At 38.0% G+C, this 143,668-nt stretch overlaps 10 protein-coding genes across 21 annotated transcripts in view; 3 read left to right on the forward strand and 7 right to left on the reverse strand.

The window, feature by feature from the left end:
• Window positions 1-475: 475 nt before the first annotated feature.
• Window positions 476-4,759, reverse strand: LOC127978996 (sialidase-1). The gene is made up of 6 exons (XM_052584063.1): window positions 4,570-4,759; window positions 3,607-3,796; window positions 3,252-3,514; window positions 1,521-1,703; window positions 1,184-1,403; window positions 476-883 (listed from the first exon to the last, which is right to left on the reverse strand). Exons 1-6 carry the CDS (start codon window positions 4,651-4,653, stop codon window positions 663-665), a joined length of 1,161 nt encoding a protein of 386 aa, XP_052440023.1. The 5' UTR covers window positions 4,654-4,759; the 3' UTR covers window positions 476-662.
• An 878-nt stretch (window positions 4,760-5,637) lies between these two features.
• Window positions 5,638-10,837, reverse strand: LOC127978997 (sialidase-1-like). Of its 2 annotated transcripts, none has more exons than XM_052584065.1 (6): window positions 10,710-10,837; window positions 8,043-8,245; window positions 7,699-7,961; window positions 7,293-7,475; window positions 6,908-7,127; window positions 5,638-6,831 (listed from the first exon to the last, which is right to left on the reverse strand). In XM_052584065.1, the coding sequence occupies exons 1-6, from the start codon at window positions 10,835-10,837 to the stop codon at window positions 6,611-6,613; spliced, it is 1,218 nt and encodes a 405-aa protein (XP_052440025.1). In that variant the 3' UTR covers window positions 5,638-6,610. The 2 variants fall into 2 exon arrangements, with proteins under 2 accessions (XP_052440025.1, XP_052440024.1); XM_052584064.1 differs by lacking the exon at window positions 10,710-10,837 and adding an exon at window positions 8,778-9,020 and having other exon boundaries at window positions 8,043-8,232.
• LOC127978998 (transmembrane protein 268) lies at window positions 10,745-18,780 on the forward strand. Of its 4 annotated transcripts, none has more exons than XM_052584066.1 (11): window positions 10,745-10,893; window positions 10,984-11,034; window positions 11,314-11,366; window positions 13,247-13,372; window positions 13,715-13,809; window positions 13,900-14,007; window positions 15,178-15,336; window positions 15,450-15,560; window positions 16,472-16,561; window positions 17,012-17,221; window positions 18,447-18,780. In XM_052584066.1, the coding sequence occupies exons 4-11, from the start codon at window positions 13,261-13,263 to the stop codon at window positions 18,609-18,611; spliced, it is 1,050 nt and encodes a 349-aa protein (XP_052440026.1). In that variant the 5' UTR covers window positions 10,745-10,893; window positions 10,984-11,034; window positions 11,314-11,366; window positions 13,247-13,260; the 3' UTR covers window positions 18,612-18,780. The 4 variants fall into 4 exon arrangements, with proteins under 4 accessions (XP_052440026.1, XP_052440027.1, XP_052440028.1 ...); XM_052584067.1 differs by having other exon boundaries at window positions 13,250-13,372; XM_052584068.1 differs by lacking the exon at window positions 11,314-11,366.
• A 3,924-nt stretch (window positions 18,781-22,704) lies between these two features.
• Window positions 22,705-32,258, reverse strand: LOC127978654 (proline-rich transmembrane protein 1). The gene is made up of 4 exons (XM_052583455.1): window positions 31,932-32,258; window positions 28,703-29,061; window positions 27,523-27,714; window positions 22,705-26,249 (listed from the first exon to the last, which is right to left on the reverse strand). The coding sequence occupies exons 1-4, from the start codon at window positions 31,948-31,950 to the stop codon at window positions 26,073-26,075; spliced, it is 747 nt and encodes a 248-aa protein (XP_052439415.1). The 5' UTR covers window positions 31,951-32,258; the 3' UTR covers window positions 22,705-26,072.
• A 907-nt stretch (window positions 32,259-33,165) lies between these two features.
• LOC127979527 (helicase SKI2W-like) lies at window positions 33,166-50,278 on the reverse strand. 2 transcript variants are annotated; one of them, XM_052585047.1, is made up of 29 exons: window positions 50,184-50,278; window positions 49,801-49,922; window positions 49,577-49,698; window positions 49,337-49,454; window positions 48,486-48,600; window positions 48,338-48,412; window positions 48,206-48,259; window positions 47,902-48,059; window positions 47,657-47,821; window positions 47,416-47,561; window positions 46,308-46,454; window positions 46,127-46,211; window positions 45,944-46,050; window positions 45,700-45,846; window positions 44,500-44,599; window positions 44,194-44,406; window positions 42,980-43,090; window positions 42,757-42,868; window positions 41,314-41,432; window positions 40,218-40,349; window positions 39,904-40,041; window positions 38,822-38,926; window positions 37,873-38,008; window positions 37,604-37,730; window positions 37,308-37,518; window positions 36,239-36,349; window positions 35,092-35,310; window positions 33,777-33,917; window positions 33,166-33,596 (listed from the first exon to the last, which is right to left on the reverse strand). In XM_052585047.1, exons 1-29 carry the CDS (start codon window positions 50,194-50,196, stop codon window positions 33,396-33,398), a joined length of 3,750 nt encoding a protein of 1,249 aa, XP_052441007.1. In that variant the 5' UTR covers window positions 50,197-50,278; the 3' UTR covers window positions 33,166-33,395. The 2 variants fall into 2 exon arrangements, with proteins under 2 accessions (XP_052441007.1, XP_052441008.1); XM_052585048.1 differs by lacking the exon at window positions 39,904-40,041.
• A 139-nt stretch (window positions 50,279-50,417) lies between these two features.
• On the forward strand, window positions 50,418-54,311 carry nelfe (negative elongation factor complex member E). The gene is made up of 11 exons (XM_052583360.1): window positions 50,418-50,514; window positions 50,704-50,788; window positions 51,131-51,200; window positions 51,292-51,437; window positions 51,524-51,598; window positions 51,929-51,966; window positions 52,061-52,326; window positions 52,474-52,618; window positions 52,875-52,929; window positions 53,837-53,939; window positions 54,033-54,311. Exons 2-11 carry the CDS (start codon window positions 50,714-50,716, stop codon window positions 54,101-54,103), a joined length of 1,044 nt encoding a protein of 347 aa, XP_052439320.1. The 5' UTR covers window positions 50,418-50,514; window positions 50,704-50,713; the 3' UTR covers window positions 54,104-54,311.
• A 694-nt stretch (window positions 54,312-55,005) lies between these two features.
• On the reverse strand, window positions 55,006-91,579 carry LOC127978867 (zinc finger and BTB domain-containing protein 12-like). 5 transcript variants are annotated; one of them, XM_052583831.1, is made up of 6 exons: window positions 91,267-91,579; window positions 90,607-90,823; window positions 87,999-88,193; window positions 66,115-66,306; window positions 65,675-65,740; window positions 55,006-55,796 (listed from the first exon to the last, which is right to left on the reverse strand). In XM_052583831.1, the coding sequence occupies exons 2-6, from the start codon at window positions 90,808-90,810 to the stop codon at window positions 55,122-55,124; spliced, it is 1,332 nt and encodes a 443-aa protein (XP_052439791.1). In that variant the 5' UTR covers window positions 90,811-90,823; window positions 91,267-91,579; the 3' UTR covers window positions 55,006-55,121. The 5 variants fall into 5 exon arrangements, with proteins under 5 accessions (XP_052439791.1, XP_052439790.1, XP_052439788.1 ...); XM_052583830.1 differs by having other exon boundaries at window positions 55,009-55,690; window positions 65,569-65,740; window positions 91,267-91,578; XM_052583828.1 differs by lacking the exon at window positions 55,006-55,796 and having other exon boundaries at window positions 62,670-65,740; window positions 87,999-88,190; window positions 91,267-91,577.
• A 1,674-nt stretch (window positions 91,580-93,253) lies between these two features.
• Window positions 93,254-107,603, reverse strand: LOC127978866 (phosphatidylinositol-3-phosphatase SAC1-A-like). The gene is made up of 20 exons (XM_052583826.1): window positions 107,510-107,603; window positions 104,755-104,852; window positions 103,028-103,102; window positions 102,788-102,915; window positions 100,366-100,515; window positions 100,148-100,207; window positions 100,033-100,066; window positions 99,720-99,821; window positions 99,555-99,640; window positions 99,361-99,447; window positions 99,161-99,229; window positions 98,995-99,074; window positions 97,823-97,921; window positions 97,586-97,724; window positions 97,249-97,318; window positions 97,062-97,134; window positions 96,892-96,985; window positions 96,723-96,815; window positions 96,489-96,546; window positions 93,254-95,499 (listed from the first exon to the last, which is right to left on the reverse strand). Exons 1-20 carry the CDS (start codon window positions 107,536-107,538, stop codon window positions 95,363-95,365), a joined length of 1,761 nt encoding a protein of 586 aa, XP_052439786.1. The 5' UTR covers window positions 107,539-107,603; the 3' UTR covers window positions 93,254-95,362.
• Window positions 107,604-123,086: 15,483 nt separating this feature from the next.
• tnfa (tumor necrosis factor a (TNF superfamily, member 2)) lies at window positions 123,087-125,264 on the forward strand. Its single transcript, XM_052583687.1, has 4 exons — window positions 123,087-123,354; window positions 123,464-123,491; window positions 123,585-123,656; window positions 124,455-125,264. The coding sequence occupies exons 1-4, from the start codon at window positions 123,208-123,210 to the stop codon at window positions 124,892-124,894; spliced, it is 687 nt and encodes a 228-aa protein (XP_052439647.1). The 5' UTR covers window positions 123,087-123,207; the 3' UTR covers window positions 124,895-125,264.
• Window positions 125,265-127,255: 1,991 nt separating this feature from the next.
• The window catches only part of gabbr1b (gamma-aminobutyric acid (GABA) B receptor, 1b), a 127,845-nt gene continuing 111,432 nt past the window's right edge, over window positions 127,256-143,668 (reverse strand). For all 3 annotated transcript variants that reach the window (XM_052584076.1, XM_052584077.1, XM_052584078.1), the window contains 4 exons: window positions 138,112-138,239; window positions 134,463-134,591; window positions 133,244-133,387; window positions 127,256-131,805 (listed from right to left, as the gene is read on the reverse strand). In XM_052584076.1, coding sequence (XP_052440036.1) covers window positions 131,521-131,805; window positions 133,244-133,387; window positions 134,463-134,591; window positions 138,112-138,239 — 686 coding nt within the window. In that variant the 3' untranslated portion in view covers window positions 127,256-131,520. The remainder of the gene's footprint in view (window positions 131,806-133,243; window positions 133,388-134,462; window positions 134,592-138,111; window positions 138,240-143,668) is intronic.

The raw sequence follows: 143,668 nt of genomic DNA on the forward strand, positions 1-143,668 counted from the left end.
ATCTTCAGCGGCTCAGATGTCAGGAGTAAATGATGACTGTTATGTTCATTAAAACATCTAACAACAGAACACCTCAATCACTTAGGAGTCATTCTTGTCTTCATCTGCTCCAGCAGTGAAACAATGGTGGACTGATGACAGCTCACTCAGTCAGGGCGGGTCTAAGGTCTAGCAACTTTTTGGACAAACCATAGCACTCTGTAAAAGTCACCGGTAGTGTCCTGCGCGGGCACGAGGTCTTGCTTCCCCGCTGCTCTGTTCACAGAGTGAGTGGAAGACAAGCAGCTCATTCCATTGACGGTACAGCAGCTGACAGTGAATGAACTGTGCTCATTGAATTATGTAAATAAAACTACTCTCTTTTGCTGCAGATTCCTGTGGTTGTTTGGGTTATCGTAGCCATCTGGAGTTTTATAGAGAGTCATTTTGAAGTAAATAAAAAACAACAAAATGCCAAAATAAATGTATAAATATGTTTTTATTTTATTTCGTATTTTTATTATTGAAGAAAGTGCTATTTATTTATTTATTTTGGAGGGGCAGACAATTAATTTGACCAAATAATAAAACCCATCTTCACCTAAATACTGATTTTCAAAAGTAAGCAACTTGATCAAGCTGTTATTTCTTTCTAAAACGAGTCAGCCCATCAGTGACTTTCTTCACTGGTCGCTGTACAGGTCAATTTTCACAAGGGAGATGGACTCAAAATAGTCTTTTTGGCCTTTCTCGTAGATGACATAGATGTATTTATGATCCACGGTTTCATTGCCTTTAAGTGACGTTATACATGAGTATCCACTTGGCCCAGCCCAGATCTTCAGAGTATCTTTCACCCATGATTTACCGCGATTCAGAGACCAGCGAAGGGTGAGGTTCACTCCTGAGGAAAACAACACCACAGTTAAAGTAGCTTATAGCCACATGTACAAGCATGAATGAGCTATTACACATGCTGCTCTCTCAATGCACAGACAAAACCAAAGATATCAGAATCAAAACAACGGAGAAACATGATTTAGAACCAAGGTTTGTGTAAATGGGTATATATATCAAGAGTTCACAGAAAACCTGAAAAAGAAAGAAGTTTTCTCTCACAATACTACAGCACTGCACATTTTGGAGGTCTCCTTAATGAGGTGTGTTAAAAGAGAGAGCTCCATAAAGTGCTCATCATGCTCACTGCTGTTAGCGTTGGCTGGGTTGGTGAAGTAAAGCACTCCTTCCTTCTCTAAAGCCCCAGCTGCGACCGCCGAATCCTCCAATGTGTGATCAAACACCAGCTCCTCCACCGGCAGAGACTCTCCTCCATCCAGACTGCGTACAACAATGCGACAGCGGCAGTGGTAGTGATTTTGGTTGCGCACATTAATCATGATGCTGCCGTCGTCCAGCTCCACTGGCTTAGAGGAAACGTAAGACAGAAGTCTGAAGATTTTATAAACTCTTCTGATCCATATTTCTGACACACTAACGCCAATGCAATCATTTCTAAAACAGAAAAGTGAAAGTTGGCCTACCTGACACTCATCTGGTTCAAAGTCGAGGTCGTGTTTGCGCTGGTTGTAGGGAATGCTCTTCAGCTCAGCTCCGTATCTCCATGTGTTTCCATGATCATCACTCAGGATGCAGAACACTCCGTCTCCAGCCAAGCTGCCGTGGCCACACACCACCAGACGCCCAACTGCAGGCGGATGACGTTTCTGTAAGCACCATTAGATAAATACACATTCTGAGATCACGAAGAAGTTAGTATTTTGCACAGTCTGTGGTATCTGTTTTGTTTTAGATAGACTCGATGCTAAGTTGCAAGAAAAAACTAAATAAACTATAATAGGATGCATTTTATGCCACTCAGACTAGGTTTGGTTAGTCTCGCGCAGCCAGAAAGTCTGGGAACCATGTGCACTTTGAACAGCCAAGACCTGCCCAAGATGGCCATATGACTGACAGGTAAAGCAACCAATCACGTTTCATGTTGGGCCACATCCCATTTAGGGGCATGGACTGGTGTGTAAAACTCTTGGACATATTTTAATGATTCTATGCTGCAAACTTGATAAGCGCTCATCATCACAGTTTCAAACACAACAGATTTATTCTTCCGTGAGGGGGTTTCGCAACACAGCATCTTTGTTTTCAGGTGGAACGCTAAAAAACGCAACACACACGTCTCTCGGAAATCCTGTATAATTCAACCAATCCGTTTTATCTATGTTTCTGTGTTGATCAAGAACTCTTATTTTGATAGTCATTTTATTTTGCACTGTGTTTTGTCCTGTTTGCTTTGTTTCTTTTTTTTTTGTCAAGGATGTGCTTATGTTTGGTTACTAATTTTTTTTCACCTTTAGTTTTTGTATGCCCTGTATGTTTAGCCCCATTTTTCAGTTCAGTATTTGTCTGGTCAAGATAAAGTGTTTGCTATTCTCAGTTCCCTTGTGATCACAAGTGTTTTGTTTCATTTAACAGCTACACTCAGGGCTACCAGATCCTCGCCTCACTGCAAACAACCTGTGACACAACTATTAAATCATGTGAGCAATGCACTCAATTTAATTTTCAACACAAAATTCGTAAGTTTTAAAAAATACAGCACACTAGGAACAGTTGCTGGTATTAACTGAACTAATGTTTTACTAAGCAAAAACACACATATTTAAATTAATTATTTTAAACAATTTGTTTATATATTACACTTACATTATTACACTTTAATTTTAATTGAATAAAAATAGTTTCAACATTATTTGTGTGCATTGAATGCATTAGCACCAAATCGTTAAAAATATTTGGTACTGTGGTACTTTTTGTACCATTATACTGCACATGCAGATGTGTCTAAAGGCATGAAAGTCACATTAGCAAAGTTATGGTATAACATCTGTGGCAAAAAATGTACAATGTCTATTGTCAATAGTGTAGAGGTGCACAAAACGCATCTCACACTTCAAATCAAGTAGCTTTCCGTTGGTCATCATCGTAGTGAATTTCAATGACCATCTTGAACCTAATGCGAAATCTGCATAGAGAAATTATTTGCACTCATGTTAAATTGCAAAGCATGCAATTTCTTATTGAAATGAATGAATTTCATCCATGAAATTTCTCCGAACAATGAAAAATTAAAGCATTTTTAAAACCACATTCTGCCGGACAACTGGCCACTTATTGTAGCCACTGAGTCTATGGGAGTTGTGAGTGAGGTGTAAACGAGGCACTCAGATATGAAATTCGGCATCTAAGTGAAATACCTGTATGCCAAAGCCAGGTCCAGGAAGAAAACTCATGAGCCCCAGTTGAGGGTTAAGGTTTCGTGGGGCGCTCCAGGTGAACCCGTCATCCAGACTCTGCACCATCATTGTGTTTGAAGGCTTGCAGTGATAACGGTGGAAACACAACGAGTAGATGACTATCACAGCGCCAGTCTCTTCATCCACAACGACCGAACCTAGATTCAGCCCATCTACTAGATCACCATCGTCCACTATGAAGGAGGTGGGAGACCAGGTGGCTCCTGAGAATGTGTCAGAGGAAAGAGATGGTTGGAGAAGAAAAGAAGAATCTCGTCTTTCACCAGGAGAGCTAAGACGACTCAATCTGACACACCTCTGTCTGTGGAGCGTCTTAAAGCGATGAACTTGGCTCCAATGTCTTTGAAAGACAGTTTCCGGGCCTCTGCAAAAGCCAGCAGACTTCCCTTTGTAGTGAAGGTGAGCAGGGGAATCCTGTAGGTGTTAACTTCTCCAATTTCACCACTGACCCAGAGCAGCTGCTCATCGATGATAGCTGGATTGAGCTGCATGTGAAAAAGTAAAAGAATAAAATGATACAGGTCACAACTATGTAATAAATAGCTAAATAAATAAACAAGCTGAGATGAACAAGGCTAGTTGCGTTTACTCTTGAAATCAAGTTCTGTGTAGGCACATACCAATGAGTCTTCACTACAGATACGTTTTGGACATTCCCTCCATTTTTGCTCAGGAAAATATTTAGATCGATGAATATTAGATTCACATACATTATGAGCAGTGTTATGAACAAAACATTAGCAACACAATATAACTGCTAGAGAAAACACACTTGTGTAAGTGGACTTTTGACCCAAACATGTATAGTTAAGTTACTCCTATATAAACTTCCTCTTGTCTTGTGACAAACAGCCACCTAACCTTGCCAAGTAAAGAGCGACTACCTTGCAAAATTAATGTGCTGTATTGTGGATTCATTCATCGTAATTTGATATTTCGAATCGTCATACACTCTTAAAAATAAAGGTGCTTTAAATTTTTCTTAAGCGATGCCGTAGATAGAAGAATCGTTTTTGGTTCCACAAAGAACCATTCAGTCAAAGGTTCTTTACAGAGACATCTATTTCTTACCATTTTATAATCTAAAGAAAATGATTTCGCCACAGAGAACCTTTTGTCAAACAGAAAGGTTCTAAATATGTTAAAGGTTCTTCAAGGAACCATTTCGACATAAACGTTCTTCTATGGCATCGTGAAGCGCCTTTATTTTTAAGAGTGTAAGGTTAGATGTGATTAAACAAAATCGTATTTAGCCTACCGTTTCATTTCGCGCAAACGCACACGACACCATAAGAAGCAAAATCCGCAAAAGAGCGTGATTCATGGCGGCAAGTTTTGTCATGTCATGTGCGAACTAAATACTGTATGTTTCCTGAAGGCTGTTTAAAGTCTACACAAGCGCTCGAGAGCCGAGAGAACTGGTTTAACAGACCGGTTTAGCTGACAGTAATGATAAGCGCTAGGCACATCATAGACATGCGAATCTATCAGCTGCACCTTCAGACTTCATTTGACGAACCTGCATTCACACCATTAGCTTAATAGTCAAATATGGTAAATATTGAGAAAAAGGCACTAAAATCACCTGTTTAAATGAGTAAATGTATCTAAAATGTGTTTCTTTATATTTGTGTGACGGATATATCATGGCTGTGATAAGTGACAATCACAAAACAAACAAATCTTTTCCTTCAGGATTAGAGTTGACAATTTTACAAATGTTTTCATAAATATCTGACAGTAGGAACCTTATAAAAGAGTTATAAAAGGTTCCTTTTTTTTTTTTTTTAAATAACCACTTCCTTCCTCTTCCCTTTAAAAAAATGTTTTAGGCAGCACAACAGGTTTCAACATTGATAATGATATTGATATTTGAATTAATATTTCTGAAGGATCATGTGACACTGAAGACTGGAGTAATTCAGCGTTGCATCACAGGAATAAATTACAATGATAAATCATATTCAGAAAGAAAACATTTGTCATACATCTTAATAATATTTTACAATATTTACAATATGTTTAATCAAATAACTACAGCCTTGGTGAGCAGAAACACCAGTTTTTTTTTATTAACTTTTGAAAAGTTATTTGCCTGTGTATTTTTTCTTAAGTGTGAGATGTTTTAGTCTCTGAGTTATTGTGTGAGGACAGGTGGACAGAGTGATGTAACGAGTTATGAAATATAGTGCATTTGTGTTAAAAACCTTCTAATGGTCTTCTCTGATTAATAAGTACAAATGCCGCCCAACTAAAATATTATGTCAATATAAACCTGTATTCTTATTTGTCTTTGAGACGGTTAGAACTAAAAGAAACAAGGAGGTGCTGTATCAAAATAGAAACATTTATTGAACAACAGAATGTATCCCTGTGTTGATGGGTTGAATCTAGCAAAAAAGTGTCAAAGGTCAAAAATGTTAATATGAAATGTAATTAAGTGAAAGCCTTTTGGTTGACTCCTAACACAAACTTGCATGTACTTATTTAAAATTCACTTACAGTAAGATGTTACCAAAATAATTGTCTGACATCTAAATGTACAACATCTATTGCCACAAAAAGGCCAGACTGCGTAAATAAATGACACAGTTTAATATACAATGGGCTTTCCTGACTTCACAGTTGTATCATTTGGAGGACAAACACTGATTTGCTTAGAGTGTCTATGTGTCTCAAACCCTTGTGTCTTTCAGGTTGTGTTAGTCATTTAGAGGCCTTCATTAATTTAAGCAACACCAGGGATTGGAGAAACACCTCAAGATAATTCAAATGAAATCACACTTCTGTCTTCAAAACATTAATTCAAGACTTACAAATCAATCGATGTTATACAGCAGGAAACAACCATCTCAAGCTTCATGAAGATTCACTTCATTTACATTATTGAAAACAACGCAAAAATAAAAGAAGAAATACATTGATCAGCAAGACAATCAGCGCCTGAGTGTTTTAAAAACCATCAAATTGTCCCAAAAACACATGCGAGACCAGCATGCAGCTCACCAGCTGCACAACGTTATTATGAGAACTTCAAGACATACAAAAAGTTTTGTGCTCTGACAGGTAAAAAAAAGTGGTTACAATCATGGTTGTTTTTGTATTATATTGCTGTATAGATCAATCTCACACTGAAGCAGGAAGTCTTGATTCTTTCTGGAGTGAAATTCATATAAAACCAGACCAGATTTAATCTGAAGAAATGTAAAAATACTTTACATCAGGATGATACCTTGGCTTTCTCACATTAATTAAAAAATTCCTAAATATCCCTTTTTCTTGGCTCCTCTAGCTGTACGTTATTTCCCTCCGTATAGATGGATTTTGACAAAAGAGATGGTCTCCCAGTAATCTTTATGGCCCTTTTCATAAATGACATAAATGTAGTTGCTGTCCTCAGGAGAATCTCCCTTGAGTGATGTCATAGAGGAATAACCGCTTGGCCCCGCCCAGATCTGGACGGCCTGCTTTTCCCATGACTTCCCATCAGAGAAGGACCAGCGAAGAGTTAGGTTGATCCCTGTGCAAGCAAATAACAATTAATCATCGATGAAGCTTTAATTGTGAGTACTGCTCTGTGAACTGCTCTTCCTCACTGTGCTGAGTGCTGGAGGGATTGGTGAAGTACATCACTCCTTGTTTCTGCAGGGCTCCAGCTGCGACGGCGGGGTCGATCAGGGCTTTGTCAAACACCAGCTCCTCCACAGGAAGAGTCTCGCCTCCGTCCAGACTCCGCACTATTATTCGACAGCGGCAGTGATAGTTGTTCTGGTTGCGCACATGGATGACTATACTTCCGTCCTCCAGTTCCACTGGCTGTTAACGATGTGAGAGAGTGTGTCAAATAAAAGAGGAAATTGTTTAATATCAAGCCTACACTGTAAAAAAAAAAAAAGCTCGAAAATAGTTTCTAGGGGTAGAATTCAAGTACAAAAATGTTGTCTACTATAGTAAGATATGTATTGAGTTGTTAAATATTACCTGACACTCGTCTGGGTTGAAGTCCAGGTCTTGTTTAGGCTGATTGTAAGGGATGCTCTTCAGAGCAGCTCCATATCTCCAGGATGCACCATGATCATCACTCAAGATGCAGAAGACCCCATCGCCAGCAATGGATCCGTGGCCACACACCACCAGACGGCCCACATTGGGAGGATACCGTTTCTGTGAACATGGGCACATGATGGACTAAAAGCACTTGAAAAAGGGTGGAAGAGTACCATGTCAGCTTTTTTGTTCTCTTTTATAATCCAACACTTAACCACAAAGACAATAAAATGTAGCTTTATACCATTCAAGAAGTCATAACAGCATCATAAACAACAGATAAACCATGCTTTAGTTTTCCCCTGAAGGAGGAACAGAATGGAGACAATGCCAAACACACCTGTATGCCAAAACCAGGCCCTGGAGCAAAGCTCTTCACCCCCAGCTCAACCGAGAGGTTTCGTGGGGCGCTCCAGGTGAACCCGTCATCCAGACTCTGCACCATCATTGTGTTTGAAGGCTTGCAGTGATAACGGTGGAAACACAACGAGTAGATGAGTATCACAGCGCCAGTCTCTTCATCCACAACGACCGAACCTAGATTCAGCCCATCTACTAGATCACCATCGTCCACTATGAAGGTGATGGGAGACCAGGTGGCTCCTGAGGGATACACGAAAGAGATCGCGATTCAGTTTCATCTAAAACAGCCATCTATGACTGAAGCGGAGGTGGATGGCCCACCTTTGTCAGTGGACTTTCTCATTGCGATGAACTTCGCACCGATGTCACCGGAGGACATTTTCCTGGCCTCAGAGAAAGCCAGCAAACTTCCACGCGTCGTGAAGGTCAGCAGAGGGATCCTGTAAGTGTTGACCTCACCGGCTCCACCGCCGACCCACAGCAGCTGCTCCTCGTATATCAGCGGGTCGATCTGTGGGGAATTACCACAGTAAGACAAAGGAACAACGATTTGAGTTATGAGAGATTTTTCTTCCATATGACAATCACATGACAAAACTATGCGACATAAGTGCAAATTATTCTAGGACACAAAAACATTCAACAGCAATATGCTGAAAATATTAATAAAGAAATTAAAATATAGATGCATGAATAATAAATTAATAAAATAAACCCTCTAAAACAGACTACTTTACTGGTTCTTTCGCAGTGCTTCTGTAAGGAGCATTGGAGAATGTACACAGTTTTTTTTACTGGGGTATAAAAACACAAAACTGCAAGGGAATTTGTGATTTTTAATGAGATCTATTAACTAGCACATGTCAGTCAGGGCACTGTGTTCTTTTGGTGAAAAAACACAAAATACTTGCATCATAAAACTAAAGTTCAGTTATGCACTTTATTTTGCATGTACATGTTATAGTCAAACACATTACCAGCATGTATTTAATATCAATAAATTGCAGTTTGATGACAGACCAGGACAATATCATGTGACAGAAGTCATGTATTTACCTGTGGCTTGTCCGCACGCGCGCCGGAGAGCACCGCGATCACAAGCACAACTCCAAACTGACGAATAAAATCCATTGAAATAACACAAGTAAGCGACAGCACCGCAGATATGACTGCAATAAGCAAATAAGAAACGTCAATTTCCTGATTAAGGTGTTTATTTCCTTTAATAAGACGAGTGAATCCGGACGTGTCTACATGGCAACAACACACGACTCACATCCTTGTCCATAAAGTCATGTGACTGCCCTCACGTGACGTCAGTCACATGCCAGAGCAATTTACAAAAGAAAAAAAAACAATAGAGCGGAAGTCGGAAATGCTATTTTATTTTATTAAATTATTTAAAAACGTTTATTGTTTGAAATATAATGGCATGATCTTTGTAGACTCTGTTGGTTTTTATTTTTGGTTACATTTTATGAATAAACTACAAACATTTTCTTTTTTTGTATATTCATACAGCCTAATATTATAGTTTTAATAGGCTATAATGCATTATACAAGATTATATGTAATAATTTTGTACGTGACAACGTTCACATTAACTTGATTTACTCAAAAAAAATGCGTTTCTGAGGCATTTGGCAGTACACATTAAGTCCAGTGCTATCAGACCGACCTCAACCAAATTATTTCTCCATTAACAGCGTATCTTAAGAATCTTATTTGCAGAACGGTCTCAGCACTAACTCTATGCTATGGACCAAGTGTTCTCGTGTACACTTGTCCTAACTTTTATTTCCCAGCAGGTGGAGTCAGTGAGGCATAAACACATGTCTATGGGCCCAGGTGTTTAGTCTAGTGTGAAGAGCTGTCTCTATCAGAGTCTATTACATGATTAAAGTTGATTAATCAGTACTGTATGTTTTCATATAGAGCTCTAAACCAATGATTTATGTACTATCTTCTAAGTGTGCTGGATTTTAGCAGCAGAGACTGATTCTGTTCACTATTTACTAGATGAATTTTGAGGGAAGATAACTTTCCATTTCACAAAATGTGCATTTATTACACACATAAACCTTTGAGAAGCTATCTGTAAGATTATGATTTGTGTTACTGAATAAATGGTCACAAGATGTTGGTTGAAAAGTAGATCCTGATAAACAGCATGATGAAACAGAGGTTATTTTACTAAATACAGATTATATGTGTAAGGCATCAGAGGATCTTGAGAAAGTTGAATGAACACATTGCTCAATTCAACCAGTCCTGATGCATTGAGTGCTGCAAGATATCTTCAAATTTGAATGCTTACTTTATTAATGCTGAAGATGAAATTGAATTGAAATGTGCTCTAAGTGAATTAAAATATATTTTTACTAATTTATCTCCAGAATGCTGTATATTATATTATTAATAATAACAATCATCATTGTTTATAATGAAATTGACATTTTAGTTGGCAGGACAGAATCCACCAAAAAATTATCCCATATGTATTTATATAGGTATAAAACCAACACACTAAGCCACTCCTAGAGGACAGTGCAGCTGGACTTTTGACTCAAAACCTGTTCTGTTTATTTTCTACTAACTCCCAGCAGCAGTTTTGGCAACAGCAAATAAAAGTAGAAAGACCATAACATTATTATCTCATGTCTCTTTCTCTTTCCTGGGCTCACACACGTTCAAGCACAGACACACACTTTTCGCCATGGCTCTGTGAAATTGTGTACATTCCAGCAGTCATGTGTTCAGACTGAGCCGAGTCACAAGCTAAGAGAAAAAGAAACGACACAAAACTAAGGAGATAGAGGAAGAGCACGAGGGGGAGGGTTTATAATCAGTTTTGCATTCACAAAAAGGAGGAAGACACACTCACAGGGAGTGAAAGAGAAAGAGAGAGAGCTTATGAGACCATGAGAGGAGCCTGATGGGAAAAAAGGAGAAAGGCAAAGCTAATATGAAGAGATATATAAATGACAGTTAAAACAGTGGGAGGAGCCTAACAAGACGAGAAACAAAAGCAAAGGTTGTGACAACAGCAGGCATGACTGAGAAGAAACTGAGGCAGACGCAATGAGAGAAATGAAGAGACTGGTTTGCTGCCACATACACACTCCATTCTTCAGCAGTTAAACATGTTTGCTGTATTCAAGAACTAGCAAAGGTGAGTGAGAATGAGATGGAGGGATCATTTGCAGGGTAAGCAATATATAGACGCATGCTGTATAATATCTGTGTCTATCATTTTCTTCAGCTTGCAGGCTTGCAGTGGAGTCAGATATCGTGTCATCTGCTGTGCTTACAGGTTTGTTGAGATTGCTTTAAAACCTCGTTCACAATGATGAAACATTAACAGCTCTCTGAAGCATTTTCTCTATTATAGTATATGCAAATGTTAAAGCATATTGATGCATATTCTGTAAAAACACTGCTTGAAGCCACTTAATAACATACATAATTCTGAAGGGAAAAAATGCTGTCTTTCTTTATTATTGAGAAACCTAACATCTTCCTCGCTTTCTTGTATGCGAAACTCTAAAAAGAGAAGTTGATTGCAAGGTTTGTGTTTCCTGTTCTTAAACAGACAGTGCACTTTGCCAAAAGCATTGACTGAGACAAGCTGGGCCCTGACCTAAGGTTTGCCATCATGCTCTTTGTTATAAATATATTTTATATATATAGCTTTTTGGCTTTTTTGAAGTGTGAGCCCTTTGTCTGAGTTTCCTTTCTGAGTGAGCCATCTCATTTGAAAGACATGTTCTTTAGAATTATGGAATTATATTATGAACATTATCTGTCATGTTACATTACGTCTTGACCTTCCTAGACCTCATTAGTTTGTGGTGGTTGTTGTGACAATATATTGTGGCCATAAATTAAAGTTGACATGAAGTGAAAATTCACCCTTAGTTACTGAATTCTATGTTAAAGTGTATATTATAACTGGATCTTCGGATGATAGCAGACTTCCTCAGGTGACGTAGGACTTCTCCAATCATTTAGTCCATTTAATCCCATATTTGCAAGGTCACCTTCATCTGCCTCCACTTCTGAGTGACACCCACTTCTCATCATCCAATGAACAACCGATGCACAGAATAAGTCCCGCCCTTCATGTTTACATTTTAAATAATCTGTTATGTTACAGTATGGAAGAAAAGATCTGTTGTCATTGTGACTTTAAGAATTTGTTCCAATGACATTTATTTACTCGTTTTAGGGAAACTGAAGCCACAATTTCACTTTAAAAGGGGTCATATGATGCTTTTTAAAGATCATTATTTTATGTATTTGGTGTAACAGAATATGTTGACATGCTTTAATGTTCAAAAAACAGATTATTTTTCAAATACTGTACATTATTGTAGGTCCTCTATGCCCCACCTCTCTCAAACACAGAGTATCCTACAAAGTTCCTTATGACAAGCGCAGTCTGCTCTGATTGGACAACTGATCCAGTGCATTGTGATTGGCCGAACACCGCAAGCACTCATCGGAAATGCGCCTTATATCACGCCTTGTTTCTTTGAGTGAACATTTGGGCGGCATTACGCAAATCTTCCCACATAGTGATGTAAAGATGTGGGGGCGTGTTTAAATGAGGTGTTTTAGGGGGCGTCTCTTTGGATTTGAGGCTTTAGTCTTTCAAACTTGACAGATCTTATCTATGCACAATCAGCTTGTAACACTCCAAAGAGAAAGGAAAACTTGAAATCGCATCATATGACCCCTTGAAATGAGGAAACCAATGCAGCCGTGGTACAACTAAAACAAAGTAACAAATTAATCAACCGTGGTGATAATCTAAATAAAATGAGGAAACTAATTAATAAGTCGTGGAAAGATAGTCTTCATTTGTGGCAACAAAATGTATTGTATTCCTTGTATATCATGTGTAATTTCCTATGCTTTAAGGCTTACATTTTTGTTTGCCTGTTTTTTGCTGTTTAGTTTCGTTTTTTTAATTGAAAAAGAATACAGGCTACTTTGCCACTGTATTTGTCCTTATGGCAAGACACTATAGGAAAAAAACATTTCCATGATTTCATAATTAGTCTTTTTAAAAATTTTGGGCTGTTTTGCCCAATGCATGTGTGTTGTTGACAGTATTTTCTGATTTATGGAGTAAATCCCAAAATAAAAAAATTAAGAAATCCAAAATCCCCTATGTAAAACCCCACTGTAAAAAAAGAAAAAGAAAAAAAAGGTATGTCAAGAAAACGAAACAAGAGTTTTGACTTGAGATTTCTATTCTTGAAATGTATTCAAATGAGTGCACTTTCAATTAGATAATACCTAATTTGCATATTTAAACAGAACATTCCATAAACTTGTAATAAAAAACAGTTGTCTTAATGATTAATATGGTGATATCTGTTTGTTTACACATCTGCCCTTTTCACCTGTGGTTTTTGCCTTGAGCTCTCATTTTGAATAGTTGGTTCATATGTGTCTTTGATAGGTAACTGCACCGCAGCTGTAGTGTCTGGTGATATCTGGGTGCTTGTGTTTTCCAGCAGCTTCTGTCACCATGGAGGAGAGGGAGCGGCAGTGTAACATAGAGGAAAGAGCTGATTTTGAATCCCCCACAGGACAGTCAGTCACGGCAGGAGAACCAGGCACAGAGACCACATGGACGAATGGTACGTATCGCCACGTTTCTGTCTCTCTTTCAGCATTAATAACAAACCAGCTAACCGAAATCATCAAACACTGAGTATTAGTGTGACTGCAGTGTGATTTTTCCCCACCCTGAAGGACAAAATGGTACTGAATGAAATGCTTGTAATGACTCTTTCATAACATGTCATACTGCATATCTTCTTTAAGGCCACAGGAATTGAAAATATGTGATGCAGCAGATCCACTTCTCCCAAATGCATTACTTTCGTTTTTAATTCTTAATAGGCTTAAACCATCTTAAATTCTCCCTGATGACTATTAAAGATGGGAGTTCAGTTTTAAACTGTTTATCTTTCTGTCAGGTGAGTGTGTGGCGTCTGTGTCCACATCCACTTGGTTCACTCCCACCTTTGACTTCTCACACTGCAGGACTCTTCTGGAAACCAAAGGCTTCCAGGCTAGTACAGTTTCATCATTTCATCACAGATTTCTAAAATGAACCAACATCTTATTTCCATGCTGTATTTTGATGTTCAATCTATTTCAGATTCCAGCAGAAGACTTTGAGGGTCCACTTGGTTTAGCGCTGGACCACCCGTCCGTCAGAAGATACCTGCTTTTCAACTCAAACATTTTTAATGTCATCATGGCACCCGTAAGAAGCAGCCTGTTGCAAACACTGCAGGTCACACACATTCCAGCACTGAGCCAAACTCATAGCACCTGTTATGAATGGGCCCAGGTTATATTTCAATCCAAAATCAAAAGGAGTTTAGACAAGTCTCCCCTTTGACCAATAAAACCAAATATAAGTTAAATAAATTGATTAAATAAATAAATTGTAAATAGTATAGATCATTAAAATGTAAATAATTTCAATTTAAATGAAGACAAACTGCAAAAATTTCTATCATTATTCATTCATTTTACGGACATTTCCATTAACTGTGAAACACAAAGCAATACAATGCAAGATTCAAAATACAGGTTAAATACTTGTAAAAATCAATACAGAAAATTTCTTTATATTAATACCATACATTCTGACCTTGTTTTGGACATTACTCATTTTTGGAGTGTATTTGAGTATTGTATAGTATTGCTTTTATGGTTGCACTTTATTTTACAGTACGTGTACTAACATGTACTTATAGTGTACTTACAGTGTATTTATCTAAGAAAGTTCTGGTAATACAAGGTAACTACATGGGGTAGGTTAGATTTAGGGGTAGGTTTAGGGTTAGTACCTAGTTATAACATAGGTATTGTAATTACTACAATAAGTATATAGTATGTACATGAGGAACAGGACTGTAAAATAAAGTGCTACCGCTTTTATGCCTTTCACTTAGGCTAATTTAAATAAGAAATGTGTTAATGGTCTTCACACCAAGAATGACAAACATGAAGATAACTATAACGCTGACTATATTAGTGATCACACCACTGGGTGATATCTTTCTGTTTGTTTTAATGGTGCACTGCTGGTTTGAATGCTTCAATAAAACAGTTCCTCTGTGCCATTATATCATTAAAGTTGTGGTGTAGACTTCACTATTCTCATTGAAGTAGAATGATTACTACAACTTTATAGTTACAGACATAGTTATAAAGTGTTATAGTTACTGCCCTTGGTGTGAATGGATTCTCACAGTAAAGGTTAAGGTTTAAAGGCTGTAACACAGTGAAAATTACTATATTGTAATAATAGGAATCAAATGAGAATCATCAATAAAAATAAGGGTAACTACTGAAAAAGTGAAAACTGAAAAATGGAGGATCAGGTGACTGCAAGGAAACCCAGTGTGTTGCGTTTCTGTTGCAGGTCTTGTATTTGGTGCTGTGGTGCGCTGTGTACTCGACCATTCACATGTACCTCGATGGCAGCACGGAGGGCTTCTGGGTGCTCTGTGTGTGTGTCAGTCTGGTGTCCGTGATCCTCACCGTCGCCATCAACCTCATCTTCCACTACAGCAACAAAGAGGTGGGCGGTCACGTGATCACATCACTCGCTCTCGAAGTCTCGTAGAAGCAAACCCGTATTCCCTTTAATGCAGACTTGATTGTAGCTGAGATGAAGAGGTGTATCTGTTTCAGATCAACATGAACACAGACGTGCGGTTGGTGGGGGTTAATGAGCACATGGCCAGACACAAGCTGCTGTTGGGAGTGGCTGACTGGGTCCAGAAATGCAGAGCAAACATGCAGGTAATTCACATAATGTGTGTTTACTATATACTGTATCTCGACTCTTGATCATCATTCACTGAATGGCCTTTTTGAATTGGGTGAGGAGTCAATTATGTTTTATGGCAGAAGGTAACAGGTATTGATCATCGCTGCTGATGAATATGCAATGTACTTTGTACATATTTTATATGATCAAGCTCGCCAGAAAATATTACTAATTAACCAGTATATATGGCGCCTTACTCACAAAACTGCATTTCCCATCATCCTTTGTGGCAGCATGAAAATTTTAAAGCGACAGTTCCCTCAAATATGAAGACTGTCGTCATCATTTCTTACTCATCCTCACGGTGTTTCCAAAACTGTTTGACCTTTTTTTCTTTTGCAGAATGTTATTTCTGTTCACACAATGCAAGTCATTGTGTACCAAAATTAAAAAACATTCTTCAAAATATAACCTTTTGTGTTCCAAAGAATAAATAAAGTCAAACGGTTTTGGGACGACATTGGGGTGTGTAAATGAAGACAGAACTATTTCTTTAAATTTGTAAAGCATAATACACACCTACCAGCATCTTTACTTTTTTGGAATCATTGCTTGAAAACTTCTTGGTTTTGTTTGGGAGTGAAATAGAGAAAAAGAAATGGGACATATTGACCTTAAAATGAATGTGTCTATTTTCTCCTGATTGATTTGCATGCATATTCCATCATAAATGAGATTTCAGAATTTTTAAGCTAGTTTAACGGTCGGTTGAGATGGGTAATGGTCTAGTGGTACTCTAGAGAGTAAAAGAGACTCTAAGCTGTAGTGTATAATCAGATAGTTGAATGGCTTCCTGATTTGCACTCTTATATCTTGATCTAATGTAACTGATAATGTGTGTAGAGCCATGAATAGACTGGTTTAACAGCTCTTCTGTCCGCAGCTCTTCTGCATGTACTGGGACATGTCCCCATGTTTGATATCTCTGACTGAAGCGCTGGACAACATGGGTTTTGTCAGGGATCAAGTACAGGTTAGCTTGCTTTTGTTCATTGATTTGTTCTTATGTTGATGCTTCAGGGCTCCACAGAAAATAATCAATGCACAAATGTTTTGTGCTACAAAAACAGTGGTACATCAAACAACTGTAGAGCGCTGTTTAACTCCAACTGTTGTACTTCAACAGTTTACTGTCGTTTAGTCTCACTCAGATAGGATAGGAAGACAAAAATGATGAAAGAACAGGGTTATTATAGTTACAAATAAAATGTTATGTTAACTGAAATAATGAAAATATAAATTTTTTACTTGATGTACTAAACTTAACTAACTACACATTTAAAACAAAAACAGAAAACCAGAACAAAATGACTTAAACTGTAGCTAAAAATCTGACTAAAATTAAAATGGTATGTTGGTGATACTAAAATAATACACTACAAGAGAAAGAAAAATGTCACGAAGTTGCCATTTCACCCTGCAGAACAGACTCAAGAAAAGAATGTCCCACCTAGTCCTAGTGACGGAGGTCACGACCCTGGCCCCCGAGGCTGGAGAACAGGACGAGGAGCTCCCAGAAGAAGAGCGGCCGCTGCTGGAGGGACGAGAGCCAAGCGCATCGACTAGTCAACGAGAAGACTCTAAACTGACCAAAAACTTCAGCCTGATGCCTGACACCACTCTCACTAATGAGGTGAAAAAGAATTATTCATAGAAATAATATACAAATAAGTGTCCCTATAGTCTTACCATAGACTGTAGATTCTTACTAATGGTGGTTTGAATGAGAATGTTACATGAAAACTGATTCAAATTAAAATTGATCAAATACAACACATGGCAACAATAGAAGATTATAGTACTTTGCCATATTTGTTTTAATATATTTGGAAATCATTGATTGTAAAGGCTGCATGATAATATTTCCCGTCACCAAACCAAAAACTGTCATTATATGAAAATGAACGTTCCATCATTTGCATAACCATTCTGATTGGTTAGTTTGTGCATCATAGGAAAATAGGCAACAAGACTCATCTCATTCATTTTAGCAATAACTCAAATAACTCGACTACTGAAGTTGATTAAAATATATTTTTATAATTTAAAGGTACAATTTGTAAGATATTTGCAGTAAAATATCCAAAAACCACTAGGCTAGTGTTATATATTTTGTCCAGCTGATTACTAACAATATCTTTAATGTTTTCAACTACTTGTAAATCATGAGAAAATTCCCATTCTAAAGTGACACGGGGCAGTGTAGTTGCCTGTCATTGATGTTGGTGACCCTTTGTTACCACCTTTACTGACGTAGAAACCACATGACAACAGTGTCATGGACAAATGCGAAAGTAGCTTCGCGACAAACTTCAACTAGAAAGAGATGCTGATCTCGCTTGTGTTTTACTCGACAGGTGAATTGTTTTGATTCGTATCTACAGAAAATGTATGCTATTATAACGATCAACAAGATTAGTATTATGGGGCATGCACGCCAAATGCGGGGCATCGTGTCCCTAGACCCGCCCGAGGAGGCGTCTGATCTATAGTCTGATCGCGTCTTTGCATTGACTTTGTATGTAATCTACTCGCGCAAATCGTTGAACTCGTGTTAAATCCATGATTTATCTTTCCGTCTGATTGATGGCCATCAGCGGTTGGGTAGAAGACAACAAATCCCATCATCCCATGCTCCTACTTATCGTTATCAAACCACGCAATTGTTATTGTTTTGATAGTGCGCCCTCTAGTGGCAGGTGCTACATCCTGTACCTTTAAATGCAACTTAATTATTCTCATAAGATGGTCAAATAAAATGGTCAAAATGAGAATTAATTTGATTCATTGGTTGTATTTGCGTCTTTGGTTGAATCGTATAGTAATTCAAGTAAAAAATGTGCATCTGTTTTCTTCAGGCGATTGCTCGGCAGCTCCTGATGACCTACAGTGCACTTTATGTCAGACTGCTGGTATCAAACAAGCTTCCTGCTCCTCCCCAGCGGTCTACACGTGCAGGGAAGAATCATTCCACTTCCTGTCTGTGTCTGTGTGAGTACGTGGAGCTGAAGGTCCTGCGGTAGACGGACTATCATGACGATCAAATCTCACATTCAAAAGTATTAGTCTTCCCTTTCTCTGGGACGAATGTTTTCGCTGTCAGTTATGATAATCAAAGACTGTTCCTGCTGCTCTTGAAACTGTTATGATTTCATCGGTGTACTGAAATATATATATTTTTGGGTTTCCTGACTTGTGGTTCTCTATTTATACCATATGCTCTTCATGTGTGAAAGAATGAAGTGACAGTTCACAGTCCTTGTATTAACCAGACAAACTGCTCCGAAATCTTGCTCTACATAGCTGTGTTTGTTTATTTATTTTTTATATTCAAGACTTGATCTTCATGAGATGCTGATTACACAGTCTCAACCAGGAACAAAGCAACAAGTGATAAAAAGTATTAACCTCAACATTTATCAACAGGACTTGAGATCATAGGTACCTTTGTACAACAATTTGTAGTTATAAAGTTATTATAGTTTTTGTTAAAATTGGTTTGGTACTATTTTCATAAGCAACTGGTACATATTCCAAACTTCTTAGTACTAATCTCACAACAAATCATCAAAAGTGCACTTTTTTCAAACATTTTCGCATAATTTCAATCGTGTTAGTACAATCATAAAAATAAAAACATTTTACTACACAAAATAAGTGTTTCATCTATATAAATGTTTCATTCACAGTAACTGTCTTTCATAAAGCTTTTATGATCAAATCTTTTATTTGCAAGACTTCTCATTCTTTGTCTATTATTTAATCTAACTCATCTTAATTTTTAATCAGTAAATAATTTGGTGCATCTACAGATACACATTTAATAGATATATATAGTTTCTACAGAGCATGATCGCAATTTAGGGAAAACCAAATGCAATGAATTATTTTTTACACTAAAAGTGATTTATCTAAGATGATGACAACTATTTTGCAAGGGTGTGTGGTTCAGGTGAACCCTATTTTATGGAGACAAAATTTCCCAACAAAGAAGGCAATATCTGGAATCATTGTCCTTTTTTTGGGTTCAATGAGTATTTGTGTATGTTTAGGAGCAGTGTTAGTGTAGGGGGGATACAGTATAAAACTCATTACTCCTATGGGATGTCACCAATGATAGGAAAACCTGTGTGTGTTTGTGTATGTGTGTGTGTGTGTGTGTGTTTGTGCCTACTTACTGTAATCATATTTTGGGAACAAACTGGTACACAGAAATAAGCAAAAAAAATTTTTTATTTTTATTTTCTAACATGAGCTTTATTGCCTGTATTACTGTAATTAATTTGAAACGTGAATCTTGCATTGTTTGCTCTTGAATGAACTGATTGTTAAAAATACTAACTTGAAAGAAGCTCGTACTGTTGTGTTTTGGTGATTAAACCAAATGTTCTCAATACATATCACGATGATCTTGTGTTCTGAAACAATGATTATGTAGAAGAAAATATGTACAACTACAAAGAAATCATGAGATCAGGGTTTTGAAAGAATGACTAGTTGTGTTATAAGTGTGATCAGTTTAAAGTTTTGTACTAAGACTTTTGAAAATGTACACCTTACTTGTGAAAACAGTACCAAACCAATGTAAAAAAAAAAAAAAAAAAACTGAAAACATAAGTTTGGGAGTAGTACGGCCATCGAATTTCTAATTATTACCAGGATATAAAAGCAGCCTCTTAATTCTACACGACGCCAGTTCTTTGGGCATTCCTCCTCCTTCTTCTTCTTGTATTTCTTCTCCATGTGTTTTGTCTGTGTGATCATCAGAGCTCAAGTGAAACATCCTCCCTGTGCCTCCATGTTTGCCAAGATTATACAGGCACACAGACTTGTGAAGGTCTCATTTGATGACATTAGTTTACTATGTAAAACAAAAACAAAATGTTACTTGATCTGTGCCTATTTCTCTCCTGATTCCAACGGAGGAAACTATTTTATGGACAAAGAACTTCAGCTGGAAGCAATGATTTGACGTTAAAAATGTCTTGATGGATTCATTTCTTATAAAATTACTGGACTGGAGTGGTCTGGATTTCTTGTGGATTATTTATCAGCTGTTTGGACTCCTATTCTGATGGCACCCATTCACTGCAAGAGGATCCTTTTATAAGTGATGTAATTAAAAATTTCTCCAAATATTAAAAAACATTCTCCTAAAGGTGAGTGAACCATTCTGTTATTGTTAGTTAATATATTAGCTAATTGACTGGATATTGAAAAGTGTCTCTATGCACAAAGTAGTTTGAGGGGTGGGGCTAAAAACAAGAGGGACTTATGATGTCAGCCAAACAGGAAAGGTGTTTAAGAGATTTAGATATTGATGGAAAATTACAAAGTATTTGTTATGGTTGTTTTGAATAATGTGCACTGACAAATCATTCACAAAATGACCAAGAGCACGTGCGGGCCATTTTTGATTTGTTATCTTAATCTGTGGTGAGCACAAGCAGTTGTTAAACATGAACTATGTGATTTTACTGCTTTTTCACTTTCTGTGCGAACAGAGAAATGACTCGTCACTGGAAACTTGTCGTGTCTAGTTAGGACACTGTGTAAACCCGGCGTGGGTCTTATGTAAGTCTGGTGAGGGGAGGACAGCGCAGAGAGAGCGGAGAGAGAGAGGAAATGACAGCAAGGGTGTCAACATGAATCTACACTGCACTGTGCACTGCTCAGAACTTGGCACAAATAGCACTTGTCTATGCAATCCTAGCCAAGAGACAGCGGCTCCAAACAGGGATGTGTACACCAGATGTAGCCGACCAACACAGGTTGTTAATCAGCCTTGAAGGAGCTGTGGAGGTGATTGGTGGGTGAGCGCATGGGCACAGTATGGGTGACACAACACACGGCGAGAGGGTCAGAGCAGAAGAGACAACGCTGTGTTGAGGAAGACGGCAGGCCTGCGGTGTTAAATGATTACTGAAACGATGGCTCTCTTTGGGAGGCTAAACGACCATCTGTGATCCTACTGACACAGTCTGGCCTGCTTCCTTCTAACTCCATTCATCTCTCTTCTCTCTCACCTCTTTACATTTGGGATGAAATTCACAAAATCGGCCGAGAACATGCCCAGGTCATATTTCACCCCCAAAATAATTTGGTATATTTTAGGCAGTATCATTTTAGTACTATTTATATACACTATTACAGAATTGATTTGTAGTAGCAGTATTAGTATTTATGCACTACAATAGTATTTTTTTTCCTCCAATATGTTAAAATTGGTGAAACACATCAAGCAACCACTGTTTAATACACAAGTCAAAGCACAAAAAAAGTGCACTAGATATTACAGTTAATTTGACAGTAAATTTCAGCATAAGGATAATGAAAAGAACTATATTATAATATTTAATAGCATCAATTTAATATGCTAAATCAGATTTAAGTAATTTTAGTACATGCAACTCTTTGTTTTGTAATATTATTAATGTAATATTTTGTAATATAATATTTTAGGTTTATTTGCAATTAATTTCAGCTTTAATTTGGTTAGCAAAAACTATTTTTGCTGTTCAACAGTAGTTTTAATTATCAACATAACACGGTTTTCAGAACCATTGTGAAATAAAAACTGCTAAAAACAACCCTCCCAAAAAAAAAAACCACTGCATTTCATGCAGACTGTAAATGAGAATCGTTTTTAAGAATAAAAACTCAAAATTTTAATTACAGAAACAAAACGTGGTAAAAAGCTTTGCTTACAATACAGAACAATCTAAAATAACATTCTCACTCATGAAATAAATGAATCCTGAATAAATGAATCGTTTTTATTTTCTGATAGCCATCTTCACTCCCTCTGTCAGATTGAATTTGATCCACAGAGCGACAGATGCCCTCACAGATTGAGAAGAGCTGCAGCCCCCGGCTATTACTGTACACCACGCAATAGATACAATATGTAAATGAGAGGATTTTAAGAGGCACTGGCGCCCTCCTATCAGTTCATCAGTTATGTGATGTGGAGATACACTATAGCTCCAGTGGCACAAGGGAAAAAGATTCAGAGATGGAGAAGAAGAAGAAAACAGGGCAACTATAAATAGCACCTCTGAGACAAAGAGAAAGGCCAAACATTAGAGAGAGGCAGAGAAAACGCAACACGATCGATTCTTGCACAACCAGGTACTCCTCTTTAATTCAAATCACTGGATTCATACACGGCAAATCAATGCTTGGGCTCATTGAGAGGGTAAATCTCACAAAAACATGTCACAGTTCACATCCAAAATCAAAGGAAAGAGTAAAATCATTAGTTCACAGACATTATTTCACAGAGCCATTTTTGACAAACTCTCAGGATGTTTTTCTCTTCTGAGAAATTCTCATTAGATTTGCAATACGATAAGAAATATTGTTTTTTTTAATGGGAAAAATGGTTGATTGCAATCAAAGTTAGGCCAAAAATAAATAATAGTCCTTAAATAAGCTTCATTTTATTCATGCAAGTATAACTTTATATCTTTTTCCACTGACTTGAACATGTTCTTGACAGGTTTGTGTGAGATCCACCTCAGAATAAACCTCTAAAAGCACACAAACACAAGGGAGCTCGCAGCTTTTTATATAAACCTACCACATTTACAAGCTCAGAGAAACTGTGTGCAGTAACTATATGCAATCAGATCTCAGTGGCCATGTTTATAATAATAAAGCATTTGCTTTATATCACAACTGTGTGAAAAAGCATGTTGCTGGGCTAATTATAAACAGGAGTTAGGTTCACATCAACTGTACAGTGTTTGCACAACTTTAAAACACCAAAATAAAATGTATCAGACTAGCTTGTCTTAATAACAGACAGGATTTCTTTTGAATCTATGCTCTCTTAGTTAGAAAACAAGGGTCATATTTTTAGCCCATATAAAGATGAACATGTGCAATCACACCTCTAACATCAGAAGTCCTTCAACAAACAGATCAGCCAAACACTTGCAATATACTGCAAGCCATTTGTTCAAAAATAGATCCGAAAGCTATTAGAAATCGATTAAAGAGAGCAGGAAAAGAACGATATGACATAGTTCAAATTACACTAGCAAAATAAATACTTAAAATTGAGTGTCATGGCAGAAGAGGACAGAAAGTAAGTGCTCAAAATGGATGCAAAAGATGATTTTCTCCCGTCTTTCACATTTGGACACTTGTTTATCAAAACTGGCTGTTCTCTTTCTAGTCTTTCACTGAAACAATGAAGCTCGTTTTACTCTCGGCATGTAGAAATGTAGAAATCCTAAAGCTTTATACATAAATTCAAAGATTGTCCACTGAATCCATCCAAAAATTTAATTCTGGCATTACTTTTATATCTTTATGTCTTTCTTTCGTGGAACACAACATATAGCAGATTCAGTCTTTTACAATAAAATCAAATCAAATAAAATTATACATTTTGGGCACTATATTACAAATCTTGCAAAGCCAAATAATATATTTGACACCATTTTTTAAACTATGTTTTTTGGTCATTTTGGGGGCTCAACAGCTTCAGATTATGGAATTATCAAGAATTTGGTCTATTTCTCATTTTATGCTCCATAGAAAAAAGAAAGTCATAAAGGTTTTTGGACAGCCATGAGTGCGAGTAAATGAAGATTTTTTGGGTAAACTCTCGTTTGAAAACAAAGAGTTTGACAGATTATACAGTCAGCTACACACAGACACACACACACACATATGTGTGTGTGTGTGTGTGTGTGTGTTTGTAGGACCACTCTAGGATTGTTTTGTCCTTTTCATTCAACCAAACCATTGTGCTAAATGCATTAACCTAACAAACTACAGCTAACTGACAGCAGCATGTGAGGAGTTTCAATGAGGTCCGAACTTGAAGCAAGTTACACTCTCATCTACAAAGACGTGAGACAAACTGGCTACTTGCTTACTGAGCATAAAAGTGCATATTATCACATGCGTCATCAAAATATGCCAGCTGAGCAATCATCTGTGATGACAGACTGTTATCTAGGAAAGATAACCAAATATTTCAGCACAACAGTTTAGACCTATGATTACACATTTCAATAAATATAGAAGTATCAATTTAATACACGACTGAATAATTTAGTGTTTAAACGATAAATAATACAGTAGTTCACAACACACAAATCTCATGTGTTCCTTCAATGAAGAGCCAATTTACAGTAGTCAATAATGAAGTAATAATTTCACCCAAGAATACATTCTTTGAACACCTGGAACTGGAATGATTTGAGACCGGTTTGCACACAAGACACTTGGGAACACTTAGGCCCAAGACATACACTACGCAAGTACATGAACACAAATGCTTTTAGCTATTTTCACATATTGCTGCATTGTAAACTTGTCAGAAATTCACAATGATACGCAAATACACATTGCACTTCTCAGTGTTGCCACAAGGGGTGCTATACATTAGTATAAATTGTCTTCTTCTGGGGTCAGTATATCGTCATGGCAGAGTAACAGTTTGCTGAGTGTCTCAGCTTTCAAAGTTAGTAATTTTAAACAACAAATACAGTTTTGTGGCTCTGTAAAGTGTCATGACAGATTGCTATAGCGGCATGTGAACAGATCGTATTTTCATACTTACTTAAATCATGAAATAAACATGAATGAACATCAGAAGGTATTTTATTTAAATCGTGGAATGACGTCAATAAACCATTTTTCAAGTTAAATCCACCAATGTTAATCTACTCTCATTTGATCCCAACAGAACTGCATGCATGCAACACATTAGCCAAGTATGAGCATCTGTGTTTGTGTACTGCGTAGAGTAGACTTCTGGCCTTGGGTTTCAGAAAAGAAACCACTGAGTAATCAACACTGATATACACTCTTCTGAACCACACGACAGAAATGAAAATGTTACTTATTCCAATAATCTATTAGTCGTTCGACTTATTCAATACATTATTTTACACTTTTCAATACTTAGCGTATAGAAAACACAATTTGGCCACACTTTCAGTAACTAAATTTGTCGGTGCATCCCGAAAAAGAAATATATTATCCTTCTAAACCGATAAATGGCACAAAAAATAGATGGAATGTTTTGAAGATCAAAAAACATAATTATACCAAAATTATGTTCTTGTAGTACTTGTGTGTTTCTTTTAAAAAGTAACATTTTGGCAAATTTCAAGAGCAAATGATAACACACCTGACCTAGCTCAAGTCTTTAGTACGCTATATTTATTATATTTAATATATTTTTATATATATTTAAACTACTTATCTAGAACAGGCTTTTGTTTAGGAGAAACAGGATGTGTACAACATGGTCGATGCGCTGTGTTCCCAACATTTAACCATACCGTCAAACTATTTTGTAACTAATACATGGGCAAATGGCTGTAAAAGCGTATTTTGGACTGTAGATCAGGATGTGGTGTCTTGAGCGTCAGAAGTGTGCTGTGTGACAGAAAAAGCAGAATACCGACTGGAATGATGGCCTGGGGTCAGGATTGGAGGTGTGTCCCGCGCTGTGTTCTCTAGGGCTCCCAGTCGTCATCGTGGTGCTGAGAGGCGATGATGACCACAACCGTGAGTATGGTGCAGAGCACGATGGAGGCGATCCCCACCGCCAGACTGATGAAGGAGAAGTTACGTGCCTCCCGCGAGGCGATCTCTGCTGTAACCATATCGCCCCGAGCCACAGCCGTACGCACCTGAACAAAGAGATTCTCTTTAGCAGATATCTAGGACAATAGAGTAAACACCTGTTCACACCAAATCTGAAATTATTACATTAAATTCAGTTAAATTGTTTGATGCTGAGAAAAAACGTAATTGGACAGAATTCGTTGTAAATTTAGATAATATAAAAGACAAAAAAATAAAAGACAAAAAATATCCTATTTACTAGATATCTAAAATAAATAGATAAAATACACGTTCACACCAAATCTGAAATATTAAATTAAATCAATTTGTTTAATGCTAACAAAACCCCTAACCGAACAGAATTCTGTGTAAATCACTGTAAATCAGATAATACAATAAAGCAGCCTCTAAAACAAATAGGAAAAAACTATCCTATTTACTAGATATCTCGAATAAATGGATAAAATACACATTCACATTCAAGTTTGAAATTAAATTGAATTAAATCGTTCAGTTAAACCGATGCTACGAAAATGTAATTGAACAAACACCAAGTCTGAAATTTTATTATTAAAATACATTAACTTTTTGAAAACCTAGTTGAACCAAATTGTGTTTACATTTTTATAAATTCAGATTTATTAACTTATTTGACGTAAAAAAATAAATAAATAACTGAACAAAATTGTGTGAATCGTTTATCACGTTGAAATGTAACCACTAAACACATATCACATAAAAATGCTGTTTGGTAGATATCTAGAAAATAAATGGATAAAAATAAAATGTCTCAAAGCAAGTGTGAAATTAAATTAGTACATTAAATTAAGTTGTTTGATCTCAAAACAACCAAACTGAATGAAATTCTGTGCAAATTATTTACAAACAACCACTAAACAAATGTGAAATTTTTTTTCTGGTAGAAATCTAAAAAAGCACAATTGAAAAGTCATGAAACTTTAAAATGCATCAGAACTTCCAAAAATGAACGTCTGATATGGGTTTCAGAAGTGGGTGTGGCAAAATGGCTCAACAGCACCACCTATACACTTTCAACGGAGTGCACCTCGAGCTACGTTTCACGTACATGTATGAAAATCGATACACACATGTAACACACCAATACCTACAAAAAAGTCTCCAGGTACGAAATCCGAATCCCAACAGAAAGTCTGTTATTTAAATGCACCTATTTACTTGGTGTTAAGAGCATGTGTTTAGTTCTTAGTAGTTCAGTTGTGTGAACAGCCAGAATGCAACAGAAAAGATATCCGTGATCACATCACATCACAGCCCTGCTGGCATCAGAGCATCAGAGCTCTGTCTGGGCTCAATTACCTGCACGGCTTTGATGATGGCGATTATTCCTGTGGGCCAGAAGCAGCAGACAGTGGTGAGGACGGCGATGGGCAGGTAGTCGTGAGGAGGACGACGAGACTCCATCAGAGCAATGCCGTTGGGCATATGCATGGCCATCTGGCCGGGGGCAACACCTGGATGAGGTGCACCGTTGGGCATGTAAGGCTGCGCCTGAGGGAAAAAAAATTGAAACTGATGGACAATTCTGATGCATAATCACTATATTTTTACTGGACAGGCATTATTCCCTTGAAAATTCCTTACATTTTTGACTGGCAATTTTTGTTTACGTTCTTTAGCAGCATAGGAACTGAAATAGGTCTGAACAGTTAATCGAAATAAAATAAAAATCATAATATGCCGGTTAAATTTATTTGTGCATAATTACCGATATTTTTGAGTAAAGACATTTTCAGCCTTCAACAAGAATGAAAACTTTCCAAACACACTGTCTACTAAACATCAGTTTTTCCGCCAAAATCAAAGCTTGAAGGTTTAGCATTTGAAAGTGAAGAAATTAACACATAACTATTAGTATTATGACTTTACTATTGTAGTGTAAAATATTATCATAACAGTTTCTTTTTTAATTACCATATTTTTTTTAGCATTTAAATATCACAGTTCGAAATGCAGTTTAAAACCGAATCGCAATATATGACAAAATTAATTTTTTGGGGGGAATAATTGGAATAAATTGCAGCCTTGATTTATTTGGAGACGAACTAGCTTTTGCTATGGATAAAAAAGTTTATTACCGAGAACCATGTATTTTTACTGGTATGTAAACCTAAAAAATTAAATATCTATTCAACATTTACTATATCAGCCAAGAAATGTCAAGGTCTTACTAATATTGGCAGATAAGAGTTCAATTCTGGATATATCAAGCATATCATCACCTCTGGCATATTTCCAACTTGGAAAGGTATTTTTCCTCCAGAGATGCAAGAGTCACATCAAATTTCACATGATCTTCTAACTATTCTGCATACTTTATTTAAAGAGCAAGCCAATGGCTACTTAAATAAAAACACATCCTGTCAACAGAACCCTTCACCTCCTTATGTTTAACTACTGTAGACTTTTGTGTCCCGCTCTCATACATCTGGATTATTCTGTGCAGTTTAAACATCTTCCCAAATGAATCCCCACTCACCCCTGTGCCTATGGGATAGACGGGCACGTAGGCCGTGCAGGGCTGCAGCTGGAGGGGGTATCCCGTATGTATATAGCCCACTGGGGGATGAGGGACGGTGCCCACTGGTCCGTGCGTCTGCACCGGGTATCCGTTCGGAGCTCCCTGGGGCCCGAGGGTGCCGCAGTGGAACTGGGTCTCCTGCAGGTACCCCTCTGATCCAGGAGGGGGAGGGGGAGGGGGGTAATTGGGCTGTTGGCCACAGCCAGGTGGAGGAGGATGTGGAGCCATGTTGGGGTCCTGGGCAGGGAGGTAAGGAGGCGGAGCCATCTGCATCATCGGCTGAGACATGGACTGCCTTCCCGCTGCCTCCTCCAATCCTGAGCCGTGACACAAACACAGTCATACACCACAAATATTCAGACCAAGGACGATAAGCATAAGAGGAGCTGCATATCTTATTTAAAAAGCCAGCTATAAGCACAAAGATAAAGTTATAATTCTACGTAAATAAGGAAGTTTACACTCAAACAGGGCTGGACTGGGACGAAAAATCAGCCCTGGACTTCATCCAGACCGGCCCACTATTCATGCGCGCGCGCGCACACACACACACACTACATGTCTATACATACATTAATCTGCATGCAAAATTATGATTAGAATGTATTACTATCAAAACCAAGAAAAAACTATTAAAATAATTAAAGAAACTGCAAATTATTTTATCAGGCTTTATTTTAAATATCTAAAGGTCTTAATTGATGTGCTTCTTATTATTCTAATAGAAATATTAATGCTTAGGGTACACAATTTCTGCTGTAACTATATTGCATGAGCTGCAACTTTTTTTTATATTAATTTACACAAATTACCTCAGACCTGTTGGCTGCTTATAGGCTATTAAGACCACTGATCTACTGTAAACGTGATTTATAAAGACCATTTATCTACAATAAAATAAAAGAGTAATTAAGACAAAGAATGTTGTGTAGTGGTTTATAATGAATTTTTCTTAACATAATCAAAGGCCTTTAAAAATCCTTGAAGTAGACTGGCTTATATATTCAAATGCAGAGCTCAATGCTAGGGTTCAAAACTGTACTTGCTCTGCCAAAAATAAAAACATAAATAAAAATAAAATTGCTATTGTTTTCTTTGTAAATAAGCTGCAATCTCATTTCACAATTCCAATTTCAATACCACAATAAACACCAACTATTAAGTTACAAACATTAATGAAGACAAGTGAAGTCAGTAATAAAATAAGAAAAAGAAGATCATAAATAGCACCGTTTTCAGGTACAGATATTGCATAATTAAATGTAAAACACTTCACTTAACACATACACACACACACACACACACACACACACACACATATATATATATATATACACACACATGCACATTTCTTTTTGTCTTTTGTTCACATTAATGACACAGACCGACAGTAGGTATAAGGCTTCTCCCTGGCACTTTAAGAGATTTTTTTCTCAATTGATTACAAATTGAAAAAATATATCTCACATAAATGCTGTAAACATACAGATACATAGAGCATCAGCTGGTATTATTAAAGGTTAAAAATAACTAGTTAAAATATAATGCAGTTTTCATTATAATAATTATTTAATGACAGGTGAAAATATAATAAATATGTACCATAGTGCACATATTTAGCGAAATACTCCTTTCTTATTGCTATTTTTCTCAACTTGCCTGCTATGGTCTTTAAATGGCTTTCTTGAGGTAAATGTAACGTTCTGTGACATAATTGTTCTCCTGCTGTTTTGACTGATGACTGATTGATCGATATTATTTATGAGGCATATATACATTTCGGTAAGTTGTACTGTCTCTTTAAACAGAAAGCGATCTGTCACGTCACATTTTCTAACGCCAAAACAGTATTGTCTGAATTTTGTAATAAAATGGACAGAACATGAGAGCTGATAATTTTAAATGTAATTTATATGGATCAGTGAGTGGTGGCGTATTACAGCATGACTATCCTAACTTTTTGAAACAAAACAATGCAGTAGCCTACGTGTATCATTACACTTCTGTCTCACCTCAGCAGTCAAGTCCCTCCCTGCTGATATCTTCACTTAAGTCTTTTGCCTTCCAGCAAATAATTTATTTATCTTGACACATTTGGTGGCATCTGCCTCAAGTCCTTTTCGTTTTCTCTCTCTCAACCTTCTGCCCCTCCTTTACGCTTAGATATTTTATTATTTAACATATTGAATTTTGTTGCAGTTGTAACGCGACCGCTTTTCAAGGCTAGAACTTGATTCTGATTGGCCAATGAGCAGTGAACAAGTGACATCACGTCTCGCAGCTCGCATCAGCGTCATGCGGCTCCATGAGAGAGACACATAAGGCCGGAATTGGACTATACATCAATATACTTACGAATATATTTTCGATTGATAATGATTTAAGAACAAAATACATAACGTACCGGCCCAACCAGACCGCGGCCCACCGGGAATCTCCCGGTAGTCCCGATGGCCAGTACATGCCTGCACTCAAATAATAATTTTTATCTCAAAAAAAGATTACTGGTAGGTTAATCCAAAAGGTTCTTGTATGTAAAACATATATGCGTGATTTCAGTGATTTGGGGCCCTCCCTCGGTCGCTCCGGACCCAAGGGACCTCGTGCCTGAAATAGGGCCTCACACAACACCCTTTAAACCACACACTGCTATATATGCCTCTTCTCTCATTTAATCAGTCTCCACACAGCCGCTTCTAATGTGGCCTATATGTTAAACACGACCCTATACCTGAGAGAATAACTGACACGACGGCTGTGTCTCAAATACTAGGCAGCTGCCTACACAGACAGCGTGTACGGTGATCATCTGATACTTCAATTTATTTCGAAAGGCACATGTACCCCCCAAAATGCGCAGCAAATTAGATTATAACAGGCAAAACTGCCTCACACGACTATCGACATAAGTCTAGGCGCTGATTATGATGCCTAGATAGGCAGCTCGCTAGGATTTGACACACAGCCTAAATATGACTATATATAGATGAAATCAGGATGAACAATGAAAAAGGGACAGATTAACAACATTCATGAATAATAGCGTTTTAATATCGCAGATTGTCTCTTATTTATTTTATAATAAATAACGTTAAATAACATTTGATTTAAATGAGTCACCCAGCTGCATAAACAATTTTAATTAGCTGTGGTATGACCAAATACAAAAATATACTTTTTTTTTTACCGTGTTTTTCCGACGACATCGCGTTTATTTATCCGTTTCGATGATGTTCAGTTTGTCCCTCCAGTAATAATAAAACCCCAAATCCAACCAGTGCGTCTGGTTTTGTGTCAGATCACAACAGACGATGCTGATGGTTTCTTTAGGCTAATTATAACGCATTTTCCGATGGTAATCCTGATGTGTGCTGTGTAGAGCCTGTGTTATCTGGGTGTAAAAGCGACTGGATGTGTGTTGCTGCTTTTCTTTTCTTTATGTCCACGGTCACACTGCAACATCCAAAGCAGCAGCAGCAGAAACTAACGCATCCAGTTACACTGAATTAACCACAGCGTCTTAAAGAGACAGTAGATCCACACACTACTGCATCCTCGCCTCACATGTTGATATGATTCATTTAATAAGACTAAAACTAATAAAGTCTATTTACAAAAAGATATTAAGAGACGGAAATTTAACGCCACTACCATCGTTATTAATAAACTACGAAAACGTGTCATTAGCTTAAATAGACATTAAAATATTACAATCGCACACTGTTTTAAGAACATACCATATTTATTTATGATGGTTTTATTATATAATATCTGTAACATTAGTATTGGGTTGTATGCAGCTTTAGGCTTAAAAAAAAAAAAAAAAAAAAAAAAAATCTCATTTAAATATTTTTTATTTTCTGAAATTAGACCTGAACCAAAAACGGTTTTATTAATATGAAAATTTGGACTATATAAGATATGTATTTGTAAAATATTCATAACATGGCTCTATTATAAACTGTTTATTTATTGAAAGCAGAGTAATACTGAAGTTGATATAAAAGTATTGAGATACTGTGAAAACTAATCAAATATTCAGGACTGGGAAGACCAAATCTAAAACGTAAAGAATCATAAATTGAAAGACATATGATCATTCCCCGTGTATTAAAATTGTTTCATCCTAAATGATGTGGTTACAGTGGCTGATCTGAGGGCTAATTTATTATATCTTTGAATTTATGAACTATATTTAATGATAAAAAGTGGGTGCAGAGCAGTAATAGAGACAGCAAAAATGCAGTGCAACCAGAATATAAAAACAGCATTGTGCATGAAAAAAGTCAAATAAAAATAATAAAAATGAGAGAACAGCAATGATATCGACACAAACATAAAAGAAACACCACTGCAGTTCTCATTAACATGCTCACAATGCAAATTTCTAGACTTTTCTGACAATACGGATGAAACCAGTGTTCCACATACAGCTCATTTTATTTCTGTACAAGTAGTTACAGTTCATGGCTGATGTCAGTCTCCATTTCATATTGAGTTCACCTCTTTGGTCAGGTATGAGGGGTGAATTACTCCTTCACTCAATGTAAACATGCTCTCAGTAATTCAAGTACAGTTTCTCAGGTCCATATTCTGTACGCTCTATTTTGTATCCCAATCAACACGCAAACACACTCTGCCTCTCTCTCTCTCAGTGTGTGTAGAGCGAGGCGGTGAACACAATGTCTCTGCGTATGGCCAGTGAGGCTCTTTCCATCTTGCTGCCCAGGACGGAGTCACCCACAATGCGTGCAGCCTGTCTCACTTCCTTCAGGACCTCGTCCAGCCTCTGGATGCAGCGTACGATTGTCCCCTCCTGCACATCTGTCAGCTGGGCAATCTCAGCAAACGGCTACCAAACACAAAAACATCATTATGATAGATGGATGGATGCATGGAATTTCATAATTAGGTCTTTCTTAAAGGATAAATGTGTCTCTATGATAGTATTAAATAAAAACTATAATATCAAGTGAACTAAATGAGCAGCCACCGTGCTGACTGGATCATGTTTTTTAAGGTCAGTGCTCACCATGCCTCTTGCCCAGCAGTACACAACCTCAGTCAGGCCAAACTTGAACTGGGCCACAAAGTCTTCAGCAGTCTGAGGTATCCCACAATCCCTCTGCAGCTCACCAATACGCTGTGCCACGCTGAGCACTTGATTGATGCCCTACAAAAGCAAGAGAATTGAAAAATTATTTAGAATTGTTTAATACACACAAACACACACACACACGTTTGTTTTAGTGAAAAGTGGGGACATCCCATAGGTGTAATGGTTTTTATACTGTGGAAACTGTATATTCTATTGCCCTACACCAACCCTACACCTAAACCTAACCCTCACAGGAAACTTTGTGCATTTTTACTTTCTCAAAAAAAAACTAATTCTGTATGATTTATAAGCGTTTTGAAAAATGGGGACATGGGTGATGTCCTCATAAGTCACCCTCTCCTTGTAATACCTGTGTCATACCCATGTCATTATACAAAGTTGTGTCCTGATATGTCACAAAAACATGCCCCCCCCCACACACACACACACAAATTACATACACACACACACACTTAGTAAATCTATAGAAACCGAGCATTTTCAAGTGGTCTCTTAAGTTTTTCCATAGCTGTTAATGCTTTGTAAAATATCTTAATTATTTACTCATCATTTAATATGTTATCCTCCATTACAGTTAGTATTATATGTGTCAAACACTGATTAATTCAATGAATTAAGTTGCATCTTGTGTTATTAACCAAACTAGATGGCCTAAACATCTAGATTTACATATCAATCATAGCAGGATCTCTCAGTCCAGCACTGCATCGGTTTCTCTTGTCCTGTGCTCCACTCTCGTCTCCATCTGCTGTCTAAGTGCTTACACAACCAGAGCAAGGCCAGCGAGGCAGTCAAACAGTCAGACTGCAGCTCCATTACCTGAACGCCCTCACCTCGCAGCGTCTGAACAGCAAGGGCTTTCTCACGGTCGCCTACGAGCCTCTGTGAACTCTATATGTGTGCTTCACAGTCTTGTGTCATGACTTATTCACGGTCCCTTTAAAGCAATTTCATGTTTCTGGGCCGTTCGACAACACACACCTACATGCTCGTGTGCGACTGCATCCTTCGCTAAAGGCATAAAGCTAAGCATCTCTTGGGTGTCGAGCTCAGAGAGCCGTGTAAATTCACATCTATCCATGACCATGATGACAAGAGTATCTGATGCTTTATATTCTAATGGCTATGGGCTCACACGAAATGCTTGATGGCCATAATGTATTAGCATGTGTAATCTCAGTTTTCAATCTCCGGCGGCTGTGAGAACATGTGGCGAGCTGTGCTTTACCTCCTGTAGCGTGCTGGTGATGTGCGGCTCTATCTGGGTGTTTTGTGTGAAGACGAGGCAGGACAGCAGGGCGGCGCTCTCCTCGGGGGCGAGAGGACTCAGTGTGTTCTCAAACAGGAGTTCGGTCAGGAGCAGCTCATGACTGCTGATCTGACACGCCACACGACCCTTCAGCTGAACCGCCCCAGTGCTGTCCACATACTGCAGCGCTTCCAGCACCTGTCAAAACAGCACTATACCGTCAGCTATGACTGTGGTTAAAACATCTGGGACAATAGCAAACATTTAATGGTGAAAAACAATTTAATGACTGATGCACAAAAACAATTAATAAAACAAACAATATCAGGTCTTCTTTTTCCATAATTAAAACCGTTGACATTTTCCTGTCTCATGTTTCAAAGGCATTACACTGTTATCTGTTTTTCTATTGTACATACAGTAATGATTTAACGGCAGATTTCACTTATAATTAAACTCCAAGGAACAGTTCACCCAAAAAATTTAAATGCGCTGAAAATGTACTCAACCAATGTAGATGAGTTTGTTTCTTCATTGGAACCGATTTGGAGAAATGTAGCATTACGTCACTTGTTCACTAATGGATGCTCTGCAGTGAATGGGTGCCGTCAGAATGAGAGTCCAGACAGCTGATAAAAACATCACAATAATCTACACCACTCCAGTCCATCAATTAATGATGTGTAAAGCTAGATGTGTGTGTTTGTAAGAAACAGATGCATCATGATGTTTTAACGGTCGCTTCTTGGCAAAATATGAGGCTATAATTTCTATAATAACGCCCATCAACTGTTGTGCTTTTTCATTGGATAGAAGATTTTATTTTAGCCGATTTTAAGTTAAAATGCTAGATTTATTTTCTTACAAATATGCATCTTTTCCCTTTACAACATGTTAATTGATGGACTGGAGTGGCGTGGGTTGCTGTGATGTTTTATCAGCTGTTTGGACTCTCATTCTGACGGCACCCATTCACTGCAGAGGATCCATCAATGAGCAAGTGACAACGCTACATTTCTCCAAATCTATCCCAATGACTGTGCATTAAAAAACATATTACTGTGCTACTGAAACATATCCATTGATAATGTGGACATGCAGCAGAATGAGTAGTAGATGGACTGACCTTGATTCTCTGATGGTACTCAGGAAGCAGTGTCAGTGACTGATCTGACACCAGGAACAGAAGCTTGTCGAGTTCTTCCTGTACACACATCCTCTCCTGCACACGTGCAAACTGAGCAAGATATTCACACAGAGAGAGAGAACATGAAAATGAGTTTATCACTCTACTCCATCAGCGCTCTGCAGAAGGTGAAGGCTGGAAGTGATTACTGAGAGCTAATGAGACACAGCCTTATTCCTCGCTGCCACTGTCACACTCAATAAATGAGAGTCTTCAGAGAGTTACTGTGCCAAATTACTAAATATAGATGAGAAAATACAGCCGAGGATACATTTAGATTAGAAATGATTATTTTCTTCTTTTGTCTGCACAGTGGATTTGGACATGACCTGAAACAGAAGGAAAAACACTACCAACCAAAGGTTTGGGGTCACTAAGATCTTTTGTTTTTGAAAGAAGTGTCTTACACTAGTTATATTGTGAAATATTATTGCAATTTAAAACAACTGTTTTTTTTATTTGACAGGGTTTCTGCAGGCTTTATGAAGACAGGTTTTTAGAACCAATTAAAAAACTTTTAAAAATACATTTTTATAGAACACAATTCATTGATGTGGTCTGTAAATGTAAATGTCTTGTATTAGCAATGCTTCAAAGTATAAAAATGCAACCACTTCCAACAGATCCAGAGAAAAACGTACATCAAAATATCAAAATACATTTACTTGAAAAGCAAAAAATACATAAAATAAGTCGTCTTGTTTAATGAGAAACTGATCAAAATGATTTGAGTTTGATGATTACAACAACAACAAATATCTTCCAAAATCTATTTAACTCAAAAGGAAATCATGTTCAAAGCATCTTCTTTTTTTTAATGTTATATATATTTTTTGATTTATTTATTTATTTTTGATTAACAGAATTTTCAAACGAGCAGCATTTATCTGAAATATAAATCTTTTGCAACGTCACTTTTTATCCATAAAAAAAAATAAAAAAAATCTCACTGACCCCAAATGTTTGAGGTGTAATGCATGAATGTGCCACATGAGAATGAGAGGCAGACCTGTTCAGTGAAGGTGGGCGAGTGGATGCAGTGGAAGTCTTTCAGACAGTCCTGTAACACTCGGAGCCTCATCACTCCCTCCACCACATCCACACCCTTCAGGTGCAGGTCATTCACAGGGTCAAGGGTCGTAATGCCGTTTGGATTGGCCTCAGCCAATCGCAGGAGCTCCTGAGTTGCTGTAGAAATAGCCTGACCCGGTGGATCCAGTCTAGAAAGGGAAGTTTAACTATTATCAGTACCACAATTCAGCAAATGCAAAACAATGGAGATGAATACATACAGCACGTACAGACCTGAAGCGTGGCTGCTGTCTCTTATTGTAGTTATCGATGATTCTCTCTGGGATGACCTTGAGGGTTTTGGTTGTGATGGCAGAGATGTCCTGCAGCTTCAGTTTCTGCACCGTGTGACTGCAGGGTCCTACACACACAGCCACACTGTAAATCACACTTTAACAACAAGAGAAGCTGTAGAAGTAGGTGAGACGTTCGTGATGTGAATTAATGTGTGGGCAGGTAAGATTCGGGGGTGGATGTGATGCTGTGTGTGTGTGTTTGCTCACCCTCTGGAATAAACAGTGAGGAGCTGTAGATGGGATGGAAGGCTTTATTAGACTGATCATCACCCGCTGCCTCCTCATTACCCTTCTCACAGATCATGAGAGCGGTGAACATGCGATTGACTGCATCGTTGGACACCTGATGGGAAAGAGAGAGAGGAAAACTAATACGGGAGAGTGAGGTAATATGTGCAACTTTCTACTTTAGTTGTCCTCAAAAGTTTGGGGTCATTTTTAAAGAAATAAAACACATTAAATTGAACAAAAGGAACAGTGCAGAGAGTTTCGGAATATTTATATTTCAAATAAATGATGTTCTTTGAATTGTATATTTATCCTTTAAAAAAGCATCATGGTTTCCACAAAAATATGAAGCAGCACTACTTTTTTCAACATTGATAATAATCAGAAATGTTTAATAAGCAGCAAATCATCATATTAGAAGGATTTCTAAAGGATCATGTGACACTGAAGACTGGAGCAATGATGCTGAAAATACAGCTTTGCATGATGGGAATAAATTCCATTTTAAAATATATTAAAACAGAAATAAGCTCTTAAGTTGTTACGATATTTCACAATAGTAGTTTTTAATCATATATATTAGTAATGCAGCCTTGTTGAACATAAAATACTTCCTACAAAAACCTTAGTGAAAAAAATATATATAATACTCAGGTCATCTGCTATACACACAAAAAAAAGCATCCTTGATATACGGCCATAAAAAATAGAAATATGAGTTTAAATAAAACAAACTATCCGGCTAACTGTGTGACAAACCATTAAGGAATAGCAAAATAACATGCATTCTAATACAACTATAAACACAAATAAGTAAAGCAACTAATTCACATTTCAAAAGTATGAATAATATTGTAATAGCATCTGCAAAAGTAATAATAACAGTCCCCCAACTGAAGATGTGTTGATTACGGAGTCTGTTACACACCTGTAGAATGACTCCCAGTGCGTTGTGATGCTGGCTGTTGTTCACCATCACCACCCTCCCCACAGACAGAGCTTTGAGTCCATTCACTGACTCCAGCACAGCTCGCTGAGACACACACACACACACACACACACACACACACACACACAGGGACAGCAGTATTACTAAATAATAATATACTTAAATAATTAAATATATATATATTATATATATATATATATATATATATGGAATATTTAAACTATCTAAATGTAATCATAATGAATAATGTTTTATTTAATTTAATGTTTATTTAATTGAAAATAAATTGTCCTTTTTGCTTTTATTTCACCTGATATGATAACAACACAAATTTGTAAATATTTTAACAATTTAAATCATATCAGTGTTATTTTAGCATCATTTCACTGAAATACTTGAATATTTTTGAATAACATGTTTAATTAGTTTTTATTTTAAATTATATTTGCATACTTTCTATATTCCATTTTTTTTTCTATTGGTTTTAGTGAATTTTTAAGATATCTTTGTAGCTGTTTGTTAGTTTTATTTCAGATTGAGTTATTTTGGTACATCAAATTAAACAAAATGAAAATAGAAATGTTTTCATACGTTTTTTTTTTTACCGTACAAATGTATTTTATTTCAGTTAATGTAAAAAAAAAAAAAAGTTATTTTTTTTATGGTCTTAGTTTTATATCAAGATCTTTCTTTTTGTATTATTCAATTAATTCAGTTCTGTCTTTTAATCTAAAATTAAATTAGCTGGTTTATAAGTGAATATAACTGCTCAAATGCTGGGAATCAAGTGTACAACTCTGTGATAGTGCTCACTGTGATCATATCAATGTGTGTGTGTGGTTACACTTTATTTCAAGGTGTCATTGTTACAGACAGTAATCACATATTTAAGTACTGAGTTATATGTATTAACTACATGTACTATATGGTAAGTCTTAGGATAACTTGCATGTAATTATGCATAATTCATTGTTATTACATTGGTAAGTACATGTAACATATGTAACGAGGACACTTTTAAAATAAAGTGTAAACGTGTGTGTGTGTGTGTGTGTGTGCACCTGCAGGGTCTCTGTGGTGATGCGCAGCTCTGTGATGGTGTGGTAATATGACAGTATATCAGATAACTGCCCCTCCGTGTCCAGCGGAGGGAGAGAGGACAGTGTGTTTCTCAGTTCACTTATTCTCTTCTCGTGAGCCTGAGCAACACAAAGACAGAAATGACTTGGCCAACCGAAAAGGGTTTCATAACATTTCATCACATATTTCAGATTTCCGCCTATAAGACTGAATTACAGAGGCAGTTACTGGGGCATGCAAACCCCACAGACACTTCGCCGTCATGCAGGGACTGCTGGGAAATGAGGCTGTTTACCTGCGTGTCCCTGTGGTTCTCCGAGAAGCTCCTCTTCATCATGTCGGTGACCCTCAGGGCCTCCACACGCAGCAGATTGAGGATCATGGTGTAGGTCAGTCTGAACTGAGACTGCAGCACAGTCGGCTTCCCCTGACACAGAGAAAAACACCACACACCATCTCAGAGTTTAAACTACAGTAGTATGGCTTTAAAACATGATAATCAAAACCAATCACATGGTTTTTTGCAGCAGCGTATCTGAGGTACAAGCTGTAAAGGCACAGCCCTATTCTGGAAAAGGGGGCGGGGAGCAGCCGCTCATTTGCATTTAAAGACACATGCACAAAAACAGCATGCTTCTGCTTCCATTAAAACAGGCATTTTCAAAATGATATAATACATTATCAGTGGGGTATTTTGAACTGGAACTTCATAGACACATTCTGGGCACACCTGAGACTTATATTTCATCTTGTAAATAGGGATATGATAGGTCTCCTGTAGATCACACATCATCGATACATTGATTGCTAATATTTAAACTAAGGCTATGGCGAACAAACAATAACAAATTGGCTTCAAACCATGAACATAATAGCATGAGGACACAACGTAACGATGTGTGCATCATGATGCTCTTTGTGCTCATCCAGGGTAAATAAACATCAGCTAACTGAAATAAGTACTAACATTTAAAAAAATAATATGTAGAAATATTTGATAACACTTCACATAATGCTTAACAAAGTTAAATGCATCATAAAAGTATTCATAGTGTATGTTGCAATGCATTATATCTTTCCATAAATAACTGCAAACAAAATTAAAACATTATAATTTTTGGAGATTTGTCTGATGTGTTTTAATGCGTTATACTTTCTAAAGTTTTCAAACAATGAATAGATGAGTATTATAATATAATATGACTGTGGTTACAATCATTCACTGCATTGTACGGTGTATTACAAGGCATAATTAATGCATTAAACTACTTTCATAATGCATTATATATAAAGGCTTTAAGTAAGGTGTTGATGTATATGTTTCTGGGTTTGAGTCATCCTGAGGAGAATGTCTGCACCCTGAGAGAGATGTAGGTGTTAAACACACTGACCAGCATCATGGCGTGGAGGTCGCCCATTTCATGAACTCCAGCCTTACAGAGGATGATAACGGTCCCTGTAGCATCCAAACCTCTTCTGCCAGCACGGCCCGCCATCTGGATGTACTCACCTACACACACACACACACACGCACACACAAACACACAGACACAGACACACACACACACACACACACACACACAGTTTTACATATATTAAACAACAACGCTGAGCCTTCTTTTTTACCATTTGAGGCCATTAAGATTTTTTTGACATTGTGACACTATTTTCTAGATAATTATTCAGGGGAAAATATCTGTGAATTTTATTTGAGATTAAAATTTAGTACAACGAATATTACCATGATAGTACCATTTAAAACAAGTTTCAAATCAGTTCGATTTAACTAAATGAAAAGTGCCAGTAAATACATTTATGATGTTTAAAAGTTTTTCTGTTTCAAATAAATGCTGTTATTTTTCAACAGTTTGAACAAACATATTACTGTTTTTAACATTGAGAACAATAAGAAAAGTTTCTTGAGAAAGTAAAAATTAAAAATTACATTTTAAAATACATTCAAATATTCAAACAGTGTTCTTACTGTATCTTTGATCAAAATTTAAAAGATTAAGAAATGCTAATTTTTTGAATGGCAGTATATACTTAGAATTACCTTTCACAGTTAATATATCTTTTTGTTTTTATTACAGTATTATTTTTTTTACATTACAGTAGATTACTGAGAGTTTAATTGTCATAAAAATCACTTCCTAACAATGTCCTATAAATGGGTGTCTTTTTTTTTTTTCACCGAAGTAAAATTTTCATTTCAGTAAAATGCATAATTGTCTCAAAAATTAAAAATAATAATTTATCACTTTTCTTTATTTTAATGGTGGGGGTGAAACGTGACCCAGACATGCTTTTGATATGTATCGTGCACATTTCCCCAAATGTTTTATGAATATCTATTTTTGCAACATGCAAAATGCTTTCAACACAATGGCTAAAACAGGGTCTTCTTCACTCAGACGTGTGCTGCATTTATAAAAGCAGCCAGCTATACTCTCTCCCTCTTTCCTTCTCCATACACACTATTATAAACAGAAAAACAGACCGAAGCAAACTCAAGCATCTCTCTCTCACACACATCAAAAGCGGTCACATGTGCACAAACATCTGTATCACTCCAGCATAATTCATCTGCTCATTCATTAGAGACGGCTAAAGCATCATCAGCAGCATCTGTCTGCCTGTAGCGCCTCCGCCAACAAGTATCTGACAACTTCTTATAATGTCTACTGTTATGATAATACATTACAAATCAATTATCATTTCAAATGAGGAAACCTGCAACAGGTGTGCTCAAGACACGTAAGGCAGGAAATGTTTGGACAAAACAGGCATTTTGTTGTTTGAAATGTAAGACCGCAGAGGAGCTGTGTCTTTACCGGGCAGCAGGTTTCTGAAACCAGTGCCGTCGTGTTTGCGGATGCTGTCGAACACGACGGTTCTGGCTGGCATGTTCACACCCATGGCAAACGTCTCTGTAGCAAACAGCACCTGGAAGAGAGAAAGATCAACTTTGTTTTATTTTTGTCTTCAAATATAGCTTTAAATAAAGCTTTTCTCTTTTCATAAATATAGCTTGTACAAAACGTCTGTAAAACAAACCTTTACTAAACCTCTGGAGAAGAGCATCTCAATAATCTCCTTCAGGATCGGCAGGATGCCGCTGTGGTGAACACCAATCCCTCTCTTCAGCAAATCACGCATCGATAGGATCTGTGGGGACAAAACAACGCTGATAAACACCATAACTCTAGGGTGAACATTGACCAGGCTGATTAATCAACAAATATACTGCAATTTTGAACCTAATGCAAACCAATCTGTTTTCAAATTCATTACATATTTTGTAAAAGGATAATGCATATCTTTGATTTTCAAATATGTTTAAATATGTTTATATATATATATATATTTAAAAAATTCAAACCGAAACCAGCTTTCTTATTTCACAATATTACAGATTTAACTGTATTTTTGGTCATATGGTCACAGCCTTAGTGAGTATCTTTACTTTACTTAATTTTACTTAAAGCCGTTAGGTATAATGCATTATAAAGGTATTTATAATGTACTCTGCAATGCATTATATCTTTTCGTAAGCAATTGTTACCAAAGTTTAAATGGATTATAATATTTGCAAATTCACTGTTGTATCTGATATTGGTTGTTTTCATGTGTTTTTACGCAAAGATGTAACAATGAATAGATAAGTGCTATAATATATAATAAGATGCATTACAAGGCACAATTAATGCATTAAACACTTTTATAACCCATTACATATAAAGGCTTTAAGTGTTAAGTCTTCGAATTAAATAATGCATTTTCTTTTACTGCATTACAGTAGTAAATAATTCTTTTTTTTTAACCGTCATGAGAAAACATTATTTATTATTATAATGCAAAAATGCATGATTTAATTTTGAAAGACAACTCGAAGTATACACTTCTATTTAGTACACACTAAATAATTTAGGACAGTTCAACAGAGCAAAACATCTTAAGGTCCTAAAAACAGTCTTCAAGTTAAAAAAATAAAATAAAATAGATTAAAATAGATTAATTAATAAATTAATTAAATATAAATATATATATATATATATATATATATATATATATATATATATATATATATATATATATATATATATATATATAGTGTTAATTTAATTTCAGCATTTCTGTTTGTTATCATTAAACTGAGTTAGCAATCTGTAATTTTGTATGATGTATAATTTATCAGCATTATATTGGATACAAGTCACCTTGTTTTCCAGATATCAGAATCAGCCAATGAAACCCCAGATGTCCTGTACCTGCGGTAGCTGCCGGTCGCCTCCTCTCAGCCTGGTCAGGCTCTTCTGCAGGAAGGAGTGGATCTCGCTCTTCTCTATGGAGCTGGTGAGGTCCAGCGAGGTCAAAGAGCGGGCGTTTTCATCACAGCGTGTCCGAGAGAAGGTGAAGGCCACCACTGGAGTCTGCTGCCTCTGAGACAGATAGTTCAGCAGCGTCTGCCACACGGCTCGGTCCTGGTGGATGAAGAAACACCGTGGTAAAAACACTGTAGTTGTTAGAAACAAAGACCTGTTTAAAAGGAAACGATGAGAGGTTCAGACACTGACCTGACTGGCTGTTGTGTTGTGCTGCGATACGTTCTTTGTGCCGAAAGACTGTGCGTGTTTACTAGTGCGTTCCTTCTTGGCGTCCACTGCGGCATAGTAGCTGAAAAACAAAACGTCGTTTCAATTTGAAAGCACTTTTCTATAAGCTTTGTAAAACTTCTTCTGAAGTCCACTTACAATGTAAGTCAAAATATATTAATCAATTAATCTTTTTTGTGTGTATATGTAATTTTATACACAATTTTCAACCCTTAAATATTAATGTTGTCAAACAATTAATTGCATCCAAATTAAAAGTTTTTGATTAAATTATATTTATGTGTACTGTGTATATTTATTATGGATATATCAATACACACACAAACAGTATATATTTTGAAAATATTTACACGTTTATATATTCATAATATTGTTATATTTTATATTATATATATATAAATATATTTAATATATAAACATAAGATTTTATTTTAAAATATATACATGCATGTATATTTGCATTTGCATTAGCATATTTGTATTTATATATGCATAATAGATATACACAGTATACACACACATATTATGTAAACAAAAACTTTTATTTTGGATGCAATTAAATGCGATTAATCATTTTGACAGCACTAATAAATACATTTGAGTTGAAATGTTACCTTTACATTGCATTCACAATATACTATTAATTGATTTATTATTATTAATCCGCATTCCAAATGTATTTTCTCTATTTTACATTTTCTTTCATTTATTATTTCAAATAAATGGCGTTACATTGAGCATTCTATTTTTTAAAGAATTCTAAAAAAAAAACGATCAAACAAAAACATAGCAGATTCCCAAAAATATGAAACAGCACAACTGTTTTGAACATTGATAATAATCAGAAATGTTCTTGAGCAGAAAATCAGCATATCAGAATGATTTCTGAAGGCTGGAGTAATGATGCACAGGAATGATTAATTTTTTTAAACATATTATTTTAGAAAACACTTTTTTAAATTGTAATGATATTTCACAATATCAGATTTTGATTCTATTCTGGATCAAATAAATGCATCCTTGTTGAGCACAGCTATTTAAAAATTATTTGAAAAAGTTGAAGTACACTGACCTCTAAACATCTTGAATAAATCTGAAATGCATTCTTGCTTAAAAAACAAACAAACAAACAAAAAACAGCAACTATCTGACTTAACGTACCCTTTAGTGAGGAAGTGTCCAGTGGAGTCCAGCAAAAGGAAGAGCTCTTTCTGAGTCTTGGTGCTGTTGCCGGTATACAGATAGTGCTCGAGAGGAACAGGCCTCTTAACGGTGCTGATCACATAGATGGGCCGCTTCTTGATACGCCTGAGCACAGAGAAAGCACAGTAAAACCCTATGAGCCACACAATCTACAAAGAGCAGGATCAAATCCAGTTTCATGGCTTTGATGATACACACACACCCGATCCATTCACTGAACTCCACTGCGTTTGGCACCGTGGCGCTCAGCAGGATGATGCTAACATGCTCCGGCAACATGATGAGCACTTCCTCCCACACCACTCCCCTCTGACAAACAACAACATCACATCAGATCTGAATGCAGCAGAGAGAAAGCCTTGCATTTTTGAACTCAAATCATCACCTCTGCGTCATTGATGTAGTGAACCTCGTCAAAAATGACCCATTCCAGATCTCGAATGACCTCGGAGCCGTTATAGAGCATGGATCTGTTAGGAGGAAGACATGCTTAATAACAAAGACCGTGGAAAAAAAGATGGATTGTGAGTAACTGACACAAAGGCCTGCTGCTGTTGGATAGTCACCTCAAGATCTCCGTGGTCATGATGAGACACGAGGATTCAGGGCTCAGCTGGACATCTCCAGTCAAAAGTCCCACATCACCGAACGTGGTCTTGAAGTCTCTGAACTTCTGATTGGACAAGGCCTTGATGGGGGATGTGTAAATGGTCCTGTCAGGAGTTGACTTAGTTAGCACATTTCACATACAATGGGAACTCAAAGTGCTTTCCATTTAGGCTTTTAACACAGTTTAAAAAAGATCACTACCATTGCAATTACATTTTTATAAATACGTAATATTATTATTTTTTTAAGCAGTGAACATGCATTTTATTTTAAGTGCCAATAAAGCACTGCTATTTTTGTACCAGTGATAATCTATCATATATATATATATATATATATATGTAATTTTTTTTTTTTTTTTTTACTTTTCACTTTAATTTGAATGAAAGTTTACGGAATTTAGCAGTTTTTTTATTTAGAAATGTTTTATTTAGTTTTTATTTATTTGTATTGTTTTAGTTTATTTAGTAATTTTAATACTTCAAATTAAACCAAAGTTAAACTATAGAAATATTGGTCTTGGTAACTAGCTTAAATAAAATAAGTAAAAAATAAATAATTTTTACATTTAGCTTTATTTTGGTGAATTATTTTTTTATGGTTTTAGTATTATTTTACAAACCTGCAGTAAAGACATGTATAACCTTACAAAATATTTCTATTTTAAATAAATGTTGTTCTTTTGAACTTTCTGTTTCATCAAAGACAAAAACATGTTTACAGTATATTAAGCAGCACAATTTCATCACTGATAATAATAATAATAGTTTCCTGAGCATCAAATCATCAAATTAGAATGATTTCTGAGGGATCACGTCACACTGGAGTTCTGTTGCTGAACATTCAGCTTTCATCAAAGGAAAAAATAAATATTTTAACATGTGGTAAAATAGAAATGAGCTCTTTTTAATTGGAATAATATTTCACAATTTTAATCAAAGTAATGCTGTTTTGGTGAACATAAGAGACCAGTAAGATCCCAGTCTTTTGAACGGTAGTGTAATTAAAATAAAATAAAATAACTGACATGATTGAGTCAGTTGACTCTGGGTCTCTCATACACACCTGGTCATGTGTTTCTGGGAAAGTGCAATGGCGTATTCAGCCACCACGGTCTTGCCGGCTGATGTGTGAGCCGCAACAAAGACAGAGTCATGAGCTTCGAGCCGGAGAATAGCCTGCTTCTGAAACACATCCAGCTCGAAGGGATACTGCGGGAACAGAGAGAGAAAAAAAAACAATCCAAAAACTCACAAAACCCACAGCTTTGAAACTGCAAGACGATGAACATACAATGAGATCTGACCTTGAAGGCTGGATCAGGGATTCGCTTGTAGAAGTCGTCACAGGGTGAGCTGATGTCCACAGGAACGGCCCATTTTCTATCGTCTCCCTTGTCTTCTTGCTGCACTTTCTTCTTTTGCTCACTCAGACGCACTGTGGTCGCTGAAGGCTGAGAGTCGGCTGAATCCTGATGAGTGCATGTGGTTATGAAGAACATGTGTTGGGTAAATAAACCAATGAGAATTTTTTTCTACAAGTTCTACACACTTTAATTCCCAGATCCTCTAGGCTGTTAGTCCTGGGCAGTTTAACGGTCTCCTCTTTTTGGGAGACTCCCTCTTTCTCCTCTGGCAGGGCGTCGATGACATCATCAAAGGTCGACAGGAGGGACAGCAGGTTGACCTCAGTCTTCGTGCTTTTGGCGTCTAAAGGCATTAAAGAGATAAACGATAATCCTGTCATCATTTACTCATCCTTATTTCGCTCCAGACTTAGAAAGTCAATGCAAGTCAATTGTAACCAACATTCTTTCAAATATCTGTACATGCAGAGAGCAATGACGAAACCCGACCTTTGTCACTGAAGTCCACACCAGCCTTCAGCCCAGGAGGAACCGTCAACAAATCTAAGGCAAGAAATAACTGTCATGGTTTCTTTTTCTCTCTCTCACACACACACTCACAGAATTAAACACACCACCAACCTTTCTCAAAGTCAATGTCTTCTTCCAGCTCGGACTTCTTCTTGATCTGTTCCAGCGTCAGTTCTTCCATTCCAGCTGTAGGAGGACAGCAGAGTGAAAAACTGGACCATTTTGAAGCAGTTATGAGAGCTGTATCTAAATACTGAACCTGGCAGGAATGGGTAGTTTGTGTTGCTCCCTCTCAGGCTCTCTGACGGGGGTCCAGGCGGTCTTTGCAATGAGAGAGAATTTTTGGCAGACAATGCTGTGTCTTCTAATAACACCTGACATAAGAAAAAACAATGTTATATTCGTTATAAAAATGTAATTTTATATATATATATATATATATATATATATATATATATATATATATATATATATATATATATATATATATATATTAAAAAAAAACATTCACTGTGAATTCCTTGTCCTCATTAAAAAAAAATAATTATTATAATTTTATTTTACAGATGAAGAGCATATTTTAGGCTACAGCTATTAGCAGCAACTCAACCAGAAATCAATATATTGTGTTTATTAATGTTTTAAATTAGCTTTTATTTTCAGTCTTCATTTAAATTTTACTTTAGGTTTTTGCAGTTTGTTTGTATTTAAATATTTATATTCAATTTATATTTGTGTCAGTAATTATTTGTAATATTTTAACTATTTCAACTACCTATACCTATACATATATATATATATATATATATATATATATATATATATATATATATATATATATATATATATATATATATATATATATATATAGGTAGTTGAAATAGTAGTACCGGTATATATATATACACATTGCCAAGGCAACTTTTTAAAGTTTTGATATTTTATATTAAATTTATTATTTATATATATATATATATATTTTTTTTCATTTTTGATTAACAATTTCAAGTTTTGGGTAGCAATAACAAAACTGAATCTATCTTTAAAGACTAAAATGGAATGAGAAAACAAACTTCAAGATGGACAAAGGTAAATGTGCTCCAGTGTAACCTCAGTGAAATCCAGCAGCATGCCGGTGGTGGGATCTCTGACCACAGACAGACCCGAGTGCAGAGGAGACAGTGAGCAGTGCAGGAGAGAGTCCACCTCGCGCCCTCGCGTGCTTATCCTAAAGGACACATTTGTAATTGACAAAACTGAGTAAAGATATGATATATATATATATATATATATATATATATATATATTGCAAAGACAAGCACTATGTTCTGCAGGTGTCTCATGTCATACTTAAGGAACTTATGGAAGGCATCATCTACATCGTGTACAGGGAGCCACGCAGGGTCTCGGAGGAAACGCTTCTCTACCTCTGTTTTCAGATCCAGGCACGTAGGAGGGAGCCCATGGGGAAGCTGAAAAAGAGAACAATTCCCCAATGTAAAACAGAATATAAACGCAAAGTTTGCATACAGAAATGAATAGCATTATTATTTTAGCACTGTTAAAGGACTAACTGTGCTGTGTGGAGGCAGGGGCCTGTTTTTGGGCAGTGGGTGTGTGATGAGCTCAAATCTCCCCGAGCAGCCCATCTCCAGCAGAGACAGGGGCAGATCATCAGGACCCACCGGGGGCAAGACTACACACAACAAAACAACAGTTTAGCAGGACTACAGGCAAATACAATGACTAAAATACTCCGAAAACCTACGGATTTATCACTGTCAGATGGAGTTTGGCAATGCAGTTGGCTGCTGAGCTGGCTGTCATATGAGCGAATTATAACAGAAAATCACTAAATCCTAAACTGGCTGCTAATCGTGTTAAGACACCACACCAGGTACACACCCAGAATTACAAATCCCCCCCCAAAAATAAACTACTATTGTATTTTTCATACCTATTTTGTCCATTTCACTCTGCAGTTCTTCAGTGTCAATAAAAAGTTACAGTCTTGCAGGAAGCTGCGCAAAACTAAAGGGACGGAAGTTTTTTATTATTTTTATTTTTATTTAATTTTTTTCCTTTACATCATGATGTTATATGTGTGGGTTCTAAAATAAATTTACGTTTTTAATATAATTTAAGAAATTATAATATATACATAAAAAAATAATAATTAAGGACAAACTATTTTGTTTGCGCTGGATCGCGGATGAACACATTACGTCATAATTGTGCGCCGAGTGAGGAATTACTCCTGCAGCTTATTCTCATTTTCTGAATTTAAGGTAATTTAATACAAAGCCCTGTCTTTTATGCATTTTACAAAAAAAATGTAAAAAGAAAAATTTACGTTGTTTAAATCCACATGTAACGGAAACGTTGATAGCATGTTAATACGGCGATGCATTGATTGGTAAAGATGTAACGTTAGGGCATCTGCTCAAACATTGCTGTTGTTGTTTTTTCTCCTTGAGATCCACGAAAATGGCAATATTTCCCAGCTCACTGACAGAAGAGGAGGAAGCACTGCAGAAGAAATATGCTAAGCTAAAGAAAAAGGTGAAAACTATAGTCATGATTCTCATTATGTTTTTAAGGCTACATTTTGCAACCGATAAAAGCACTATCGTAAAATAATAATATTTAAAAAGGTAAAGTCTTATTTACATTTAGAAATACATTTGAATGATTTATACAATACAGATAATAATAATAAACAGGAAAATAACATTGTCTTAATGTTCCAAAAATGCATCAATTATGAAACCGTAAAGCAGCTCATTCAGCTAAAGTCAGTTTAACTGTATTTAAGCCCCAGCTAACAAAGGTGAAAAAGAAGCATATATGTAATAAATAAACAATCCTTTTGACATGTAGTGTTGTCTACGTTATGTCTTGTAGAAAAAGGCCCTAATGGCTCTGAAGAAACAGAGCTCCACCAGTCAGACGAGTCAGGCAGCACTGAAGCGCAGTAAGTCCATTTATAGTTTATAAACTCTCCTGAAACACATGTGCATTAAATCTGTGATCTAGGAATGATCTTTCTGAGTGTCTCTGTTAAGCTCTGTCAGATCAGCCGGTGGTGGACACAGCGACCGCAACGGAGCAGGCCAAAATGCTGATCAAGTCCGGAGCGATCAGCGCCATCAAATCAGAGAACAAGAACTCCGGCTTCAAGCGCTCCAGAACACTTGAGGGTAAACTGAAAGTAAGAGATGTTTTCACCTCATTAATGGCAATGATCCGTTTGTTATTCATACAAAACCCTAATTATGGATTTTCTTTGTATCTCAGGATCCTGAGAAAGGTTCTGCCCCAGCATTCCTGCCGTTTCAAAGGAGCGTCTCTGCAGATGAGGAGCCTTCTGATGTAATGCTGTTTTCTGCTGTAGAAATGATCCACTCGAGGCTGCATTTATTTAATTCGAAAAAACAACAAAACAGTAATATTCTGGAATATTACTAGGATTAAAATAACTGCTTTCTTTTTGAAAATATTAAAAAATAGTGTATTCCTGTGATGCAATGCTGGATTTTCAGCATCATTACTTTTAAACTTCAGTGTCACATGATCCTTCAGAGATCACAATAACACATTTTTCTACTTTAATTTGCAGTCTTTAAAAACATAAAAAATAATACAAAAATAGGTCTGTTAAGTATATTAAATATAACACCATGTTGTTTCTTCTTGCTGTAGTCTGCTAAACGAGCCCACAGGAAATCATTGTATGAAAGGTGAGACTGTTGGAATCAGTGTAAAAAAATAATAATAATCATACACAGAAACAGCATTGCAGTCAAATTTAAAGCAGTTTTCTTTTTCTTGTAGTTTTGTTCCTGGAGATCGATCTCGTGATGATGAGGGAGGAATGACGAGTCGAGATCCTGAGCGCGACCGGGAAAGAGAGGTGGACTGGGAGAGAGATCGAGAAAGAGACAGAGAACGGGACAGAGACAGAGACAGGGACAGAGAGAGGGAGCGTGAAAAAGGCAGGGAAAAAGAACGGGACCGTGAACATGAACGGGACAGGAGCCGGGATAGAGAAAGGGACAGAGAACGAGAGCGAGACAGAGAGCGAGACGGACCCTACAGACGTAAGGGAATCTGTGCAGAAATAAATCACTTCCTCTGTTCAGTGTTCATATTGTGTCACTGCAGTGTTTGTAAGGAACTGAGAATATTTCATGCATCTGTCTTTTCTAATAGTTGCTGAACGTCTAATCGTCTCTAATGTTGTGCAGGGTCAGACTCGTATCCAGAGCGCAGAGGTGTGCGCAAAGGAAACACTGTGTATGTATACGGCACGGGTTTAGTGGAAGACAGCTTGCGCTCGGCCTTTGCACTGCATGGAAACATCATCGACCTCTCGATGGACTCGCCACGCAAGTAAGATTGCTTTCTGATTCTTACGGGAATTTGAAAAGGATTTGTGCTCAAGAAACTTTTCTCATTATTATCCATGTTGGAAACAGTTGTGCTGCTTCATATTTTTGTGAAAACTGTAATATAGGTCTTTTGTAACATTGTAAATGTCCTTACAGTCACTTCTGACCAAGTATATATACAGTTTCCTTCTTTTGAACTGAGAAATGTCTGAGAAAACACAATATATTGAACCCATTTGCCCTCTGTTTCTTGCTAGTTGTGCCTTTGTCACCTTTGAGAAGATTGAATCAGCAGACCAGGCTGTGGCAGAGGTCAGTAGTCCATTTAAGAAGCAACTTTCCACACTTTAGTATTGTCATATTTTATACTTCCTCTGTGCACCATTAAAGAATACCACATATAAATGACCTCAGTTCACATGAAATAATAAAATTTGCATGTATATATATCTATAGATAGTTGGCTGTCTATATAAAATCATAAGTGATGACCAAGTACCAGTCGTGATCCATAATAGTTTTAGTAATCCATACTTGATTCTGTATTTGGCAGCAGAATAATTTGTATATCCAAACTGCATCCTTGCACAATATTAAGGATTTATGCTAAAAATTTGAATAAAGTCAAACTTGAACATTTTTCATTTGCAAAGTGCATCTAATGTTATTTAAGAATTATTTAGATACCTATATATATATATATATATATATATATATATATATATACACACATTTTAGTGCCTTTGTCATTTTAAATACCTTTATAATATAAGTTTAGTTTTAATATTTTATTTCCGTTATAGCAGTTTTAGTACTTTAGCTTGCACTTATTTCAGTTTAAGTTTTATTTGGTATTATTTCAGGTACCAAAAACTATTCTAGACGGCTTTGGTACACTAAAAGCCAAGCACACAAGTGATCATAGACCCACTGACTACTTTTATGGACAGTCATGAGAGCTCTAGTGGTCCTGTGTAATGGGCTCATGGCTCTGACATCAATACGCTGTTGATTTCTGACGTTTTGCAGCTTTGCATCCATAAATAGTCTGTTGTGGTCTGTAGAGTTTCTGTACTGTGTATATTCAAGCTCGTCTGCATTGCATGTTAACACTCCAGCATTACACATGCTCAAGAAAAATCAGTTTTCTGTGATAGGACCCTGTCTTAATTTATTTACTGTAAGAGAACCCTGTTTTTAAACCGTTTCTGTCTCTCAGCTGAATGGCACTAACGTGGGTGATGTCAACATCAAAGTCAGCATTGCCAGGAAGCAGCCCATGCTTGATGCTGCCACGGGGAAATCTGTCTGGGCTTCTCTTGGTAAATAAAGACTTTTAAACAGTCAAGCAGGCTGAGTGTTGCACACTTGACTAACCCGTTTCTATTCCCGTCTTCTTTTCTTGTCCTTCACAGCTGTGCAGAACAGTGCCAAGGGCTCGTACAGAGACAAACGGAGCCAGGTCGTCTACACTGAAGATTTCTGAAAACAGTTATTTAGCATATGTTAAACTTGTGAAAAGGTCCGACATTAGATTTTGTCTACATACATGCAGACACTTTGTTTCCAAGTAAATCTGTTCTTTTCTATCTTTTAATTAGCAGCGTTTAATGCTCAGTGTTTCTGGACATTTAGCTCAGTCATGGATTATGTCATTGTGTTCAATAAATAATCAATAAACTTTTCCATCAGCATGCCTGTGTTGACTTTATAATATGAATATGAGCTAACTAAACATCTTCAGAGATGGACAGGCAGAAACTATAAGCCTGTTGAGTGTTTCCCTGCGACATCAAGTAAATCTGAGCTTTGTGTAGATGGGTTTGTGACTGAATAATAACTGATTTACTGCAGGCCTCTGCTGTGCGGAACAAGCTTTTCCCCCCAACAATTCACAACAACATTAGATGGTATTGATGAAATGAGCTCTAGTTAAAACCTCTTTTTGCCTAGAGGGAAACAGAAAACGGAGAACACAAATATAGAGGCATGCACTGTTATATAAACCATCTGCATACTAAAGAGTAACATCAGGCTTAATGGGATTTTCCTGTTATTTTTTCTCCCATGAGATATACAATTTTACTCATGAATATTGGGGAAAATATAAAAAAAAACGTGAGAAACTGCTGCACTCAATATTTCAGCATTAAGAAACAAATTACAAGAGCCAGTGGGTAAATGGGCATCATATATGGTTTAGGTGCATATGAATTAGTCTGACAAGTAATAATAGTGTAAAACACAACTAAATAGTGAGTTCAGGATGATGTAGGAGATTTTACTCTCTCCCAGTTGCTCATTCAAGTACATAAAAGCTGTGACCACAAATTGTGCAAAATAATAATTATATAAGTATACGATGACCTAATGAAAAAAAACAAATTTCATTATAACACCTACTTCACCTATTCAAATATAATTATACCCTAGCTCAGCACCACTCTCATTGTTTTGCTGCATCTCCATGTGGTTTGGGGGCATGGTCTTTCTGTGTTGCTCTATCAGGTGACGGCGCAGAGCAGACTTGTGAGTACGTACAGCTGGTGTGACACCAAGGAATGCATGGCTAAATCCTGTGTTGAGGAAAACGCTAATCCGCACTGCTCACACACCACTGGTCCAGCTACGCAGGACGTGGATCCCACCACTGCCACAGACTCGTCAGCAGCTCCATGTTCATTTGTATGTGTCCCGACTCCCATTCCCTGTTCCCCGCTGGAAGCTTCCACACCAAAGTGTGCAGGACCTCCATCAGAGCCAATCTCTTCTCCGTGTCCCTCTCCAGGCCTGTACTCAATGCTGACGGTACCGTCTGCGAGATGCTGATTGGACAGGTAATCAGCCCCAAAGTCTGCTCCAAAATTGCCCATTATCTCATCAGGGGTTGGGAACCGCCAAGCCTCCTGATAGTTACCCATGAGCTTGCGATCTTTGAAAGTGTAGCGCTTCCTGTGTTTGAAGCCTCTTCCTCTGCCTCCCCTTTGCTCTCCGTGCCGTCGTCTCCACATGCGACCCGTCCCTCTGATGCCGTTCCCTTTGGCTCGCCCTTCCATATTGGGCTCCTCTATACCTGCGTCCATCTGACCGTGATCATCCAACATAACAACAGGTTCTCTGTCTTCCTCCTCAGCACCAGAGGTCTTCTCTGGGTCTTGATGTTCCTCATTGATCTGCACCTGAAAGACACAACTCTCAGACCCGTCCTCTCCCTCCAAATGACCAGATGCATCTGATCCTTTAACCTGTTAGGGTGAAAACATAAATTAGTGAACCACAATCAAGCAAACATCCACACTAAGAGCTGATCTAATCCTTTCGGGTGTTCAGATTGGTAGAGATTTACACCGATATAGAAATCAGATGTCAATTTGATGCATGACTGTTGTTGGCGATGGGTCTTTATGGAAAAAGCAAATCATCTGTGGTGCAAGGGAAACTACCCATTAAGGTTGGGTGATATATTTAATATTCATGATTAGCAATGATTTCACTGGTGGCATAGTGAATATTACAACGATTACAATGAAATACTTGTTTCCAAAAGAGCATTATACAAATTTCCAGATCCTTCATTGTCTCCAAACATTGTCTCTATGATGATTATTAGCATCTGAAGCAAATCCAACACAGATTTAAACTATGTATGGTCAAATCAGTCTCATTTTTGAGGGCTGTTAGAGATCCTAATAATTGAGTACCTACACTGATAATCTCTGGCATAGATGGACAGTCTTCTGATTGCACAGTCTTAATAGACTTGTTTGAGGCTGGGATACTCACAATGGGGCTGCGACTCCGGGGCTGCATGTACTGACTCAGGGCTCCTCTGCATTTCTCCACCACATGCTCCATCTGCAGGTAGCTGGCTGCAGTCAGGTAGTTCACAATCTCTTTGACACTGAACTGCAGCATCCCTGTGTAACAGGAGCTCAAACACCACCGCCGAGCTGTGCAACATCGACACCTGCTGGATACACAAAGTATTTGTTGGCAGGATCAAAAAAACAATACCAAAGGTCCATTCACACCAAGAACAATAACTACACGGTTAACTATATCTGCGTCCACACAAATGCACCAATGCACATTCTGTATATTAGAATCACATGCTACACTTATATTGTCTGCCACTTTATATGCTCAACCTCTTTAAAGTTGAAAGGAATTTAATTTCCTGTCAATGTTTTATTGTTTATCGGCTAGAAAACAAAAATCACTCTGAAAATGATTCCAATGATACATTTATCTGTATTGTTCCATATACTCATAGAAATAGAATGATTATTAAAATTGTATTTTAAAATTATTTTACATTTTTTTATTTTACATTCGTCCCTTAACACCAAGTGCCACCAAGCCATATCTAAAACATTTACGAGAAAATCTGCAAATTAAGGAATTTTCTATCCGAGTCAGTGCTGGCTGCAGATAAAGCCTTAATTGTTACTGATTTTAATATCCTTGCTGATAATGATAAAAATGCATTGGGATCAGCATCAGAGATCAGCTCTATTGAGGTTAGACAACACGTGTCAGGTCCAACTCATTGTCAAAATCATACTCTAGATTAAATACTGTCACACGGAGTTGATTCCTCAGAAAAAAAACTTGAAGTAAAACAGAAACTATGTACTCTCTCTTTTCTAGTATTTTAGATACGGTTTGCCTTTTACGCTTAAGGAAGATTAAGGAAAACAGTCTAACACCGTGGTATAATGAGCATACTCGCACCATTAAGAAAGCAGCCTGGAAAAAGGAGCGCAGCTGGAGGAAAACAAAACTAGAGGTAATTTGTACTGAATGGCAAGAAAGTAACCTATCCTATAGAAAAGTATAAAAACTGCTAGATCTGATTACTTTACATCTCTTTTAGAAGAAAACAAACACAACCCCACGTATTAATTCAATACAGTGGCTAAATTACAGACAAATAAAGCATCAACAGGTGTTGACATTTCCCAGCATCACAGCAGTAATGACTTTATGAACTTTACTTCTAAAATCATGCAGCCGTCAGCTACAGTATTGCATCAGACAGTGCACTATAGACCCCCTGACTGTTAACTTTCCCTGACAAAGTCATAATGTATTAAACCTTCCCTGGCAAAGCAGAGGATAACCAATATGTTAACACACACTGTAACTGCTGTTAACCTTCTCTGACTGAACAGAGGATGAACTTTCTTCCATGGGAAAGCAGAGGATAAGGTGTTTGTTAACACTTCTCTTGCGTCGCAGAGGATTTTCACATTTACTGGTCTTTAGTTGTTCCTTGGATAGAGTAACACTCGTCAAATATTTGTTGAGCTGAAAAAAATAATCTGGAATTTTGTCTGGAACAATGTGAGGCGAGAAGCTCTATCCGGGTCACGGCACCAAAACTATTGGAAACTCGGAAGCGAAGACCAGGAGACTCTTGTGTATCTTCAGCAGGACTTTTGATGACTGCAGTGCCATGCATGCTCTCAATAAAGAGTCCTGCTGAAGTCTCCTAGTTTTCGCTGCTGAGTTTCCAACACTGTTTACAGCTTTGGATCTCAAAATCATATGGTCACTGTTGGAAAAAGCTTTAATGTGCAGAAGATGCTGGAAATCCAAACAAAATGCCAGACCTGGAGAATATTTATGAAGAACAGTGGACTTATTAACTGCTCAGAGCTGCTTCTTCAAAAGCACAGTAAGCCTAAAGGCCTCGGTGTACTTCAAAAGAAATCGAAGAACGTACTGATATGACGTCATTTTGAACAAAGTCTGGCCGAAATGAAGTTCGTTTTGAGTTTATTTTGTCAGTGCGACTGTTCTGGGGGAGGTTGTTTTTTGGATCCTAAACACCTTTGAGCTTCCATTGGTCTGTGGCAGACAATTGGTGGGTGTGTTCTGAAACTCCACCTTCTTTGAGATGCAAATTTTTTTCCGGTTCATTCCTCATTCTGCGGCGGCCTTACAGTAGAGCAACATCTCCTGAATACACTCGAATAGCTGAGCTATACACAAAAATATCTGCACCTGTACGATCGCTCGCGGAGAGACTTTAAAGATTCAGAGAAAGTATTTAATTCCTGGAAAGAAATTGTAACTAAGCTTGGTGTCGACGACCCGGAATTATGCAAAAAGTGACGCAGAGAAACATCCAAGAAAAGTTTTCCAAAGCCATGAACAGAATGAAAGGAAAGAGTAAAGATATAATGTAGCAAGTACCAAATGCATGTTTCAAATAAATGTTACACCATACTGCTGCTGTAGTTATTTTAATAAGCAAATTTAAAGGGTATACAGTAAATGAAACGCCAATCAAATACACAATAATAAACCGTTGTTTTTATCAAAAGTAAATCATGACACCATATTAAATATTAAAAAGGTGTAACAATATATATACAGTACAGACCAAAAGTTTGGAAACATTACTATTTTTAAGTTTCTTCTGCTCATCAAGCCTGCATTTATTTGATCAAAAATACAGAAAAAAATGTAATATTTTGATATATTATTACAATTTAAAATAATTGTTTTTAAATGTATTACACTTTAAATTATCATTTATTTCTGTGATGCAAAGCTGAATTTTTAGGATCATTATCACATGATCCTTTAGAAATCTTTATTTTGTAATAACAATACTCGTCAGTAATTTGGGGTCAGTATTTTTTTCTTTCTTTTTTTTTTTAATAAAATCAATACTTTTATTCAGCAAGGATGTGTTAAATTGATAAAAAGTGATAGTAAAGAAAATATATTATTAGAATATATATTATTAGATTTTTTTTTTTTTAATAAATGCAGTTCTTTTTAACCTTTTCTTCATCAAGTATATTAGACAGCTGAACTGTTTCCAACACTCATAATAAATCATAATATTAGAATGATTTTTAAATGATCATGTGATCGACTGATGTTACATGTGACACTCAAGGCTGGAGTAATGATGCTGAAAATTCAGCTTTGCATCACAGGAATATTTTTTTTTAAGTATATTCAAATAGAAAACTATTATTTTAAGTTGTAATAATATTTCACAATATTACTGTTTTTTTCTGTATTTTTGATCAAATAAATGCAGGCTTGATGAGCAGAAGAAACTTCTTTCAAAAACGTTAAAAATAGTAATGTTTCCGAACTTTTGGCCTGTAATGTATTTTAATAAAATAAATGAACACTAATAAAATAAAGTAACAAACTGACTCTTTTTTTTCTGACACTTTTATCCACATCATGCTAAAGTTTTCAGACTGTGAGACAGACATTCACACTTCCCAGAAAGGACTGATTATTGTTCTTTTGTTTTGCAAACATACTTGACTTTGTACTGCTGCAAATCATTATTATTTTGTCTATAATATTCTGACCATTCGTGTCCATCTCACACCTACACTTTTTCATTTTATCGTTGTTTTGTTTAGGGCATAAGTGCAAGCGTTGTGACAAGTTTACATTAATCTACACCCCGCCTCCAGCAGCGTGGGGGTGTTGAAAAGTTTGTTAACAGTATACTGTCAATCAGCTTTTTTGAACTTATTTTTCCCCCGAAATGAACAAAATATAAAAACAGCTGTAGATCAATAACAACACACAGTATTAACCTCCCGAGACTCAGAACAGTTTTAAGGATTTTTTTCATGTCATCACAAAAAAAGAACATTGAAAAAAAGAGGACATTGCGACTCTTTTTTTATTAAAAAGACAATTATAAACATGCATAGGCAAAAACAATTGATTTTTTAAAATCACCAGTAAATTTTTAGTTTTCAGGATTATTTATTTATAATTTTTTTTTTTTTTTTTTTTACCAAACTTTGTATAAAGATGATTCTCAACTGTTATAACAGAATGATTTGATATAACTTTTTTCTTTATGCAAAATGTAAAATGTCCATAAATGGGTTTTCTTATTAAATACAATGTATCTATAAACTAAATCTAATTTGCATAGTAATATGTTTTTGGGGCAACATGCAATAAAAAAAGTGTAATAATGGGAGTAATAATTGACAAGATTTTCATAATAATATATAATATGTCATAGGAATTTGGAAATATAATTTCTTTCCCCTTTGCATTTGTTGTGTCTCCAAAAATGCGTAATAAACATGCTTTTAGTCCCATGGTCCTCATATGAGGACATGTATGAAGTCAATGTCCTGTTTCGTAACAGGAAATCAGATTTTGATTTGAAACCCTGTAACAGTTTCCTGAGATGTTGATTCATGACACAAAGTTGGATAAATTAGCCAGATTTAAATGTTAAAAACTAAATATTATCATTTTCCATAAGAGTGTCACTAAATGCATTTCAGACATTTTTGAAGACCAAGGAGAGGGAGTGGAAACATCCAAATATTTAGGATCTCTGAAAAGCCCTGAATGTGCTCTGTACAGGACATCCAGTCTTAAAACTCTGGCATGTATATAGACATTCACTAAATATAGTATCTGTGTAGTTTAATACGTGTTATATACAGCCTGTCATTACCTCTGATTATAACAAAACAAACACAACGTGATCAGGACCGAGATGTTGAGCTTTTTATACAGAGGGTTTACGAATGTGTCTGAATAAAAGATTGATTTGATTTTAAAGTGCCTTATTTTAATCTTTTCTGCATATTACGCAGAGAAAAAAAACAACTTTGGCTTAGCAACAAGACAAACACTGAGATAATACTTTATATTCTTACTGAAGCTCTTTAAGGTCATTCACAACTGAAGTGAAAGTGACATTCAGCCAAGTATGGTGACCCATACTCAGAATTCGTGCTCTGCATTTAACCCATCCGAAGTGCACACACACAGAGCAGTGAACACACACACACACTGTGAGCACACACCCGGAGCAGTGGGCAGCCATTTATACTGCAGCGCCCGGGGAGCAGTTGGGGGTTTGATGCCTTGCTCAAGGGCACCTAAGTCGTGGTATTGAGGGTGGAGAGAGAACTGTACATGCAATCCTCCCACCTACAATTCCTGCCGGCCCGAGACTCGAACTCACGACCTTTCGATTGGGAGTCCGACTCTCTAACCATTAGGCCACGACAACTGATAGACGTCTATGACGGCGTCGACTGCATCTGTATGAAAATGAGTTTGAGGTGTGTTTGGAGACACATGAAAGTATCAGAAGAGCACTAGGATTTACTAAATTTCCATTGCAAATAGGAAACTGATTTCTGTATGCTGTGATTGACCATTCAGAGTCAAATACTGATTTGGAAAGAGATGAGAGTCTTAAGCATCGAGGTGAAGACAGTAAATTATCTCAACTTAGATGATTAAGTTTGCAAAAAAACGATTAGATTTAATATTCCTTTAAACCTTTAACTTCTTTGAATTGTGAAATCGACTGTGAATGTTGAAATTCAATTCAATGGGTCCTGCAGAATGAAAGCATTCACCTGAAAGTTGTTAAAAAAATTAAAAATAAAGTAGCTGTTAGGATCAATGATGAATATTATTGACTAGTATCGGATACTCTAGCCTTTGTGAAATTGCAAAGGAGGAAATAACATGGGATTTACAGGTATTTTATGCATCTACACTGAAAAAAAAGTTAACCTAAAAATGTGCTTCATAACGTAACATCAAAATTAATTGATTTTATTAAAGCTAGAAAACTTTAAACATCACTGAATTAATACATGATAGTGAATAAATTAAATGTGTTTGATCAGACACAAATAGCTCTCAAAGGTAACAACAGCATACATCTTAGAAGTGTCTAATAGTAGTTTTACTGTTCTGTAGTTTTTGAAACACATTTTGGTAATTTGCAGCCATCCTGTTTTGAGGTAGTGCTCCAGCCTGGCCCTGCATTTACCATATTTTACATCAGCCACAAACAAATTCAGAGACACACCCTTTTAAAACCATAACAATATCAAATTTATCAATCTAAGCAATTAAATGAATTATTGTCAGGATTCAGTCATTTTTCTGAGGGCGTTATTTTTATTTTTTTTATTACAGTTTCCTGACTATCCTGCTAATGTGTATTTTTTGACCAAATTGCTTGTTTGTGTTTTCTGTTGGAATAATTCACAGCAAGAAAACTACAGTTGGGACACAATGTTTTTAATAGGCGTTGTTGAATTGGTAACATACGGACACTAAAGTTGCACTACAACAAAAATGACAAACACATGTTCTTACTACAACAGAAAACTGTAGTATCTGTGCTCTTGTGTGGTAAAAGCAGAGAAATTCTGTCATCTTTACAAATGAAGAGGTTTTGAAGAACTTCGAGGTTTAAACAACATCATTAACCGCTTTTCCACTGTCCGGTTGAATGGGGCTAAGAACAGTAAGGAATGGTTACAGTTAGACGTCCATTTGAGCCAAACCGTGCTTGTTAGAATGAGTGTAGTGAAGGATGGCCGCTCAGGACATCTGGCTGCTAGTTTCTGTTGACAGCTGGCCAAGCACACTATTCGAGTGAAGTAAAAGGAAATATGTGATCATCCTCCACAACAAGGCTGATTGTAAACACTTGCATTCCCAAGACAATGACTTACACATTTGTAATGGGAGCTCTGTTGTCAGGCTCACAGTGGAAAATAAACCATATATAAACCAGCTTGGTATGGAATTAAATGGTTAAGTAACAGTAAAAAAAAAGGTGCATACTGACTTGAATGAAAAATTCAAACAAAATATGAAGAGCTCATTTGAAAATTGTTTACATATACAGTACAGACCAAAAGTTTGGACTCACCTTCTCATTCAAAGAGTTTTCTTTATTTTCATGACTGAAAATTGTAGAGTCACACTGAAGGCATCAAGGGCTATTTGAGCAAGAAGGAGAGTGATGGGGTGCTGCACCAGATGACCTGGCCTCCACAGTCACAGGACCTGAACCCAATCGAGATGGTTTAGGGGTGAGCTGGACCGCAGACTGAAGGCAAAAGGGCCAACAAGTGCTAAGTATCTCTCGGGGAACTCCTTCAAGACTGTTGAAGACCATTTCAGGTGACTACCTCTTGAAGCTCATCAAGAGAATGCCAAGAGTGTGCAAAGCAGTAATTAAAACAAAAGAAGAACCTAGAATATGACATATTTTCAGTTGTTTCACACTTTTTTGTTATGTATATAATTCGACATGTGTTAATTCATAGTTTTGATGCCTTCAGTGTGACTCAGTCATGAAAATAAAGAAAACTCTTTGAATGAGAAGGTGCCCAAACTTTTGGTCTGTACTGTATATATGTTAAAAGTTTATTTCACAGCAAAAGCAGATAACTCCACATTTCATGTTTCAGAGTTAAACAAAAACACATTTAATCTTTGTAATCTCCTCAGATGGCCATGTAGATGCCTGACAAACATTGTTGTGATCATAAATCTATGGATGGTATTAAATTATACGTAATACACCGAGCTTTTCCTTCACCATTGTAACGTGCTGCTTTTTCGAGGTATCATGAAAGAGGTTCAGCTTTTATTTTCCTTTACGCACCGAAGAAGAGATCACGTTCATCAAGTTTGTCAAAATTATCCATCCTCGATTACATTTAGTCAGTTTTGACGAAACTCCTCTCAGCTAGCGTGTCTTTTCAACATGATTGACCTACTGCTTTATCACCTGACATGAATACAGTGCGCTTACTTGCTAAAATGGACTTATCGGCTTCTGTTCACAAAAGACAAGGGGGCGTGAAGTTGCGATGCCTTGAAACTGGACAATATCGTTGTACAGACAAAATGTGTTTAGGTTTCAGGTGGACAATAATGTGCAGCAACTGACATTTATCAATTTTTGCTAACGAACTCTTCATATCTTGCTGTGTTGCACAGAAAAAAAGAGTCATAGATGTTTGAAATGACACGAGGGTGAACAAATTATAAAACAGATTTAATATTGGATGAACTGTTGCTGTGAGAGTATGAAGCCATTCATTCTCTCCAGGCTCAAATGCTTTGGCAGTGTTCGGCTACACATTGACAATTCTGAATCATTTTGAAGCAACAATACAGTTATTACATACTGATTACAAAGACATACACTTTTACCTAATGTGCACTGATAAATTGTGCACAATAAACATAGAAATGTGTATTAAGAAAGTAAATAGTGTTAATTCTGATATCATTAACCCAATTTAAATGTGATCTAAACCCCGTCCCCAGCACCACTCTCATTGTTTCGCTGCATTTCCAGATAATTCTGGGCCGTGGTTCTTCCGTGTTGCTCCTTCAGGTGACGGCGTAGAGCAGGCTTGTGGGCGAAGCTGACGTGGCAGTACGCACACACATGTGGGCGCTCTCCACTGTGCAGGTTCATGTGGTCGCACAGTGTTGACTTCTGAGTGAAGGTCTTGTGGCACAGGGGGCAGCAGTGGAGCTTGGATACTCCACGGTGGACGATCATGTGGCGATTGAGGTTACTGGAGTGGCTGAAGTGCTTCCCGCAGCATGGACACACGTACAGCCGGTGTGTTGACAGGGAATGCATGGCTAAATCCTGAGTTGAGGAAAACGCTAATCCGCACTGCTCACACACCACTGGTCCAGCTACGCAGGACGTGGATCCCACCACTGCCACAGACTCGTCAGCAGCTCCATGCTCATTTGTATGTGTCCCGACTCCCATTCCCTGTTCCCCGCTGGAAGCTTCCACACCAAAGTGTGCAGGACCTCCATCAGAGCCAATCTCTTCTCCGTGTCCCTCTCCAGGCCTGTACTCAATGCTGACGGTACCGTCTGCGAGATGCTGATTGGACAGGTAATCAGCCCCAAAGTCTGCTCCAAAATTGCCCATTATCTCATCAGGTGTTGGGAACCGCCAAGCCTCCTGATAGTTACCCATGAGCTTGCGATCTTTGAAAGTGTAGCGCTTCCTGTGTTTGAAGCCTCTTCCTCTGCCTCCCCTTTGCTCTCCGTGCCGTCGTCTCCACATGCGACCCGTCCCTCTGATGCCGTTCCCTTTGGCTCGCCCTTCCATATTGTGCTCCTCTATACCTGCGTCCATCTGACCGTGATCATCCAACATAACAACAGCTTCTCTGTCTTCCTCCTCAGCACCAGAGGTCTTCTCTGGGTCTTGATGTTCATCATTGATCTGCACCTGAAAGACATCACTCTCAGGCCTGTCCTCTCCCTCGAAATGACCAGATGCATCTGATCCTTTAACCTGTTAGGGTAAAAACATAAATTAGTAATAGTAAACCACAACTGAGCAAACTAACTCTACAAAATAAGTGCTGATGTGACCCTATTTGATTTAGGACCGCCAGCAATATGCAGTAATATAGCAACCATGTTTTATTTCTGCTGGCAAATATCACATCTTTTTGCAGTTTTTAATATAGCTCTTCAAGATGCTCATTTCACAAATTCAGACCCTTCTCCCTTGTCTCAAAATGTACAATTGTGATACCAAAATGAAATATTTGAATGGTGTCCTTTTATAAACTTCAGTTGCAAAAACGGTTCGCTTGCTAATAATAATTATCGTTACATCTTTTGGCACTGTTAGCATATGCGGCAAATCCGAGAGATATTTACATGGTGTATGGTCAAATCTCTGTCATCTTTGTGAGAGATGTTGGAGAGTTCTGCATCAGCAGCCTGGAGCTCCTTTCCTGAACTGTGAGGATGCAGTGACGCCGTATCAGAAGGGGACGAAATGGATCCCAATGAATGGGTACTTCCACTGACAATCACTAGCATTGACTGAGGGTCTTCTGATTTCACAGTCTGGACATTTAATGGGAGAAACAGAGAGAGAAGGATAAACATAATGCATAATTTTACTAAAATTGATTAATCAGCATAGGCTGTCAAACCCCAACAAATACCAAAAGAGCCATAGTCACAAAACAATATTATTGCTTTTGTGTAGGGGTGTGCCGGTTTCAGAATTGGTGATGACGGTTATGACTTGAGTCAAATGTGACGGTTCATAACATAACCGTCGGGGGGGGGGGGGGGGGGGGGGCGGGGGGGGGTTGGGGGTCCAAGTCAATTGGTTGTTCTTGGAGATAGCGGGTTAAAGCCGCACCCGCCCTCCATCCGCTGATTGTTTTGGGGTCAATGGCGATGCAATGCTTTGCTGATGCTAGCCGCAAAAAAAAGCCATTGCCATTTGCCCATTAGCTCCGCCCACTACCGGAGAAACTGGTATGTCTTCTGCTTGTTTGAAAATGAATATGAATAATTCTAAATTTAATCCATTATTTTGACAGGAGAAGACAACAAAGAATAGTTTACATATAGCGTGTTGTTTAAGCGTGGTAAGACTCTCGCTCTCTCTCTCTTTGCATGTGTGAGCAAAACATGAAACAGTAAAGTGACGGTGAGTCGTGCGCATTCACAAAGAGTTTACAGAGTGTCAAATACAGGTGCGCTGTGTGTCCATTGAGATGAGCTGAAAAGTTCAGATCGCTTGAAGGAGAGAGAACTCTGAAGCTCAGATGCTGAAATTAATGCAAGCGTCATATGGCAAGCCAAATTAACTTTTATTCATTCGCAGGATATGTATTCTTGATATCAACAATTCAATTTTTACTAGTAACAATGTTAATTCTTGATATCAACAATTACATTTCCACTAGTAACAATTAGAATTTTTGATATCAACAATTACATTTTCACTAGTAACAATGTTAATTTTTGATATCAGGAATTAGATTTCTACTAGTAACAATTGCTATTTTTGATATCAACAATTCAATTTTCACTAGTAACAATGTTAATTCTTGATATCAGGAATTGTATTTTCACTAGTTAAATGTCACCATAGGCTTCCATTCAAATTTAATTGTTGATATCAAGAATTGCTTTCTTACTAGTTGAAATTCCGATTTCACATATCAGAAATACAATTCTTACTAGTAAAGACCTTTATTTTTGATATCAGTAATCACATAGTTACTAGTAAAGACGTCTATTCTTGATATCAACAATTTAATTGTTGATATCAACAATTTAATTCTTGATATCAACAATTTAATTGTCACTAGTGCCAATGTTCATTTCTGATATCATGAATGTAATTGTTACTAGTAAGAATGCCATTTTAGATATCAGAAATTACCCTCCCAATTGTTGATATCAGAAATACATTTTCAGATATCAGAAATGAACAGTGTCACTAGTAACAATTACATTTTTGATATCAAGAATTAACATTTCAACTAGTAACAACTAAATTGTTGATATCATGAATTCACATTTTTACTAGTAAAAATGTCATTGTTGATATCAAAAATTATATTTTTACTAGTAAGAAATACAAAGCTGATATGTGAATTTAGAATTGTAACTAGTAACAAATGCATTTTGATATCTGTAATAGTTTTGGTGCCGTTTTAACATTTAAACATGTGAATTGTTGATATCAACAATTTAATTCTTGATAACAACAATTTAATTGTTGATATCAATAATTGAATTCTTGATATCAACAATTACATTTCCACTAGTAACAACACGTATTCTTGATATCAACAATGACGTCATCACTCGCAGAAATAAGTTCATCATATCAACAATGAAATTACAACTAGTAATACACTTAATTCTTGATATCAGTAACTTAATTCTTACATGTTAAAATTGCATTTTCACTAGTAAAAATTGTAATTTAAGATATCATTAATTCCTTTTTGGATATGTGCATATCAATGAACCCCTTTTTGGATATGTGCATAATTTGATGACGAGTCCAACCCTTTATGAATGTTTATGGAGGATAGACGACAAGGTAAAGAGTCCAACAGAGAATGGGCACATTCGATTGCCCTCTCGTGAAAATAAAATGCTCCTGTAGGCTATTTTTAATAATTATTTTTATTTTATTTTGACAGAGAATATTCAACTCCGCCTACCAGCGCGTGTTAATGTTTGTCAAAACTGCAAAAAGACATCATTAGCCTATCAGTTAATGTGGCGCAGACGGTAGAGCACGAAGCAATTGCTTTTGGAGGCGACAGACCCGGGTTCGATCCCGCCTTCTGCCGAGCTTTTTACTTCACCCTTTTCACGTCCCCTATCACATCGAAAGGCATATATTTTCAATAAAACTCAGCGAAATTATCGAAAAGTGGAAAATAACGTGGAGATTGTGTAAGGCTAGGGCTAATTGTAGGGAAGGTTTCCATTTAATCATTTGTAAATAACAATTATAATTTACTCTCAATATGTTATTATTGTAGCCTATACTGTTTTATAATGTAGCCTAATACAATAATGAGGTGCACATATTGGTCACTACTTGCAATAAGCAACACAAACAGCATCAAACTACTATTACTGTAAGAAAATACTCATATTATCAAATAAGGTACATACAATCTATTGCTAATAAAATATGCTATTTTCACTTAGTGTAAATATAATTCATTGTATTCAAATAGCCCCTGCCAAAATCAAATTCTAAACTATCAGCCAATTTCAAGTGGAAGATGATGGCTGTGATATTACGTTTATCCACTAGAGGGAGCAAGATTATAAGGATTTATTTATTGAAAATAAATGCAATAAATGTGTATAACTGTAGTGTAGCAACAGTAGTTTAATGTTATTAGTGTGCATAGAAATATGTTAAATGCTTGTAGATCATTTACCCCAATAAAACAAACTTGATTAAATATACAGTATCTACAGAAGAAATGACACTTTGCTACAAGTGTACAGCTTGTATAACAGTGTAAATTTATTTACCAGTCCTCTTGTCCACCGATGCTTCAAGAACCGGACAACATGTTATATAAAAATAATTCCTATTAGGACACGACTCATTCATGTCAACGATATTCCAAATAATAATAATAATAAAGTCCAGTAAAATATTTGTATGATGCATTATTACCTGTTTTTATTTTTGGATGTATTTTTTTTATTTTATATAGGCTAATAGAAGAAAGTGTAATAAAACCAAAAATAAAACCCTGAACAAACGACATGAAGTTATTTTTAAAACTAAATGAATGCCTTGTTCATTTTTCCTTTTAATTATCCGAAGGACTTGGTGGCCAAAAAAAAAAAGAAACAGCATCGATTTACAAAAACGAATCCAGCCTCAATATAACTTTCAAGTTTCAAAACAACAAATCAAATAAATAAAGGAGGAGCCGTTTCTGCACGTGGACGTTCTTCTGCCATCTTTGGCCAATGATGACGCTAGAACGAGGGGTGTCGGAAAATCTCATTAATATTCATGATCTCCTTTATTTTTGATATCAGTAATCACGTGGTTACTAGTACAGACGTCGATTCTTGATATCAAAAATTCAATTCTTGATATCAACAATTTAATTGTCACTAGTAACAATGTTAATTCTTGATATCAACAATTAGATTTTCACTAGTTAAAATGTTGATTCTTGATATCAGGAACTAGATTTCTACTAGTAATAATTGCTATTTTTGATATCAACAATTCAATTTTCACTAGTAAAAATGTTAATTCTTGATATCAATAATTCAATTTCCACTAGTAACAATGTTAATTTTTGATATCAGGAATTAGATTTCTACTAGTAACAATTGCTATTTTTGATATCAACAATTCAATTTCCACTAGTAACAATGTTAATTCTTGATATCAGGAATTGTATTTTCACTAGTTAAATGTCACCATAGGCTTCCATTCAAATTTAATTGTTGATATCAAGAATTGCTTTCTTACTAGTTGAAATTCCGATTTCACATATCAGAAATACAATTCTTACTAGTAAAGACCTTTATTTTTGATATCAGTAATCACATGGTTACTAGTACTGACGTCGATTCTTGATATCAACAATTTAATTCTTGATATCAACAATTTAATTCTTGATATCAACAATTACATTTTCACTAGTAAGGACACGTATTCTTGATATCAAAAATGACGTCATCAGAAATGCAGAAATGCGTTTATCATATCAAAAATGAAATTACAACAAGTAATACACATAATTATTGATATCTTTCACTTAATTGTTACATGTTAAAATTACATTTTCACTTGTAAAAAGTTTTATTTTAGATATCATGAATTCCTTTTTGGATATGTGCATATCAATGAACTCCTTTTTGGATATGTGCATAATTTAATGACGAGTGCAACCCTTTATGAATGCTTATTGCTGATAGACGACAAAATAAAGAGCCCAAAAGAGAATGGGCACATTCGATTGCCTTCTCATGAAAATTAAACACTTCTGTAGGCTATTTTTAATAATTATTTGTATTTTATTTTGACAGATACTATTTAACTCCGCCTACCAACGCGTGTTACTGTTTGTCAAAACTGCAAAAAGACATCTAAAAACTATCAATGATTGTGGCGCAGGTGGTAGGGCGTGAAGCAATCGCTTTTGGAGGCGACAGACCCGGGTTCGATCCCGCCTTCTGCCGAGCTTTTTACTTCACCCTTTTCACGTCCCCTATCACATCGAAAGGCATATATTTTCAATAAAACTCAACGAAATTATCGAAAAGTGAAAAATAACGTGGAGATTGTGTAAGGCTAGGGCTAGTTGTAGGGACGGTTTCCATTTAATCATTTGTAAATAACAATTATAATTTACTCTCAGTATGTTATTATTGTAGCCTATACTGTTTTATAATGTGGCCTACAACAATAATGAGGTGCACATGTTGGTCACTACTTGCACTAAGTAGCACGAACAGCATCAAACTATTACTGTAAGAAAATACTCATATTTATTAAAAGTGTAAATAGAATCTATTGCTAATAAAATATGCTATTTTCACTTAGTGTAAATATAATTCATTGTATTCAAATAGCCCCTGGCAAAATCAAACTCTAAACTATCAGCCAATTCAACTGAAAGATTAAGGCTGTGGTATTAATTTTTCAGATTTCTAAGGATTCTTCTAAGCCTTTTTCAGTTTTATTTACATTTAATAATTTTGCAGACGCTTTTATCCAAAGTGACTTACAAATGAGAACAATAGAAGCAGTCAGGTCAACAAGAGAACAACAACAGTATACAAGTGCCATGACAAGTCTCAGTTAGTCTAGTACAGAACGCATAGCCAGGTTTTTTTTTTTTATATTAAATATGAAAAGAAAGAAAAGTGCTAGTATTAGTTGGTTAAGTGCTTGCGAAAAAGATGAGTCTTAAGATGTTTCATGAAAATGAGTAAAAACTCAGCTGTACGAATTGAGATTGGGAGGTCATTCCACCAGCTGGGCACAGTCCAGGAAAAGTTCAGTGAGAGTGATTTTGAACTTCTTTGGGATGGCACCACAAGGCATCGTTCACTTGCAGAGTGCAAACTTCTGGAGGGCACATATGATTTAACCAGTGAGTTTAGGTATGTTGGTGTCGTGCCAGTGGTCGTCTTGTAGGCAAGCATCAGTACCTTGAATCTGATGCAAGCGGCTACTGGTAGCCAGTGTAACTTGATGAGGAGAGGAGTAACGTCAGCTTTTTTTGACTCATTAAAGACAACCCTTTCTGCTGCATTCTGGATCAGTTGCAAAGGCTTGATAGTACATGCAGGAAGAGCCAGGAGGACATTACCATAGTCCAGTCTGGAGAGTAGACAAGAAGTTCTGTGGCTTGCTCTGACAGGAAAGGTCTAATCTTCCTAATGTTGTATAAGGCAAATCTGCAGGACTGGCTCGTTGTAGCAATGTGGTCTGTGAAGTATAACTGATGATCCATCATAACTCATAGGTTTCTGGCTGAATTGAAAATAAATGCAATAAATGTGTATAACCGTAGTGTAGCGACAGTAGTTTAATATTATTGGTGTGCATAGAAATATGTTTAAAGCTTGTAGATAATTTACCCCAATAAAACAAACTTGATTAAATATACAGTATCTCACAGAAGTGAGTACACTCCTCACATTTTTGTAAACGTTTTATTATACCTTTTCATGTGACAACACTGAAGAAATGACACTTTGCTACAATTTAAAGTAGTGAGTGTACAGCTTGTATAACAGTGTAAATTTACTGTTCCTTCAAAATAACTCAACACATACCCATTAATGTCTAAAGCGCCGGCCACAAAAGTGAGTACACTCCTAAGTGAAAATTTTCAAATTGGGCCCATTAGCCATTTTCTCTCCCTGGTGTCATGTGACTCATTAGTGTTTCAAGATCTCAGGTGTGAATGGGGAGCAGGTGTGTTAATCTAGCTCTCACTCTCTCATACTGGTCACTGGAAGTTCAACACGGCACCTCATGGCAAAGAACTCTCTGAGGATCTGAAAAAAATAATTGTTGCTCTACATAAAGATGACGTGGGCTATAAGAACATCGCCAAGACACCGAAACTGAGCTGCAGCACGGTGGTTTAACAGGATAGGTTTCACTCAGAACAGGCCTCGCCATGGTCAACCAAAGAAGTTGAGTGCACGTGCTCAGCATCATATCCAGATGTCGTGTTTGGGAAATAGACGTATGAGTGCTGCCAGCATTGCTGCAGAGGTTGAAGGGGTGGGGGGTCAGCCTGTCAGTGCTCAGACTGCATCAGATTGGTCTGCAGGGCTGTCGTCCCAGAAGGAAGTCTCTTCTGAAGATGATGCACAAGAAAGCCTGCAAACAGTCTGCTGAAGACAAGCAGACTAAAGACATTACTGGAACCATGTCCTGTGATCTGATGAGACCAAAATAAACGTATTCCCTTCAGATAGTGTCAAGCGTGTGGCGGCGACCAGGTGAGGAGTACAAAGACAATGTGTCTTGCCTTCAGTCAAGCATGGTGGTGGAAGTGTCATGGTCTGGGGCTGCATGAGTGCTGCCGGTACTGGGGAGATGATACAGTTCACTGAGGGAACCATGAATGCCAACGTGTACTGTGAAATACTGAAGCAGAGCATGATCCCCTCCCTTTAGAGACTGGGCCACAGGGAAGTATTCCAACATGATAACGACCCCAAACACACCTTCAAGACGACCACTGCATTGCTAAAGAAGCTGAGGTGAAAGGTGATGGATTGGTCAAGCATGGGCATCGTCAAATGGAACGGTGGAAGAGCACAAGGTCTCTAAGATCTGGAAGAGGACTCCAGTGGCAACATGTGATGCTCTGGTGAAATCCAAGCCCAAGGTTTCATGGGCTTTCATAACATTGAAATGGCTGAGACAGACATGAGAAAGAGGTTCAATAGACTTTATCATTCCTCTTGTCCACCGCTGCTTCATAATGCATATTAGGACACGACTCATTCAGGTAGCCAGCGATATTATAAAAAAAGAAAAGAAAAAAAAGGTCCAGTAAAACGTTTGTATGATGCATTATCCCCTTTAATGTTTTTCCTTTTGGTTGTTTTTTATTTTTTATTTGATGTATTAGAGGAAAGTGTAATAAAACCAAAAATAAACGCCTGAAAAAACGACATGAAGACACTTTTAAAACTAAACGAATGCCTTGTTCAATTTTCCTTTTAAGTATCCGAAGGACTTGGTGGCCAATAAAAAGAAACAGCATCAACTTACTTTTTTACAATTAACAAACAAAATAATAATAATAATAATAATAATAATAATAATAATAATAATCCAGCCATAATATAATTTTGAAGTTTCAACGAAAAAATAAATTAAATAAAGTAGGAGCCGTTTCTTCACGTGGACGTTCTTCTGCCATCTTTGGCCAATGCTGACGCTTGAACGAGGGGTGTCGGAAAATCTCATTAATATTCATGATCTCCTTTATTTTTGATATCAGTAATCACGTGGTTACTAGTACAGACGTCGATTCTTGATATCAACAATTTAATTCTTGATATCAACAATTTAATTCTTGATATCAACAATTTATTTGTCACTAGTAACAATGTTAATTCTTGATATCAACAATTCGATTTTCACTAGTTAAAATGTTGATTCTTGATATCAGGAATTAGATTTCTACTAGTAACAACTGCTATTTTTGATATCAACAATTTAATTTCCACTAGTAACAATGTTAATTCTTGATATCAACAATTCAATTTTCACTAGTAACAATGTTAATTCTTGATATCAACAATTCAATTTCCACTAGTAACAATGTTAATTCTTGATATCAGGAATTGTATTTTCACTAGTTAAATGCCACCATAGACTTCCATTCAAATTTAATTGTTGATATCAATAATTACTTTCTTACTAGTTGAAACTCCGATCTCACATATCAGAAATACAATTCTTACTAGTAAAGACCTTTATTTTTGATATCAGTAATCACACGTTACTAGTACCGACGTCAATTCTTGATATCAACAATTGAATTGTTGATATCAACAATTACATTTCCACTAGTAACGACACGTATTCTTGATATCACAAATGACGTCATCAGAAATGCAAAAATGCGTTTATCATATCAAAAATGAAATTACAACTAGTAATACACATAATTCTTGATATCTTTAACTTAATTGTTACATGTTAAAATTACATTTTCACTAGTAAAAAATGTTATTTTAGTTATCATGAATTCCTTTTTGGATATGTGCATAGCAATGAACTCCTTTTTGGATATGTGCATAATTTAATGACGAGTGCAACCTTTTATGAATGTTTATGGCGGATAAACTTCAAGATACAGAGCACAAAAGAGAATGGGCACATTCGATTGCCCTCTTATGAAAATAAAACGCTCCTGTAGGCTATTTTTAATAATTATTTTGTTTTTATTTCGACAGGGACGATTTAACTCCACCTACAAACGTAGGGTAGTGTTTGTCAAAGATGTTAAAAGACGTTAGAGTACTATTGTTTTCTGTGGCGCAGATGGTTAAGCGCCAAGCATGTACGTTTTGACGCGACGGACCTGGGTTCGATGCCGCCTTTTGCCGAGCTCTTTCTTTATCCTTTTCACGTCCCGTATCACATCGGAAAGGCATGTATTTTCAATAAAACTCAACGAAATTATCGAAAAGTGAAAAATAACATGGATATTGTGTAAGGTTAGGGCTAGTTGTAGGAGCTCCGGAAAGTTACCGTTTGGATGGCATTTAATTTCAAATTAAATAGCATTAGTGTGCATTGCATACATTAGAAATACATCGATTAAAATTTGCAACCAGACTTATGACGTTACATTACTTAACATTTATTTAAGACACTTTTTCGATTATATATCGAAAGCAATTTAGAGAGAAATGGCTATGTGGAATCTGTGTACTAGGAATATGTTACTACATTCCAGTTCACCCAGTAGCCTATTGCAGGCGGTGTTATGCTAAATAGAGTGTGGTGCTGATGTGCATGTTTCTAATCTTTTTCCGCTTTTATTTATACAGTTGTGTTTGTATTTATTATCGTTTTCAGCTGTTTGTCATGTATGAATTATTCAGAATGATTATTTTAATAAAACATGTTTTTTTTTTTTTTCTCACCGTCATTGTGAATTGTACCTTGTTTAATCGGTTCTGTGCATTACTTTAACTTTAAAGTATTACCGGAACACCTGTATAGATTGTGGATGTAACAAAAATAAGTGCTTTTTTTTTCTATAGTCTTGTATTACAGATTGTAGTGATTGATGGACTGACTGGCTTTGAGTACACCTCTCACGTTTCGTATTTTTATTATAACTTTTCACATGACAGTACCTGAAGAAATGACACTTTGCTACAATGTAAAGTAGTGAGTATACAGCTTGTATAACAGTGTACATATATTTACCATTCCTCTTGTCCACCGATGCTTCAAGAACCGGATAAAATGTTATATAAAAAATTATTCCTTTTAGGACACGACTCATTCAATGTAGCCAACGATATTCAAAAAAAAAAAAAAAAAAAAAGTCCAGTAAACCGTTTGTATGATGCATTGTTATCTGTTATATTTTTTCCTTTAGATGTGTTTTTTATTTGATGTATCAGAAGAAAGTGTAATAAAAACAAAAATAAACTCCTGAAAAAGCGACATGAAGTTATTTTTAAAACTAAATTAATGCCTTGTTCACTTTTCCTTTAATTATCCGAAGGACTTGGTGGCCAATAAAAGGAAACAGCATAAATGTTTTTTTTTTTTTTTTTTTTTTACAATTAACAATTTTTTTTTACAAATGAATCCGGACATAATATAATTTTTCAAGTTTCACTGACAAAAATAAATAAAAGAGGAGCCGTTTCTGCACGTGGACGTTCTTCTGCCATCTTTGGCAAATGCTGAAAAAGGAGGAGTGTCGAAAATCTCATTAATATTCATGATCTCATTACCATAGCTATTCTTACATGTAAAAATGGCATTTCTACATATCTGTAAAAGTATTTTTACTAGTTAAAATGTTATTTAAGATATCAGTAATTCTATTTTCACTAGTTGCAAGGACGATTTCAGATATCAACTGCCTTTGTTGATATCAATAATTACTTTGTTACTAGTAACAATGTGAATTCTTGATATCAACAATTTAGTTGTTACTAGTTGAAATGTTAATTCTTGATATCAGTAAATGTATTTCAACATGTTACAATTGTTATTTTTGATATCTGAAAAATAATTTCTGATATCAATATAATTTCTGATATCTAAAATGGCTTTCTTACTAGTAACAATCACATTCATGATAACAGAAATGAACATTGTCACTAGTGACAATTAAATTGTTGATATCAAGAATTAAATTGTTGATATCAACAATTAAATTGTTGATATCAAGAATAGACGTCTTTACTAGTAACCATGTGATTACTGATATCAAAAATAAATGTCTTTACTAGTAAGAATTGTATTTCTGATATGTGAAATCGGAATTTCAACTAGTAAGAAAGCAATTCTTGATATCAACAATTAAATTTGAATGGAAGTCTATGGTGACATTTAACTAGTGAAAATACAATTCCTGATATCAAGAATTAACATTGTTACTAGTGGAAATTGAATTGTTGATATCAAAAATAGCAATTGTTACTAGTAGAAATCTAATTCCTGATATCAAAAATTAACATTGTTACTAGTGGAAATTGAATTGTTGATATCAAAAATAGCAATTGTTACTAGTAGAAATCTAATTCCTGATATCAAGAATTAACATTTTGACTAGTGAAAATTGAATTGTTGATATCAAAAATACATATCCTGCGAATGAATAAAAGTTAATTTGGCTTGCCTATTGGCATTCCCAGGTTAAAAATAATTGATATCAAGAATTAACATTGTTACTAGTTGAAATATAATTCCTGATATCAAGAATTAGCATTGTTACTAGTGGAAATGTAATTGTTGATATCAAGAATTTACATTGTTACTAGTGGAAATTGAATTGTTGATATCAAGAATACATATCCTGCGAATGAATAAAAGTTAATTTGGCTTGCCATAAGCGTCATGCGCTTCAGTCTATGTAGTAAACAAACCTGCACATCTCTGCCATTCATTAATTCACACAGAGACGCGCAGAACACGGATTTATATTTTAAACAACTTTTGTGGCTTAACATTTACAGATACTGGTCCATATGGAGATTTGATTTGATTATTTTATGCTAACTTTGGCAAATTCCATGACTGTCCATATTAAAATGCAAGTTTCATTTTCATGACTGGATTTCGAGATTCTGTCCTCGTTTTTTGCTTCATGGAAATCATAGAGCAAATTTCAAATCCGCACCCGCCCGCCATCCACCGCTTGTTTTGCGGTCTATGGCGATGCAATGCTTTGCTGATGCGAGCCGCAAAAAAAAGCCATTGTCTGTTCTAGAAATGATGCAGCAAAGATATTTAATGCTAAAGTATGAGGCATAGGCCTACGCTGAGTTTCATTTACGATGAGATGCGCTCTAGTGCAGTGCAAGTGAACGCGGCGCGCTGGTGCTTCCATCCCAGCAAACACAGAACGTTGTGAGGACGTCGCCAGTTAGTCGTCATTTGGTCAGCGCGACATTACTTTATGGCAACGTTGTGAGGACGTCGTGGTAAAGTTCCATTTTTTTAAATCTTGGCTAACTTCCCAGAAACGTCGTGGGCACGTACTCAAAAGACGTCGCTAGTTAGTCCCATTGGGGACGTTGTAGCAACGTGGTCAGCTGGTCTTCAGATAACTTTTAATATTATTGCACTAGATGTATTATTATTATTAAGATACCATTTGAACAGCATATTCTTTGGGAAATATACAAAAAAAAATTAATCAAGCATGTTAAAATAATTATATATATATATATATATATATATATATATATATATATATATATATATATATATATATATATATATATATATATATGCCATCAGTTTAAGAACAATAAAATAAACAATTTACTTAGCAAATGGTGATAATGTTTGTTAATGAAAGAGAGTACGGAACAAATTAACATTTAAACCTTAAACTAGCAGCGCACGTCACTTTCTGAGTGAAGTGCGCGACGTGCGCGTGCCCGTCATTTTGTAACGGTCAACTTCCAGCGGACGGACACGGAGGAAAGGTAAGTCCTATAAATCTACTTTTATTCATAGATTTTAACTTGATATAACGTTAAATGCCATCAAAGAGGAGTAGTGTTTTGTATTTTTGTAGGTTTTCTCTTTCAATTTAATAAATAAATGCTCCGTTTGTTTTAATTAGCTCAAAAGCAGTCTCAGAGGTGGTCTAAGGTAACGGTAACTGTTAAAATCGAATTTAACCTTACCTGTTTTAAATTATTTGAAATTTATCACTATAAACTATACAGTGTTAACTTTCTAATAATTAAATTTTTAACCGTAGTAACGTTAATTAGTTTGTTTGAATAACTTACCTGCTGCTCGAGCTTGATGATGCTCATGCTATCCATGCTGTGAACTTGAATATAATCCGATATAACGTTAAATATAAAGGTTAACGATAATTATACCGAGGCTGCCGAAATCATGTTCTGTGTAACGTTATGTGGGATTAATAATTTCCCCTTTTCTCCCTCAAGTGGCAGGCTTGTAAATTCTGTCATCTGTTCATTATTGGTGTTGATGGTGTTTTTCACATGCATGCTTTTTAATGCTAGTTTAATTCTCAAATTGATCTGATACTTTCGTTTCACAAAAAGTAAACAAATTGTTCACTTTCTTAGGGCCTGACAACCACCAGTTGAGTCCATGATTCAGTGAGTTCCTTATAAGGAAATATATTTGTTAACGCCTAGTAATTTAAATGTATTATTTATTGCTTTAAAATGAGCACATATATTTATCATCAGGGGAAGAGACAGTCTGGGCAGCAGCAACAAGACAACTATTACAAGTAGAGATGGGTTTCAAGAACTGGTACTAATTTGGTTCCTGACTTGTTCAGTACTGAAAACATTTACATAAGGTACAGGATCAATAGTGCTGCTATCAGTATTCTTGTAACATTGATTCATTACCCTTTAGACACAACCACATATCCTCCAAATCATCTCTGCGTGGATGGCAGCAAGGATCCAGGATCAAGAGATCATTCTTCATGGAGACTGTTCCAGAGGAAGCAGTTTCTCCTGGGTGAAAAACTAAACCTGGTTGTTTCAGCATCACTCAGGCAAGCCTAAATACTTTTAAATTGATTTCAGTTGGTTATGTGTTTCAGGTCATCCTGACCATTCTGCTGTCATGGATGTAAGGCCGTGCTGGAACTACATTTCTCGTTGTTGAAAGATTTGTGCAGCGGTATCCAGACATATAACGCCCCATCACACGGGGCGTCAACGCCTCTCGTTTACTTTTAAATGAAGTGACGTCAAGGATGGTGAAATCAATTCTAGAAATTAATTCTAAATAGAAGTTGAAGACTTTTCAAGCGACAATGCAGCCGTCCTCCAGTCAGAACATCTTATGCAAATACCCTAGCGCAGACGCAAGCCAATCAAGTGCTTGCAAAACCAGAAAACTAATGTGATTGGCTGTCACTATGAGAAGAGACAGTAATTCTGATCCGATATCAGTGTCGTTTTTTGCAAAAAATTTTTTAAATCAATGTAGAATTTTCTATACTTCTGTGTAGGGATGTCAATTTTCAATCATTTCCATGATCGATCGTCGTTTAAATTAACAATCAAATAATCGATTAATCGTTAACCTTAATGCTGCAAAGTCTATTGCAGTAACATCCAGTCACTGGTATGACAGGATGTGCAAAAGTGTGTGTGTGTGTGTGTGTGTGTGTATATATATATATATATATATATATATATATATATAATAAAAAACTGTAAAATATATATTTTATAGTAAAGACAAAAAGTTTGGACACCTTCTCATTCAAAGAGTTTTCTTTATATTCATGACTATGAAAATTGTAGAGTCACACTGAAGGCATCAAGGGCTATTTGAGCAAGAAGGAGAGTGATGGGGTGCTGCTCCAGATGACCTGGCCTCCACAGTCACAGGACCTGAACCCAATCGAGATGGTTTAGGGGTGAGCTGGACCGCAGACAGAAGGAAAAAGGGCCAACAAGAGCTAAGCATCTCTCAGGGAACTCCTTCAAGACTGTTGGAAAACCATTTCAGGTGACTACCTCTTGAAGCTCATCAAGAGAAAGCCAAGAGTGTGCAAAGCAGTAATCAAAGCAAAAGGTGGCTACTTTGAAGAACCTAGAATATGACATATTTTCAGTTGTTTCACACTTTTTTGTTATGTATATAAAATTCCACATGTGTTAATTCATAGTTTTGATGCCTTCAGTGTGAATCTACAATTTTCATAGTCATGAAAATAAAGAAAACTCTTTAAATGAGAAGGTGTGTCCAAACCTTTGGTCTCAAACTGATATATATATATATATATATATATATATATATATATATATATATATATATATTAGACAGTTTCATCGGATGCATGCGCCTGGACCTAAGTTAACTTCCAGTCTGTGTTGTGTATATCGGTCTGGCTGCAGTGCCTTCTACAAACGCAGTTAAAGTCAAGGTGATGAGTAGACTGAAGTTGGGCTCAGGTGGCTGTGCTGCGGGATGTTTCCCATACATTATTTATTTTTGGAGACTCGCCACAATTTTAAAACTGATCGATTTTCAACAAGGCTTCGTTGAATAAACATGAGTAACGTTACGTACTGCACGTTTAATAATTCCTAACATTTATATGTTTAAATATCAAAACGAGGCACAGGTGTTTTTATATCGCTGTATTTCTGAAGGAAGACTTGCATGTTATATGCCTGATAAAGCAGTGTGTGAGCGTAGCTCTGCTTTGTTTACAGCTGTTACTGGGGAAACCTCTATTTCTCGCACTTTATGTCTATGCTTTAAAACATCTCCTGCTGGCAAAGGATGAATTTGCATTTTCATCAAGTCCGCCTGATCCACACAGAAAACATATTTTGTTTGTTATCAAAAAATATCTACTCTAGAGGGACTTGGCTGTTGTTATTGATTCTATTTGGAAGTCTACCGGTTAGGTTAGGTCCACAAAAGCGTTTGTTTATAAAAGTTTGTTTATGTTGTTGCCGTTGAAACCATCTGTATATATATGTGTGTGTGTATAACGTATGTGTGTGTGTGTAAAATACCTTTCTTTTAAATTTATAGCACAGTAATGAAGGCAGCAACATGTGGTAGATGGGACAGAACAAGAATCTATCATTGTGCTAATGTATTATAATACTAAAGGGAATGGCTCCTATACAGCGTGCATCGCGTAAACACAACCAGTGCGCAGAATGATGCACTTGAAGCAACACAAAGTCACAGCGTGTAGCATTACTCATAGAAATATTCAAAACACCAAAGGAAGAGATATTGTTGTGTATTATATGTGTGCAATATTTTAAGCCTTTTCTTTTAACAGTTTTAAATATCAGTTATTGTGCGCTCTTGAAGAGAGTTTCATTGTTTGGACTGTAGTAACTATGATGGGATGATACGCTAATCTGCCAATTCAATACTATCCCGATACTTGTGTGCCGATTCAATATATATATATATATATATATATATATATATATATATAATTTAGCATTGTGATTATAGTTATATAACTATTGCAATTCGTGACTTATCCAAATTGTCTGTAAAATGATGTTTGTTTCTGTAGATTTGAGGGAAAGATTAAAAACAAGGAGGTCTGGGAACGACTGAAGGGAACTGACAGCAGTGAGGGAAGGAAGTAATCACCAGAATGTAAGTTCTTTGAGAATGTGTGCATTATTACAAGTTGAGTTTTCATTTAAATGTGGCAATGTACACAGCTGGTCAAAAGTTTTAAATATATTTTAAAAGTTGAATTTATTTCTATAATGCACAGCTATATTTTCAGCATTAATTACTCCAGTCTTCAGTGTCACATGATCTTCAGAAATCATTCTAATATGATCATTTACTGCTCAATACATTTACTGCTCAATACATTTTTCTGATTATTATCAGTTGTTCCGAACAGTTGTGCTGCCCAAACATTTTGTCTACACTACAGTTATATTTATTTATTATTTATTTTATTTATTTATTTTATTTGGGGGGGGGGTTGGCTAATAGCAAGAATGCATACAATTGAAAACCAGTGGTAGAGAAGACTTTTGTAATTTTACAAAAGATTACCTTTTTTTCAATGTTTTGAACTTTGTGTTTTATAAAATAATAATGGAGAAAAAATTCAACTTTCCAGAAATGCTAAGTTTTCTTCCCCATCATTTCTAATATGGGGTGCGCTTCCCTAAAACCAACTTTGTTCAAAAAGTTCCTTCTTTACCAATAGAGTTCAGTCGAACTAACAACCGTAGTAAGCTAACTGCAGATGTGATTCACATCATGTATGTCATGAGCAGATGTACACTTTGATCTTAGCGGCAATAATGTGATTAGGTGCATGTAAATGCACTGATTTGTGATAATGAGCAATGTTTCCCGTTCAGCAAATCAGTATATGAAAAAGATCATGTGACACTGAAGACTGGAGTAAAGTTACTGAAAAATTCAGCTTTGCCTCATAATTATTTCAATAAATATGTTTAAGTATATTCAAAAAAAAGAGTATGAAAACTGTTATTTCTTTCTTTCTTTCTGTTTTCTTTTTTTTTTATCAAATTAATCTAGCCTTGGTGAGTAGAAGAGACTTCTCTTGAAAACCATAAAGAAAAGATTCCAGATTTTTGACTGGTTGTGAACATACATGAGCAACATTAACAAGATGATCCTCCCTTTCAGATCAGAGAAGGATGTTGACAGCAGGCCCAGGATGAAGAAGAGGAGGAAGAACACGTTTAACAATTTTCTATAAGCTTGCCATTAGTTATAATAAAAACAATGAACATGACTACAATAATATGCTAAATGTTATTAAAAGATTCCAGTTTGCAAGAAGTCTGAGTGTCTGACTCTACACTAGAGGAACTCTTTTCTGAAGAAGATCAGGTGCTGAGAAGAAGCCTTGTTCTACAGCAAAACACTGCATCAAGCCTCCTGTCCTTCCCTCAGAAGAGCCTGTCTTCTGCTGCTGGGGTAAGAAACACCCTCTTCCTCTTCTCTATCAGCTGTCCAGCACCTAACTCTGCCTCCTCAGCACTGTCTGAAAGAGTCTTCTCCACAGTCAGTAATCACAGATCACAGATTCTTCTGAGAAAGTCGATATGCTCATTTTCTTAAAAAACTTTGTTTTTTCGGGTGGGACAAATAATACAGGAGAGATGCTAGAAATCTCTATATTGTTCATTTTTCATATCTTTACGCTTTATGAATGTTTTTCTTCTGAGAAGCTCAAAAATTATGGTTCTTTGGTAATTGCTTTATTGTTTAGTTTTATCCTCTGATAGTGAGCACAGAGCCCTGATCATGACATGCAAGAAAAAGAAAGAAATCATGTCCATGATTTACTAATTCGTTCCCTCGATGTACTAAAACGTGCACGATTACTTTTACATTTCATTGATTTGCTAAATCGTATGCACAATTTACTAATTCGTTCTCTTGATGTATAAATAGTGTACACGTTTTAGCAAATCGAGGGAATGAAATAGAAAATCGTGCGCATGAATTAGCCAAAAAATTTTCCTGCATGTCGTGTAATTAAAGCACATCACCACTAGACATTTATACCAGGAGCCTCATATACGACGCTCACAGTTTTACTTTGTGCAATTTCTCTGTGCAGTATCTGCTGAATTGTTTCATATCTATTTATCATGTATTTTTTGTTGCACTAAATTATGTTGTATCAATAAGTTTACTGATAATTATTTATAATTTTCACTGATAACGTCATTAACCATCTCCCCATCCTTAAGACAAACATTTTCTGTTGTTCATATTGTGTAATCTATGAATTGATGTGTTTAGTTTTCTGTGCTCATAACTTAGTAACATTTTCCATGGTTAAAGAACAGGTGCAATGTTCAAAATGTTTTGGCTTCGTATTTTTAGAAAGTAGTGCTGAATAAATATTGATTTGTGAATGAATGCAGTGTGTTTTTGTCTATTTTATATTAGAATGTTTTTGTATTTGTTTGCATTGCATGTATGTAATTAATGTATTAACTATGAATCCCCTATAATTAGATTACAATTAGATTTCATAAGGTTTATTTTTTGCCCCAGAGATGGATTGAGTTTATTAGTTCTTTATGTATTTCAAGGTAATGGTGAGGTGAAAATATGAATTACCAATATGATCCTGTAATGTCACGTCCCCATAAGGTGCCAGTTTGGTCGTCAGGACATACTCATCACGTTCCAGCAACGTTCCACTATAACGTCGCCACGACGGATATGGGAATCACAAAGTTACGTCACTGGAACGTTATGTGGTACGTCGCTGAGACCAATATGGTATTTTATAGGAACGTCCTCATAACGTGACAGTTTGGTCGCTGGGACATACTCATCACGTTCCAGCGAAGTTCCACTATAACGTCGCCACGACGGATATGGGAATCACAAAGTTACGTCGCTGGAACGTTATATGGTACGTCGCTGCGACTAATATGGTACTTTATAGTAACGTTCTTATAATGTGCCAGTTTAGTCGCTGGGACGTACTCAACACGTTCCAGCGACGTTCCACTATAACGTCGCCACGACGGATATGGGAATCACAAAGTTATGTCACTGGAACGTTATATGGTACGTCGCTGCGACTAATATGGTACTTTATAGTAACGTTCTTATAATGTGCCAGTTTAGTCGCTGGGACGTACTCAACACGTTCCAGCGACGTTCCACTATAACGTCGCCACGACGGATATGGGAATCACAAAGTTACGTCGCTGGAACGTTATTTGGGACGTCGCTGCAACGAATATGGTCTGGTCCAGTTACGTCGTCACGACGTAACTGTGTTAGCTGGGATGTCACAGTTATCATTGTCTGCTTTATTTGCTTTTTATTTATTAAAATACATGCAATTGGTTGATGAAACATTTATTAAAATTAAGATAAAATTTGTACAAAACGAAATTCGTTTTTAAGAAAGGTTTTCTACAAAGCAAAATTTTATGAAGTGGTAAATATCATGTCTGACGATTTACAAAACTTCATTAAGTGGTAAAAACCATGTCTCCCTATATATTGCGCATCTTATGATCCTATCTAAAAAATGAAAATAATTTTTGATAAAAAATGTTTGTAAAAAATATTTTAATGACACGGTTTTGGCGGTTATAGAGTTCTAATGACGGTGTTCAACTATTACCGCCGGTCTCACGGTTATATACTAACCGTCACACCCCTACTTTTGTGACAATTGGAGACAATTTGGAATGCAAATCTCTCGTCACATGGACCCCTTTTATGGTGTTTTACAGTGTGGTCTACTAGTCTTTTTTGGAGCATGATACTATGCTTTAAGATTTTTAAAAAGCATTCTGTCTGTCAGAAGCCCCTTTCACACTGCACGTTGGGACCCAGAAATTTGCCGGGTCGCCTTATGTGTGAACGCAAACACGTCCCGTGTCGGGGACCTAGTAACATTGCCGGGTTCAGTCCCGGAACGAGCGCTGTGTGAACAAAAGCCAGAACTAATGCTCTAAAGGGTGTGTCGCAGTGATGACGCATGTTATCATCTCTTTTACCGGGTGTTTTGAAGGCAGATCAATGATCGTGACAAAAAAAAACTGTAATGAAGCAGAGATGAGTTAGCTCCTCACTATCCATGCTGAAGCTGAGATCGTTCGCCAGCTTAAGGGAAAGTTAACGTGCCTAGCGTTTTCAAATCGTACATTACACGTCACGCCCTGATGTCACATGTCTTTACGTGTTGTGTGTGAACGCACATATTCCAGGTAATCACTGGCAGTGGGAAAGGGGCACAATCTAGTGACCCGGGAACAATTGCCGGGACACATTACTCGTGTATTTTCCAGAATAGCAGTGTGCAAGGGTCTAGAGAGAACAGTAGTTGTAGTGGGCCTTTGAAGATCATCTACAATGATAATCAGCCTAAGAGGACTCCTGATCTCAGTGCACTAGCTCCCAGCTGTGAATGGCTTTCTGGCCGGCCACTTGAACTGCACTTCCCTGCATCAATCCACACATACAAGTGTATACCTTGTTGTTGCTTCAAATTAGCCAGGTTTCCATCCTAAGAATCTGATCTGCGCGTGATGTACGAGCTCCTGTCTGTAGTCTGTGTTTGTGTTACAGTGCAGCAGCTCGTTAATTAAAACAGCGATTAACTTACCTGTACAATAAGCGGTTTAGAATGTGCATTCTGCAATTCAATTTCGAGCGTGCAGTAATATAATCACACATGCATGAGGAGTGCTTTCATAGTATGTATGTATTTGCTATTTTAACTGTTTGGAAATGGAGCGTAAATGTGGAAGTCCTTCAAAGATTTATCCGGTTATGCCCTCTATAGGACCGGCGACTAGTCGACGTCAAGCTTAAAGCATCATGGCAGGGCATTGAAGTCGACTAATCGATTAGTCAGTGCAACCCCTAGAATGCAGTCATGGTAGTCCATTCTGGGAGGCAATTATACAGAAGTACTTTGATGACAGTCTTTGCTCGGGCACTTCAGAATGACCATAACATTTCAGATGCTATTCAACAAAATCTGTCCGCTGGTTAGTTATGCCGTCCCATGGCACAAAGTTACATTACATTACTGAGTTAAAAGCCATCCAAGCGAGCGTTTCTTTTCAAAATATGGCATTTCCATCTCTAGTTTCTGATGCGATACTTCCAAATTTGCACAAAAAAAGGGGGTGTTGGAATCATAGCTAATGAGGCACAAAGTTGCTTTCCCAAACCTTCACCCTTCTTGCTCTGCTTTAGTCGAATGAGCGTTCAACCTCCACCCAAACTGCTGAGACCAGGGGTGGCCAGCCTTGGTCCCCTACACTTCTGCAATGTTTTGCAGAAAACCCTAATCAAACACACCTGAACAAGATAATCAGGGTCAAAGGGTTACAACATCTGCATTCCACTTGCAAACTTCCCTGAGCACTTCCCTGCGGTTTTGACCGATGGAGTTAGTCTACTTCATTTGCACATTTCAGGCAGCTCCATAGAGCACAATGCAACATGATTGTGACATCCCTGCACATGTTTGACAAGTGTTTGAGGCTGGGATACTCACAATGGGGCTGCGACTCCGGGGCTGCATGTACTGACTCAGGGCTCCTCTGCATTTCTCCACCACATGCTCCATCTGCAGGTAACTGGCTGCAGTCAGGTAGTTCACGATCTCTTTGGCACTGAACTGCAGCATCCCTGTGTAACAGGACTGGAGGAGCTCAAACACCACCGCCGAGCTGTGCAACATGGACACCTGCTGGATACACAAAGTATTTGATGACAATCGAAGTCAACAAATGGCTTTCAAAATTAAAGGTGCAGTGAAATGGAAGTAGCAACAGATCTTCCGTGTTGTGCGGAACTGATTATTGAAGAAAGGAAGAAAAAAACAAACTAAGGATGGGGCCTTGGCTTTATACACTGATTGCTGATTGGATAGAGGCAGATCTAAATATGAGCTTTCACTCGATCGAAATAAAGCGGTAGAGTTTAAGTAAATAAAATGATTGGAGAAGTCCGACATATGTCTTAAGAGAGAAGTCTGTTGCTTCACAGGAAGACGGAGTTAGGGACATTTTGATTCAAAATGATCATGTTTGTTTTCTTTATTTTCTAAAAGCACAACATTGTGTTGATACTGTGAGTGAACAAAATTAAAAGTAGAGGCTTTACAGTTACGGATTATTAATTAGCAAAAGTTATGGCGTATCCACGTAAAACATGCAAGTGATCATGCTGGAGCCTCCACTTCAAAGTGCGCATAGCTTCCACTCTTTGCACAAACTATTGGATATAGCGCACATTTATCTAGGTTTAACGTTTAAACATTGTTCTATGCTTGAACTGTTTTAGTATATCTATAGATTTTATTTTAGGCAAGTCTGTGATGATTTGAGAAGGCTAAATTCATCAAACATATATGATCAGCTTAGCATACGGTCTGCCGCTGGCTAGTTGGTCATTACTTTAAAAAACAAAAACTTATATTTAACAACCAAAAAATGCTCCAAACGTTTTTCGAAATTAACTTAATAAAAAGAAAAACTAAAAAACTAAAAATATAATCACTTTGCCATATTTTTTGATGGCTGAAACAGTAGCAGGCTATAAGCTGTTTTGGGAGAAGGGAGGAAAAAGGCGGGATCAGGCAGGTAAGTCTGATAAGCTGTTGGACACGGCCTGACTCGGGCCTGAGCATCTCAGATAAATCTGATGCCCATGCAGGGCTCTAGTGTAAATTCCTCTGTTCATAAACAAGGCACAGTGCATGCATGTTCTTCGTCAGCAGCGTTGTGGACTCCCCATAATGGTGGAGAATGGGACAAGGAGGAGAAGAATTAAAGAGTTAAAGTCTTTATTTTTGTTTTCTTTGTGCACAAAAAATGTTCTCATAGTTTCGTAAAATTACGGTTCTATCTACAACCTAACCTGATGTGACATACAGCCAAGTATTATGACCCATCCTCCGAATTCGTGCTCTACATTTAACCCATCCAAAGTGCACACACACAGCAGTGAACACACACAAACACACACACACACACACACAGACAGACACACAGAGCAGCAAGGTTTGGTGCCTTGCTCAAGGGCACCTCAGTTGTGGTATTGCCGGCCCAAGACTCGAATCCACAACCTTAGGGTTAGGAGTCAAACTCTTTAAACACTAGGCCACGACCTGCCTATCTACTTTTTTTAGACCTATACATCTAGTTTTTACAGCTATGTGAACTTGTCCATAATACAAAAAATAAAGTTATTGTTATGCATCTCTTTGGCCAAGCATTCAAATAATGCATCTCATAATCTTGTACTGCAGTTATATCTGATCAAATGCACATTACTATTCTTTAGCTTGAGTTAAATCAATTATACTTGGTTAGAACAGCAGCTATGCTAATTATGTCTCTATTCGTTTCTGTTTCTGCCACGAGCTTCAGTCTGGATCCAGAACACCTGAGAAGAGACGATGCCCACCTCTCAGAGGACCTCAGATGATGCTAACCCTGAAACAACACACAGAACTAACACATTTTGATATAAAAGTTTGATTGCAACATATAATAATTGCTGTTAATAGTGTTAATAAACCATTATCCATATAAAAATTCAAGACAATACTTTATTCAACTTTTTGCAAGTGCAAGTATTTGATAGTTTCTGTCCATTCGGCTTGTTTTATTTCATTTAACCACAGCTGCTGTCAGTTTTTTGTCTGGCAGTGGCAGCAGGTATACAATAACATTTCTAATTGGAGAATGTATTTACATTATGTAGCAGAGCATGTGCTGGTTTAAATGGGCCGCCTCCAGCTAGCGCTGTCACATAATTGTAACGTCGGCCCTAAAAGGGTCTACTGAACCAAAGTCTTTCAGGACATTTTATTTTCAAAATTGAGTGTTTCCTTAAATGGATCGGTGGAGAGAAAGAATGGAATTCCAGACTTGCTTGGAATGCACAACTACATTGTACAACAAACTGTCTGTATTTTTCCATAAAGTCTAGTTTATGAACCACTACAAGTTATTATTTTTACACCTTTTAGGATATGATAATCAGAAATCACTTCACAGAGACAATAACAAACGAAAAGTTTAGTGTTATTGGTGACACTATTTTATTAGATTTGATCAAATGGTTTGCTTCTGACGGCACGAGAAGCCCCTCACCTGTAGCTCTGCTGAGGGGTTCAGGAGAAACTGGTCCCTGAGAAACGCAGAGCAAGCAGCCAACACGACCTTGTGACCCCTGAACATGCGCCTGCCTCCCGCCACGATGGTGACGTCACAGAAGTGCTGCTGTGTCCGCAGGAAGTTCATGTTACTCAGGGCGGTGTCTCCATGAGCAGGCAAACGGAAACTCACCACATCCATGTTTCTACTACAGCTAAAAAAAAAAAGAATAATAATAATACAAAAAAGATTTGTGTGTTTGTATATATGTGTATGTGTACATGCATACAAACAACTGATATCTACACTTAAAAATATAATTGAGTTTGTTATTCTTCATAATTTAAAGGATTTCTGTACAGTTACAATCTTTCTGAATATTTCAGTTATTTTTAATTTATAGAAGTTACATATTAACAAAAACACAGAAACAATATGTCCATGAATATTCTCATACCGACATAAATTCACAGTTAGAAGAGATGAGAGGCACAGGGGTTCATTACAGGAGTTGTGTGTGTGTGTGATCATTATCAAGGCTTGTTTACATCAGTGTTGAGCTAAAGTAACGCTAGCTCGCACTGTAGCGTCTTTTGTTTCACACACTGCCCTCAATACAATACAAACACTTCACTTAAATGATAAACATGAACTTACTTGAGCGATTTGGTGAGGAGAAATCAGTAATCCTAAAATAAAACAATACTAACTTATCACATTTATGATGTCTAGAGATCAGTCCAGCTCCACATCACCGCACGAGCGCAAACACCAAACCAAAACACTCTTTGCACGGATCTGTTCACAGAAGTCTGCGGTCTCTGTGTGTCTGATCTCGGTCATTCCTACCACACATTTTCTGCTGTACTCCTTGTGTTTTTACACAATTGCAGCAAAAATTTGTAGGATGAAATGAAATAAGAAAAGTTAACAGGAAATTTAGAATCTCAAAGATGATTTTCAAAATAAAAGTCCCGTCTGAACGACATCTAGTTCATAAGAGCCAGTCGCCTGTTTGTTTACTCTACAACGCGCTTGCTTTTAGCTAAAGTTTCTTGTTAAACGAGGTTATTAAAAAAAACGAAATGATGCGGACTGATTCTTCCACAAAAGCATATAACGTTACCATCAGTTATAAACTATGAGTCCACATGAGGCTTACTATCAGTAATGGAGAAAATGTTTGTTCGTTTGCATTCATTCATCGTTTTATTATTATTATTTTTTATATATATATAGATTTTGTAATTTTTAATTTAAATTGAGTTTAAATTTTAATCTTACGTGAATTTTTATTTTTATGCTTACATGATAATTGGTATCCAGTAGATAACCACGTGGAGGCGCTATGAATTCAGGATGGACCGCCAATAAAATAAATAATTTGCAAACCTACACCGAGAAACATGAATAAATAAATAAATAAATAATAATAATAAAATAATAAAGTGAATATAACATGAAAAAAGATTAGACATATGCCGAACCCCCAACTCAAGTAGGCCTACTGACTCTTGTATTCATTGTAACATACATTTCCTAGTGCTTTGGCGGTTGACAAATAATTTAAAACGAGATCAAATCTGAAACTGAAAATATTGTAACTCTAATACACTTAATGTATGCCCTCATGAAGGCCTGGAATCTCACAACATGTTAATATAATAGTTGATATAATTGATTACACTTATGTTATGACATGAAACAACACCGTTTGATTGAAGACTATACCTACACTGATCAGCCACAACGTTAAAACCACCTGCCTAATATTTAGTACGTTCTTCTCATGCAGCCAAAACAGCTCTGATGCATTGAGGCATTGACTTGACAAGAGCTCTGAACATGTCCTGTGGGCTCTGGCTGTCTGGCACCAAGACATTAGCAGAATATACTACAAGTTATGACGTGGGATTGGATTTGTGGGTGCAGCACTTCTTATAGATGCAAAGTCGAATTGAGATCTGGGAGAGTTGGAGGCCATTCGAACACTCCTGGATGTTTTTTTTTTTTTTGTTTGTTTTTTTGCAGTGTGGCAGGTGCATTATCCACTGCCTTCAGGGTACAAACACCATTACCATAAAGATATCTATGTGTTCTGCAATGATCTTTAGGTAGGGGGTACATGTCAAAGTAACATCCACATGAACGCAGGACCCAAGGTTTCCCAACAGAACATTGCACACACATCCGCTGGCCTGCCTTCGTCCTCCTGCTGCAAGCATTTGCCCATGTAAACAACACACATGCACCTAGCCATCCACCTGATATAAAAGAAAATGTAACCTTCTTTTACTTTTCCAAGGTTTATTTCTGAAACACACACAATACAACACTGTAGCCACTTTCAGTGATGGACAGGGGTCAAGTTGTCCTTCTTTGCACCACTTTTGGTAGGTAGGACTACTAATCAAAATGGCAAGCCTCTGGGTGGAAACAAACCCAGAAGACGTGTCATTTTAGAGGTGCTCTGACAGGTGCCATTGTAACGATAATATCAATGTTATTCACTTAACTTGTCAGTGGTTGTGGCCGATCAGCGTTAACCACAGAACCATTTAAACCAACTCGGATCTAATTTTGTCCATGTGTATTTCAGCCCTATTAATAGCATTTGCATCAGTAAGAAGCGGGGCGAGTTGCATTTTATTGGTAGAATTTATTAAACATGATTTCATCAAGAAACCATCAGTTACAGTGGTTGAAATGTCTTTTAAAATGTATTAAATGACACCTCGATCATCAAAAAAAACCAAACAATACCTAGATCATGAGCAATAGTCTCAATGTGGTTTTCATCAGAATTATAGACGTTTGAGACTGATAGACTTCTAAAGACAACGGATGTCTCACAAACTACTCCCTTGAGATCATGGGTGAGTACTGAATACTTCTGAATGAGCACAGTGATCAGAAATGCAACCGTAATGTAGAGGCATATGGTCTCTTAATCAAACAAGACCAGAGAGAAGGTTAAACGGGATTTAAAACACTGTCAGGATCAAGTCCAAAAACACAATTAATGTTGATACTCTGCAATTTAACACACTTGAACCCGAGTGCACTCTGGAAATACAACGATGCGGTTTATAATCTAGAGTAATGAAAGCCATATTCATAAAGCCCTGTGATGGAAGAATGTGATCAGTAACATCACTTTGATGGATCAGTAACTCAACCAAAAAGTGCTAAATCTATGTTGTTGTAAACTACACTGTACAGTACATGGTTGCAATGACACACACACACACACACACACAAATCTTAATTTCTTCCCAATGTACAGTTTACACATCAGATTTATACAGGTAAACATCAAACATACAGGATCTCATTATCAGAGTTCTGTTTCCATCCAGCCATTTTAAATCCAAGTTGAACTGCATGTTCTCTTGATCTTTGCACACAAAGAAAATCAATAAAATATGGCCCTTATGAATTTGATGCAACTCTCAGATGCTGTCCAGTGTTACTGCAGCTTGCATTAACACTTGCAGAGGACTAGAAAACACACATATAAAGGCATCACAGTCTACATTCTTTGTCAACTTTAAACCAAACCGGTGAGCATTCAGTTGTAAAGATAGTAATGAGTTCTAAAGGAAGACCTAAAAGTACTGTAATTCATTTTTCAGTGTCCACTCCCAATCCCAAAAACACCTTGCTAAATGTGTCGAAATGAAAAGAAATTGGTGGGTTAAGGGGAAGGCATTTTGAAATGCACCATCATGCAAGTGAACATCAGCTATATGACGTTCTTGAAAGCCACTTGTCTAAATAATTTAGTTAAAAGCAAAAGCCGTCCGAATTGTCAGTGTAGTTTAAGGGAATTCAATTAAAAGTGTGACTCAATTTGACAGGTATTCTGATAGAAGTCTATTTCCGTCTAATGAACTGCCAGTGAATTGGTAACATTTGAGGAGAAGTGCAGTCAAAGAGCGACTTTATGTGCGCCATATCCGTTAGCGTTCATTGATCCTTGAAGAGACATAAAGAAGTTACACTGGAAAAGTGCTGTGCATATTTTTCTGTAAACTCATAAAGAAACAGTGCTCAACACCACTCTCTCCCCCAGTGCGTCCCACAGCTGTCTAATCGGATCATTTATGAGAGACAAAACCCCATAAATATGCTGGCAGAACAAAAAGAAGCCAAATTAAAACCCAAACGGCCACTGCAAAGAACAACTGAAAATTAAACCGTGGCATAAGGCTGATTTCAGCATAGATTTGAGAGGACAGAGATGGAAACAACCGAAGAATGAGCCACCGATGCATCATGTAATGTTCCCTTGTGTAACAATCTAATTACAATAGACCTTCATTGATCGGTCAACCCATAGACCGGGCCATGGGCACACACCTGGTGTTCAATATCATAAAGCAGAAGCTCTAGAGCCAAAACAAGCGGTCGATTTAGATCGATCGCCAAACGGAAACAACGCAGCAGCATTAAAGTAAGACACAATGTCCACAATGCACTTCCAGGCTGGGGATGTTGTGCAATCCATTTGCAATGCTGTGATGCAAGTTCTATCGTTAAGGAAAGTTTGTTAAGTTTGGACACCATGTCCTATGAGTCAAAGGAAATTTGTAGTAACTGATGTAAAATGATATGGTAATATGCTCCATCTATGGGAGTAGAAATCAGGGAAGCATGCTTTGCTTAAGGTTAAGGACAGTGTGGAGAGCGGGTCATTATTGAAGGAAAATAAAGAGGAAACAAGAGTACAGGAGGAAGGAAGTCTTAATATTCAATCCATCTTCTCTTTTTGGACCAGTTTCGGTGCGTCGACAAACTCCCGTCCGTTGACCACGATGACCGCAGCCGTAAGAGCACTGGCCATTCCCCAGAACAACACGTATGCCAGGGTCTCCGTCCACGTGTCACCTGACAGACAGAACCAGATCTATCATTCACAAACTAAACAGGCACTACTGTACGTACATTTTCCAAAGAGAGCAACAGTAATGGAAGCGAATAATGATTAAAATCACTGTAACACACATCTCTTGTGGGTCAATGACATTTAACGGTAAATTAAATGACAAATCTAGTTTAAAACATGTCGAGTTCTTAAACATGTATTTTTGGTTTTCATGTTGGTTTCATTTAAATGTACTGACTCATGCATATAAACCATGTGATGTAATATTATTAAAGCTAACATCTTCTTTACATTCCACACATATATTCCACAATATATATTTTTAAGATGTATACACAGTATATATAGTTTTTTTTTCAACAGATCTTATTTATTAATAGATAAATATCAAGCTTTTATGGAGTTGCACCTCATGACATGACAATATGAACTAACTTTGCATTAATAAAATATGATGCTTAATACTTTAAGAGACTTCTTGACCTTGACATGATATAATTATATTTTTTGTTTTTAATTTTCACATTTTGTTTGCACCCCATGTCTTTTTCTAAGTCACATCACACGTTCTTATTTTATGATATCAGGACATTTGCAAAGTGAAATTTAATTCTGAAATTAAAAACATTCTTTTTAAGTAAATCCATGTAAGAATTAATTTTTTTATTAAATAAATAAATGGATATTTGTCGGGGTAGCACCATATTTAATTTTTGTCAGAAGTACAGTGTTGTACTTTAACATAAAGATTGTTCAGCTAAAGAAACTTCTTTCCAAATAAACCTTCAGTGGACAAAAACTCCATGAAACGGTTTTGAAAGTTGTGAAAAAGTGATCTAGAACCTGCCATTGTAAACCTATCCCTCACAGCCTAGCTGTTAAATTCAATTTGGCATCTAACCTGACTAACGTCTATAGATTTGGACAAAACCGTGTCATGTTATTGACCCTATTGCTTTATTGCATGTTGTGTTATAATGCCAAACCTTACCACTCATTAGGAGACAGATGATGCACATGGAGAAGGCCACCACCATAATAACAGGAAGCTGTAGAAGATAATTATGAATATAAAATAAGCAGGGAACCCCCAGCAGCTGGTGGTGTTGAACTATTAAAGTGTTGACTGAATGAAGGAGCTTGGAGTAAAGTTTCTTCATCCCAGTAATGAGCTCTTTTAATTCGGATTCTCTCTTACAACTAGCAGTATGGGAAAAGCACTGACCAAGAGGAACTTCCAGTCCTTCTGCATGTGCAGAGGCATCAAGCCGTCGGTTTCATCTACTGTATAGTTCCCGAGGAAGAGATCGATGGAGTCCTGTGGGCAAAGCCAGCTACTTAAGATTCAATGCAGTCTGATTAAAAGACATAAAGATAAAAGAATTCATACGCACTTGTCTGAACCCGTCTGAGAAATTGTTCTTGTAGTAACGGATCATTGAGTTCCAGCCGTCCATTACCAAGCCCCAGTGAGTCCTCTTCCCGGTTCTGAGGTCAAAGGTGAAGGTTACAACGGTGGACGCACACAACTGTGCTCATTCTGAAAGGAGTCTGGGATGAATACCTGGTGAAGTCGGTTTTCAATGCTCCGGTTCCTGCGTACTGTTTAGCACAAGCATTGGCATTGTCTGCCCACGCTGAGAGAAAAAAAAAAAAAAAAAAAAGGAAAATAATGAGGTTTCTTGCTTTATTTACTGTCTCCAAAACAAGAGAATTGTCTACTACGGGAATTTCTAGCAAAACAAACACACCGTTCTTATAAATCTTCTCAAAATCAGCCTGTTCCTCGATTTTCTGGCCTACGTGGAGGACGCCCATCCTCTGAAATGACATACAGCTCAAGGGGATGACAAATCAATATTTAACCACATTATTAGCAGATTTCTAAATGTCTCCAAGCAATCATAACCACATAAAAGTGTTTTACACTTCCTAAGCAGACCTGATGCAACAAGTTTCAAGTAAGTGGCGCTGACTGAGAGAAAAGCTGCAGAATTAGAGCCAGTCAGCTTTCTTGAGTGCGTAAGTGTCCTCAATTGCATCACACCTTAATATGCGTCAGACAAGCTAGTTGCGATGTGGCGTCACCTGTAGCTGGCTCTGTAGGGAGCGTCTGGCCAGCAGGCTCTGAATGACGTTGGTGCGGTCCAGACAGTCCATACAGTTACTGCGGAAGGTTCCAGACTGCTGGGACGTCACCTTCCCCTCTGAGCTCACCATGAAATACCTGCAGAATCAGCGTTCAGGAACCAGATCAAAGCCAATCAGTGACAGCATCACAGACCACAGTCTTTCCTATAGAACGGTACAGAAATGAATACGAACCCAAACTCCTCTTGCATGTCAGAAACAGCATCGACGAGAATCTGGAGGCGATGCCATCTCATCTTACTGCATTCTTTGTGGAAGTCAAAGGCGATGTACCTCAAAAGAGATTCAAGAGTCACTACACAGCAATAAAAAAACAAATAGCAGATGAAACAAGTGTTTTGATAGTAATAATAAATGTTTCATATTAGCATATAAAACTGGTTTCTGAGGGATTATGTGACATTGAAAACTGGAGGCACGATGCTGAAAATGCAGCTTTGACATCACAGGAATTAATAACATTATAAATTAAAATAGAAAACAATATTTAACAATATTACTGTTTTAACCTATTTGATCAATTAAATGCTTTTGTGAAAGTAAGCCCACACTTTTAAAGTAACACCACACTTTTCCTTAATAAGCTGCATGGTTTTAGGCATACATTTTTTCTGTGCTGCACTTTAATTCTTTATCTTAAAGGGATAGTTCACCACAAAATGAAAATTATGTCATTAATAACTCACTTTCATGTCGTTCCAAACCCGTATGACCTTCGTTCATCTTCACAACATAAATTAAGATATTTTTTTGATGAAATCTGAGCATTTTCTGACCATCCATAGACAGCAGCACAACTGACACGTTCAAGAAAGGTAGTAAGGACATCGTTAAAATAGTCCATTTGACACCAGTGCTTCAACCTCATTTTAATGAAGCAATGAGAATACTTTTTTTTGTGTAAAGAAAATAAATATTACGACTTTATTCAACAATTTCTTCTCTTCATTTCAGTCTTTGACATGCCTTCATGAGTACCACGACGCTTGCAAGTATTCTCACAGCTTCATTAAAATAAGGTTGAAGCACTGGTGTCACATGGACTATTTTAACCATGTCCTTACTACCTTTCTGGACCTTGAACGTGTCAGTTGTGCTGCTGTCTATGGATGGTCAGAAAATGCTCAGATTTCATCAAAAATACCTTTATTTGTGTTCAGAAGATGAGGAAAGGTCTTACGGGTTTGGAACGACATGAGGGTGAGTCATTAATGACATCATTTTTGGGTGAACTGTCCCTTTAAGCGTCTGCTCAAAGTATATTCCTAGAAAGGGCAATAGTAATTGCCTTAGCAAACACCACTAAAAATGCATCTGTAGGAATTAAACGAACGAGTTTGAAGTACTTGATGAGTCCGTTCTCCACGCCATTGACCATTCTGGCAAAGGCCTGTTCAAGAGGCAGTTCAGATCCTTTCTGATTCACCTGCAGACAAAGCAATTATCTTCAACTATTTGACCAATCACACTCAACTGCAACTTTCTGCAGGTGGATTGAAAGATTGTACTCACCAAATTTAGAATCACTTGCTTGCCATAAATGAGAACCTGTGACTCGAAATGCCTCCTGAATCCATCCATCTGCAAGGATAGATAGATAGATGGACAGATGGATAGATGGATAGATGGACAGACAGACAGATAGACAGACATATATACAGACAGACATATATACAGACAGACAGACAGACAGATCACATAAGTGTTCTTACGTGATTGAGGTCGGTGCTTATCTGAGGCTTGGGCTTGTACTTCAGGTTGGGTCTTTGAGACCAGAAAAAGGGCATGGAGCCTCGAGTCTGTGTAAGAGGTGAGTGAAAGAGCACAAATTAAACCTCTGAGGTGAATTCTGGGAGGACAACAACAAATATTTATGTAATAAAGGCCAACAGTAGTTTCCACCAACCTGCACAAAGGACGCCCGGGCATTACTGTACTGCACGATCTGTTCTGTCTCAACGAAGTTAGCAGCATGTCCTTCAGAGTCAATGCCTGAGACGTAGGAGAAAACTGGAAGATCTGCACCAAAGACTACTGCGTATATAAGTATATTTGCTTGAACACATCTCACCTCTGACATAATATCGGACTCCGGCTCTGAAACAGCTCCGTCTAGAGATGAGGATCCACTCAAACACCTTCCCATTGATGCAGCACGGCTTCATCACAATAACTGAAGCAGTGGCTTAAGACTCAATATCACACACATTTTCCAACTACTACTTATTTCCTCAATTTCATCCCAAGCAATTGTGTTTTTAGATTATGGACAATATTATCAACTAGTAACAATGTCATCTTTAACAGAAACCGTTCACAGTTCATAAGGCGAAATAAAGTGAGCAACTTGAACCACAAACAACACGACATCTCTCAAAGGATACATCCGTGGATGACAGGAAATGCAAATTTATGGAGCTGAAAAAGGGGAATCAGTGACTTAGCATGCACAGTTTTCTCATAGGTTTAATGGTTTCTGAACTAGGTTTATTTTTATACCTCAGGCTGAGAGATTATTTCTCTTAAAAGGTTTCCATTCCACATGAATCTCTGGTCTGCCTGTGTGGAGACATGACAGGAGACAGGAATCACTGGAGAAGTTAGGGTTGTTTTGAGGGTGTAATTCACAAACAGAGTAACCAAATGTCCTCGAGATGTTTGAAACTTCAAACAGCTCTGTGTCTCTGTTGTGCCATCACTGTCTTTGCTCTGCTCACCCTCTCCAGCAGACTCATCTCCTGGAAGTCCGGGCTGGTGTTGGACAGGCGCTGCTGGGTGTGGGTCAGGTCGTAGTCCGTGCAGAAGTAGAAACCGTCTGTGTTTAGGACATTGCTAAGCATGGACAGAAACGCCTTGTTGTCCTGCATCTGTGAGTAGGAAACAGTGAGTGAATAATAAGATTATTGGCCAAACTTGATGTGAACAGAAAGAAGACTAGGGTCATTGGTTTAAATCTTAATTTATTTGGGGCCTTTTCCTTTTTTATGGCATGAAAGTAAAATAATGACAGGACAATAGAGAGAAGATGGAGAAGTGGGATGAGGTAGGGTCCTGCAATATCACTTTGATATTAAAACCTGGCAGTCAATATTAAAATATTTCACAATATATCGATTTTTAATGAAAATGTGACTTAAAAAAAAAACAATTTACTAGTGGAAAAAGTCCCTTTGGCAATGTCAAAACTATTGAAATAAATAAATGATTGAAATACAAATATTTATAATTTATTTTATAATTATATATAACTATATATTTATATATAGCAGATTAGAATAAAGAAAATATGCAACAATAAAGCATTATTATCATCATCATACTGTGTAACAACAAAATATATTAATTTGATAACATTAATTATTTTATTAGATTGTAATATTTATATTATTTAAATTATTAATTCTTATTGTTTATTAATAATTATTTTACTAATAATAATTACCCTAACAACAACAATACATTAATTTGACAACATTATCTTAATATGTAAATTATTTGTAATTATAATTGTTTAATAATAATTATTAATACTACTAAAAATAAAGCTACTAATTTGTTTGCATGAATAATAAAATAATAACATTATTTAACGGAAATAGCATTTTGACTTTCTCTTTTTAATAAAACACTTTAAGTTTAATTTAAATGGATCTAAGACAACTAGCAAATTAGTATTTTAATACAGAATTTAATACAATACAACTAGCAAAAATACAGAATCTCTCTCACGAACACTTCGGCCGGGTTTCACAGACAGGGCTCAGACTGAGAAGCCAGGATTATGTCATACAGTAGTTCAATTAGGACATTTAAGTCATTTTTATTAACATGCCTTAGAAAAAAACACTACTGGTTTTCATCTTGAGACTAAACAAAGGCACTGATATGTTTTAAGATCAGTCAGTGTGGGTTTCCTTCAGTAGAAACAGTTCAGAATTACACTTTAGGCTTAAGTCTTATCTGTGAAACCGGGGGTTAATGTGTTTGTAGCATAACTAACTGCTAAACCAAGATTTTGACAAAAGGAAGTGGTTTGACATGTTCAAAAAAGGCAGTTTAAAGTCAAAGTGCATATCATGTATTCAAAACATGCATGCTCATGAGTTAATCTGCTCTAATGCATCACACAACGCTCTTACTTTAGCACAACTCATTCATTCATACTGAAAACAAGCTTTGCTCCATGTGCAGGTGCCAAAACTAAGCTCTCAACCAATGCCAGGCCTTTCAATCTCAGCATATGCTTTCTGCAGTAAAAGGATCACGCTCCACTAAGCTCTGGAGTGGAACAGGAATGACCTGAATTGATTCCTCCTCCAAGAAGAACCTGGTCAGCAGAACCATTTGCCTTTATACGCAAACTCGTCTCTTACTGCAGTTATTCCCTTCTGCTCAACTCCGAGCATATAATTACATGCAATTCATTATGAAAATGTCACAATAGTCAACACAAAAAAGATAAAGACAATTCATGCAAGGAATCGTCACCTTATCAAAAAGGTGTGGCACTTTCATCCAGGCAAGAAACATAGTTTAGAAAGTATGCAAACATTGCCGAGAATGCAAAGCGCACTTGCATCTTGTTATTAATTCGTTTTCTGACACATTCTGGAACTAAACTAACCAAACTAGTGGAGCTAGATGCATTCACTGCAGACCTCATGCGCTTACATTGAACCTTCCGACAAAAGTCGAGATGTTTGGAGTGCTTTAATGATCTAGTTGTTTGCAGTCGAGCCTCCCGTGTACTGGTTTCAACTCGAAACACTTCCCATGTCCAGTACTGGTCTACTCACAGGCTGCATCCAACGCCATTTCAGCCGAAGTCTTATCCTCACTAAATAATGCAGCAGCAAGTATACAACACTGTAATGAGATATCGCTGCGCTCGAGGCAATTTTGTGTACACCAAAATTCATAAGCCGGGGGTGAATCTGCTGTGTTGTTCATACAGTACTTCTGAGTAAGCTTTAAATGGAAAAAAGTCTTAAAAGTTCAGAGCAGGAAACCTTTGGTTATGATTTAGAGACGCACCGGGCAACTGATCAAACAACGACTGACATTTAGAGCCCACTTTCTACTCGAGGTGTCACAAACATCAGCATTACACTGAAGGTTGAGGTTAGGGACTTTGATGACCTGAAAATCTGTGAGGTGCAATATGGTCTTCTTATAGGAAATCACATCAAACTCCAGCGCTTTCCACACAGTGTGGCCAAACAGGTCGCCCACTTTCCTTTTCCGTGTGACGACTATGAGGTACATCCCTGTAGAACCCAAAAAAAATAAAGCGTCATGGTAATCGAAAAGAAAACGTCATATTATCAACGTTCCGAATTCTACGGAAAAATCGGAACATCGTAAAAACATAGAACCTACCAGCCACCAGCCGAATAGTTCCCATGATTCCACAGATGGGTCTGGTTACACCTGATGGGGGGATGTCCTTAATACCTTCAAGAGGAAAAAACATTGATGCACCATTCACATTGCGCATTTAATCTACTCCACTGCTTTGATAAGAGGAAGTAACAGACCTGTGCTATTCCTGGAATAAACCTTTATCAAAAAACCACAGCAACTACCTCAAACGTAAAATGTCACACTGACAATACTGATGAAATGTCACCATTAAAACCGAGAACTACAACAAAGTCCAAATAGCTGCCGTAACTCTTCATCGATGGCTGTGTAGTCTGAAAGGGCTGATTCCCTCATTAGTCGTAGTGGTTCAGAAATGTCAGATCACAGCTGCCCAAACTAGAAATCTTTCACTGCACTTTTCCACACGGTCAGAGAAATGAGCTGCTTAACCTTCAGAAAATGTTCATCGCCAGCCTCGGGAAGACAAACTATAATTTAAATGAGCGGTTTTATTATTCTATTCACTTTTAGTAACTTTTAGTTACTGTTCTTTGGGACAACATCAAATATAGTTTAAAGGGTTAGTTCACCCCCAAAAATGAAAATTTGATCATTAATTACTCACCATCATGTTGTTCCAAACCCATAAGAGCTTCGTTCATCTTCTGAACACAGATTAAGATATTTTTGATGAAATCCGAGAGCTTTCTGACCCTGCATAGACAGCAACACAACTGAAACGTTCCCAGGCCCAGAAATGCAGTAAAGACATCGATAAAACAGTCCATGTGACATCAGTAGCTCGACTTCAATTTTGCGAAGCTATGAGAATACATTTTGTGTGTAAAAATAATTTATTTAATGATTCTTCTCCCTGAGTTAATGTCTTGTGCCATTTTGGAGAGTACCATAACGCACGGGTGCGCTTTCCCCAGAACATAATCAACGTAATCAGAGATGTTCACGTTCAGGACAAAGCACGTACATACTGCATGTAAATGTCCTTACTGCGTTTCTGGGAACATTTCGGTTGTGTTGATATCTATGGAGGGTCAGAGAGCTCTTAGATTTAATAAAAAATATCTTAATTTGTCTATATAGGTCTTACAGGGTTGGAACGACATATGGGTGAGTAATAAATGACAGGATTTAATTTTTTTTCTTTTTTTTGCGTAATAACACTTTAAACATTGTAGTTTTGCAATAGTCAATAAATAAACATCACAATTAAACATAATTAGACATAATATAACACACAATTTGGGGATGTATTTTAAAAGTCTCTTAAGCTCTCAAAGACTGCATTTATTTGATCAAAAATACAGTAAAAATATTAATATTTTGAATTATATTTACAATTAAAAATTACCGTTTTCTATTTGAATATGTTAAAATGTAATTATAGCTTCATTTTCAGCATCATAACTCTAGTCTTCAGTGTCACACGATCCTTCATAAATCATTCAAATATGCTGATTTGATGCTCAAGACACATTTCTGATTATTATCAATATTGAAAATGGTTGCATTGCTTCATATGCTTGTGAAAACTGTGATATTTTTTTCAGGAATCTTTGATAGTGAAAAAGAACAGCACTTAATTGATGTAGAAATCTTTTGTAATATTTGAAGTGTCACTTTTGCTGAGTGAAAGTATTAAGTTCTAATCTGTAATTGTAAAAGGGGCTATTTGCATTCAGGACGAAATGTGATCGCGTTTCTTACCAGTAGTCAGGCCTTACCTGCGAGGGTCATCTCGGTGGACACCCTATCAATAACCAGCACGTCATTAGCTCCATCATCACAGGCCTCAATGTAGAACTTCTCAGGTGTCGCATGCCTATGAAAAAAAGATGAAAAAAAAAGTTTTATTTTCAACAAATAAACCTAACTCTTCTGATTAAACAGAACAGTAAATCTATTCTGACCATTTTCTTACTGGGCTGCGAAACACTGGTTTTTCCAGTATAACACAAGAGGTGAGGGTTTGGCTGGTTAGCATTTGACAGTTAGCTGCATTATGCAAGCAAATGCCTTTGAGATTATGGTGAATGTTATAAATAGCACTGAATAAAGAAACTGTATATGTATATAACACAATCAGCTTTTGAGTGGTGATGATATCAATAAGACAAAACAGCGTCAGAAACATAATCAGAAACATCTCAGACCATCTGGAGAGAGCACATTTTCAGCAACGTCATAAATCAGAACTGCTTTGCGGTTTCAGTCGTGCATATTTTTAAGTAAAGTTTAGAGAAAATAACAGATAGACATTGTTTCATAAGTTAAGTTTCAGATCTACAATCTGAGAAGCGTGAGAGTCTGTTTCAGTAACAACATCGTACATGCTTGTCCCACTTTAATGGCCGGAGTCTTCCTTCCTTACCAAAATGCTGAGCAGCCACTTTCTGTGCACCACTTGATGAGTTTGCAACGAGGAAAGGGTGCAGCGTCTGCATGGTTAACCTCTGCCCCATTAACCATGACTGCATAATAGGTCAATGGAATCTATCTCAAAATATTCAAATTAACTTGATGGCTCAGTTTGGTTTCATGGCATCTCCAGTTCTCTGAGGCTTCTGATCAGGTCATGCAAGTAAAAACAACACCGATGTTCAACTCTACCCTGCAATTTCATTTTGTTTTTATTGCTACAGTGGTGGCAGATTCGCATCCCTTATAGATCTGTATCTAGTGTCTGTATATCACAAATCACAGGCTTTATGAATTATGTGCTCCCTCTCAGCAAACACACTGCGTGCAAGGGTTTCTGGCTTATTATAAACTATGTCATTAAAGACAAGTTTTTCTCAGCTGTAATACCATTCTGTTTATCATGCAAGAGGCCATTCATAAAACTGAAGGGCTTACTGTATCACTACCAAAAATTACAAAACAGGCTAATTACATAATTAAAGCAAGATACAAACAATCATTAATAATTTGGTATTTAGTAAGCAAAATAGTAAATCTGTAATATAAAAAATAATAGGCCATAAAAAAAAGATGATTAAATAAGAAATACAAAATACATTTTAAGAACAATATTTTTTTGCATTATGATTTAATTGTAATAAGCATAATTTATTATAACTGTATTGCAAAAAATAACTAATTCTAAAAGTAATTAAAAAGATACAATATTAAAATTGTAAAACATGTAAAAAAAAAATAATAATAATAATAAATATATATATATATATATATATATATATATATATATATATATATATATATATATATCAGTATTTTATTATTGCAGGTTTTTTAACGTGAAAAGTCTCTGAGAAGCCGAATGTTAGTTTCTGACATAAAAAAATTAAATAAATCAAAGCAATGCACCAAAATATCAGCAATCAGCAATATTCAGCAGATATATCAATAAAAATGTGGTTGAAATACTAATAATAATTATTTACCTTGGGAAACCTATTCAATGTCCAGAAACTCATCAATTAGCTAGAAGAAAAAAATTCTAGAAAGGAGCATTTTGCTAAATATATACACTAAGTGACATATTCATTTTATTTTTACTTAAACTGTTAGTAAGACTAAATGTATGTCTGAGGAAAAAAAAAGTTTTTAATTACAGCATCACTGTTTTAATGTTTAATTACAACAATAAATTAATGCATCATTAAAAGTCAGCGCAAAAACATGCATGCAGTTTTATTTCCCCCCGTTTTTATTTGAGCGCTGATTATTAAATAAATTTGAACTAATTGATTAATAACTGAACTTCAGTTTCCGTTTTAGGCTAAGAAAAATAGTTTTGGTGCATCACCAGTAAACCTTTCTTTTCCTTCCATTCAGTTGTCATGATAATTAATGTCACTGCAAAACAATCCAGGTTCTCAGAACTACAGTAGATGTTCAGAAGCCGGTGACTCAGAAAGGACACCACTGTAACTCATATCAGTATCCGAGCGTCTGATAACTCAGTGTCATGATGATGCAAGCTGTGGGCTGGAGACATTCCATCAGGTTCCCCTCCCTCTCAGCGGTTCAACTCAGTACAGTTTCACAATTTGTCAAATAATCAGATATTAATTGTGCATGGTTGTACAGTATGCCATACACTCTTGCATTGTTTTTATGCATACATAGCTGGAATAATGTTTGACTAAATATAGCCTAATATAGGCACTGTTTAACATTATCTTTACACTGATGCCTCTACAAAACTGCAGCATTGACTCAGTGTGCTTCAGCTGACCTCAGCATCCTAATGCATAGTCCAAATAAATACCCATAAACAGATACTGTCCAGACTCAGATCAATGCATCATAGCCCGGCGAGCTGCATAGACTCACTGGGTTTTGAAACACAGTCAATCTGAACAGTGTCTGAATAAACTGCACTGTACTATACTGTAAGACCTCTGACAGCGCCCACAGACGCTTCCATTAAAAGAGCTAGGCTTCATTAAAGCGAAATTGGGCGCCGTTCGTGTTTCTATCTGTCGCTGCGCTCGAATAAAAGTTTAAACTTACAGGTTGAACCTCTCGTATGCAGTAGCCATCTTCACTTCCGTGTTTGCTCAGAGTGCCGTGACGTATTTGTGGGAGTGGCGACTGGAAGGTGTGGCTTCTGGTGTAGACGTCACTGTGCGGGTTACCTCACTTAAACTAAAAAAAGAAACAAACAAACAAAAAAACCCTAAAGATACTAAACGTTACTTTCTGAGACTTCTCTGATTGCTAAATCTTTGCAATTCGTTGATAACAAAAACAAGTTTCTTAAGAATTAATATTATTTTTAAAGATTTTTAAACAGTTCTTTGTCTACAGTTTTATTTTATTCTATTTATTTCTCTCATTTTTCTTAGGCCTACTATTAAGTCTGTCTATGAAAGATTTCGCTATTTATTTACTCTTCAAGCATTAACAATGCTTTTGAGTTTGGTAACCTTTATATTTTGCGATGAATATTTCATACGAGAGTCTTTTTATGTATAATTCTTATAGACTATGACCCATTTCCTTCTCATGAGAAAAATCAGGCTTTTGTATCTCATGATTATGAAATAATAAGTCATAATTACTGTATGACATAAAAAGTTTAAATTATGAGTTACTAAGTCATAATTATGATATAAAAAAGTAAAAATTATGACATTCTGTTAGTTATGAAACAAAATGAAAAAATATTGGATAAAACATCATAATTGTGAGAAAGGAAAAATAATAGTATAAAACGTAATTGTGACAGAGGAAATATTAGATAAATACGAAATTATGTCATACTGGTTCATAATAAAGGGGCAAAAAAGTCATTATTATAAAACAAGTTCTAATAATCATCTCATAATTATGATTGAATAAAACATTTTCTTTTTCTTATGAGACAGAAATGGGTTTCCATATACATATGATCTCATTTTATAGTTTATTGTGAGTGAGTATTTTGTTTTCTTTGTACTATTGTCTTCTGTTTTAATGCAGAACGTACAGTTATTTGTTTAAATTAAGAAACTCTAAAGAATCCCAACTGAACCTAAGTGAGCACTTTTAATAATCACAAATGTTTAAATGTTATATGGGAAAACTCTGATGAAAACAGTGACTTCCATGAGGAAATATACACATTATTAGACGGTATTGTGCAATATATTGCATAGCAATGTTTTTTTAAAGAAGTGTAAGATGACTATAAAGTAGCCGAGGCAACACTTAAAAAGTTCTTGCACTATAGGAAACTGTGGTCTACACAGGATTACGACACCGCACATTTCTATTCAGCAGATGGGAAGCAGGTGTGTGTGTGCTGGAGGACTGTTGGAAGGTCAGGTGTGTGTGAGGTGTGGGTGTGTGTGTGTAAGAGAGAGAGAGAGAGAGAGAGAGAGAGAGAGAAAGAGGGAGGGAGAAAGTGTGTTTTCCACAGCTATTCAAATTAAACAATCATTAAAAATTCCCAGACTTTGAAGCATTTAGGGAGAGTGATTAGTCCCCCACCCACGGTCCCAACCCCAAGATGAGTCAGGGCAAGGTAACGCCCCATGCAGAGACCATGCGCCCACAAAGGATGTTCCCCTGAAACAAATTACTGTACATGTCTTGATCAAACCATAGAATCATATGCATAGAATATATACTGTTCAAAAATTTGGTTCAATAAGGTTGTTTCTGAATGAAATTAATACTTTTATTCAGCAAGGATGAGTGACAGTAAATACATTTATAATGTTACATAAGGTGTATATTTTTTAACTTTGTATATATCAAAAAAGTTTATATACTGGTATGTATAAGTAATGTAAAAGTGTTGCAGAGAGGGCGTGGTTTAGCGAAGTCTGTAGAGAGTATAAAACGCCAGGAGAGACAGAAGCAGTCGAGAGAGAGACGGACTGCTGACCACCGGAAGGAGTTAACCAGAAGTGTTTGCCAATAGAGTCTGCTAGTGTCAGAATAAAAGTCACCATTAGTGTTTGTAACGATTACTTTTGATTTATTAAAAACCTTGTCAGCAGTCCATCCGACCCCATGCTCCTTTCCTTCCTACGAACTCACTACACTGGTCCCGAAACCCGGGAAAGGAAGAAGGAGTGCCGCCACCATGCAGAGCCAGTCCTCCACCCCATTTGAGGACGTCATCTCATCCCTTGCGGCTGATCCCCCTGCTCTCGGGCGAGTCCAAGGTGGCCGCACAACAGCTACCGGTGGCGAGCCTCCTGGTCTTCGACGACCTGAAGAGGGCCATCATTCAGCGGGTCGGTCGGACCCCAGAGCAGCATCACCAGCGGTTCCGTTCACTGGACCTGGTGGAATCCGGTCAGCCCTTTGCGATGGCCCAGCAGCTCCGGGACTCCTGCCGCAAGTGGCTACTGGCAGAGGGAAGTGACGTGGAACACATCATCGACCTCATGGTGCTGGAGCAGTTCATCACTCGGCTTCTGAAGAGAACAGCCGAGTGGGTCCAGTGCCACCGTCCCACGTCGCTGGACTCGGCCATATATCTAGCGGAGGACCACATGGTGGCATCCCCAAGGTTCGAGATAGTTTCTCCGCTATCTCCGCTCCAATTCTCCAATCCACTCCCTGCCATTGGGGCGGCGGGAAGGTCTGGGCTGGCCTGTTGACGTTTCGGGGACCCGGAGCATTTTGTGGAGAGGTGTCGAGTGATGGAGGTGGGAATGATGATCTAGGTCCCGGATGTGCCACAGGCCACCCCCAGTCAGGCAGGAGAGTACCAAATACCTGTGAGTATCAAGGGGGGGACATATCCGGCCTTATTGGATTCAGGATGTAACCAAACCTCAATCCATCAAAGCCTTATTCAACCGGGGGCATTGGGTACAAGCCGCGTGGTTAAGGTGTGGTGCATACACAGGGATGTGGTGGAGTATCCGGTGGTCCCAATTATTATACATTTCAGGGGTCAAAAGCATAGTGTGGAGGTAGCGGTTAGTCCCCACTTCTGGCATCCGATAATTTTGGGAACGAATTGGCCCCCGTTTATGATTTATTGGGGTCGTTATTTGCAGATGCCTCTTGGGGAAATAAGGCACGGAAGGGGGCCGCGCGGGTGCAGATGGGATAAACTGAGCCAGGATAGCTGGGTTCTGCTTCAGGGGAACCGAGCGAAATCAAGAGACTTATTCTCTCTGAGCGTAATGACTTTCCTCTGGAGCAGTCTCAGGATGAGACATTAAAACATGCTTTTCAACAGGTCCGCTCCATCGATGGCCAGCCTCTCCAACCTGCCCACCCGCTCACCTATCCGTATTTTGCCATTTTAAGAGATCGGTTGTATCGAGTGACCCAAGGTAATCGTGTCAGCAGGCCTTTACCCAGGTCAAGGCTGCCCTGTGTGGCGGGTCGTTGTTACACTCTCCTGATTTTTCTCTCCATTTTCTGTTGCAGACGGATGCGTTGGACAGGGGACTGGGTGCAGTCCTGTCCCAGGAGATAGAGGTGGAGGAACGGCGGCCGGTGTTGTACATTAGCCAGAAGCTCTCGAAGAGAGAGGTTAAGTACAGCACCATAGAAAAAGAGTGCCTTGCCATCAGATGGGCTGTCCTCACCCTCCGCTATTATCTCCTGGGATGGGAATTCGCCCTCTGTTTGGACCATGCTCCGCTGCAGTGGCTCCACCGCATGAAGGATACCAATGCGCAGATCACTCGTTGGTATCTGGCTCTACAGTCTTTTAAGTTCAAGGTTTTAAGGTCAAGGTGTTCAGATGGCTGTGGCAGACTTCCTCTCCAGAAATGGGGGGGAGGGGGGTATGTGGCAGGGGGGGCGTGGTTTAGCGAAGTCTGCAGCGGGAGAGAGAATCAAGTGACGAACGGTAAGTGAGTGGTTTGGGCGGAAACGATCAACACCTGTCTCTTGTTTCAGTAATTGGCGTGTAGAGAGTATTAAACGCCAGGAGAGACAAAAGCAGACGAGAGAGAGAGGGACTGCTGACCACCGGAAGGAGTTAACCAGAAGCGTTTGCCTATAGAGTCTGTCAGAATAAAAGTCACCATTAGTGTTTGTAACGATTACTCTTGATTTATTAAAAATCTTGTCAGCTGTCTATCTGACAGATAAATTACAATTGAACATATAATCAAACAAAAACAGTTATTTTAAGTTGCAATAATATTTTACAGTATTGCTGTTTTTACTGTACTTTTGGTCAAATAATTGCTTAAAACACTTTCAAAACTATCAAAAATCTTCTTAACCAATTAATATAAAAGAACACTTGAATGTCAGAGCATTAGATAATATCAGACCAAATGACTTTATCATGAACAGTATATCTGCTGTTTTATAAATTTATAACCAGTATGCAATGCGTCCCCCCCCCCCCCACCCCAAAAAAAAATTCCCCTGGTTTAATACTGGTTTATTCTTTTCAGTTGTAATATTTAATTCCAGTGTACATTGACATTCATGTGTCAGTCCAATGAGTGAATGCTCTTTCCACCCATACCTGTCAGATTAGCATGCAGTCTCTGTTTAAATTAAGAGGAAGATTTGTTATTGTAAAAGACTGAGATTAGTCAGACGAGTGTTGGATTACTCAGTCGGCAGAATTCCCCACATCTCTACACCTCAGTCGCTGTCATCTTCTTACAGATATGTGGGAGGCAGTTCATGATGCTACACATGGAGGAAGCTCACAATGTGTTGTCATATACGCCAAACTTGGCCAATTTCATATAATGTCATTATTCCAGGGAAGAGCACAAGCGTGTCGTGTGCCTCTGAAAACGGCATCCCATGACCAAAATTTTGATGTATTCTTCATTTGGCTTCTGTTTCACTTCCTTTGGAGAAGCTATGATATTTTTAAAGAAGTAATCTCACAATTGAGGTGGAGGGTGAATAAATATAGTTTAGTAATTTCAGGGGAATGTTTTATCAGTCAGTATTTACAATGACTGAATCAAAAGTATGTTGTGGTAAATTTGCCTGAGATACAGTATCTCATCTAAAAAGATTACGTTTTAAACATATCTATAGCTCTATAATAAAGTCATAGATCAAAGCAAGGGCTGCAAGGGAGCTCTGTGTTTTTCAGTTCAGCGTTTGCACTGAAATGTGACCACAGAGATTCACTACACTATTTTTAAATGTCCTACTTTTGATTTCTCCAGATTCAGTAAGCCTACGTATCTTTCACATCTCTACGCAGAAGCTGAAGACCTGCATCATTTGGCCCATGCACTGGCAATGCACTGGAAATTGCTGTTGGTATAGTGATGTACCACAGTTTCCAATATACACCTCACATACACCTTTAACGTTTGAGCAATATGGTAATGAGAACAAGGATTAAAACTGCTTGTGGATGTAAAACAGCGCAGGAATGGTTTCTTGCATTACCATGTGTCTACAAGCTCTGACAGCAGACATAACTACTTTCTCACAAAAACAATTTGTTAGCCTATTGACTGAAAATCCTTTTTAAAGAATCAAACATGAATTTTTAAAGAAGCTATTTAAGTGTTGGGAAGTAACTGCCACTGGTTACATGTAACAGAGTTGCACAAATTAATTATATAAATAAATGTAACTGTAATCAAAGTATGTCACAGTGTCTGGGTTGTTGTTCCCCGGGGTTCCACTAGATGTCCTCCTTCTCACGGTGTCTGTCCCAGATCACTTCCTGTTCCCTTATATGGTCACCTTCCTCCTTGTTGCGTAATTGATTGTTCCCCGCACCTGTCTCCTGTTTCCCCATTATCCTTCTGTGTATAAATACCCAGTCTGTCTTAGTTTATGTTACGGAGTCCTTGTTTAATGTCAGGTTATTTCATGTCCGTCATCCTTGCCTTGCCTTGCCTTGCCTTGCCTTGCCTTGCCTTGCCTTGCCTTGCCTTGCCTTGCCTTGCCTTGCCTTCGTGTCTTGTTTTTATGTGGATGGATGTTTTGGTTTCGACCCCTGCCTGGACTGTTTACCCCTCTGGATTATCCCTTGAATAAATATTACTTACCTGCAATTGGTTCTCTCGCCGTCTTTCAAGCGCCTCGTAACGTGACAGAAGGACTCCGTCAAACAGAGAACCAGCATGTATGTCTGCCCATGCCTCATCCCCAGCCACAGAGCGGGACAGCGGCGGTTTTGAAGGAACTCGCCTGGTGGTTTTTCGGGGGACCAGGGGAGGTCGCTGAGGAGGGAGTGGTCGAGAGGACTCAGCATCACTCTCAACCATGGCCTCCCTTCGATCCGGGGCTTCTTTGGGATGGATCAGAGCCTCCCTCTCACCATAGCGGACGGAGAGGTGAGAGGAAGCGCATGCCCGCCATGGTAGCGCCACAACCCAAGATAGCCGCCAACCCTGCGCCGCTGCGGTGCAGGGCCACCAAACTCCCATCACGAGGCAAGATGGAAGCCAGCCTCACACCACAGTACCCGATGGCCACCAGCTCAGCACCGACGCCCAAGACGGCCGCTGTCTCATTCTTGGATTATTTCGCTACGCTATCAAGAATACTTGAGGTTCCCAAGACGGTTCACGTCATGGCTGCTGAGCCAGCGCTTCAGCACAAGATGGCCGTTAACCCAGCGCCACAGCTCAAGATGGCCGCTGAGCCAGCACCACAGCACAAGATGGCTGCCAGCCCAGAGCCACAGCACAAGATGGCCACCAGCCCAGAGCCACAGCACACGATGGCCGCCAGCTTAGAGCCACAGACCAAGATGGCTGATTCAACGCCTGAGTCGCCAGTACAGGTGCCACCGACTCGCCGTCATAGAGGGCGGAGGACGAGGAGACAGGCATCGACCGTCCCTCAAGGCCTGGAGAACGTTCCCGAGCGGACCGTTTCCGTTCCCGAGGCGGTGCCCGATGCTGTTCCAGATGCCGAGGCGGTGCCCAATGCTGTTCCAGAGGTCGAGGCGGTGCCCGATGCTGTTCTGGAGGTCGAAGTGGGGCCCGAGGCCGAGGCGGTGCCCAATGCTGTTCCAGAGGCTGAGGCGAGGCCCGATGCTGTTCCAGAGGTCGAAGCGAAACCCGACGCTGTTCTGGAGGTCGGGGCGGTGCCCGACGCTGTTCCAGAGGGCGAGGCGAGGCCCGATGCTGTTCCGGAGGTCGAAGCGAAACCCGACGCTGTTCTGGAGGTCGGGGCGGTGCCCGATGCTGTTCCCGATGCCGAGGCACAGTCCATTGCCGTTCTGGAGGCCGAGGCGGTGCCCGATGCGGTTCCCGAGGCGGTGCCCGATGCAGTTCCCGAGGCGGTGCCCGATGCTGTTCCCGAGGCCGAGGCTGTTCCCGAGGAGGTGCTCGCTGCTGTTCGAGAGGCCGAGGCGGTGCCCAATGCAATTCCCGAGGCGGTGCCCGATGCAGTCCCCGAGGCGGTGCCCGATGCAGTCCCCGAGGCGGTGCCCGATGCAGTCCCCGAGGCGGTGCCCGATGCAGTCCCCGAGGCGGTGCCCGATGCAGTTCCCGAGGCGGTGCCCGATGCTGTTCCCGAGGCTGTTCCCGAGGAGGTGCTCGCTGCTGTTCGAGAGGCCGAGGCGGTGCCCGATGCAGTCCCCGAGGCGATGCCCGATGCAGTCCCCGAGGCGGAGCCCGATGCAGTTCCCGAGGCGGAGCCTGATGCTGTTCCCAAAGCCGAGGCTGTTCCCGAGGAGGTGCTCGCTGCTGTTCGAGAGGCCGAGGCGGTGCCCGATGCAGTTCCCGAGGCGGTGCCCGATGCCGAGGCGGTGCCCGAGGTCGTTCCCGATGTGGTGATCGATGCCGTTCTGGAGGCTGAGGCGGTGACCACGAGGATGTGGTGGTCGTCCGCTCCGCCCTGGGGGACTCTGGCGGTGACCACGAGGACGTGGTGGTCGTCCGCTCCGCCCTGGGGGACTCTGGCGGTGACCACACGGCTGTGGTGGTCATCCGCTCCGCCCTGGGGGACTCTGGCGGTGACCACACGGCTGTGGTGGTCGTCCACTCCGCCCTGGAAGCTCTGACTTTGACCACAAGGTCATGGTGGCCTTCCGCTCCGCCCTGGAGGGTTCTGGCCTTGACCACACGGCTGTGGTGGTCATCTGCTCCGCCCTGGTGGACGCCTCAACATGTCCTTCATGGACTTCTGTTTTGTGTTTTTTGAGTTCTGTTATGTTTCTGTCTGTTCCCCTCAGTTAGTCTGGCCCTCCGTCCCTCCCCCTGTACCGCCTCCGGGCCCCCTCCCTCCTGGTCTCCCTGTTTTATGTTTACATTTCTGGTGTTTGTTCCCCATGTGTTCCTTTTCCGGCCCTCCGTCCCTCCCCCTGAGCCTCCACCTGTCCGCCTCCCTCCTGGTCTCTGTGTTGTGTTTTGTCTTGGAGCGTCTGGGAGCCGCTCCGTAGAGGGGGGGTACTGTCACAGTGTCTGGGTTGTTGTTCCCCGGGGTTCCACTAGATGTCCTCCTTCTCACGGTGTCTGTCCCAGATCACTTCCTGTTCCCTTATATGGTCACCTTCCTCCTTGTTGCGTAATTGATTGTTCCCCCCACCTGTCTCCTGTTTCCCCATTATCCTTCTGTGTGTAAATACCCAGTCTGTCTTAGTCTATGTTACGGAGTCCTTGTTTAATGTCAGGTTATTTCATGTCCGTCATCCTTGCCTTGCCTTGCCTTCGTGTCTTGTTTTTATGTGGATGGATGTTTTGGTTTCGACCCCTGCCTGGACTGTTTACCCCTCTGGATTATCCCTTGAATAAATATTACTTACCTGCAATTGGTTCTCTCGCCGTCTTTCAAGCGTCTCGTAACGTGACAGAAGGACTCCGTCAAACAGAGAACCAGCAGGTATGTCTGCCCATGCCTCATCCCCAGCCACAGAGCGGGACAGCGGCGGTTTTGAAGGAACTCGCCTGGTGGTTTTTCGGGGGACCAGGGGGGGTCGCCGAGGAGGGAGTGGTCGAGAGGACTCGGCATCACGCTCAACCATGGCCTCCCTTCGATCCGGGGCTTCTTTGGGATGGATCAGAGCCTCCCTCTCACCATAGCGGACGGAGAGGTGAGAGGAAGCGCATGCCCGCCATGGTAGCGCCACAACCCAAGATAGCCGCCAACCCTGCGCCGCTGCGGTGCAGGGCCACCAAACTCCCATCACGAGGCAAGATGGAAGCCAGCCTCACACCACAGTACCCGATGGCCACCAGCTCAGCACCGACGCCCAAGACGGCCGCTGTCTCATTCTTGGATTATTTCGCTACGCTATCAAGAATACTTGAGTTTCCCAAGACGGTTCACGTCATGGCTGCTGAGCCAGCGCTTCAGCACAAGATGGCCGTTAACCCAGCGCCACAGCTCAAGATGGCCGCTGAGCCAGCGCCACAGCACAAGATGGCTGCCAGCCCAGAGCCACAGCACAAGATGGCCACCAGCCCAGCGCCACAGCACACGATGGCCGTCAGCTTAGAGCCACAGACCAAGATGGCCATCAGTTTAGAGCCACAGCACAAGATGGCCGCCAGCCCAGAGCCACAGCACAAGATGGCTGATTCAACGCCTGAGTCGCCAGTACAGGTGCCACCGACTCACCGTCATAGAGGGCGGAGGACGAGGAGAGAGGCGTCGACTGTCCCTCAAGGCCTGGAGAACGTTCCCGAGCGGACCGTTTCCGTTCCCGAGGCGGTGCCCGATGCTGTTCCAGATGCCGAGGCGGTGCCCAATGCTGTTACAGATGCCGAGGCGGTGCCCAATGCTGTTCCAGAGGTCGAGGCGGTGCCCGATGCTGTTCTGGAGGTCGAAGTGGGGCCCGAGGCCGAGGCGGTGCCCAATGCTGTTCCAGAGGCTGAGGCGAGGCCCGATGCTGTTCCAGAGGTCGAAGCGAAACCCGACGCTGTTCTGGAGGTCGGGGCGGTGCCCGACGCTGTTCCAGAGGGCGAGGCGAGGCCCGATGCTGTTCCGGAGGTCGAAGCGAAACCCGACGCTGTTCTGGAGGTCGGGGCGGTGCCCGATGCTGTTCCCGATGCCGAGGCACAGTCCATTGCCGTTCTGGAGGCCGAGGCGGTGCCCGATGCGGTTCCCGAGGCGGTGCCCGATGCAGTTCCCGAGGCGGTGCCCGATGCTGTTCCCGAGGCCGAGGCTGTTCCCGAGGAGGTGCTCGCTGCTGTTCGAGAGGCCGAGGCGGTGCCCAATGCAATTCCCGAGGCGGTGCCCGATGCAGTCCCCGAGGCGGTGCCCGATGCAGTCCCCGAGGCGGTGCCCGATGCAGTCCCCGAGGCGGTGCCCGATGCAGTCCCCGAGGCGGTGCCCGATGCAGTTCCCGAGGCGGTGCCCGATGCTGTTCCCGAGGCTGTTCCCGAGGAGGTGCTCGCTGCTGTTCGAGAGGCCGAGGCGGTGCCCGATGCAGTCCCCGAGGCGATGCCCGATGCAGTCCCCGAGGCGGAGCCCGATGCAGTTCCCGAGGCGGAGCCTGATGCTGTTCCCAAAGCCGAGGCTGTTCCCGAGGAGGTGCTCGCTGCTGTTCGAGAGGCCGAGGCGGTGCCCGATGCAGTTCCCGAGGCGGTGCCCGATGCCGAGGCGGTGCCCGAGGTCGTTCCCGATGTGGTGATCGATGCCGTTCTGGAGGCTGAGGCGGTGACCACGAGGATGTGGTGGTCGTCCGCTCCGCCCTGGGGGACTCTGGCGGTGACCACGAGGACGTGGTGGTCGTCCGCTCCGCCCTGGGGGACTCTGGCGGTGACCACACGGCTGTGGTGGTCATCCGCTCCGCCCTGGGGGACTCTGGCGGTGACCACACGGCTGTGGTGGTCGTCCACTCCGCCCTGGAAGCTCTGACTTTGACCACAAGGTCATGGTGGCCTTCCGCTCCGCCCTGGAGGGTTCTGGCCTTGACCACACGGCTGTGGTGGTCATCTGCTCCGCCCTGGTGGACGCCTCAACATGTCCTTCATGGACTTCTGTTTTGTGTTTTTTGAGTTCTGTTATGTTTCTGTCTGTTCCCCTCAGTTAGTCTGGCCCTCCGTCCCTCCCCCTGTACCGCCTCCGGGCCCCCTCCCTCCTGGTCTCCCTGTTTTATGTTTACATTTCTGGTGTTTGTTCCCCATGTGTTCCTTTTCCGGCCCTCCGTCCCTCCCCCTGAGCCTCCACCTGTCCGCCTCCCTCCTGGTCTCTGTGTTGTGTTTTGTCTTGGAGCGTCTGGGAGCCGCTCCGTAGAGGGGGGGTACTGTCACAGTGTCTGGGTTGTTGTTCCCCGGGGTTCCACTAGATGTCCTCCTTCTCACGGTGTCTGTCCCAGATCACTTCCTGTTCCCTTATATGGTCACCTTCCTCCTTGTTGCGTAATTGATTGTTCCCCCCACCTGTCTCCTGTTTCCCCATTATCCTTCTGTGTGTAAATACCCAGTCTGTCTTAGTCTATGTTACGGAGTCCTTGTTTAATGTCAGGTTATTTCATGTCCGTCATCCTTGCCTTGCCTTGCCTTCGTGTCTTGTTTTTATGTGGATGGATGTTTTGGTTTCGACCCCTGCCTGGACTGTTTACCCCTCTGGATTATCCCTTGAATAAATATTACTTACCTGCAATTGGTTCTCTCGCCGTCTTTCAAGCGTCTCGTAACGTGACAGAAGGACTCCGTCAAACAGAGAACCAGCAGGTATGTCTGCCCATGCCTCATCCCCAGCCACAGAGCGGGACAGCGGCGGTTTTGAAGGAACTCGCCTGGTGGTTTTTCGGGGGACCAGGGGGGGTCGCCGAGGAGGGAGTGGTCGAGAGGACTCGGCATCACGCTCAACCATGGCCTCCCTTCGATCCGGGGCTTCTTTGGGATGGATCAGAGCCTCCCTCTCACCATAGCGGACGGAGAGGTGAGAGGAAGCGCATGCCCGCCATGGTAGCGCCACAACCCAAGATAGCCGCCAACCCTGCGCCGCTGCGGTGCAGGGCCACCAAACTCCCATCACGAGGCAAGATGGAAGCCAGCCTCACACCACAGTACCCGATGGCCACCAGCTCAGCACCGACGCCCAAGACGGCCGCTGTCTCATTCTTGGATTATTTCGCTACGCTATCAAGAATACTTGAGTTTCCCAAGACGGTTCACGTCATGGCTGCTGAGCCAGCGCTTCAGCACAAGATGGCCGTTAACCCAGCGCCACAGCTCAAGATGGCCGCTGAGCCAGCGCCACAGCACAAGATGGCTGCCAGCCCAGAGCCACAGCACAAGATGGCCACCAGCCCAGCGCCACAGCACACGATGGCCGTCAGCTTAGAGCCACAGACCAAGATGGCCATCAGTTTAGAGCCACAGCACAAGATGGCCGCCAGCCCAGAGCCACAGCACAAGATGGCTGATTCAACGCCTGAGTCGCCAGTACAGGTGCCACCGACTCACCGTCATAGAGGGCGGAGGACGAGGAGAGAGGCGTCGACTGTCCCTCAAGGCCTGGAGAACGTTCCCGAGCGGACCGTTTCCGTTCCCGAGGCGGTGCCCGATGCTGTTCCAGATGCCGAGGCGGTGCCCAATGCTGTTACAGATGCCGAGGCGGTGCCCAATGCTGTTCCAGAGGTCGAGGCGGTGCCCGATGCTGTTCTGGAGGTCGAAGTGGGGCCCGAGGCTGAGGCGGTGCCCAATGCTGTTCCAGAGGCTGAGGCGAGGCCCGATGCTGTTCCAGAGGTCAAAGCGAAACCCGACGCTGTTCTGGAGGTCGGGGCGGTGCCCGACGCTGTTCCAGAGGGCGAGGCGAGGCCCGATGCTGTTCCGGAGGTCGAAGCGAAACCCGACGCTGTTCTGGAGGTCGGGGCGGTGCCCGATGCTGTTCCCGATGCCGAGGCACAGTCCATTGCCGTTCTGGAGGCCGAGGCGGTGCCCGAGGCGGTGCCCGATGCGGTTCCCGAGGCGGTGCCCGATGCAGTTCCCGAGGCGGTGCCCGATGCTGTTCCCGAGGCCGAGGCTGTTCCCGAGGAGGTGCTCGCTGCTGTTCGAGAGGCCGAGGTGGTGCCCGATGCAATTCCCGATATGGTCACCTTCCTCCTTGTTGCGTAATTGATTGTTCCCCCCACCTGTCTCCTGTTTCCCCATTATCCTTCTGTGTGTAAATACCCAGTTTGTCTTAGTCTATGTTACGGAGTCCTTGTTTAATGTCAGGTTATTTCATGTCCGTCATCCTTGCCTTGTCTTGCTTTGCCTTGTCTTCGTGTCTTGTTTTTATGTGGATGGATGTTTTGGTTTCGACCCCTGCCTGGACTGTTTACCCCTCTGGATTATCCCTTGAATAAATATTACTTACCTGCAATTGGTTCTCTCGCCGTCTTTCAAGTGCCTCGTAACGTGACAAAGTATAACTGATGAAAATGATTACAAATGGAGTTACATCTGAATATTTTCACACACACAGATTTGACTGATTTCTTTCCCGAATCGACTGCTCTACGATATGAGAGGTCATGTTTCAGGAGTTTATGTCACATGCTTATCCAATAACTGTTTTAGTCTCTGTTTGGGTTTATGTATATGCTTTAGTTTTTAAGATGAACTGTTTTCCCCCCAAGGCATTGTTAGATGCCAGTGTTTCCTGTCACAGCAATGCAAAGATTTGACTTCAAAAACAGTATCTCTGATTAATGTCTTGTTATTTTTTTAACCTCAAAATGATCTCAAAGTAAAAAGAGGTGTTAAAGTCTGATTTTGTGGTGGCTGTGCTTTAAAGTGACATTTTTATCATCTTAACTCTAGTGAAGTCTGACAGTTTGAAAATGATTAATAATTGAATACATTGATTAGAAATGTATAAAAGCAATCAAAAGGGAATTAAGTGTAATCAGTTACATTATATTAATAAAGTAACTGAAATAGTTACACTGCATATCACATATTACAAATAATATTACATTTCCAAAGTAGCCTTCAGAAGATGGACATTGACAATTGAAAGTATTTGATATTTCATGGTGTTCATTAAGTATTTTATGCTATTTTATGACATTCTGGTTCAAGAAATGTGGAGCTTTTCTGTAAGAGTTTGACATTACATAATCACTAGTATAGCGAATATATTAAAAACTCCTCTACATTATTTTTTTTTCAACAAAGTTGCCATTTTGGTACAAAATATGTACATTTATAATAACCATACAGAAATTTGGAGCCTTTATAAATATCTCTCATCCTCTCAGTAATCAGTCTGACTCATTCATTTATCCAATAACAATTCTTCCCATACCTTATAATATTAATTTATTGAGCTTCACTGTTTACAACATATATTTAGCATGTATTTAAAATATATATTGGCCAAATGTTAAAATAACGTTTAAATTGAATTATACAGCACAATCCTTGTTTACATGAACGCAGAAGCTTTTTTTCTGTATTGATGTGACATAACCTATTGTCATAGTTTCTGTGTTTGTGCTTTTACAAGCATCTACCTGTCGAGCAGAGCTACACTAACATCCCCTGATGTTTTAAGACCTGCATGAACAGCCATTGTCTGAGATAAACGGACAGAATAATTCCTCTCCTAGCACACGTTCACGCTGTGAGGCAAAAGCACTTATTTCTTTGTGCACTTTCAATTATGTCATGATGAACACACAAACACAAAAAGAGGAAATGATGTTGTTAACTTCTCATTTGGAGCGGAGGACTGAGTTTTGGAAAACCTTTGAAGAAAGAGCAGAATATCGCAACAAACAGAGAAAAATCCATTCAAGAATTTTTGATTGATTCTTAGTAAGAGGAGGAAAATCCTATCTCCATTGTCATATGATAGCTTTCAGAATATGGGAAATAAACGCAATTATTTTTAATGATTTATGACAAAAGGCTGCTATTAATGGAAAATCCTATAAATTTGTGCTCTGTATAATCTGGTTGAATATTTACAGAGAAATCAAACAGAAAACCAGTGAAAGAGACACCTCTTGATAATATTCTGAATTACATCATTCAATGAAAAACGTATAGGCTTATATTCTGAAGGGATCGTTGAAATATGATACACCATAAATTAAGTTTTAATGATTTTACTCACTTAACCTATATGAATAATGACGTTTGAAATATCATTTTTGGAAATATCATAGATTCCCTTAATGAATTCTAATAATTATTCAATTAAATGATAAAAATACAAGTAACAACATACTGGCCTTTTGCGTTCTTGACTCACAGGTCTCAATTTGAAATGAAAATGCTAAAAATCTAAAATCTGAATTAACCACAAAATCTCCATTAACAAAATTAGACCGATATAAACATAATTTAATGATAAAAATGCATACATGACTGAAATCCAAAATAAATGAAATAAATGTAAACTCAAAGAACCTTCCAGTGAACAGTTCTTAAAAGAAGCATTTTTTTTCTTAGTTTAAAGAACATTCTGAAAATCGACAGAACTTTTTCCCACCATGAAGAAGCCTTTGCGCAGTGAAAGAGTTCTATGGAACTCAAAGGTTCTTCATAGAATCATCTTTGTTTTTAGAGTGAAACGATGAATGAATCAAATCTGTAAAAAATGGTCCATACATTATTTTTGTGGTTGGAATCACCTTTTGCGAGTGTATCTGTCTGGGTGTATCTCATGGTTTCTCCTCTCAGTCTCCCTCTACCGCTCATTTTGTCTCCACACTGTCTGACATCACTGGAGTTTCCCCTAGACTCTGTTTAAAAAGAAGAACCAGTTTTTCTCAGCACAAAGCAATCAGAGCAACCGAGCAAAACACTACAGTGATAAACTGCATTGAGGAGACTTTACAAGACCATTTAAAAGAGTTTTGACACGCTGAGGTTTCTTATACTTGGACATAGTTGAATTTACTAACAGACACAATGATGATAGATGTTGAGAGTCAGTTAGCTGAAGAAGGAGCGCAGGTGACGGTGTCGAGGAGGAGGTCCGGTGTCTGGCGGGTGTGTGGGGTCCTGCTGGCTGTGGCCCTGTGTGCCGCCGCCGCTGTCTGCTTCACATTCAACAAGGTGACTATCCTGAGCCACACACATCATGCATGGCACTGTAAATATGCCATTTCAGACACATGTGTGTGCATTACTGTGTACTTACCATTACGTTTCTTCTTCATTCTAGTCTCAGAACAATCAGGAAAGTGGAAATGGTGAGTTCAGACCCTCAGTTTCATATCAATTCATGTGATTTTCTGCCAAACTTAATCATCTTATACAAGTTATTTTGTGTTTTTCCCCATCAGAGCTGAGGCTCACATTAAGAGACCATCTTTCAAAAGAAAATGTCACTTCCAAGGCCGCGATCCATTTAACAGGTAAGCTTGATTCAGTAAATAAACACTAAACATCAACTCTCCTCAGAATTCAATCAAACTTTAAGCAGCTTTGCGCTGCATTATACATCTTAAATATATTACTTTTAGGGTTTTTTATTTAGTTTTATCATTTGGTTATGCATCTAGAAATGTGTATCAGATTTCACTCCTATAGAAAGAAGTTCGGTTTTAAAATGTGTCTGTTTTTGTTAATCTAAGGCGAGAGTTACTGTATAGCATTAAAACTCTACTGTAATTTGACATTACATTCATCTGTCAATTAGAAGTTGCATGACATGCTCTCATCCTCAATGATACAAATTGAGAAAAAGATTATGACGCTGATTACAGTAGATACACTTTTCAAACATAGTTTTGATGCTTTGTATCGCACCTGCTAAAACAATGAAATACTGAAATTTAGAGACATTCAAATTAATTTTAAAAACATTAATGTATTAAGTATCAATGTAATGTGTCCATAATTGAACGGACAGGTATTTTTACAGCATTCATTAATCTATGTTAGTGTTACTGTATACATAGGGTACTACTGTTTGTTTATAATATATGAATTAATGTCCAATTAGGCAATGGGTACTACTGTTTGTTTATAATATATTAATTAATGTCCAATTAGGCAATGTCAAATGTAAAAAGTTCATTATCTACTTGCATTCTTATGACTTGCATTCACCAAGACCATAAAATAAACCACTATGGCACAAGTTTGTCACTTGATGTCTGCAAGACCTATTGAGAAGCACCGACTCATGTGTTTGTCGTTTTCTCTTCTAGGTGCATATGACCCTGACGTGTGTACGGACAACCTAGACTGGAAACAGAACCAGGACCAGGCTTTTGTTTCAGGTGGCTTGAAACTAGTGGACAGAGAGATCATCATTCCTTACGACGGCATTTACTTCGTCTACAGTCAGGTGTCTTTCCACATCAGCTGCAAGGCTGACGTGACTGAGGAACACGAGGGCGTGCACATGAGCCACGCAGTGTTGCGCTTCTCGGAGTCCTACGCCAGCTACAAGCCGCTCTTCAGCGCGATCCGCTCGGCCTGCGTGCACGCGACTGACACTGAAGACCTGTGGTACAACACCATTTACCTCGGAGCAGCCTTCAACCTGCGAGCTGGAGACAAACTGCGCACCGACACCACCACAGAACTCCTGCCCCGCGTGGAAAGCGAAAACGGAAAGACCTTCTTTGGGGTGTTTGCTTTATGAGATCAGATGCACTCAAAAAAATCAGTGGAAACAGTACACAGTTTACTGTAAATATTTACACGTTTATTTACAGTTTTTTTTTAAATACTTATTTATTTTATATTTATTATATATTATTTATATTATTTATTTTTACATGTACAGTATATGGTACTGCAGTGGACATTTGTAAATGCACTGGACATTTCAAGTCAAAAATACATGTAAATGACATGCTGTTTAAATTAATGTGTAATGCGAATGTTAATATTGTGTATTTATGAGGAGTTTATTTATTGAACTATTCATTAAATTAATGAGAATGCACTGTCTCTATATAACTCGGATGTGTAATTTGCATTTTCTCTGCAATTTCCATCTTTGCCTTTTAATCAGCTTCGTCTTTTGTTCTGATATTAGGCTTCTGAGAGAGCAAAGAGTAGAAACACTGATTGTGCAGAGGTGTTACAAGGTATTAACTTGTACAAGTGCTTATGACACACCAAATCGATAACATGCATGATGCAGTTTAATCTCCATCTGTGTTTCGAATGGAATACTAGTTAACTGTAGTGGAGTATAGCAATATACTGCCAATGTATACTGTATATCTCAAAGTTTATGCATTAAACTGTAAACAGTAAAGCGTGTCCAGTATCATTCATTAAATAAATATGGTTGATATGGATTTTGATAGGCCTAGTTACAAAAAATAACTTTTGGGATCTTATTATTATTTAATATTGGTTTATAGAATGCGACAGTGACTGCCAACTTTATTGGTGAGTATTTCTCCGAATCATTTTTTTCCATTGTGATCTAAAAAAGTCTCTGTTATAAGCCATGAACCTAACCAACAAGATATGAGATAAATGACATTTTTCAACAATTGCATGCTTAAATTTTTGGTTTGAAGCAACAAAAAAAAAAAAATATTTTAAGACTGTACAAAAAGACAAAGGTGTAGATGTAAAGAGGTTGCTGCAGAGGAAACATTGGCTGGGATGAAATATCTCTGCATAAAATGATCAAGATGTGTGTATTTAAAATAAGAAAGCAGGGTACCTACTAGGTATTGCGTTTCATTGCACGTTTCCACTGACACTACAGAGAAATGAGTGTGCTTTTGGTGAGGGGAACTCCCTACCACACACCACCATGTCAGGCTCCAGGGAGCACTGCATTTTTGTGGTTACTTCAGGCCTATCTATTACACTTATTAATCAACAATGGTTGAGGAGCTATAAAATCAGTGGGTTTTTACGACAAAATACAGTGGAAAAACTTGTGCTTGAGGCATAGGGGGATAATGTGTAGGCTACATTATGAGTGTGATTCATACAGCTATAATCTGCCATCAAATAACAATTGGAGTTCATTTTCACCTAATAGTTATGCTGTTTTTATAGGAATGTGCTTGAAAAATCAATCAGCATCTATTAAAAGAGAGTTAACTGTGAATGCTGCTTTTTAACTAAAAGTTTTAACTATTTCCCATAAATCTCAGGTATCAACAAATTACTTTCAACAGACAACCCCTGCAGCAATATTACAGACATGCAAATTAGTAACACATGCATGGAAGTGAATCATTACATAACATTAAATGTATGTTGCATTGACCAAATATGTTTAATAACTGGAACATGGATTTTGACAGAGAGTAAATGATGTTTTTACCTGCTTTAGGCACATTCCAGTGAACACTGCTAATAAAGAGAAGTAAAAAGGGAGAAATGGTGTTTAAAAGCATGCGTGGGAGTGAAGATGTGGGAGAAAATGGGAGATTCTTAGAGCATTGAAGTGAATTATTCATTGGATATTGTTCATTAAAAGGTGTAGCGTCTGTTGTCTTGACAGTATATTGTTGCAAACAAACAAACCAAAAAGCCCGCCCATCACAGATGTCACAAATAAAACCCCCAGCGTTAAATCATTTTCCTGAGGAATTCAAATGACAGAAAATGTACAGCTCATACAATCAAACTGATGTAAGCTGATAATTTCTAGTGCAACATTATTACTTAGAATTGTTTCAGTTCAAGTGCAACCCATATTTGAAACTGCAGAAGGCTTGTTTGGAAACCAGAAAAAGCATCAAAGAATGCTCTAAATATATCTCAGAAGTCTAAATGCAAATGGCATTAACTCTAGAAGTCCCCTTTGACTGGGACTTCCACTGAAATGCCATCAGATGCCTCATCATATTATTTTATTATATCAGTTTTCTCATATTCACACAGTCTGTGCTGAAGGTGACTGAAAGTGCATCAAAATAATGAACGGGCAAGTCTTACGTTGGCCCTGAGGGGTAGTTATAAAGTGGCTTCTGTGAGTGCAGTGTGACTCATCGAACACAAAAACCACTGAAGAGATGAAGAGTTAAAAAAAAAATGTAGCAAAAACTACATTTATTTCACCATAGACAACAGTCCAATAGCGTTGTACAGAATCTATCATAGTACAAATACAAATATATTTTCAATACCACATACGAATACCTTTGACGTTATATACTTCATACTTTGTGCAAGAGAATACATTTATCATGTACATTTAGCATTTACACAATTAGCATTTGTGCATATCCGTCTGCATGAACATCACTATCATGATTATTATTGAACCACCATTTGACAAGAAATGATGAATGAAAAATTAGAGTAGGCCGATAATAAACACCATGGTGGGGTTTGTACTCATATTCACGACATCCTGGAGAGTCATCTTGTATCAGCGTTAGGGGTAAATCACCGGAGCACCATTTAACCAATCACAAGTTCTTATGACACACCAAATCGATGACATCATGACGTTGTTCAATCTCCATCTGTGTTTGGAATAGAATACTAGAATACTGTAGTAGAGTATAGCACTATACTGCCAGTATATACTGTATCTCAAAGTGTACAGTATGCATTAAACCGTAAACAGTAGAGAACGTCCACTATCATTCATTAAATAAATATGGTTGATATGGATTTTGATAGGCCTAGTTACAAAATATAACTTTTGGGATCTTATTATTATTTAATATTGGTTTACAGAATGCCAACTTTATTGGTTCTGGGAGTATTTCTCTGAATCATTTTTTACCATTGTGATCTAAAAAAGTCTCTGTTATAAGCCATGAACCAAACCAGCAAGATATGAGATAAATGACAACATTTTTCAACAATTGCATGCTTACATTTTTGGTTTGAAGCAAAAAAAAAAAAAAAAAAAAAAAAAAGTATTTGAAAATTGGACAAAAAGACGAAGGTGTAGATGTAAAGAACTACAATCCCATGAAGCACTGCAAATGACAGACGCATTAAGAAAATGGAGAAATATAGACTGTTGATATAGAAACAATCTATTTTATTTATATTGCATAATTGGCATATTATGCATAATTAGTTTAGGAGTGCAGGGCAACTGACTCTAAATCATTTGCAGAGCTTCATGAGATATTTTGGCACAATTTACTTGCAGTTCTCTGATTGGTGGAGATTCTCTGCAGAATCATGGGTAATGTCGTTTTTCCACCAGGAACTCGCATGATTATTTGATAAATGTGTCGAAATATGGGCTGATGGCTTCAACAAAAGATTATGAACCTTGTAGCTGAGAGTAGTTCTGTTTTTAAAGATTTAAAGTTACTTTTACAAATAGAATTTCCCTAAAAAAAAAAAAAAATGAACAGGATTTTTACTTTGTGAACCTGAATATTTCACTCTATTATAGTTTTCAGAGATTTCATTGTGGTATATGGTACCCTTCCACATACTGTACCCAGTATGCATACTATATACTACACTAAGGGTAGTATGCTATTCCAAACACAGCCCATCAGCAGCAACAATCCAAATATCATGAGGTATTAACAGTTCTCAAAAATAATGAGCAATGTGCTATTGTCACAACCACTTATGAATAGACAAATGACTCTCATAGTCCCTGTAGGGATTTTTCTTTTTTTCTGTACATCCCGTCCCTCCAAATGAGAGAGTCTTTGCCACCGCAAAGAAGGAAATGAAGCAGACGAGACGAACCATTTATAGTCCAGCTGAAACTGAGGAAACTTTGCTGTACAGGCCTGCTGATGAATCCAAGATATAGCAAGAGTATACAGGGGTCAAACAGACACACAGCTGTGGAGAAAAGCTGCCGTTGAAGACTGTCATTTAGGGGGCGCTGCAGACAGGAAACAGGCGTTTTATTCAGGATGAGTTGACCAAGTTCCTCTATACTGTTTTTAGAAATCACGTACTGTACTGTAGGCAAATGTAACATGGTTTGAGTGACACAAAGCAGCTGATGAGTGTGTGAATGAGTGACCAAGTAAAGTACCGCATTGCACGCTCAACTAATAAACTCATTCCCCCCCTTTTTTTTTCTTTCTATTACTGTGCACCAAACACACAATGAAGATGGTTGCACAATGCACTTTTGATGTTATCTGCATTGCAAAGTAGCAGCATTCTGCGACGCTTTCAATATGGCAGGTGGCATTTAGAAGCAAACTGCATTACAATGCTGGGAGATTCAATCTGCAGCTTTCAGCGACAAGGGGGATCTAATAAAAATAAAACCACCAAATCTGTGATGAAATTACGTCTCCTCTGTACAAAGACTTCAAACGCCTTCAACAGCTTTTGACTGGTAATATATTATCCCAGCATGCTCTGGGAGAAAAGCTGGCTATAAGCAAACCAACATTTCATTACAGCGTTGCAGCTTATTGTGAAGCTAGACTTTTTGTTTAATAAAGGAATTATGAGTGATTTTTGTCCATGCAATAATCACCTTAAATTGGCAGGGTTTTGCTATGAATTTGCTAAGGTATGGTGGGTTTCTTCAAAAATATCCTTTCTTCATTGTAAATAAAAGGGATTTTTATCATGAATCTGATCACTTAAAAAAACAATAGCACACCTCTCTTCAACAAACTACATTATTTGAGGTATCAAGTCTGTGATGCAAGATAGGAATCCCTCAAAAGGGAGTTCAAAATGAGGTAATGGATTAAAAAAACAGGAAATTGTAAATCGTTTGTTCTTGGTCACGAGATAAGTTTCATAATACTGTCAGCTGTAAAAGAATGTTTACAAGGTCATGTTGAAATTGGAAAATTGGTAGATTCAAACAGGATATGAAGTAGTCCGAAGTCAAACCGCAGTTCAAGTATGATGCCAGCAACACTAAGATCAAGGGTTCGACTCCCAGGGAACACATACTGATAAAATGTAAACTTTAGACGTACTGTAAAAATTACTGGATAAAAGCATCTGCCAAATAAATGTAAATGTAAAAAAAATGTCTATGTCGTTACCACACTGACTCGCGATTGCATATTAAGGACTTGGCAGACTGTAATGAAAACGGCAACATCTTCACTACATGATACATATCGCAATACATATATTGCAATTCAATGTCATGATATCAAAATGTGTATGTGAATCGGTTAGTCTCTCTAATGCAGATTCAGAGTTCACATTTAAAGGGATAGTTGACCTAAACAGGAATGTTCTGTCATTAATTACTCACCCTCATTTCATTCTGAACCCATGAGACATTAAAGATATTTCTGATGAAATCTGAAAGCTTTCTGACCCTCCCATAGACAGCAATGCGACGAGCACGTTCAAGGCCAAGAAAGGTAGTAAGGACATAGTTCATGTGACACGGACTAGTGAAGGTCTCACAGGTTTAGAATGGCATGAAGGTTAGTAATCAATGACATGAATGGATGAATTTTCATTTTGGGGTGAACTATCCCTTTAAGGCCTTGACACACCTAACCAAACTGGCAGCGATGACAGCTGACTGTTGTTGCCTCGCGTTCACGCATCTGTCTTAAACATACTGCGATGGCTACAGCCAATGGCCAGCTAGCAGCTACAAAACAACTGCATGTATCAATAGCCTGAATATGTCATTTTGTCAACAGTTTTTTTGTTTTTTTTATTCCAGATGAAAAATTTGAAAATATGTGGTCATTGGATGTTCAGGTCAGATGACAAAAAATTAGAACAGCCTTCGGTCTGTGCATTCTTGACTTCTTTTCTTGCATTCACAACTTTTGCTTTTATTCTCATGCACTTGTATGTTAAACCGATCAGCCAATCAGAGTTCTCTCTCAATGAATGACGATGCTTAATTGGCCAAAAGGCCCCCAATAGATCTGAATAGTGCTGAACACACTACAAAAACTAGTCTGACTGATGCTCTTCGATGGCCTGACACTGGCCGATGTCAGCTTGGTGCGTCATGGCTTATATTCAGACAACCTGATTGAACTGTAGGAAACATGAACAAAAAAGCTAAACGTATCGAAAAATTGTGGTATTACAATAGTAATAGATTCCAAAATATTAGTATCTTAAGGGAATAATGATGCTCTTAGCATGTTATCATTCGTCCACAATTTTCCGAGTCAAAATCAGCTGAGGGTTACTCATCTGAACACTGAAATGGTTCATAGCATGTGTGGTTTTCAAATACGGTGACACATCAAATGATGCAAATCAAAGCCAGACTCTCAAGCCTCCTGTGTATAACCTCCCTATAATCACAGCAAGTGTCAATCAAGATAGCTTGTTTCTCTCCCCCCTTTCAGTTCGCTGTGTGCCCGCTCGCATTTGATCCCAGTTCCTCACGGTTCACTTGTAGAGGAGCTGCAGTCGGCCGGGGTGGCAGCTGTTGCGGTTGATCTTGCCGTCGGGCTGGTAGAGGGGGGAGGTGTTGGAGAAGGTGGGAGGGAGGGAGTGGTTGTCGGAGGCAGGGAGGGGGTATCCTGGAGGCGGGAGGAGAGATTTGGGATCGTTCTGAGGAGCAGGGAGAGATGGAGAGCTGTGGTTCTGACTGGAGGAGGTGGGGCGTTTCCTGGAGCGCAGGGCCTGGCGCTCTGACAGCTGGTTTCTCAGCTCTGATACACGTTCCTCTTTCTGGCGGGAGAAAACAAGAGGCGAGATGAGAAACTAATTTCTGCTGAGCCTAAATATATTATCAATTATGAAATCCACTGAGAATAGGAAAATTAAGGTAAAAGTGAAAATCTGCCATGGCTCTCATGATATTTTTAGTATGAGACGGGGTATGGGCAATTTGAGAGTTTAAGAATGAGCTCTTTTTGAAGAAGAATTCGATCTGAGCTGGCCACATGGACGCTGAACTGGAATGACAGGAAGAGGAGTTTGCTAAAATCACAATTCAAAGACATTACAGTCACACAAAAGGGGAATTTGCTTTCAGTGTTGTTATTGTTTACTAAAACTATATATATATAAATTATCAACTGAAATAATACTGAAATCAAATAAAACATAAAATTAGATAAGAACTTACAGAGAGCAACTAACTGAATTAAAATACCGTTAAACTAACACAGCAAAATGACTAAAACGGACCCAAATTTTACTAAGATGAAAATAAAAACTATTGAAAATATTAAGAAATACTATAATAGTTTATAAATGATGCTAAAATAAGTAGCTATTGCATGCAACAAAATGCATTATTACACATTAATTCTGACTGTGCTGATTTACTCCTTCGTATGTAGACTTTTTCCTCATCAGGTTTCTTTAAAACAAGCTCATTACTGTCCATATACCTCCTTGTTTTCAGATGACTTATAAAATATTTTTTGACATTACATTAGGAATCCATATAATCTATTGATCTTACTGGCTCAAGTCTACTAATAATAAACTACAAACTCCATATTCCATTAATTTTGGTAATAATTATTATTATTTTTTGACATGGTGTAATGGCAATTCTATATTAGTAATATCAGCTTCGTTTTCATGAAAATTTGATAAATATATAAAATATATTATGTCCTGTAATGAATATATAGAGTGAATAATATATTTGGGGCAGTTATATTGTCAAAATTTGATGATTTTGTCCAGATATTAAGTTTCCCCATCCACAAAATCCAGTTGATCTGATTATCATGTGCATTACCCTGTCTAAGACCACAGTGTTCAATTTCTGAGCCAGAGACAATCATTAGAAACTATGTTTGGTGTTTTTACTTTCAGATCAAGGCAAATGGGAATGAAAGTGGCATACATTATACCACTGATCTTTTCAAGAGCATCAGTTATGTACATGGAAAAATGAAGTGATTCTCCACCATGGTCCATAAAATTACAATGAATTATACATATAATGAAATGTATTGTATTATTGAAAACTACACTTACAGCACATATATTTCCATTAATAACAAGTACAATTCTGCATTGTTACCACCCCAGTACACATCTGAACTAAAATTAAAGGCGTTCTCAAATCAGTTGTGAAATGTGCTCAGTATGGTGTTTATCAGACATCCTCAAGCGTGTGCTGGAGAAAGTGAGGGTGACACAGAACCTCCTGGATGATCTTCTGCAGCTCTTTGTTCTCTCTCTCCAGCTGGCGGGATTTCTCTTCATCGTTGTTGTTTGTGGATGAGCCGGTCTTCATGGTCTCCTGCTGGTCCGACTGCCACTCACCACGAGTGATAAGCCTCCGCATCTGCACCAAACACACCACACTGGGTTTAACTACAGACCACAGAATATATACAGCCTTCTATGTAATACTTTTTAAAAATAGTAAGCGAAAGTAAAGCAACAGACAACAATATAAACAATAAAAGTAATAAAAAACTAAAAATTACAAATAACAGTCAGCAATTATGAGTTCAAATAAAATTAGACTATACTCATTGAGTCATAGTGTTATTATCTTAGAAATTAAAACTGTTATTTAAAATTGCAATTTACTTTTGCATACGAGAGCCTTCTAGCAGTCCAATTAAAGAATAATTCAAAGAGATAAGGTTCATAAATGTTGACATATTTGATATTGCTTGGGTTGCCTGATTCATTCTTCAGACTGAAAACGGATGGTTGAAGTGCATTGTGGGATACATTGTTCCAAACATTTTTCCAAATGAAACAGAAAGAAGAAAGAAAATATACTAAGCATTCAGCAAAAAAGGTCTGGAGCAGGGTTATTATTAACTAAAATTATGAAAACAATTTTGTTTAAATTAAATAAAGACGAAAACAAAATATAAATATTAGGCAAAAAAATTTAAGTGTTGAATGACTAATGTTACAAACTGGAATAATATATAAAACTAAAACTAAAAATTATAAAAGCAAAAAAAAAAAAAAAATGATAACTGAAAATGTTAAAAAATAAAAGCTAAGGCAAAATATTAATAAAAAGTATAATAGTATAAAAATAGTTAAAGAACACTGGCCTGGGTGTACACAACATGTCGTCTTTCTCTGTATACATAGCAGCTCATTATTGGCTGTTGTACAAAAGTACTTTATGTCTGTACTTTCATCTCTTTCATATTCTCCTGAGATGTGTAATAACACCTGTCTCCTCTGCTGACACTGATTGCACCACATCTCCATAACATCGCCCCTCAGTACGCTTCAAGATTTCACGAGCAGACCGCTGAGAGAGATGCATATGTCACACATTTACACGCCTCCCCTGCTCTAGATATCCATCATTAATATTCATCACTGTAATGCAATATTTACATTAGTGCTCCTTCTCGTTTTGAGAAAATGATCTTCTGTTGTACCTTAGGGACGAAGAGGACAACTAGAGTGATGTAGACGGAGAAGATGATGGCCAGCGAGGCGAAGGCGAACGAGGCGTCCTGCTTAGACGACAGAATCATGGTGACAGGAGCCGTTATCATACACAACACCTGAAAGAGAGACAAACAATCACATGTACACGTGTCTTCAACTAGGCGTGTTTACATAACACTTCTCACTCCTCATTTCTTCAGTTTTCTACTGACAATGTCCAAAAGTGTTGTTACTGTTAACCTGTTAAATGTCACTCAGCCCCTCGGTGGGACGCCTATACGTTTATTACAGTTAAATCTATTCATGACAAACTATATATCGTTGAAAAGCTCTAAGACTCCTAAATAGATACTTTTATTTAGCAAAAGTAATAGATTAATTTATGGCAGAGTGCACCTCAAAAGACTACATTATAACAGGAGTTCTGACCTTTGCCTTTTTCTCTATCACACTTTAGAAATCATCAGAAATCATATATCACTTGAAAACATAAAATTCTCAAAATTCATCCTTTAAAACCCATTTTAAAATCAAAGATTGCATTACCATGAAAATTGTACATCACAAGTCATGTTACAAAATGTTTTCAGTCATGGATTATACAAATTTAGGTTTGGATCATGCACTTTCAAGTCTATGTTCAAAAATCATGTTTCCAATAATTGAAATTATTAAATTAAATTAAATTAGAAATGCTGCCTTAATTTGAAGTACTAAAATCACTAAAATTAAAAATTAAATAAAAATTATCGCAAAGTAAAAAAAAAAAAAAAAAAAAAAACTAAAAAAAAAAAAAAAAAAAACATTACAAAACTACAGACTACCGCACATGACACGCAGGAAAAAATAGTAGCTAAATCGTGTGCACGATTTACTAATTCGTTCCCTCAATGTACTAAAACGTGCACATGATTACTATTGCGTTCCCTTGATTTACTATTTGGTTCACTCGATTTATAAATCATGCACACGATTTAGCAAACTGAGGTAACACGATAGTAAATCGAGAAAATTCAATAGTAATTGTGTGCACGTTTTAGTAAATTGAGAGAACGAATTAGTAAATCATGTGCACAATTTATTTATTTTATCTTGCATGTCATGTCAAAACTTACATAGTTAGCATTTTATATATACTAAATATGTTCAATTAATATTTTCACAGTTTTTGCATAATTCTACAGATATTGAGATTGGATATTATGCTAAATACTAATGTATCAAATTATATTTACTTTGACTCTTCCTTCTAAATGTTTACACAGTACATATTAAAATGTTTTCTAATGATTTCACTATTATTTCAGTTAAAAAATATATTTTTTAAAATTAATTTATGATTGCAAGTCTGGGTATGGGACAACATTTAGCAAATAATTTAGTATATGCATAAATGACTATTAATTTGACATTTAGTAATAAAGTATATGCATAAATAGCCATTGAAATGTAGCAAAAAATTAATGATTATATATTTACAAGATCGTTTATAATGTGTTCATAGAACAAAAAAATTCTTCTGAAGGGAGAGGAGAGGAGAACAGAAGCCAGGAGAGAAAGAAGCATGAATCAATAAATATTGATCACCAGTCAGTCATTTCTCACAAAACCAGTAAAACCTTATCCAGGCTAACAAAATGTTGTCTGGCATCAACAGAGGTGCTGTTTTGTTTGTTTTTTTGCAGGGTCATTATTTATTTGGACAGGGCAAAACAAAAAGGTGCAAAGCAGTCTCTCTAAATCAAAGCAGTTTCCAGTTGGACTCGCAGTTAGCCTACAGCTTTCACAGAGCCCACCTGAATCACACCATGACAGTAATGATGTATGATGTATGAAAACCTGCATGCTTTTAGCTTAAAATGCATGGCAATGCTAAATAATGCAAACAGTGAGTGAATCCTGAATGCAAAAGAGCAGCAAGACCAAACGTTAAAATATTTTCTTTCGTCTTCCAAGGAAGAATTACAGTCATATGTCTTTGAAACAACACGAGGCTAAGTAAATGATGACGGGATTTACAGTGTGTCATTATTCAGTCATGCTCAAACCCATGTGACTGTCAATTCTTCTGTGGAACATGAAAGAAGAAACTAATAATAATGAATACAATATATATTGACAGTTAAAGAGATAATTCAGTCAAAACTAAAAATCCTGTTATTATTTACTCATCCTCAAGCTGTTTCCCACTGGAGTGTGGGTAATCGAACAGCTGCTGATTTCAACTGATATCAAGAGTATGGAAAAAATAAATACTATGGAAGTCAATGGTGACCAGAAATTGTTTGGTTTCTCTCAGTCTACAAAATATCTTCTTTTGTGTTCAACAGAAGAGTAAGAAGAAAAAAAAAAACAGGTTTGGAACAACTTGAGGAGTAAATGATGACAGAATATATATTGTATGCATCATGTAGAAATTGTTATTTTACTGAGAGGAGGTTATTAATGGTGACCTGCCAATCAAACTGAACATCAAATTAAAACATTTATGTTTAATATTGTACATGGTCTCTTCCAAATAAATACTATTTATTTCAGAAACCTCCATGCATTCTGTTTCTTGATTCGGGTTTCAAACTAGTCCTCAGAATATGAATTTAATAAATCTTATCAGTTTGCTGTGAACTGCAGCGCTCTTTTCTTTATTATTGTCTTCCAAACTGCTGAAATTCTCTAAAGTGTTGGCAGATGGCATCTGAAATCATTTCTTTAGCAGAATGGGCATTTACTAAGGGCCAGGAGTCAGCTAGTGACTTAGAAAAAAGAGAGTGAGAGAGAAAAGATTAAAATGCTAAATTCGGCCCCTTGCTGATCTAAAGTCTCTCCCTCAATTTGAGCTAAAATTGGGTTCAGTGTATAATGGATAATCCTCGGAGGCCGAGATGAAGAGAGACACACTGCTTCAAATTAAAAGCTTACAATGAAAAAGCTGATGGACAAAAGCTTTGTGCTTTAATTCCAATTGACCTTCACCATAGAAAACAGAGCAGAAGTCTTTATGGCAAATGAAAGTAGATTCCCGTGTATTTACCCCTTCACACTGAGTGTGTTATCAGCGTGGTACGCGCTGCTTTCCTGACTCGTGAGCCTTGGGGCGGCACTGAAATGCTAAAGCGGAACAGATGAGATGATGTGCAAAAACAAACGACTTTCAGCATTACTGAGGGCCCACTTTACTTGAGTTTTCTAACTGCTTTAGAGCTCCATTCACGTCAAACTGACGTGCACGCTTATTCCCGGTGATGAGGGGAAGCTCTTTTCCCACCCCTTCCCTGTCCTCTGGAAAGCTCTGCGTCTCTGGACAGCATTCGAGATGGCAGGCTCAGACACTTCACTTCCATCAAATCTAGCAGAGCCACACTGAAGAGCTCCAGGCATGTTCTTACTGCTCATGAGTGTGTTGTGACACACAACAGCTATAGACGGACGCTGCGTCCAATTCACATGGCGACTCCCAACTAGGCTTGAACAATGAAAGAAAAAAAAACCCCACCGTGGTGCTATTTCAGTCACGTCAGCCGAACAGTTCTACCTTTTAATTGGACAAAATTTGGTTGACGACTGACATTTCAAATGTCACCCAAGGCGCTCTTAAAATGTCCAGAGGGACAAGTATAAAAAGACGAACAGACTCACAGAGACGTTGTAGATGGCCATCCCAACAGCTCGGTGATCGTTTATTTTTTCAGTGGACACAGATTTGGTTTCATAAGCCAGAAAAATACCCAGGAGGAGCAGCAAACCCTTATAGCCATAAACGACACCTAAAAGACAAAACAGAGACAAAAATAATGAACAGGTTTTCAAAACTCTTCCCAAATCACTTCAACACTCACTAGTGATGGAGCCAATGCTGCGGTGTTGGGCCACTCAAACAAAGAGAGCAATATAGTTTATTTATATTTTATTAAAGGGATAGTTCATCTTAAAATTTAAATTCTGTTATTAATTATTCACCCTCTTGTTGTTCCGAACCCATAAGACCTTCGTTCATCTTCAGAACACAAATTATGATATTTTTGATGAAGTGGGAGAGCTTTCTGACTCTCCCATGGACAGCAATGCAACCAGCGTGTTAAAGGCCCAGAAAGGTAGTAAGGACATCGTTAAAATAGTCCATGTGACATCAGGGGTTCAATCATAATTTTATGAAGTTGTTTGACCATGAATGGTGTTTCAGGAATGACAAACGCGAGTGTAAAACATTACGCGACATCTGACAAGCTGATGTCAAAAAAGAGCTGTGCATGAAGTGATGAAGAGTACATTCAGAGTAACAAACTTACTTACAGCAGTAACAAGTGTGTGTTGGCTGAATATACTTAGAAGCTTCTACAGTTAAAGATATTTCAAATAGTAATGCATTAAGCATTTTATTATACCATTAATAATTGCCTTATTTATTCATACTGTAGAACAAAAAGAGTAAAAGTACAAAAATATATAGAAAATAATAATATTTGGTATAACAGTCATTTTATAATAAAACCGAAAGCAAGTTGTGATAAACACGAGGGAGTGGAAATAGCAACTGAGCTGATGAGGGATCCTCTGCTATCATCTCTCGGTTATAATAGTCATTTCATATTCATATTAAAAGTCTTTGTTTTCCCACTATTTTTTCATCATTACCGAAAAGTGAATCTTTAAAGTGAATTTTACTGCATAGGCTTCAAAATATTTTAAGTGTTTAAAAATGCACACTATAGATGAACAGTGGGTATTTATGTTTCATAAATTTGGTACTCATAACAGTTCAACATTATTTACCTCTGCCTGTCTTTGGGGTCTTTGCTATTATATTCCAATATACAATTTTTTTTGGCCTCAATTCGCTAGTTTTAGATTAAGAGTTGTTTTTTTCACAGATAATTTGCTGTTGTTTAATAATTTAAGTTTTCAAAATGACACTCTGTTCTGTAAATTCATTGTCTGCTGGTTTATTTAGCTACTTTTCAGTACACCACATTAAGTATCACACTTAGTGCTGTAAGACTTTGAATGTTAATGTGCAAATTAACACCTAACAGCTCCTGTGTGTTGGCCACTGTTACAATTAAAAACATAGAAGAGTAGGGAAAAAGCATTGCGTGCCTACATCATACCGTTTTGCGCATCGCTACACCTTGTTTCCAAGCAGAGGAATGCACAAACATGCATCACAGAAGAGAAGAAATGATGGCATAAAATCATCTTTTTTGTTTTCTTTTGCATACAAAATGTATTCTCACAGCTTCATAAAATTATGGTTGAAGCACTTATGTCACATGGACTATTTTAATGATATCTTTACAACCTTTCTGGGCTTTGAACGTGCCAGTTGTATTGCTGTCTATGGGAGGGTTAGAGAGCTCTCAGGTTTCATCAGAAATACCTTAATCTGTGTTCTGAAGATGAACAAAGGTCTTACAGGTTTGGAACGACATGAGGGTGAGTAATTAAAGATAGAGTTTTCATTCTTGGTTAAACTATCCATTTAATATACCAATATAATATGATCTTTTGATTATTTACACTACTGTATAGACGTTTGGGATCAGTGAGAATTTTTTTATGTAAAAAATAAACTATTTTTTCTTCAAATTGATAAAAAAAAAACAATTCATATAAAGGCTTTACCTTTGAACTTTCTATTCATCAAAAATTCCCTGGTGTTTACATTATTAATATTGATATTAATCAGAAATGTTTCTTGAGCAGCAAATCAGCGTATTAGAATGATATCTGAAGGATCATGTGACATTGAGGACCGGAGTAATGATGCTGAAAATGATTCTAAAATATATTACAATAGAAAACAGTTATTTTAAATAATATTTCACATTATTACTCTTTTTACTATATTTTTTGATCAAATAAATGCTGCTTTGGAGAACCTCTTTCACAATCTCAAACTTGTGAATGATAGTGTAAATTACTGTCATATTTATTAAATCAAGCCAAATCAGAATGTCATCAAGTTTAAAGGTTTATTGTTATTTATTTATATTTTTTACAGGTCTTCAAAAACAATATACAACAATACCAAGCACATTTCATTGAGCTTTCATTTGTTACTACTGACTGTTGCTTGTCTATTATTTATCTTCACCTTCTTGTCTGACCATTCAATTTCTTAGTAAATACCGCTGGTGTAATGAAGGTCACAGAGGGGGGTGCAGATTTAATTTGCTGTGCAGAGTGTTTGCTAAAAACCAGCTCACTCTCAGATGATCATTTCAAGTCATTTCAAGTTAATTTGGCTTTGGATGTGACAAAAAATGGTGCTACCTGAGTGGGTGAGCTGTTTACTATGTAATTAGTCCATCCATTTCCATCAGTCTGATGTATTCAGGCCAATGCAAACATGATAGGTGGACATTATCACACTGACAGAGTAATCAGTCAGTCGCAGGCGCTGACTGCTCCCATGACTTTTGCCTGTTTCTAACCATTCATCCCTTACATCCACACCTTTATGATCTCACTGGGAACTCTGCTATATTTAGATTGTTTTAGTTCTGTGCGATCAATTATTTTCTCATCCAGATGTCGTGAAAGAGCACTGCCGTCCAGGCGTCCTTGGACCAAATGTCCTAAATGGTTTATGCAGAGAAACTGTTATGACAGAAAGTATTTGAATGACAGGTCTGTTTACAGGCAGCTGTGCTCGTTTCTCAAGGACTTTGCCTGAAGAATACACTGAAGACTCATTTTATAGACCATAACTGGAAGAGCAAGGGCGGTCCAATTTGTCTCATAAAGGTAGCAATTAATTTGTTTAATTAGTTAAACGTTTACAAGTAGGAAACACCTGAGGAGAGAAGCTGAAGGTCAAAACCACTGGGGTTCCTTCATTAAATCCCTTTCACTCACAGGCTTATAGGCTTTGTCCAACACCATGACAAGATCATGACGACCAAGAGCTATTAGTCTCGTCTATTTGCATGCACCATCTGTGTTGTTTTAGTATCTAATTTAATATAGGAATTAAGCAAATCGGGTAATGACACAAACATGGTAAAAAAAAAAAAAAAAAATTAGTTCAGGGTTCTTAGGGTCAGTTCTGAGCATTGTTCATCGATGACACAGCAGACTAACTCTAACCTTGTGAGAAAAAAAAAAAAAATGAAATATGAAATGTACCATGCAAGTGACTAATGTTTTCAGACACTTACAGATCTGGCCACTGAGAAAGTGTATGCAGAGGAAAGGGATCACACATGACTGACAATTATTATTATGTGTAAATATTTTTTTAAGCCCTGGTTCTCACTAGTTGCAGTAAGTTCTTGCTACAGATGGTCTATTAATGGGAGATGAGAGGGAGATGGCTGTCATGCCATTGGTATTGGGTTGAAATATGGATGCCCATAAGAAAGCTATAACACAGTTTCTCCTATAATCACAGGCACATAAGTCCAACATTTAGCAAGGCATGAAAACATTTAATCTACCTGAGGGAAGGTGTCTTTCACTACTCTAATAGCCTATTTTACTTCAAATTTAAGTGCCATTATTAAGTTCCATAGATGTTCAGCTGTTATGCTTTCGAACTTCTTGCCATTTATATGTATGCAATTTCACAGTATTTTCACCAGCAGTCGCAATTCTATAATGGCACAATTTACTATTTACAATATTGTATGGCAATTAAAATGCTTTTTTGAATAATTGTACATAAATAGGTTAAGCAAAGCAAATGTGATTATTTCTGAGAAATTTTTAACTGCAGGCAGACATTATGATACAGTAGGCCTACAAATATTTTGTTGGAAATACAGTATGCGAGCAAAAAATCATTGATTAAAAAAATGGATAATAGAAAGAGCAAAAGCAGTGCTGAAATGGCAGTCTGTAAAGAAGAGTGTACTAATGTAAATTTATATACTAAAGTTTGAATTATATTATTGTAATAGCTATAGCCAGTCGTGAACTAAAGGCATGAATGGGCTGATCTAAGACATGAAACTCCAGGGCTGAAAATGACTCCCACTCCTGTCCTGGTCTGGGGTTTTAATGCTTTAGAAAGCGTAACCATTAGCTTGGGTCACATGCGGTACCTCAGCCAATAGTGTAATTGAAGAGACTGGCGTTCAGAGTTTTTGAGTTAGTTTACATCCAGAAATGTTTATGTTGCATAGTTTAATTCGTAATATAGATTAGAGTGTTCGTTACTCACACTGCACATAGTTTTGAAATCAATACATGTTTGTAATTAAAAAGTTTTAAGGCAGCTTTTTATGTGCAATCTTTAGTTTGTTTTTATTAGCTTTCAAATCCTGTCAGTTTTATAGCTAACAAACAATTTGGATTTGAAGACATAAAATGTTGTTTCCAATAATTTATTATACAGTAAATAAAACAACTTGTGAATAGTCAAATAACATTATTTACTTAAGAAAAACAACAATACAGGCTAACATAAGTTAAGGAATTGGAGCAACTGGCAACTGATGCGTACTTTTAATATAAATTCAGTTTTGTAGTGAAATACAAACAATATGTGCTACAGTTAGACTATAGTGCATTTTCCAGTATTCATCTAGTATTTTCTACTTGAGCTTCTGGCTTTGTACAATCTTTTATTGTTTACAAAATAACTCAGTCATATTTTCGATTAGAATGAGATGTTTGTTTCAATAAATTACACCCGTTTTTTGTGAAAAGCACAAAGCTTTATTGATGTTACTGGCATTCACACTACACACAAGAAATGCAATCGAAGACATGACATTTCCAAGCATACTGTCCCTACTGCAAGAATATGACACATGCCATGATTTCTGCCATGAAATGTTGACTTCATTCTCAAAATATTTCAACTTTAATCTCATACTGCTACAACATTATTCTTAAACCACTTTACAAGTGTGCACCTAAAATAATTAAGCTTACTTCTTTCTGTCTTACGTTACTGAAAATATGCAGCATCACTCCTCTAGTGTGATCCAGACAGCTCAGTCTGCTCTTTAAAATGTCTAAAGGATGCTTGACTACACTGAGCATCTAGATATAGTTTTCTCGAAAACCAACTTATATTTAAATATGCCTGCCGCAGCCGTAAATCAGGACAGGGTTAAACTGAATTACGAGTGGCTGGTAAATCAAAAGCAGGCTTTTGAACTGATAAAATTCAATTATACACGATTAAAAATAGTTATACATATAATAGTTTTTTCTGAAGTGATGCCATAGAAGAACCATTTTGGGT

The sequence above is a fragment of the Carassius gibelio genome, chromosome B19 (assembly GCF_023724105.1).
Source record: "Carassius gibelio isolate Cgi1373 ecotype wild population from Czech Republic chromosome B19, carGib1.2-hapl.c, whole genome shotgun sequence".
NCBI lineage: Eukaryota > Metazoa > Chordata > Actinopteri > Cypriniformes > Cyprinidae > Carassius > Carassius gibelio.

What these genes read in the sequence shown, in the direction of transcription:
- LOC127978996 (XM_052584063.1), bottom strand. Translation starts at nt 4,653, where the DNA reads ATGACAAAACTTGCCGCCATGAATCACGCTCTTTTGCGGATTTTGCTT. An exon ending in AAGACGCTCCACAGACAGAG is followed by an intron (nt 3,515 to 3,606) that starts GTGTGTCAGATT and finishes ACACATTCTCAG; the next exon opens with GAGCCACCTGGTCTCCCACC. An exon ending in GACCTGGCTTTGGCATACAG is followed by an intron (nt 1,704 to 3,251) that starts GTATTTCACTTA and finishes TGGTGCTTACAG; the next exon opens with AAACGTCATCCGCCTGCAGT.
- LOC127978997 (XM_052584065.1), bottom strand. Translation starts at nt 10,837, where the DNA reads ATGTGGCAGCAAACCAGTCTCTTCATTTCTCTCATTGCGTCTGCCTCA. An exon ending in GGCCTGGTTTTGGCATACAG is followed by an intron (nt 7,476 to 7,698) that starts GTGTGTTTGGCA and finishes CCATGTTCACAG; the next exon opens with AAACGGTATCCTCCCAATGT. An exon ending in TCAACCCAGACGAGTGTCAG is followed by an intron (nt 7,128 to 7,292) that starts GTAATATTTAAC and finishes CATCGTTAACAG; the next exon opens with CCAGTGGAACTGGAGGACGG.
- LOC127978998 (XM_052584066.1), top strand. Translation starts at nt 13,261, where the DNA reads ATGGAGGAGAGGGAGCGGCAGTGTAACATAGAGGAAAGAGCTGATTTT. An exon ending in TGGAAACCAAAGGCTTCCAG is followed by an intron (nt 13,810 to 13,899) that starts GCTAGTACAGTT and finishes AATCTATTTCAG; the next exon opens with ATTCCAGCAGAAGACTTTGA. An exon ending in TTGTCAGGGATCAAGTACAG is followed by an intron (nt 16,562 to 17,011) that starts GTTAGCTTGCTT and finishes TTCACCCTGCAG; the next exon opens with AACAGACTCAAGAAAAGAAT.
- LOC127978654 (XM_052583455.1), bottom strand. An exon ending in TCTATCCCATAGGCACAGGG is followed by an intron (nt 27,715 to 28,702) that starts GTGAGTGGGGAT and finishes TTTTTCCCTCAG; the next exon opens with GCGCAGCCTTACATGCCCAA. An exon ending in CCATCATCAAAGCCGTGCAG is followed by an intron (nt 26,250 to 27,522) that starts GTAATTGAGCCC and finishes CTCTTTGTTCAG; the next exon opens with GTGCGTACGGCTGTGGCTCG.
- LOC127979527 (XM_052585047.1), bottom strand. An exon ending in AGACATTGACTTTGAGAAAG is followed by an intron (nt 48,260 to 48,337) that starts GTTGGTGGTGTG and finishes TTCTTGCCTTAG; the next exon opens with ATTTGTTGACGGTTCCTCCT. An exon ending in ACCTCCACGCCATGATGCTG is followed by an intron (nt 40,350 to 41,313) that starts GTCAGTGTGTTT and finishes TCTCTGTGTCAG; the next exon opens with GGGAAGCCGACTGTGCTGCA.
- nelfe (XM_052583360.1), top strand. Translation starts at nt 50,714, where the DNA reads ATGGCAATATTTCCCAGCTCACTGACAGAAGAGGAGGAAGCACTGCAG. An exon ending in TCAGGCAGCACTGAAGCGCA is followed by an intron (nt 51,201 to 51,291) that starts GTAAGTCCATTT and finishes GTCTCTGTTAAG; the next exon opens with CTCTGTCAGATCAGCCGGTG. An exon ending in CAGATGAGGAGCCTTCTGAT is followed by an intron (nt 51,599 to 51,928) that starts GTAATGCTGTTT and finishes TTCTTGCTGTAG; the next exon opens with TCTGCTAAACGAGCCCACAG.
- LOC127978867 (XM_052583827.1), bottom strand. Translation starts at nt 90,810, where the DNA reads ATGGATGTGGTGAGTTTCCGTTTGCCTGCTCATGGAGACACCGCCCTG. An exon ending in ACCCCTCAGCAGAGCTACAG is followed by an intron (nt 88,194 to 90,606) that starts GTGAGGGGCTTC and finishes TTGTGTATCCAG; the next exon opens with CAGGTGTCCATGTTGCACAG. An exon ending in GAGATTTGACCATACACCAT is followed by an intron (nt 65,741 to 66,114) that starts GTAAATATCTCT and finishes TTACCCTAACAG; the next exon opens with GTTAAAGGATCAGATGCATC.
- LOC127978866 (XM_052583826.1), bottom strand. Translation starts at nt 107,538, where the DNA reads ATGGCTACTGCATACGAGAGGTTCAACCT. An exon ending in ATTTCCTGTCATCCACGGAT is followed by an intron (nt 99,822 to 100,032) that starts GTATCCTTTGAG and finishes CCACTGCTTCAG; the next exon opens with TTATTGTGATGAAGCCGTGC. An exon ending in AGTCCGATATTATGTCAGAG is followed by an intron (nt 99,641 to 99,719) that starts GTGAGATGTGTT and finishes CCTACGTCTCAG; the next exon opens with GCATTGACTCTGAAGGACAT.
- tnfa (XM_052583687.1), top strand. Translation starts at nt 123,208, where the DNA reads ATGATGATAGATGTTGAGAGTCAGTTAGCTGAAGAAGGAGCGCAGGTG. An exon ending in CAATCAGGAAAGTGGAAATG is followed by an intron (nt 123,492 to 123,584) that starts GTGAGTTCAGAC and finishes TTTCCCCATCAG; the next exon opens with AGCTGAGGCTCACATTAAGA. An exon ending in GGCCGCGATCCATTTAACAG is followed by an intron (nt 123,657 to 124,454) that starts GTAAGCTTGATT and finishes TTTCTCTTCTAG; the next exon opens with GTGCATATGACCCTGACGTG.